Source organism: Dermacentor albipictus, chromosome 6 (assembly GCF_038994185.2).
Source record: "Dermacentor albipictus isolate Rhodes 1998 colony chromosome 6, USDA_Dalb.pri_finalv2, whole genome shotgun sequence".
Classification (NCBI taxonomy): Eukaryota; Metazoa; Arthropoda; class Arachnida; order Ixodida; family Ixodidae; genus Dermacentor; species Dermacentor albipictus.
In genome coordinates, this window is record NC_091826.1 from 118,652,767 (window position 1) to 118,796,945 (window position 144,179).

Below are 144,179 nucleotides of genomic sequence, written 5' to 3' on the forward strand. Positions count from 1 at the left end.
GATCCCCATCTTGCTGCGAAACCACGTTCCACTTATTCAACCTTGTAGGATTAAAAAATAAGAATAACAGGGTATCTTAAGATCTCTCTGAAGAGGTGAGCGGCGAAAGCCTAGTCTTTCATCTCTTATCATTCGCCTTTCAGTCATTATTAGTCATTACTGCTCACCGGTAAGCATTTTGAGTCATTTGTGATCAATTGTGGTCATTAAAAGTCGTCGTTAGACATGTTGGTCATATCCTAGTCATTAGTAGTCCTTACAAGTCATTTCAGTCATTACTAAGCATTTTAGTCTTTTCTAATCAATTGTACTCGTTACAAGTTGTCGTTAGACATAATGGTCATTTCATAGTCATTGCAAGTCATTAGTAGTCATTATTAACCTCTAGCAATCTCTATTATAAGGTTATCATTCACTAACCGTCACTATCAATCATTTTCCATTCTTTAATCTGTTTTCATATGGCGTGATGACGCTTCGCCGGACAATCTGGCGGTCATGTCTGCTCACACAAACTTTACCATGAGCCTAGAAAGGCTTTCCCCTTAAAAGAAACAGGCCAGGTGAAAGCTTTATGTAGTAAGAGTCGGCTGTACGGGTTGCCCAACACCACCCAACCACACGTCCTTCGGCGCGCTAGGCGCGTGAGGTCGCCGCAGAATCAGGACAAGCAGAGACACAGGTCAGTATGTTCATGAAAAATATGGACATTTTATTGGCTTTCCAGATGTATATGGAAATATCTCCGAGATTATAACAGTCTCCCTTTCCGCAAGGCCCCCGCCAACACAGGGGGGCCGACTTCGGGGATCCACAAAACACTCGTTCCCGTCTCAGTCCAAACACAACGTCACACACCTTTCTTTCGCGAGTCTATGCGTTTTTGCACAACAGGCACGGGCTTTCTTTTTTTTCTTCTTTGTAACAGCGAAAAAAGGAGCGCGGAACAAGGAGAAATGTACAGAACAAACATACATATACATCTATATAGCACGCGCTGATTTGTTATCACATTTTGATAAGATGAACGCAAAGAGGAGCAGGAGCGCCGCCGAGGGATAACAATTCCGGCGTTGTTTTGGCAGTCAAAGAGCGAAGTGACAATCCAATGATAGACTGCAGTTGCCTTCAAACACAGGAACGCGTAACAAAGAGGAGGTTGGGAAAGCGGGTCAATGCTCCTTTCCCTCTTGTTTTCTTTTTGACGGTGAGAGGGTGCTGCTAGCTCAACGCCCTACACTGCTTCTCTGCACTGCGCGGAAGCACTCGCTTGTCGAGGCGACCGAGGTTATAGCCCGCACTTCATCCGGGAGCGAGGCGCGAGGCGTGTATACAAATCGACATCGGGAAAGAAAGCGGAAGGATGGTTGTTCCGAAAAAGAAAACATGGTTTATGACGACTGTCTATGGATTTAATTCTAGTGAGAATAGTAGTAGAGGCGTTAAAGAAAAAAAATGATAACGCGTAACTTCACGATCCCAAGCTAGACGCCGAGCAATACAGAAAACTAGCACGTTTGGTCCCACAAGATTTGCTGACGTTTAAGATGCGTCGACTGCTCGAGGTATTTTCCCCGCAGTTGCGTCAACGCGGCTGTTTCTTTAATCATGTCAACTCGACGCGAGTTACGGATAGTCTATAAATTTTCATGGAGTTGAATGGGTGTGGTCTGAACCCTCTCCCCCTCTTTTTTTTTCTTTTTTGGAAGCCAGTGAAACATGAAGTCCGCTCTACTGAACCAAAGATGAGAGAAAGGGAAGGTCTACACATACGTCGCGCTTCTCGCGTCCGCTTGAGTCACGCTAAACGAGACAGACTCCCAGCAAACCTACGCACCCGACGCGACTTTCTACACACGGTTTTGGCACGAGTTCTCACAAGACGGCGCCGCATGCAGTAACCAGTCAAACGGCGGCACACGCCCCGCCCTATGCGTTGTGAGAGAATTTTCGCGGGAACGCTGCTAGGCCTTTTGGCGGGAACAGCGGAAACCACATGGAACGCGTTTTAGGCGTATACACGGCGTCGGCGTCGAACATCATTTCACGTTGTGCGACGACAGCGCTATGTTCTTGGCCCAGATATGATCGGCGCGTTAAAAAATTAAACCAGTATTCTCGGTGGCACGTATTTTGCTTGCTGTTAGCGTCGCGAAATTAACTCCTCCGAGACGCCGAATGTACGTCACAAAATAAGTTCCATGTGGTTGCGGCTTAAGCCCTCGGTCGCCTCGCTGGTAGAGTTGCTTACGGCAGTAGGCCGCACCTTGCCGCGCCTTAAGAAGCAAGGAGCTCAGCTAGTCGTGATTTAGGTAGGACGAAATTTCCCAGTTTTCAAACGTCTTTAACAAAGATTAACTCGCAGCACTGTCTGCTCGGCTTCCGCACGTAACAGTCCACAAACAACAAACCACGCTGCAGTGGTAACACGCGTTTAACAAAGATTGGCCCCCCGCACAAGACTGGGTGGTTGTACCAGAAGCCACCGCTTTCGCCATCACTGAGGCAATATCAAAGCGAGCTTGCCGTGAATCTCCCGAGAAAATGGGGCCACAAACTGACAAAATGCGCCTGCTTCATCAACGACGCGCATCTCTCGGTTTACCGCCAGCCGCTGAGAACGCGCTAGCGAACACAGCTGCAATGTTTATACCCGCGCGTAATAAGGAATTTCAACTCGCTGTTGGTTAGAAAGGGTTCTTCCGACCAGACCTTGTGCACTTCAACATTCCACCGTGGACCAAATTCAGGTCGAGTTGTCTATATTGCAAGTAAATGTTTTTCACACCTGTGACTGCATAATCTGCGCATCCAGTGGCTATACCACTTTCGCGACAAACCGGGAAAAGGAGAAAATTTCAATCCGCAACGAAAGCTTCACAAGTGTGACCGCCAGAGGCCTCTGTGCTACGCGGCTGCTTACGCGAGCAAGGTTGGGAAGTGCGGCAACATTTACAACGGAGGGAATCCCACCGTTTTCGGTCCGCTTACAAAAACAGCGTAAAGAGTAACGCGGATCTCGTACGAGGGATGGTGTACGCTTTTAGGCTCGTTTCGATTTTTTTTTCCGAAACAATTTGTTCGTGGCAGTACGCAAGGTCTTTGTTAGGTAGGCCACAGCGTTTTATTAACGAATAAGCGCACAATTCGGTCAGGATTGTTACTGACTACACGCAAATGACGATGAGGGTCAGCGTCGGGGCAGGCGTGCGAATATATCTCGCATGCGACGGTCTCTCGAACTGCGCAAAGCAATCGGCAAAGCTTGTTTCCTTAGCCAAACGTGCCAGGCGGCACTGAGGACCACCGCGTCGACCTTGAGGTGCGCGCGAATTCTTAGGGAAAGAAAACCGGTAAACAAATAGGAGAAAGGTTTGTACTTTATGAGAGGCCGATTAACACTTACGTGGTAGAGCGAAATGTTCAGGGAGGCCTACGTACCCTTTCGTGCCACTAACAGCAACTAATGTGAAAACGTCTAAAACTGGGTGCACCACAAAATGCGCGCTACTAGTTTCTGTACTGGATACTACAAGTTGCAACCAGCTTCAGCCATGTGCCTTTCATTTAACTACAAGAAGACGAGATCTCTATTGGTCACAGTACAAAGCTATTTTGCTTGCATTATGCAGTGGAGAACCATCAAAAGCCAGTGCATCCATATATACTTCGAGAGATGATCGTTTCCTCTGGCAAACTTTTTTTTTCAGCCGCGTTACGAGCTGAAGAATGAGCAAGTTGGGGCTAGAGCATGTGGCAGGCTGCTGATAGCAGACCAATCTGGTAAACTGTACGAGGTGTTCCTTTCTCAGAGGTGGTGCTGGTGTTGACATTCATGAACTGCTTAGTGCATAACAAACTGCTACCTTCGGAGACATTAAATTCAGGTCATACACGCAATTAGGTAACAGGAAAACCAATTAAGTTTGGGAGACAAGATGTGCTAAACATATGACAAGGTGAGTGACTGAACAGGGAGAAATTTGACAAGTCTGTCCGACCTCTAGACATCGGAAGCAGTTTGACAAGGCTTTCGCATATAAACTGAAGTTTATCCTTTTCGCCTGGCTTAAGCCAGTTTTAATGGCAGCTCGTGAGAGCCACTACTACATCAGCAGCGCCAAATTCAACTTTACACAATTTGAAGGATAAAAATTAATTACCTACTCACTTCTCAGGAGGATTTCGCCGCTTATGCCCTTCCCTGAGCTCCCGCACCACATATGACTTAGCGCTCTGAATTCCATTATCCACCTTCCTCATTGCAATGCGTAACAGGCTCTCCATACTGTTCATCTTGTTTGCACATGGTTGCACTAACAAATGAATCAACAGTAATGTGTGCATCAACAACAAAGCAACAAACAATCAGGCTTGGAAGGAAAAGTTCCTATGGTCAACGGTTTGCGTTCAACGTGCGACCAACTTCCCTGCAAGGACTGTAGGGATATGGCAGCGTGCTTTTAAAGAAAACGAAAGAACAACATACATAACATTGTGCCATTCACTTATGTACACTATTTACAGATGTAACATAATGAGTGATGCTATTTACAGGATAAAAACAATGATGGGTGGGCTGGGCAGTGAAATAGGGCTTCCCATGTTGCCATCTACAAACAATAAATGATGCACTTGCACGATTTCTTTCCCTAAAGCACAAATGCTCGCAAACTTGGTAAGACTTCTGAGCAAAAAAAGGCCTATTCTTCTACAGTTTACTTTTTTGCTATATGCTTTCTTTGCCCGGCGGCACTAAGGTTTCAATGCAGTTACTCATGCACCAGGTTGCAGGGGAAAAATTGACTTCACCAATTGTATACGTATGATGATTACATGCCATGCTTTTGTGGTAAAGAAAAGAATATAAAAGTTATTGCACTGATGAAACGTTGCAAGGAAACAGGTTCGTTCCTTTGTTCCAGATATCTTTAGGTAAACAGTGGGTAGGGCTGCACACCTACCAATAAGAAAGCATGTTCTCACATTGCCACACTGCTGCTCAGTGCCGTTGTTTGGCACAATGAAGGAAGACAACTGAAGTTGGAGGTTTCTGCATGTCAAGTCTAGAGTATGATGTGCTGGTCTATCAAAGGTACATGTCAATATGAGTGCAGGATTATGGCTGAATATAATACAGCTGGCTCGAGGACTGGTTAGCCTTAGACGAAAGATGTATATGTGTGTATTGCTTGTCCTCGACAATGGAAGGCTTTCCATTTTGCTTACCCTCACAAAAATTGCCACAAAGGCAAAGCTTTGCTTGCATTAAATGCTTGAAATTATTGTTGGCTTCATCCAAGAATGCACTCTTCAGCTTTGAAAGGCAGAACCAGGAAGACATTTTTAAACACAGTCTACGAATGTGTAAACAGCTTGTAAAATTTGCACATCCCATAAAAAAGCCTTTAAGGCAAAAGTTTGCATTTCATTATCTATAACATGCTGAAACATATACATGGGTCAGTGAAGGTTCTGTAAATTAGGTTACCTTGTCATACCGAAGCAGCAACATGGGAAGCATGTAACACAAACCCAGCCCAACAACACTGGTAACATTATAAGAAAGATTGCACTGCCAAGATCAAATCTTTAGGAACATGCAGATGTTTTCTCACCAGCCTGCAAAAGGTTTGGGCTGTGACTGAGGATTTCGTAAAGGAAACCAACCAGTCTAAAAAGCAGTTATCTTCCCAACGAGAAGCCCTTGGCATAAGCACAATCCTTCAGCACTGCCTCTTACAAACCATGCAGCCACCATCAATGAAGAACCAGGGTAGTAGCACTGCTCCAATTCGCATTGAACAACAACACATGCTAACATGCCTCGTCTGTAAGTTGAACTCTTAACATGTGCCAGTTCATAGCTATAGCAAACGACAACTGCAGTAGTATCAAACTTGTGTTTCACGAGTCCCTTGCATGTGAACCACATTGACGGGCCAAAAGCACAGGAACAGAGAGCAGACATACTACACTTTCCGGAGCTTGGGTGTCATGTTGGAGTCCCATATATAATGTCACCAGAGTTCAGCACTTTTATGCTGCAGACAGGCCAAGCATTGAGCAGCTTTATACATTCCTCACATGAAGACATCACATCAACACAGCTGACCTCATCACTTTGCAGCTAGTGGCCTCACAGTACCTGGCTGAGTGAAGTTGCTACAAGCAACCGATGTCTTGCTGGTGACACGAACTGCTTCCCTGGAATGCCCTTGGGAGGCCATGAAAGTTGCCTTTGAAGGCATTTTTTTATGGTCCACACTTTCAAAACCAGCTGGCACAGTGGTCTAGCTGAGCAGTCACTTTGTACTTGCTACGAACATGGCAGGTTCCCAGAAGATCCCAACACAATGCCAAAAATGGAAATGTCATGCTTGCCTCGCTGATAAAATGCATACTGCTTGCCTCAGTTTTTTTTAATCTTACTTTGCATACCCACTGCCAAAAAATTATTTCCTTCTTTGTGATAGTTTGCCTATCAGTGCTTGTGTGTGGCAAGAATAAAGGGCATTACAAATTAATGTACACTGAACTCACAAACCAGATATTTACTGGGACATTGTGAGCATCTTTCACATACAATAGTATTGAACAGAAAATACCTTTTGATAATGAAGAAATTATTTTGTTTCTATAGCATTCCATTTAACATGCGATTACTGAGTTCTACATTGGAATTGGAAAGTAAGGGTTTGAGCATAATGGAGGCTGCAAGACATCAAATTTAAATTTTAGTAATAAGTTTTCCAGGACATGTATGTCCAGTGTAATACATAAGGAAACTACCTCTGGGTCACTGCCAATGCCGAGTTCATACTTGGCACAAACTGGAGCCTAACCTAGTCAAGTCTTGCCTGACTGAAGCAAGTGCTTACATGGCACTGAACTTGTACAAGGGTCGTCAGCACCCTTCCCTTGTGTTGGAAATCTTTAGCCTCGAAACTTCTTCAGCACAGTTGGTAGACATGGTTGCACCACCTAATAGGCCCGGATGTGCACAAGAAGCTCCTGGCACAGACTTGGAGAGTAGACGTTTTCCAGCAGTTTGCTGCAAATATCTATTTCCCACCGCCAGTCCCCTTGGCAAATGTTGGCTGTTGTCTACTTATCTCAGACTAACCGGTGGCCGTGGTAAGGCACCCAGTTCTTTCACAGGACTAGTACTCGGTGTCCAAAGAGTAACTGTGCAGTGAGAAAATTTGAAAAAATATGATGATAATGACCCACTGTGGTTGCTTAGTGGCTATGGTGTTGGGCTGCTAAGCACAAGGTCGCGGGATCGAATCCCTGCCACGGTGGGTGCATTTCGATGGGGGTGAAATGCGAAAACACCCATGTACTTAGATTTAGGTGCACGTTAAAGAACCCCAGGTGGTCCACATTTCCGGAGTCCCCCAATACTTATAATCAGAAAGTGGTCTTGGCACGTCAAACCCTATAATTTTTATTATGATAATTGTGAATGACATTGCAGTTTCATGTGCGATATTATAACGTAAGACCTTTGGTTTGTGTGATGTCTGTGGGGTGCACTCAAAGAATGGGTGCATTCGAACAATCCTCACATATTGCCACGGACAGCCACCCACCATAAACGTCCCAGCAAATGTTTAAGAACATGCAGCATCGTGCGCAGACCTGTCTTCAAGGCGGTGGTGGACATACTGAGCATCTCATATAGTCCCTGCACTGCCGCAGCCAAAACTTGAAATAGCATTACCACGATTTCTACTGCACAGTTACTTTTTGAGCCCCCAGCACATGGAAATCCGCTAAAGCAGATGTTCTCCCAGAATTTGGAGCCCACTTTTGTTTTTTGTTGTTGTTGTTCTCTTCATTGCATCTGCAACCAGGGCTTGAAAGGAGGCGGGCGAGGGCTTTCGCCGGTGGCTCCACCGCTCGGGGACCCAGGGGGCTGCGCTGACTTCGGCAAGGCCCTGGCGACGACTCAGACGGCTCCGTCCCGCGGCTGCCGGTGGTCGCGTCCGGCGGCGGGCGAGGCCGCCGCCGCGCCGGTCTCCTCGTCGTCCTCTTCCGACGCCGGCTCGAGCACGGGCTCGAGCTCGTCGGGCGTGACCGCGGGGGCGAACTGGAAGCGGCTGCCCCCGCGGGCCTCACGCTACGTCCACCGGTCCAGGTCGATGCCGGAGTCGGGCGTGGTGCGCGTCGGGGACGTGAAGTGGAGCGCGCGCCGGCAGCGGCACGGCGTGTGGCAGCAGCCGCACCGCTGGGGCCGCAGGTCGAGCAGCTGCTCGAAGTCCAGCAGCTGGCCGAGGAAGTTGAAGTTGGGCGCGATGTTGGCCTTGCGCTTCTTGACCAGGTCGTACGCCTCGTTGAGCGGCAGCTTGTGCTTCTGCATCAGGTAGGCAAGCGTCACCGTCACCGAGCGCGAGACCCCGGCCAGGCAGTGCACCAGGACCCCGACGCGCTTCTGCCTCGCCTCGTCTGCAAAGAGAGGGACACTCGTTACGGCTGGGCGTGTCGTCGCGTCGAAGGGAAGGCGGCGAATGGGACGCCGTCAAAGACGACAGTCGTCATCACTCTTTACAACGGGCGAACTTGTGCACGGCTAGCCACAGCAGGCAACAGCCACAGAGCGCGACAGCGTCGGCTATTCATGCACGACTCGTCGTACCATTCATCGCACGTGCTCCCGTGCGTTCTAGAAAGTACGCCACTATTCGCTTCGGGCACGCAATCTGATTGCACAAAGAGTATTTACGACTTTCGAGAAAGTTCCGATACAGTATGGCCCGTCCTGCGACGAGCGATAATAACCTTGCAACAATGCTGGCAGCGCAAGAAACGGTCGCCGGAAATGCATCCAACACTGTTAGAGTACTGCTATTCGGTACGCACTTGGAAAAAAAAAAAACAAAAAAACACGGATAGATGTTTTACATTTTATACATAAGCTGAGAACATAATCAAAGAAAGCTCGCACTGCTACGAAAGAATGCAGTTGTCAGATCACGATTTCAATTATTATTAACTTGCCTTTTCATTGCGCCGCCGCACCTGCTGCTACAGTGCACCAAGAGCAGGTGTAGGTCGGCACATACAGTCATTGTAAAAGTTTACGTGCATCAAGCTGCACATACCATAGCAAAACGCGCACTAATACGCGGAAGTCAGCGTCGCCGTAAAATTTATATAAAAACTCACGCTCGACTTATGCAAGCTCAAAACGACTAAAGTCGGTAAAAAAATGTTTCCTTTAGATACTTTCCCACGCTTTTCCGCGGAACCATTGCTTCGCCTCCGACTTCAACTACACCTGCACTGCAGAAGTCCGAAGAAGCGACGCTTAAACGGAAAAAAGGAAAAGCTACAAGTTTTCGTGTCAGCATGGCCTGACCGGCGACGGGCTGTGTTGTAAAAGCTGGCGGTCTTCAAGACGGTCGCCTAAGAGTCATCTGAAGCACGTACGGCGAAAGGATTCGAGCGAACTAAATATAGCCCCTTCGACGAGCAGATTCGACAGAAACGGAGAGAGGGAGAGAAAGATTTAATGAGAAGCAAAGGCAAAGAGGGTCGGCCTAATGCACATTCCTCTAGCAAACTAATCTGCACTCGGGAAAAGGGCGACTCTTCGGCCTGCCGCCCAGAAGTTTCCATGGCCGTTTCCTTCTAAATTCTAGGATCTCGCTGCCTAACCAAGTGTTAGGAAAGAAAGTGGGGGAGGGAGGACGAGGGGCGGCGGGTGTTTACTGCAAGGTACACCAGATGGCGTTACGAGAGCACGCCGCGCGAACCATTTCATTAACGCATAACGTTCAACCAGTCGTCCGACTACTTCGGAATACTAATTCATTCACTCCAATTGCAGTGTACCCAAACGGGTGCCTCTTGGCGCCATGATCACGGAAACGACGACTAGTCGTCTTGTCCAGACTCCATGCCTTCTGCACTCTTCGACGAGGGAGAGACAAGAAAAAAGTTAAAATAAAAGGGAGGTTCGGCGCGACTCTCCCTTTCTTAATTTTTTTTTTCGGCGCGTTTCCAGAGCGTTTATCGATCCGAGTAATGGCTGCTCAGGCTCTCCGAACGGATCGGAACGTTCTCCTCATCCATGCTCCTTCGGATGGACAAAATTTGAATAATTCAGCCACCTCGCAGGCTGGACCTCTTTCTTCATCCCCTGGAGAAAGGATTAAAACACCCCCTCTTCCGGTAAGCCTCACCCACTGTAGGCGCCTGAGCGCACGTCTCTGCCGCTGTACGCGAAAGTGCACGAAACTCTCAATCGGCCGATTTGCTTACGCTCGAAATTTAAATAATTCGGGGCTCCTTTTACCCGTCTGTCCCCGTGGGGGCCTCCGTACGGGTTCTTCGCACGGCACGCGTCCTTTGGTGGAGCTTCACCGCACGCTTCGCTTGCCGTGCGCCGAAGCGCGCAATATGGGGCGCGGAATCAAGTTCCTCCCAAGAATAGCTGCAGAGTACTGGCGTAGGCGTAGCTTGGTGACAGGGAATCGTCGACCTGTAACGACGTCCAGGTAATAACGGCGAGACAAGTGCGCAGTAATATCGTGGATAAATGAAATCTGAACGCGCCATATCACTTCCCAACAACAAGGGTTGGTAGATCGAGCTGCGGCAAATATTAGTGGACGGATCGGCGCTTGATGTTTCCGTTTTTGTAGCAAAAACAAAAATAAATAAATAATAACAATGACTGAAAATAAAAACGAATATTATCCTGGAGCGTAATCCAACAGCGAATTTACAAGAGTGTGTGTGCGTGCGTGCGTGCGTGTGTGCGTATGCGCGTGTTTGAGTGTGTGTGTGTATCTCGGTTGTCTGCACTGTTCGCGCTTTGCTTTTGCACAGTGGTACAAATCTTGAGTCTAGAACGCGCTCCTGAGGGCCAAAGCAGCAGCGCACCTGCCAATTCCTCTCGATTTTTCCGGGAGACTGCAAAATTCCGATCAATCGCCCCAATTTCACGAACACGGCCATAGATCTCCCCAAGAGCTGCCCCACCGCAAAAAAAAAAAAAGATGAAATAATAATGAAAGCGTGACGCTACGTTACTACCACGCTTTGTCGTAACCTCACTACGGAGTAGACGTTGCCTTTTGGTTTAGGTGCGCTGGCGACACACCAACAATCAAAGCCTGCTGCTGGGTGAGTAGGTTGAATGTAGTTAATACGTATTAGAATGAGGAACAAAAAAAGCAGCGCAGGCGCTTCTTCTATCCTGTTCTTGTCCGTGTGTTCCAGTTCACGATGTGACACAATTAGGAGCCCCGTCGCCTCCTCCTCCTCCAGGCGTCTTTTCTCCTTGTAGCGCTAACACCAGTGAACCAATGTCGCGCACGCTCTCTCTGCACCCTCGAAAGCCTCAATTCCCATTATTTCTTTTCTCCGATCGTCTCGGACGCACCGACGGCCACTCCACACACCGGGCGTGCGCCACGCTCCCCCAATGCGCGTCATCCTGTCGCGCGTCACGCGTAAATAGAAGCGGATTCGGGCGTCGTTACACAACGTAACGCCGGCTGCGGCCTCCGTCGTCGCCCTCCCCGCCGCTGCCTCCGCCAAGGTGGCAGCCCCGCACGGCGCCGTCGCCGGGAGGCGAAGCGGTCGCCGCCGCTCGCGTAGTGAGCCTCGTACTCGAGAAGAGGTGTCGGCGCTCGAGTTGCTCGTAAGCCGGTGTACGTAATTAGGCAAGAATGGTTATCGGTGGTTTGATAACGGTGGAAAGCGAAACGAAGTGCCACTCATGGCACCGTAACTTGTCGAGCTTGGACAGTTGGCCATTAACTGCGGCGAGAAGGGGGGAATCGCCTCTACAAAATCGACATAGAGATACTGTGGTGTTTCGACTGACCTTAGGTTGCCTTCAACGTAACGACTGTTGAGATGCGATTGGATATCACGCGTTACTTCTGTATATGGAAGGGTGTGAAAAATAAAGGATGAGGACCGAGAATAACGGAAAGAACAGAGCAGCAGGAGGAAAGCTATGTAGAGTTCAAAGTAACTGCAGATAGTTTTCCTCCTTATAATTGGTAGCGACGAACGGACAGTGGGGGAAGTCCTCTACGTGCGCAAAGCGTTATTTCGCGAAGGAGAGAAAGTGCGCGCGCACTGGTGTTATCGATGGCTCGACATGGAATGGCGACAAAGCGAGTTCCCTAACGGTGAGCACTTCCCTACGAACAGTTTCATCCTGCACTCCGTTCTCACACACCGCGTGCGCCGCAGCAGAAGAAAATTTGAGCTTTTTATCAGCCTGCCGGTAACGAAGGCAACGCTGCGTACTTACACACATGTTTTAATCATTTCTCCGAGAACTACTTTGCTCCTCGGCGTTGCCCACGGGGCAACTGCACGCAGCCATCCACTGAGCCAAGGCTCAGCCGATGTTCAACGGTGGATGTACGGACGCCAAAGGATTCCCTACGCAAACAGTAAAACGAATTCGTGCAAACGATGACAGAGTGCCGATTCTGCTCCTGAACGTGCTCGATGGAGCGAAGCACACTCCGACAGCATTCTGTCTTTAATTACCGACGACCACTGCTAGTTGGGGCACGCATTAGGGGGCAACAGAACATGGAACCCGTCGCTCTCGTCCGCCACAGGGGTGGCCACACCCAAAAAAACGCGTAGACCACACGGGATCCACCGTGTCTCCTCGGGTGCGGTCGCGTGGACGATTTAAGGGCGATATGCGTCGCAATGGAAGTCGATTCCACCTCGAAAAAGGGTGGTGGATCGCGCCACCACATTCCAGTGGGGGCGCATGTATGATGGCGCAAATTTGCGTGAAATAAACTTTAACAATGATGATCCCCTTTGAAACGGGTTGGTAGAATGCGCCACGAGATTTCGGGGCATTATTTAAGTACACGTGTAACTTTAGCAGCGCTGGTATAGCGACGTCTACTGCCGGTTTATTCAACCAGAAAGGGGACGAAAGCGCAAAGAAAATGGATTTCTTCTTCATGCTGCGCTCATCTAAGGAGCATAATTTTTAAAACTAGTTTCCATACGTTTCACATTTGCCCAACCTTTTACACCTGGCAAATGAATGTCACACGAGACTGTCATTATACAATGGCAGTCTTGTGCGTTGTGGCTGCAAACTCGACGCCACAAGAAGATGGCGCCACCAGCGGCGACGCACAATCGTACGTCTTCCAATTATCCCGACAGACGAGCGAAAACTCTTCATTAAGGCGACGGGCGGCGTTACTCCGCGAGAACGTGACGACAGCGGTAATGGGGGACGTGGGCGCGCGGGAAAAGAAGGCGTGGCGCAACGCAAGACCGCCGATTGCCGGTCCCTCCAGCGGGAGCAGCAGCAGCGATTGCGCTTTGTCTCGGTCTTCCTCGAGAACGGGCTAACATCGCCAGCAGACGGCAGGCAGGACGAGGAGACGAAACTGTACACCGGTACAGACCCTTACGAAAGCCGTGTGTTATGGCAACAGCCAGACTGTTTGGAAACTGGCTCTTGCGGATTATAAGCTCTAAAAGTCACGGCTACGATTCTTCTAGGAGGACCTGAACGGTTTCATTATCGTTGCTCTTGCACTATTTACATACTCTTATAACTTAACTTACAGATAACTTTTAACTTACATGCTCTTATAACTTAAAGAAAGAGTGCGCTGCGGTTATACTGACTTTGTGTTGAGATGTAAGTGGATACCGCGCACGATTTTTTTGCTATGGGACGCGGCGCGGGATCCAGTATCGAAATATGGGTACGGAGGCAAGCAACTGTGCTGAAAACGTGAGGTCTGTATATTATTGTTTGCTAAAGCTTAATTAAGAGTGCTCTAAACAGAACGCCTGGCGAAAAGGAAGAAATCGAGACATCCAATATATAGCGCTGAAGTTATGATCATTTAAAGCGAAAAGCGCGAGACTCCCTTAAAATGTACCGACCATAGTGACATTTGCGTAGAGCAATGTAATGAGACTATAGGAGAGCTAGCCGGTACATGGCTTTGGGAGCAAACGGCCCTAAAGACGTGCCATCGTGCCAAATATGCACGTCTTCTCTTGTCAAATCGATTGCTCCTACGACAGCTACACTCGCTAGAATTTTTTTAAGGAATCGCTGACGGTCTCTGGCGTAAAATACCGAATGCAAGCGGGCTCACGCAAGTACAGCTGGTCGAGTCTGAACTGCAGTCTGCTGTGGTCAGGCGAGCTTGGTTCTAAATCTATATGCATAAGTTACTTGGCCGCGGAATAGTATATCCGTGTATACTTTTGCTCAGGAGCGTACGCATACGTATACTAATGCCTACTATGGAACAACCGGCTTTGCCGAGCAGTGCACTTTACGCGTCAGTGAAAATTAAATCACCCCGGTCTCGTAAGTGCATCTGCTTAACTTGCAATCTGCAACGTGGTTATGCTGCTCGACGTGCATTGACTAACGACCGCTACGAAATGTGATAAACGCAGGGGGCCTATCGGTGAAACTATCGGCGAAACGGCACGTTAGCACACATATAGGTCCGCGAGTTTACGGGTGGGAGTGTGGCACTCTCGGAGGCAGGAGAGCAACTGAGAGAGAGAGAGAGAGAGAGAGAGAGAGAGAGAGAGAGAGAAAGGCAAAGGAAAGACAGGGAGGTTAACCAGAGATTATCTCCGGTTGGCTACCCTGTTCTGGGGGAAGGGAAAGGGGATGCAATAGGTGAGAAAGAAAGAAAGAAGGATAAAAAAAAGGGGAAAAAAAAACCTAAGCACACACACGCACGTACACACGAACTATTTCTGTGGGCACTGTCACGCAACCCGCAAAGGCATTCCTAGTCTTACGCAGTGTCACCGTACAGTCCTGCGCCACACAGTGTACTGTCACAATTTGTCAGAAAGTCCCGTGTCTTTCAAGTATCGCAGCAGCGCCTTCATAGCGGATCGCGCTGATGTTCGCGTAGGCCAGGTTCCAAGGATCTTGTCTTCTGTCATTGGGCGCTTGTCCAGTTTGTCTAAGGTGAGGTGTCTAAGGTTTGTCTAAGGTGTCAGTTGAGAGAACTGTCCTCTCAACTGAGGGAGAGCATGTGGTCATATACGGATGGACGGATGCCACCGCCGCTTGTTCCGAGTGTCGACGGCTGTCACCTCGACATGTGAAGCGAAATCGATATCACATGCGTATCCATAACACTCTTGACAGCTGCATCACCTTTCACAATGAATAATTCAGCTTCTTATATTTACCGTTTACTTATCGTTAACCTCTAGTCATTTTACATGCGCCTCTGCCAGCAGGCAAGCAGCTCGCCCTCTTTGAGACCACGGCTTCGCCCACTCAACACCGAAACACTACAGCCGAAGCGACTGGCGCTTCTTACTCCGCAGGGAAACGGAGCTCCCACAAATGGCCCCAATCGGACAGGGAAGCGAGCGCATTGTTCCCGTCTGCCATGCGGCGCGTAGCTAAGTACAGCACAATAATTCAAATACAATCGAGGCACAGGCGCGCAAACAGAGATCTCTCTTTCTCTCTTTTGTATGCTACCTGTAGGCGCAAATACAACCATTCAAACCAGGGCTACAATTCGGTTCACAGCTTTCACTTGCCCTTCTCTGGGCAAACAACACTCCGCCTTTACAGGATCGCGAGCGGTAGCTCACTTATGCTATCTTCGGCTGGTCGCTTCCATCCCCCGAAGCAGAGTCGGGCAGATCCGGCGTTCCCCGAGCTCAGAGGTAGAGGAGGAGCGCGCAAGCCAAACGTGCGACTCGCTCTCGGAGGAGGCAATGGCAGATGCTAAACCACGTGACTACTACCAACGTCCGATGTTTCGCTTGTCGAAAGCTCCCGGCGCTGCCGGGAAATCCGGCGGACGCGCCGGCGGGACGAGCGTTCGTCGCAGTGGCCTAGGTTACGGTGGGCCGTCGCCAACAGCAGCAACGCGGCTCTGCGATGACGTTTCAATTTCGACGACTGCTCCGACGACAGGGCTCGGAGCGCCTCAGAGCGCTCAAAGGTGGAGGAGAGCAATCGAGAAGAACCAGCCGAACGCAGGGCGGGCACCATCTTTCAACCAGCCGAAGACAACGCCGCTCGCGAGAGCGCTCCAGAGCGCTCAGAAACGACCAGTCGAAGATGGCAGTAGTAATGCGATTATGAGCCAACCGGGCTATGGCGCGGCTGACGGACACTGCGAGTGCTATACCTACGCGAACAGCGCAAACGATCAATATTAAGTGAGAATGGGGGTGAAAAAAAAAAAGAAACAAAGAAAAGAACACTCGCGCGCAGCACCAAGGGCGCACGGACAGACAAGCGCGCAGAGATAGCAAGCAGCAGCAGCAGCGCACGCTCGAGCAAACAGAGGAAAAAAACCGAGCGGCCATCGCTGCTTCGACAAGAAAGTCCTTACGGGCGAAATTTTACGTTCGCCACGAACTGCCAAGCTGCCAACGAGCACGGCGAAAAAAATATAATAATAAAACACAGTCACGAAGAGGAGAGACGTGCCTCGCTCCCCCAGCCCACTTCCTGGGTCGATAGCGGCGGCGCTCAGCGCCCAGGATGAGCCTGTTCGCGAGGCAACGCGACGCCGACGTCGGCATCTGCCAAAGCGGCCGCCGGGAACCGCGTATTCCGCCGAGCGGCGTCGTCGATAGCGAGACAGGCGCGCTCAGTGAATGGGCGCGTGGACACGCGGCGATAACGGTGCATCGTGCTTTTGCTTCTCCGTCGATGCAGCCGCCGAGACGAGTGACCTTGCAACTTGTTGTTCGCCCTGCAACAACGCGGACGGAGTTCGTGCTAGACAAAGCATGTGTATATATGTGTATTCCGCCTTTTAGGGAGAATACTTTCTTTTAAGAGCCACTGCCGCATGCAAAGACACGCGCGCACTTTTTTTTTTTTTTTTTGCAGATGCGTACTACGCGTTTTAATCTCAAAGTTGAAACAAACAAGCGGTTCAGTGCCCGCTTGCTTGACAAAGAGTGCTGCTGTCTCTTGAATAGCGCCGTGAAGAACCATAGTTTCCACAAACGAACACTTTCGACCAAGGATTTGAGAACGACGTATACTCGTTTAAGAAGCACGCAATGCGCTCTCAATTAACGAATCGAACTGAGACAGAGCATGCGTACAGGTAGGCGTAGCACCTCTGCTACTCTTACCTTACAGTGGGGGAGAGAGAGAGAGAGAGAGAGAGAGAGAGAGAGAGAGAGAGAGAGGCGTGGGTCGACAACAAGCCGCAAAGGCAGACCGGAAACGCGATAACGGAGCAGCGCCGCGCGTTTCGGTGCAGATGGGCGCCATTGGCGACAGCCAGGCGCGCCGCGAATAACAGGAAGAGCTCTAGGGGGGGGGGGGGGGGGGGGGCACACAACGGGGATTTCGCGCCTTTGCTATTTTATTTATTCATTTTTCGGCGGAGTGGCCCGGCATTCCGTTCCTGCTATTTCTGCCGCTCACAGGTGTTTCCTTTCTTTTTTTTTTTATTACATGTAGAAACGGGGAGGTAGGCGACGTCATAGCCGGGCTAGAGGTACTAAATGAACAATAAATAGCAACGCTATACGTACACACGTATCTTTTGTAATGGCCGAAGAAAAAAACAATATAAAGGTTATCGCACGGCGCAAGACAGGACTTTCCGTATCGTTTCTCGGACGTTGTCGATACGGTGCTTGATCTGTTGCCCGTGTTGCCGCCCAGCCTCGCGTAAATCAGGTTCTGTGCGTGACGCGAATACTGGCGCACATTCTGAAACTTGCGCCAGCGATTACGCTGGAAGATTCATTGAGCCGTGCATAAATAACCGACGCACCTGACCCGCAGAATCAGATTTTCGGCGATCGACGAGGGTGCTTTGCCGGTATCGTTATGCTGACCGTTACTTGTTTCGTTGGCCACACGTTCGCCGAGTAAACAGTTAGTTTCCACGACTCGCGTCGCGCTACCGTGGTTGTTCGCCGTCACTACGACGTGACAATAATAGAGGGTTATGGCTCGGCCAGTGGCGTAGCCAGAAATTTCGTTCGGGGGGGGCTCACTTTGCAGCTCGGCCTGCTCCTTATAAAATTAGTCGAGGGATCAAGACATACATATATATATATATATATATATATATATATATGTCATTCAACAACCTTGTTAACATTTTTGTACATATGCAACGAACAGGGGAAAATCTCAACGACGCTTTCCTTTGTAAGAATGTATTGCGCAGGAGCAGCTGTCAGCGGTTGTTCATTGCGAGTAATTGCTCCGAAATTGAAGTCGCAACAGAGAGCACATATAAAAAGCAGGAGTTCTGCAACATATAAGAGGGCGAGTCAAATGAAAGTGAGCCAATTCGAATATATGACAAACCGGGTACTTTATTTAAAAGTAGTCACCATGAGTATTTAGACACTTGTTCTACAAACGAGTCGCGTAATTCCCGTATCATAAAACTCCTTGGATTGCTGCCTCAAAAATCGGTAAATGACTACACGTCATCTTTCGACACGAATCTGGTTCCCTTGAGCAGTTTCTTCAAATTTTACCAAATGTGGAAGACGCAAGGCAACAGGTTTGGGCTGCATGAGGGATGTTGCAGCGTTTCCCACTTGAACTTTGCCAGTTTTGTATTAACCACATCAGCGACGTGGGAACGGGCAATGTCGTGAAGGAAGCTGTTCCCAATGCTCAATTTTCCACGTCGTTTGTTCTTGATTGCGACACGCAGCCGATCCGACCTTTCACAATATCTGAAACGATTTAGAGTCTCTCCAGGTTTAGAAAATTCGATCAATAGAGGCCCCTAACGATCTAAAAAGAAGTCAACGCTTTTCCGGCATAACTGACGGCCTTTGTTTTCCTTGGGAGCGGTGAATTCAAATGTTTCCACTGTAAGATTTGCCGTAATGTTTCAGGCTAGTAGTAGCGGCACCATGAGTCATCCCCGGTCACAATTGCAGACAAAAAGTTGTTACCCTCATCTGGGGTTCTTTGACGTGCACTTAAATCTAAGTACACGGGTGTTTTCGCATTTCGCCTCCATCGAAATGCAGCCGCCTTGACCAGGTTTCGATCCCGCGACCGCGTGCTCAGCAGCCGAACACCATAGCCACTGAGCAACCACGGCCTTTTCAATTGTGTTGGGGGGGATTGCACGGTGGCTTTGGCCCGGCCGTGGATCGTCTTTGTAACTTTCATGTGCTTCTTTGAACAGTTTGCTACAACGCTTCTTAGTGGCCAATGAAACGCAATGTTCAACGCATACGGCAGCCATACGGCGAATAATTTCTTTTTGGGAAACTACTTCATTTGTCAAAAACCTCACGACACCAAGCTGTTCAACTTTTGAAGTGTCCATAATGTCACGCAACCATGTTAAACCCCGTGTATGAGAGCATTAAAGAACATTTAACCTCACCTCTGCATGTCACTTGTAAATGAGATGCGTATGTGCTACGCGCATGCCTCGAAAATAATGAACCGAACCATTATTGCGCCGGGCGGGTTGTCTCACTTTCATTTGACTCGCCTTCGTACATTAGAAATGCGAAGATACGATGGAATATACAAATGTGAAGATACAGCTTGATACAAGGCAAAAAATTGTCACTGGAAACAAAGTTAACTGCGCGTATACACAAAACCTCGCAACAAGATGTTTAAATATACGCATAAGCCTCCAATAAATCTACGTACCTAAAAAAAAAGCCACTATATATAATGCGACAAATAAGGCAAATAAGCAGGTTGCGCAACCACAGATTCACAGATCACAGCATCCCCCCCCCCCTCCCTCCACTCCCAAAATGTATCGCGTGCGACGGAAGGCGGCGCGCTTCCTCCCCGCTTTTCTCCCTTGCGCACACAAGACTCAGCCACCATCATCGGCTCACCACCTCCCCTTCCCCCTCGCACGCTTTCACTCGGACATAGAGCATGCGGCGCGCGGTCACGATGTTATCGCCCTTGGCCTTTATTTATACGGAACATGAGGGCAACAACAGGAATGCGCCTGGAGTCTTCATAGAGCTGCTATCGCAATAATAAAATAGTATCCGGCAACTGAAGCATCCCGTCGTCCATTACTTTCCGCAAAAGAAGAAACAAAATCGAACTTTCACCATGCGAAAATTCGCTGCGCCGCAATAATGTCTTCTTATTTTTTTTTTTTTGTGGGCGGGGGGCGGCGAAAAAGTATAACGCAAAGGAAAGCATGTTGGCTACAATCGAATGCCTACTTTGGGCACCTAGTGTGGCTACCGAACGATTATCGAAGAAAGCGTGTGAAGCTTGGTCCACAGAAAACCATACGCGTACGGCTCGGTATCCTACACCGGCGAGACAAAATTTTCCGGAGTGGTTGCGCTCAAGCGAACGCGTTGCAATCCATCGAGTCCCCGCAGTGCTGGCGGCGAGCGACTATGCATTGTTTCTTTTTCTCGTCTGCTAGCCAGAAGGCGTCCAAAACTCTGCCAGGCGAAAATGCAGTCGGCCAGAGAAAAACAAACGCGCATCCAAGTGCGCCGCGCGGTTATCGATGCAGCACGAGAAAAACGCATGCGCTCTTGCTGGATCGGAAGCCCGCGGGTTGCGAGAACAACAAAAAAAAAGAATGAGAAAGAAAGGAGAAAGAGGCTCAATATATCCTCGCGAATAAAAGTCTAGGTAGAAAAATAAATAAGAACTTAGTTACGATGGTGGCTTTAGTGTCTTGACATGGATGTTTTGGCGCAGGTGAAAAAAAAATGTTTATATTCTTTTCTGGGACCTGATGGCACAAATGAACCACCAGAACGCTTTTTCTCATTGGACGTCGCTGCGTGCTTTGTCAACTTGTCTGATAGTATGTTGATTTGGCTTGTCTCGTTGTATGGCCCGATGTACGACTTTAGAAAAGTCGATGCACCTTTCGCGTCAAATGTTTACAACAGCATTAAACCCAAAAAGTTCCGGAATCGAAAATCTAAAGCACGACTTTGAAAATGTCAATGGACCTTTCGCATCAAAATGTTATGAGAACTTTACACCCACAACGTTTCAGAATTGAAATCCAAGCGCTTCGTAGATTCCGCAGCCTCCGCGAAATGCCGAGACGACCCCCGCTCGCCTTCAAAACGCCTTTGAAATTTTGTGCCCGGTGGGGCTCCTTGCGTTACGATATGTGACTCCCCATGCATGGGCGTTGCCCCGAAATCCAGCCCGATTTAGCAATGTTCGCGCTAAAATGTCTTTTCGAGCGTGAATTAAGAACATTCTAGACAAAATCGAGCATGATTTCTGGCGCCGGGAGTTGTTTTGGTCGGCGGCACATGACTGCACGAAAAAATTTCGGGGGGGGCTGAAGCCCCATAAGCCCCCCCCCCTGGCTACGCCCCTGGGCTCGGCGGATTTACGGGCCAGCGGAGACGCCACTGCGCACGTGCGGTACGCTGGAGCAGAGCGCGCCCTAGAGGATGGGTTCCAGCACGCTCCAGCTGCGGCTGCTTTTATGGAGCGGCCCGCTCGCTCGCCGGTTTCGTCTCCCCAGCGGAGCGCGCGCACAGCGGACCGGCGTTTTCGCGAAGCGAACATGGCGACTACCCGCACGTTCAGTGGCGTTGTCGTCGGCGTCGTCTTCAAACGCGGCCCTGGCTCGTCTGCGGGCGAAAACGCCTCCGCGTCCTGCGACAGGTTTCTGCAACGACGCCGTCTGGCGACAATTTTAGGCGGACGACCGCCATCGAGAACCTGAAGCGAGCGCACTGATCGTTTCGCAGTTAAGTCCAAACGTTGTTCGACAGGTAGCGCAGCAAAGCGCTGCGCTTGGGCGTGGTTGCCACGTCCACCCGCTACAAAGGGTTGGCCACATCATCATCATCATCATCATCATCATCTCCTGCGCTCGCCCGAGCGAGGTCGCTGTGCTCTTCCATTCATGCGGCGCTGGGACCACTCGCCCGTAAACCCGTTGAGCTATAGTAGTGTGAACTGTATGAAAAGCCGTATATTCCCACACAAACACATGTGATAGCATAGTGTTATGGTCAACGTGGCATATGGGCCTTTTCGAACAGGGTGCTGCTCTAGTAAACATCCTCTCCAGACGGCTGTTTGTGTCGTCGCTTTGTTTTCACCTTATATCTCCGACGGGTGTCGGACGAGGTGCGGAGCCCCACAGCGGCGGCCGTTGCGCCTATCTCGTCTCGCTGTCTGCTGCTACTGCACCCCCTACCCCCGCCGCCCCCGCACCTCCCCGAGCCACGGAAAATTCCCCTTCGCGGACAACTCGACGCGGCTGCACAACAGTTCTCTTCGAGTGAATGTCAAAGGTCAAGAGGCCCACGCAGGCAGGCAGCGAAAACGACGAAGCCGCCGATAAACGCAACAGCACTGTACTTGCGGGCAACTTTTTGCGACGATGGAGGGAATCCTACGGGGACGGAGCCTCTGCACGTGTGTTACCGCTCAAAGCCGTCCGACAACGTTTGACACAGTAGTATTAATTGGCTGTTTATTTAAGTAATTTGATAGACAAGTAAAGGAAACCGAAGGCAAGGAAGATTGCTGCTAACCGCAGCAAGTGTCTAGCGCAGTGTGATGACACCCGAACCGCCATCGGCAGCGAAAGAAGGAGAGGAGGCGAACACGCGGATGAACACGTCGCACTACTTTCAGACGCTCGAGCCCTTGGGCTTCAAGGACACTACAGAATATCTGGCCGCGCAAAATAGTAAAAGACGCCTGGCGTATCGGTGGCGTAAAGACCTGCATCACGAGGAGACAGTTTGGCGACAATAAATCTTTTGCAGGTTTTTATGGTTTGTTAACACAAACCCATAGATGTTAAGGACCGACAATACACGTAGAAAGGAGGCAAAATAACGTGGTTGATGGCGCCAGCCACCATCCCCGCTTCGAAGGGAGTGTTCATAAGACCATCGTGCATCATAAGTAACACTTGCGGTAATGCCTTGCGTTAGTGCCAACTATTATATCATGCGGCAGCGGTGCATGGAGACATCCTGCGTTTGAGGCCTCACCCACTCCCTGTCCAAAGGTAAGACTGACGAAGAAGCCGTCACAGCAGCAGAAAGGCGACACCTACAACGAAGCGCCCCCTCGTTTCATCGGGCCCACTTTGACTGGCGAACGAGGGTCGACGCGAATGAGGAGAAGGAAGGGCGGATTCCGCAGCTGTTAAAACATTTCCATTATTATATGCACACGCACGAGGCAGGGTGTACAAAGATCGGGTAAGACAGGAACAGGCAAACAAGAACGTGCGTCGAGACAAATGCATGCGAATACAAACACAAACACACTGACACACAGGCACAACGAGTCTTCTTTTCAAGTCCCGAAACCGTGCACAGCCCAATTATGGTCCGAAAGGGATAAAACGGCGTTGCCCAATGCCCTCAAATCCGTAGCGCGGCCGCTCCCTGCGGTACAGACGAGCAGCAAGGAGCCCAACAAAGCCAGCGCTATGTTTTCATCACGGCTCGCCAAACGATGGAGAGGCTCGCGCGATGCTCGTTTTCTTTTCTTTCGTTCTTCGAGAAGAAAACGGGTTTGATCTCCGCGAAATGGAACCTCGGGAAAACAAGGGCTTTGCAAATCTGGCCGCGTTTTCTCGGCAAAAAGAAAAAAAAAAAGCCGCGCGCCCGCGCAATCCTGGCTGCCGAACGCGCGTTACCGCGCGCGGACCCACTGCGCTGTAGCTACACCGCGGTGCACGGCTGTTACGTAAGGCGGTAGCAGCGGTAGGGGGGAGAGAGGAGGCGCTCCGCAGCGAGGGAGGCCGCGCTCGGCGAGGCCATCGATCGACTGCGGCTTGTCTCCGTGCGCCCCGCGCCCCGCGGCGACAAGCCCGCCCGGGAGGAGTTGGAAGACGCGGCGACGATCGCCACGACGGTGTTCCTCCCCGCGGCAGCAGCTCGGCGGAACGTGTTCTCTGGCTACAGTCGGTTCACGGCGCGGACACTGCGGACACAACGACAGTCCGAAGGCGAACGCAGCGGCGTTCGCCCATTCGTGCGTGTCCGTTGTGTTAAGCCGTTGTGTGGCCAGTTAAGCTGTGGGAAATGTGTCTCAGTGGAGGAGGGCTCCGCAACAGTGTCTTGACCAATCGACGTTCCTTACTGTTAGTCTTCGTGCGCCTCGGGTTGTCGATTAACAGTCACTCGCTCTGCCGTATCCGCTTGCCGCCCGATGAGTTCCGATGGTAGAACGGCCGCGTCGAGAAAGGCGCTGGTCCCTGGTTCGACTCCTGGTGAGGACGAATGCATCTTGAACTGCGCCAAAACTATCTCGGAAGCTCCGCGTGCCAATCTCGGGAGATCGAAAACGTCCACCCATCGCAATAAAACAGGCTCGTAAAAAAAAAAAAAGCCGTATTGAATGTCTATGTCCAGAGCTAGGGCTCGAGCATCCCTCGGGCGCTTCTTTTCACATCGAGCTTGACGATGGCTCCCGCTTTAAACGCCGCTTCACCACACCGGTCAATCTGACGAACACATCGGTCGTCGCCGCGATTGAACAGAAAAAGTGAAAAAAAAAAGAAGGCGAACGATTCACGCAACGCAGCCGTTGGTAACGGCGTGAACGTTAGCTCAGTCGGAGACACAAGCAAGAAAATAACAGCCATGCATGGAAACCGCCATTTTCCCGCAGACAACGTTGAGCTTAAAAAAAATAATAATAACGGTAAGGGGGGAGGAGGGGGAGGAGGCGATGGAGAAAAACGGAAACCAGAGGGTGATAAAAGAAAAAAAAGGCACCGAGGGAGTTCGCGCACACAAAGGCGTCGAGAAAGCATCGGAAGAGACCGAAGCGAAACAATAAGAACGCGGAATGCGGCGGCGGCTGGATAAAAGAACAAACAAAGGCAGACGTTCAGAAGCGTGAGCCCATTCGCATAACTCCGTTCGCGTCGGCCGCCCAAAACGGAAATAAGCCCGCCAGTTCGGACAGCGCGCAGCACCGGTTCGCGTCGCAAGCTCGGTGACAGCCCGGTTGCGCACATTTCTTTCGCCTCAGCGCGTTGTCGCCGACAAGGGGTGCCGCGCTTCCGACAGCCCAGCGGCTTCCGCGCCCGCCGTCAGCGCAGCAGCGGTTAGCGCCGATACACGTCGGCACCGACACCTGCCGAGCGCGGGGGGTGTCGTTTCACACGTCTGCAGAAGACGCGCTAGCAGACGCACCCCATCGCGTCACGCTTCCGTAAGGGCACCGCAATAAGTGTGTGCCAGAACCGTGGTGCAGGTGCGCCAGTCGGCCTGCTCTGCTTCCTCTACTCACCGTGTGGCGATAACGGGATGTCAACTGGCACGAACTTGTGCGGAGTTGTCATCGGCGTCCCATCACGTTCGTGCGATGCACGTTCGTCCGGCCACTCGAAAACTACACCTCCTTTAGAGAAGTTCACGCTTAGACGCTTCTGTATAATAGCTCTTTCGAGCCCGAGGGTAAATACAGACAAAAGAAAGAACCATTATCGTGGTCACCCAGCCCGTGAGACCGCTCAACTTGGCACAGCATACAAACAGAAACAACGGGACAAAATGCAAACACAACATAAATATCACCGACGATTTCTCAGCCAGCAGATATTTATCTCATCCTCTGTTTCGTGACTTGAAACAGCGATTCCTCCGATGAAGACACTCGGAAATATCGAACTTACCCTGCAGTTCAGCTTACCCGCTTCGCACAACGGCTATGCGAAAAGTCATTCTTCGCTGCAGTTCACATTTGCCGTGCGGAGAAGCATACGCGCAATGTGGAGCGCGCGTTGATGCTTAACGCGCAGCTTCGTGTATATGGGCACGGCGTTTTCTTCGAGCAACCGTGGCGTTGGTTTCCCTGCGAGCTTCAAAAAGTCGCAGTTCCGCCCGAAAGGCGAAACATCGATACGAAGTAACGATAGTAGTTTCATCGCCCGTATAAACATTTAAACCTACGCAGACTAAATGAATTAACAGGCATGGTGTCACGCGTGCATAAGCAAACATAAACGCGTCTAACCGATGATCGCAGAAACTCGCTGTGGAAATGCCGCTCGCATCAATGCAAACTAAGGCGCAAAAACACAGCGCATGCAGCACGGACTCTGTAAGCGTCGCAGATGGCTTTCAAGATACAGCGGAAAGAGGGCGAAGACGAACGTATTAATTTCACAGCGTACCGAGACAAATGAACGGATTGGCACGTCAACAGCTATATATACGAAAGTAGCGACTAAAATTTGAAAGTAGCGAATATACGGAAGTAGCGAATAAAATTCGCGTTTGCGGAATTAATACATTCCCGGCAATATTATTTGTTAACGTTTTCTTTTAAATTACCCAGCAATCACTTCTTTTTTCGAGAGCGTGGAGGCACCAAGTATATGCTCGCACGTGCATAATGATAGACTTGCAAAGTCTCCAAGACGCGTTTGAAGCCAGAAGAAAGAAACTTCGGCAAACTCACGCGCTCACTACAATTCCCAGGCTCACTCAACGACCATGCTTGCAGATCGCGTAAGTTATAAGGGCCAAAGCAATTAGTGATTTTTGGAGTAAGCTTTAGTTTTTAGGAAATGTACACACACACACACACACACACACACACACACACACACACACACACACACACACACACACACACACACACACACACACACACACACACACACACACACACACACACACACACACACACACACACACACACACACACACACACAGAGAGAGAGAGAGAGAGACAGAGAGAGACGTTCTTGTGCCAGAATAAAGCGTTGTTTGCCGCAGCTTCTGCTAGCCATGAGCGCGTCGCTCGCAAGGACAAATGCGCAACCATGCAGAGCTGTCAACAAGACCACAAAAGTGCGGCTGAAGGATCGGCTCCCGTCTTACTACGATTCATCGGGCCATGTGTCCTATTTTTTTCTTAACGTCAGAGAGAGAGAGTCCCGCTTTCTTTGTCACGCTCTTGTGTTCTCTCCAACGCCTCGTTCCTCGTCATTCACGCACCGAGGCCGGCGCGAGAGACAATCGTAGAACAGAAATGACGGAGAAAGGGATACGCACACACACACACACCCACACCCGCAAAATAATAATAATAATACAAAAAGGATAGAAATGGCCAGAAGTCCCCTCGGCGCGCCCCCTATGCACGCAGGAAACAACGAAAACAACGGTGAAAATCGCGCTTAGTGTGAAGCCCGAAAGCGGACCAAGGCCACAACTGCCGGGCGCGACTTCGCCAGCGAGCGAGTGCCAACGACGGCCGCCCGTGGGATGTGAGCACGCCCCGCGTACGTGATAGACATTATTACAACGCCTACGCGACACCCGCGTGAAAACAGCGCAGCGAGGGCAGAGAGAGAACAAGAAGAAAAAGGCGGCCACACCGCACTGGGGCAATGTATGTTGTGCGTTTCGCAGTTTGGTATGTTTTTCTTTCTAAACTCGTTAAAAAAATGCGGCTGAATTCACGAACCTTTTCGTTCTTATAGTAAGTGTCCTTTCCCATCGGCCAGCGACGTTAATATATGAACACTAATATGTTCAGCGTCGCCATTGACTAGCTGCTTCTTTGAGGAATTCGGGAGCAGGAACTTTTGCATGAATAGCAATTCTGCTACTGTAAATACGTACGAGCCTTAGTCGACGTCCACATTCCAGTTCTTTATGCTTAACAGTATTTATTTGCAAAATAAAAAAAGAGAAAGCCGTACAAGAGTCCCAGGATGAAAGGACACCAAACTGAAGTGAACGTAAATCCAGTGTTTTTGGTGCGACAGAAGTGCGTTACAGCACTGCGGAAAAAAAGAACTGTAGTAAGGAGAAGAGAAGTGTTAACACTTTGAGCCCGCCTTTCCGAGAACTGCCGCGAGGCAGGGGACATTCTAGCAAATGTTTGAGACCTAAGCGACGCGCTGACGTCACTTCTGCAAGTACGACTTGTGCGCGTTCAGCACCACGGTACGTCCTTTCGGGCTCCGGGCGCGACGTGCTAGCATCGCCCACCCGGTGCCCCTGCTACAGCGTCCGCCGCGGGCAGGCACGAAATTTCGCGTGGCAATCACCCGCTTCATCTCCTAGCGAAATTCGCACCCTCACTGTCGCGAGTGGCACAGTGCAATACGAACCGAAGGAAGCGAAAAAAAAAAAGGAAATAGAAGACAGTCGCGCGCTAAACGGCTGGCTCTTCGTCGCTTGGTTACGTAACGACCGCGGGAGACGAGGCAGAATCCAATTACGAGCAACTTACGAAAGCCCCATGAGCCGGGCTATGCATACATGCAGATGACGGCGATCCGGCTGACTCTCCCAGCCTACGCAGACAATCGGGCACTTCGAGAAGGAAGCGCGCTCCGAAACTGCAGGACCACGGAGACGGCGTTCCGTCAAAAGCGGAAGCGAAGCATGTCACATGGTGTGGCGCGCAGGCGTGGGAAAATTAGTTGCGGGAAATGAAAAAGAGTGTTTAGACCCCTTCCTTCTGGCTCGTTTTCTAACTTAGCGGTGGGGAAAACGCGCTAAGGCGGTGCGAAGGAATTGCCCCTAAAAATGGCCGCCCACCCATTTCTGAGAAAAGTGAGTCCCTTTCTTGTCGTTCTGTTTAAGGCCGTCTGAGCAAAGTAAAAAAAAAAAGAAGCAGCAGCGCCACCTGGCGACACTTCTATCTCCCACTCGCGGGGGCGTGAGAACGGCGGAAATAAAATACGCCGGCAGTCGAGAAAAAGTGGCAGGCACTTTCGGTAAGTCGCATAATTTACTGCGACTCAAATGCCACTGCACGAAATTCAATGGAAAACTCGCGGCTGCGGTTGCGTACACGAAGCTGCATGTAACATTCATGAGCAAGGCTGGCATGTGCGCGCATACACATACGCCGCGGAATACGGGGAGGTATACATGGCGCGCAACCGCGTCGGCATCCGCGGTAGTGCAGAGGCACTGCCTCGTCCCGACCCCGTTCACAGATATCGCGCGCTCAACGGCCGTCCATCGTGTATGCAAGCACACACCCAAACACTCACGCACGCCCGAGCACACGCGCTCGGCAGCACTGTGGCGAGGAGGCACAAATTTCAAGAGGCAGCAGATCCACGATGCAACCCGGAAACGAGAGAGAGAGAGACAGTAACTCGCACATGTACAGCTGACCTGCCCGCACCGACCACGCGAAACAAACAGCAAAACAGCGAATGGGGACTTCGTAACACGGCACAGGAGCGGCCGATGTGTTCCCGGAATCTTCCGCCCCCGAGGGGAAGTCCGCGCTTCTAGCGATGCGTATCCGACGCTCACGTCTGTGGCTACGGCGGCAGACCGTTCGACGGCGCGTCCGGATGACGGCAGAGACATCGGCGAGGCTGGCGCCACGATGCAAGGATTAAGCGGCCGCCGTCCCGGGAGTAAACGTGCCCGTGCAATGGTGGACCTCTCGACGGGACGCTCCAATCGATTGGAAAGCCGACAACGAATGAGAGAATAAAACTGAGCCTCTATCGTGTGACCGATTGGCACCGCATTCCTTAATTAAGCCTAACTTCCTGCTTTAAGGCAAACGAACGGTAATGCTCTTTGACTTGCCTCGATTAATATATGGCTAACCACGCGCACAGCCAGGTATGTAAGTGGTTGCCAAACTGATCTCTAATGCAAAGCCATTCGTTGCACGCACGCAACTAGCTCTTATCGGCTAAAGTTGGACGCCCAGGGGGTTTCAGCTCCACGCGTAATACTTTGTTTAGCGCCCAATGAAACGTCATTGTACCGAAACGCTCGCGCGGCAGCAAACGGAGGCCGAGTCACTCGACGTTTCCAGACGGTCGTCTTCGCAAATACTGTCCCCGACTGCTAAGCATCGACGACGGTTTCGGTGCGAGCCGTGGGCGGTCGTCGATCGCGGAGTCCTTCAATGCGGCGACTGCCCCGTCTTCTCCCCACCGCCGACAACAATGCTGATAACAGTAGTAATAATAATAATACTCTTTATAACTCCTGCGGGGTAAAAAATTACATTCGTTGGGCCTGACAATGCCAGATTAGGACGGATCGAGACAGCGTGAACGGCTGAAAAGAAAGTCGTAAGCGTAGAAACTTGGGTATCTACGTGTTAGAGCACACAAGCGTACCGATCTGTTGACAACAGACTGGAAGCGGCGAACAAGTGTGTCAAAGGACCGCGTTTAAGCGACGGCCACCGGTGCGAGCCTCTCTCGGCGACTGTCGCGCATACGGCCTGGATACACTTTTGAAGAAAGCGCACGGACCAGACATTTCCGTACGCGACGCCCACGCCGCATAACGCTGCTTATACAGGAGCAGAACCAGGAATCGGAGGGGGGTGTCCGTTTCCCAGCCCGTATCTCGCTCCCGGTTTAATGCCGACGCTCTTCCCCCTCCGCGACCCCTTCCTTCCGCATAATCTCAGGCGTGGCGGAAATCCCAACCCGCCCAGGCGCCCCACGCTGTTACGGCACCGGGGAGTCAACGGCCTCCCCTGTGGCGGCGGCGGCAACAGCAGCAGCGGTGCAGACAAGACGCACGCGACCTTGCCTCCTCGACGGCCCGAGAAACGACGCCTGCCCACGTATCGACAGGGCCGACGACGGGGGGAGTCGGCGAGCGAGGGATGAGGTCGCGCCAAGGTCGTCGCTTACGCCGAACGAACGAACGGCGACGGCTTGTACAAGAGCGCCACCCCGCCCCGCGTAGCCTAGGCAGCGGAAGCGGCCGCCCTGCGCTGAGGTACACACACAACGCGCACCACAACACGGCAGCAGCGCCGGTGCAGTCGCGGGCGCCCGCTGAGCGGAGGGGAAACCAGTCCGCGCCCAGGGCGTGGCAGCAGCTACAGCACGGCGGAAGCCGCGTCGCCCGCAGCGCCGTGCTATGCGTACAGGCGCAAGTAATACGCGGGCAGCATTCGATAGGACGCGCTCCAGACCCTTTTTTCGACGAGGCGTCCTCACTCGGTTACGGGCGTGCGCGGCGGCGGTCAGTGTCCCCACGGCGGCCGAGGGGGCGACGCTTTCCCTCTTCGCGGGGGAGAAACCCCATCTGCGCGGCACGGACCGACCGGCACCGACGAACGTGACGGTGTAATAAGGACCTCAATGCCAAAGGATGCGGCAAAACATACATTGAAGAAAAAAGTAAGGAATTGTATAGAGAGGGGGGAAGTAGCGTTCGAGGGCTACCTCGACGCAAACCGAGTGCCTGCCACGTCGAAAGTGTTCGGGCCCGTCTCCTCGCAAGGTTACTCGATTAGCCGACTTCCGGCGTAGAGCTGGAAAATGGCGCTGTTGAAACGCACGATTCTTCCCTCTTTGCCATTGTCGTTGCTGCTGCGCAATTAGAGACGACCCTGCGTTTCTGGAAGGACGCGGTCTATTTCACGGAGGGGGTCTCAACACGCGTGACCGGCGTGGGCTGTTTCGAGTTTTTCCCGTCCCTTCCCATTCAAGCGCTCACCGACGCGTTCATTACGCGCGTCTCTCATTATTCCAGTGCCATGAGCTACCCGGCGCCATAGAGTTTACTACAAAAATTTTTGTAGGAAACTGTATGCCTGGCACAGAACGCGCGCGTTTCAGCTTGATGACGATGATGAAACTTTATTTATCCCTCGTTAAAGAGACGGGGGCAACGGGATAGAGTGTGGGAGGAGGAACTGCTTGAGACTCCCGCACCATTCGGTACAGGGACACACAGCAACCGGGTCCTGGCTGTCGAGCGAGGACCCGGTTTCGCGGATTGCGACCGGAGACAAGTGCGGTGCGCAGCGGATGCGACAATGTCGCGCGATGGCGGTGATTAACGCCGCATCTCCCTTTCGGCCATAGGTCAGCACAATGAGCGTACATACTCACCGCTATGCTCGCAAGCTACGTACTCACTCACCCGCGTGTACGCGCGCGCTGGCTGGGCGCTCACTCGTACTCAGAAACACTCCATCGCTATCTACGGCCACTTGGATTGATATTTACGGCGCTGACTCACACACATACTCGAATCCACCCGCACTCGCCGACAGTCGTTCGAGTTCGCACTAACGTCAACTCAATCTCGCTGACCCTTCGTAAGCATACCTACACGTTCACCAGTGCACTCAGTACTGTTCATTCTCACGTCTGCACAAGCTCGTCGGAACTATATATATATATACAACTTCGTGTACGGTCACCCACAGCTTCTCGACATGCTCGGATTTCCGAACACTCGATGTGCTGCACACGCCACCTTCTGAAAGGATACGTCGAGAGGCGACGAAGTGACGGGAAGGGCGAAGGCCGAGCGCAGGCACGTGGCCGGACACGAGCTCACGCATTCACGACGCGAATTTCGGTCGAATAATTACTCCCTTCCTAGCAAACGCGCGAAGCAGGCCATGCATACACGGCAGGTTGTCGCCGAGGGCATGGCTATCCCCGCTCCCACGGAAACCGCATTTATGTGTCTCACTCGATTCACGCCACTAGCTCGGTCTGGCGCCTTGGGGGGCATCTCAGTAACGTACGCATGCTCTGCTCGCCTTCGAAGGATCCGATGGGAAGCGGCACATTAGACGCCAAACGCACGACAGCTGCCGTAACTTGGCGAACAAATAAACGCGACGCAATCTACGGCGCACCCGGTGGCGGATAATTGTGCAGGACTGATAAACGACGACCGGCGTTTCTACGCCGCTTCTCCTCAGAGCGGACTTAAAGAAAAGAGTCGCGCGCGAAGAGACAGAGGGAAACAAATTCGCGAGGCGGCCCTCGACACACTGCCGTCAGGTGCGCGCCGTGCACCTGCGTCGCGCGGCACGCTTCGGTGCGCGGCGGGAAACGGCGCCCACGGGCGGCGTGTCGCGCGAGCTCGCCTCGGAGATTCGCAAACACCCACGGCGAGACCGGGGGAGAAAACAGAAATGCGCGCGACAACACAAAGGGCTGCCCGCGGACAAAGGCGTGCCGCGGCGAATTAACGTTCGCGACAGGACCAGGCGTGCCGCCTGGCGGAGCGACTCGGCGCATCGCGAGGGGAATGCCGAGGTCCCCGCAAGAACCCCTTAGGAAACGTCCGCCTTCCGAATGCGCTGGGATTCAAAGAGGACGGAAAGATTGACGGGTAGGCAGTCGAGATAAGCAACGCTTGGAGGATGGGGAAAAAAAAACAAATAAAGCGGGGGAGCGATCCATAGCCCAGCGGTCGTTACAAGCTAGGTAACTGTACAATACAGAGATATAGGTTAAGAGGGCAAAGATCACGGAGAGTTAGGCAAAATGCTTGACTACAAGATATGTAGTAATGTCCGATTACACTAAGCAGTGTAAGTGACCAGCGGTCACCCGCCGCGGTTGCTCAGTGGCACTGCTGCGCACGAGGTCGCGAGATCGAATCCCGGCTATGGCGGCCGCGTTTCGATGGTGGCGAAATGTGAAAACACCCGTGTACTTAGATTTAGGTGCACGTTAAAGAACCTCAGGTGGTCGAAATTTCCGGAGTCCTCCACTACGGCGTGCCTCATAATCAGAAAGTGGTTTTGGTACGTGAGACCCCACAATTACATCAAGTGACCAGCGGTCGACACCCCGTTTAGAAGGGGATATCAATATAAATCTCCATCTGCCTAGTCGGTCCATCCTCGATCTTTAAGCTTGAAGCAATGGCAGACATAGTGCGCTGCTTCCAGTTTTTTGAAGACCGGTTCCCCTACCGTGACGGTTTAGTCGTGCCACGCCTCGACTGGTCCGACGTTCAGACCGGACTGGTTGAACGCCGATCGGCTCCTCCGCTACAACGGTTATGCGTGACCTGTCAAGTACCGCAACATTACCGGCAACAATGCTAGGCTGCACATACATTGACGCTCGGCCGCGTAGGAATAGGTATGCGTCACTCGACACAGTAATATCCTGGCGCGGACTAGGGGATAATTTGGTCCCGGCTCGGCTAGCCCTCCCGTCTGCTGGCTACGTTCTTGGCTTCACTTCGGGTATCTCTGTCTTTTCCGCTGCTTTACAGGGACCCCGCGTTCTGGCAAAGGCAATCACGGGCTGTCCTCGCCGGCCTGCGCTACGCCTCTCCAGCTACGGCGTCCCGAGAGAATCGAAGACGCGCGACCCGGGGTGCTGACGCCTCGGGCTCACGACCTCGCCAGCGCACAGACATCGTCCTCACTCCAAGCGCAATAACATAGCCGCGCAAGTGGTGACGTGCGCACGACAACGAAGAAGAAGACGGGAGGAGGAGGAAGACGAGCGGCATATGGTCGGAGAGGAGGACTAGCACGCGGAGGGGGAGGGAGAAAAGATGAGCGAGGGGGGGGGCAAGGACGAGAGAGTGCGTGCCAACGACGAACATTCCTCGCACGCAGTTCACGAGGGAGGACGTGTCGCAGCGGGGTGGCAGCTTTCGGCACACGAGCGCGAGAGAAGAACACGACTGGTCAAAGGAGAGCCACGGACGACGGCCCGATCGGGAACGCGGGCTGGAGGAAAAGTGTCGACATTTTAGACGATCTTCAGCTACGTACAGCCCATTTTAGGCTTACTTTGAATTATTATTGGTTTATTTATTTGAAAGTACCGTTAACCCTCTCTTGAGGCTCATTACAGTCTGGGAGACACTCGTAATGCCAACGCGCTAATAAAAAAAAAATTCATGCAGTCTTTGACGCATACGCCATCAAATACTGGGAGTCCACGAATGCTCCATTCTTCTTTCTTTTTTTTTGTGTGTGTGTGTGTAAGGTTTTCAAAACGACCTTCCACCTCCACCAGACTGCGCCCTATACGTAGACCTTTTGATGGAATATTTGACATTTCCGTTCATAGGAACAGTGTTTACTTTCGACGTTGACGATCGTTGCACTATCAACAAAATTAGGTCTGACACGTCACCCCCGTAGACATGGTAGAATCGTAAATGAAATAATTTATTCAGACAGTGAAAAAAATTACCGAAGCCAGCGACGGTTCTGCCGTTATTCGCGGTGAAAAGCGCCCATCGCCCGTAAAAAACGCGCCTCTAGAATTTACCGCGTCTAGGGTGCAGCGGATAGCCGACGGGGTGCCGAATGGGACCGGGATGAGGAAGCCGAGGGACGCGAGAGAGATAAAATACGATTGGAGAACGCGCGAGGCCGTAAGATGGAACGAAGAAAGATGGCAATACTTTCGGGGGGGGGGGGGGGGGGGGGGGGCTGAATGGCACGTGATCGCGAGAAAAGGCGGCGAGAACACGCATGGCTGCAGCGAAGAGGAGCATCCGAAAGGAAAAGCAGAAAGAAAGCAAAAGAGCGCTGGGAGGAAAGAGGAGGAGTACGACAAAAGGAGGGGTCCGTAAACAGAACGCGTGGTGGCAGATTACGGGAAATGCGCGGGGATAAATAAGGGCACGCGAAACACCCTCTCCGCGACCACCGTCTCCTTTCTATGCGTCCACAGACACAGCGCGGAGGTGCTGTCTTTTTTTTCTTTTTCTTTTTTTGCGCGAGCAGCCTCGGAGGGAAGATGAAGGCAAGGCGTTGGGGGGATTCGTCTGTACGGGGGGAGCGGGGGGAGGGAGGCGAGAGCTCGTGCTTCACGACGCGATGATGGAGGGACCACGAGGCACAGAATGGAAGAAAGAACATTAAAAAAAATAATAATAAGCGAAGTGCGACGCGTGGTTAGGAAGCAGCAATAATGGACAAACCAGAGAAGCCCCGAGTGCGCTGGGAAGGCAGCGAAGCGTCGTTTTCAGACGGAAAGGAGAAAGTGGAGTATATGGAAGGCGGGGGGGTGGGGGGAGGTTATGCAGAGACTGAATGCCGAGAGAGAGACGGCAGCAACCATTGAAGAGACGCGAGAGCAAGCGAGGCAAGAGGGAGGGGGACAGCAGCAGGCTCTGAAAGAAGACGCGACCGTGGGAAAACGACTCCGCGGCGCGACTCACTTTGCGCCAGCCCCTCCCGATGCTTGTGTATACGCGCGTGCATCCTGCCCCCCCTTCACGTTGCCCCCCTCTGTCGAAAGGCCCTCGGGCGACGCTGTTCAGAAGGCGCGGGGCAGCAGAAAGCGCTGGTGCTGTCTTCCGGCTTTCTTCGAAACCACCCGAGAGAAGAGGGAGGGCAAGCGAGGGCAGGATGCGGGTACTGTGAGCGTCGCGGAGTGGACGCGCACCGATTAGCACACACACGCCGCAACGCTATTTGGATGACTCGGACACCGCGAAAGCAGGGAGTTCAACTATTGCTCGTCACGCGGAATACAGGAGACCCGGACAGCCACACGCGACGATGACAATGGCTCATCGCATTCTCTTCAACCTGGTAGCTAGCCGGTGTGAGTTACTCGAGCGTTACCAAATAGCATACTGACTATCTGCGCTGTATCTCGTACAGTTACCTATGCCTGCGACGCCCCGTAGCTTTGGTGCTTCTTTTCCCCGAACTTCGCTTGCCCTCACTATAGATAACGCGTCCACCAGTTCTCAACATTAGCGCTTCTAGAAGCTTGACGATTGCGATGGTTCTGAATCAGTTATTACCCTCGCATTACACTACGATGTACCGAGTTGTCATATTTCTTTTTTTTTTTTCAGCAGCAGGCATATTTATCTATATTTGCCTCCATGCCGCGAATGTCATGTTGCGAATGCCACGTTGCCAATATTTGCCCCTGCAACTGCAGCGGGGCGCTGGTAGCGACGCATTGTTGCGTTTTGCGCAAACGCTTCAAGCTTTTCAGAAAGGCCTGTGCACTGCACGCCTCTTCGGATGCAAGACAAAAGTGCAAGCCAATGCCTAAAGTCGCCGCGAATGGCATTTACGTCAGCAGCCAGACGTCACTGAGCGCCAGAAGACGGCACGAGCAGCACCACTGCTGGCGCTTACGTCTCCGGTATTCTGCTCTACTCTAGTGAACGAGGCCTAGGCGACATGACATAATGTGCTAACTTTGGCCTGTTGGTATAAGCCGGACAAAAAAAAAAAGAAAGAAGGAAGGAAAGAAAGATAGAAAGAAAGGAAAACGAGTAACGGTACAAGGTGCGCTTCGTCTGTCACAGTCTGCACGTCCCATAGTTTGCGCTGTTAAATAGCTTTTTTTTTTTTAAACCAACATGGAATGTTGTTTCCCCACTCATACAGCCGCGATGACCGATAAGTTTGCAGTTTGGTAGCAGCCTGCTTGCGTCACCGACATTTAGAGCATCCGCTCGGCCAAACCTGCACAGCTCCGGGAACGAGTTGCCGAGCTGAACGGTCGACGACGGACGTGGCCTGACGCACGAGAATGAAAAAAAAAAAAAAAACAGGAAAAGACACGAACCGAAACACCATTGGTTTAGAGCGTCGAAGTGCTACGGATTCGTCATGCCCTGGCCCCGAGAAGAGACACGCCCCCGCTATCGCCGCGCGCCCATTGTCGGCTGGTGGCTTTTCTGCGGAGCAAAATGACTTCACTGCCTGCGTCAATGCCGTCGTGAGAAGAAAGAGCCGGTAGTACGGGGGCCGCCGTCAGCTCCCGGAAAAGGACGTCGTGGCGAAGGTCAACCTTCTCCTCGTCCCGGCTGGGTAGGTGGCGAAGCCAAGGATGCGGGGCCTCGCAGGTGCCCAGTCGGAGCGCGAAGAGGGTTAATCCTTTTGAGGCAACAACGAAGACGCACAGAAACGTTTCGGTAAGGCGGGGGGCGGGCAGGACTGTCTATTAGATATTATTATTGGCGCTCCACTCATTTGTGCCGATGCTAAGTCGGTTCTCAGTTAGCCTGAATGCCAACCTTGGCTCTTTCGAAATGAACGTACCTCAGAGTAGGGTCACGTACGTTCTCTGCGGTTTTAAAGATTTGGCATCGTAGGTGCTTTTGTTGACGCAAAACACTGCTCATATGGCCCCGTTGGAACATGCTGAAGCCAAATGTGGTAACAGCGGACAGGGCAGAACAAGCACGAGAAGACGGACGTCCTTTTTTTTCTGCTCTGTTCGCCCTGTCCCATGCGCTGTTACCCTGTTTAGCATCATGGTGGCAATGATTAGCACTTGTACTTAAGCGGACCGGTTATTACAACGAATGTATCACAGAAGAAACATATTATTATTGTTATTATTATTATTATTATTAAAGGCGTGACTTATGTGTCACCGATTGCACCGACTCCGACGTTAGTGACGACGTGCGCCGGCCACGTTGAGCCACAAGGCGATCGCTCACTTCGGGCGGCTTCCCATATGTTGCCAGAACGCCGAACATGCCCCCCCCCCCCCACCTCCCCCAATCTCCTAGTGCTATACCGACTTTAAGGAGACTAAGAAAAAGAAAACGTCTCCAATATAGAACGCACAGAAAAAGTGCCAGAGGCGCTGGACATTGCGCGGAATCCTCAGTACGTGTATTTGTTTGCGCCTCACTGCCACGAAATTGCATCTCCTTACTTCGGGCTAATTCTGACGTCCGCAGCTGCTACCACGCGTGGTCGGTAAGACGTCATTCTCTCCGGAAATCCGCCATCTCAAGTAATTGCCGTCGGTGAAACATCCGGTTCACAAGGCTTTTGTTTGTCCGTACCGGGACGGGGTTCCGTACGAAACCGGCTCACAAAAAGATCCAATCCGCGCAGCCGCCCCCAATCGAACACTAATACCTTAAATTTACGCCCCCCCCCCTCCCCGACCCCACGGGTTAGTTAAAAACAAACAAAAAAAAAGAACAGGAAGGACGCTTTACGTGCCAGCTGTGCCACCGGAAGTGACGGCGTCTCTAAATTTCGCCTCCGCCCAACTGCGCCGCCATTCGTTCTGATCACTGCACAGCGAGACGCCGCAGGTCTGGGTTGCCTCATCGAATGCCCGCACTTATCATTCCCCTTTCTCCTCTCCCTCGACACGTGCTGCAATGAGGCTTAACAACGACGGGAGCGAAGAAAGAGAGATGCTACGAGAAAAAAAAACGGTTCGGGAGAGGGTGCGGCTGAACGCAGGCGCCATATTCTCCCCAGTGTTTTCTTTCTCGGTCCTGTGTAAACACCGCCGGCCGCGCGCCCTCTCGTTCGCGGGCGCGAAGCGTCCGGTTCGCGTTCTGCCCGTTTCCTCCCCGCACGTACTACGTCCCCCCACCTCCGGGGAACGGCACGAACGGGGAGGGAGGGCCCCGGCGGCCGCCACTTCCGGTCGTCCCCGAAACGGCGCCGGAAGTTGCGAGTCCACGGCGGAGCGAGGGGGGTGGTCTGCGTCCCGTGGTCTGCAGGTTGTTGCGCAATTATAGCTGCGCCCCCCCCCACCCCCCACCCCGCTCTTGTAACGAAAACGAAGAAGGGGACGGCTGTTTGCAGGCCGGCGCGATAGGTCGGTACATCCGTAAACTTCAGCGTCTCTGTGGCTCGGCGTCGTCAACAAACCGGGAACGACGTCTGCACAGGCGGGTATATCACGACCAGGCACTCCCAAGAACGGCACGAACGACAGAGAAGCCGGCAACAAACGACGCGCCACGTCCTCTTGTCGTCTGCACGCGCTATCTCCTTTGCGCCATATTGTAGGAAACTCTATGCTTCGCGCAAGGATTTTGGGAAAGAAAACTGCGCTCAACCTCGATAATGGAAGTTTATTCTCTCTCTGGATGGAGCGAAGCCCGATCAAGGCCCAGCTTTCGCGTCGGCGAACGTGAATACCTGCGTTCCCCCTGTGCAACTTCGCGCAGTGCGGCCAGGGCTAGTGTGAGCCAATCAGCGAGCTTGGATCGGCAGCTGCGCGCCTTCCAGAGAAGCCTGCAGGGACCCGTCTCATTGTGCGCGCAGTAGGCGCTAATCCTTCCCTGAAGCTGCAGTAGTCGGCGTCGCGCGATCGGAGGCGGGGCCAATGGAGGATTTCCTTTTCTAGTCACTTCTTCTGATTGGCTGGCACGAGCAACACCTTTCGCTTCTGAAGTTCAGTTCGGAGTGATGGATGCGAACTAGCGGGTTCGAACGACACCTTGCTGTACCAAACGCAGGAGAAGGTGCTGGTTTCAGCCTGCTGGACAACGCATCGACACCGGGGTTGAAAAAATGCAAACGCACGAACAATGTAATTCGAGTCGAGAAACGGCACCGATACGAAAACGGTAGCTGCAGTCAGCGGTAAAGCTTAAGGGCCTCCGAAGCTTGCATAAAGCGTCCGTGAGAAGCGTCCCACAAGTCCGCGCTGACATGTCCTCACACATTGGCAGACGTGCCCCGTGCCCGTTTCGCCTTTCGGCAACGAAGAGGACCGCCGCCACCAGAAAGAGCGTTCACCACTCCCCACACCGCGGCAGCTACAATAGGAACCAATCGCGTTGCGCCGCCGTCTCTGACGACACGGTTCATCAGAACTCATCAGACGACGGGAACACAATGCATTTTCTTCGTTGATCCACAGTGAACCAAGACGAAACCGAGTGGAAACGACGAGAAAGAAAAGAGCGAAAGAGTAGTGGCTGTTCTCCAGAAGATTAAACAGACTTCGCGAATTTCTCTTCGTCGAGAACCAGTCGGCGGACGGCCGTAATTTCAAAAGCCCATTGAGACGAAAGGCTACGCACACGCTCAGACGCGCACCAACGGGCGAGCGCGGCAAAACAGAAATCACCCAGGAAAGAAAGGAAACGAACACAGACTGCACGAAGAATCAACAGGGCAGCCACGGCGCCTATCCGGCCGCCCGCCCTGGTTGCAGTGGGCGCCGAGTGTTGTCAGAGCTCCTTCAAACCGAAATAGCAGCGGGCCGACAAGGCGGCTCCGCCCGAGAGCACTCACGCAGAAAGTCTTGCTCGATGCGCGGAAGAAGAAGAAGAAAACAAAAACATTCGCATTTTCGCAGAAAGCATGAACAAAATATACGTGTCTGTTGAGAGAAAGGAGGAAGGGTGTACAGAGAGACGGGGTTCCACGCGGGGGCGTCAGTGCCCGCCAACCCTTCTCGACCTCTCCCCCTCCCTGCCCTTCACCGCCCTGAGGACGCCCACTAGACGGTCGACTCGAATGCAGCTGATTAACCCCCTCGTCATCTCGGATGCAGCCCCCCTCCCCCTTCCCACTCCTCACCAGGCACGTAGGCCGATACTCTGGCAGAGGGACGACCCCTCTTCCCGATAGTTCCAAATACTTCAAACGGACGGTGATAGACGAAACGAGGGCTACGTGGAGAGAAGGAAGGTGGGAGAGGATACAAGGAAAACACTCCTTGGCGAGTTTCGCAGCGACGCAAAACGATACTGGACAAATGAGAGAGGAACAACGCGGGGACCCACGAGCCCCCCTAACTGTCGTAAAGCCCCTCAATCTCCCAAAGTAGCGCCATTCACTTCTCTCCTCCTCCGCTCGGCGCGGCCTCGACGGTGGCGCCGCCGGCAGTGGGCCTGCCGTAGCAGACGACGGCTAACACGCTACGGGAGGAAATCTGCGGAAAAGTTCGTTCGAGTCCTGCGGAGCAGTTTTTTCAATCTAGATCTTGCTTTGTCAGTCGGTAACTGGCCTTAAGAATGTCGTGTCGGATTTGCGGAAGAAATAGAGAAAAGCACCATTATTCAAGGCGTATTTAAGGCGTAAAGCGCGCGCACGTTGAAAGTTCGTGTTGCTGAAACACGACACAAGCACGCGGTGTGCTCAGACACGCGAGTAATTACCAGAGTTTCAGGTTTTGACAGTGCGAAAGTATGTGCACGTGGTTTCGTAGGTTAATTTACGTACCTGCAGGATGCTTTTGTTCGGCCGGCGCGTGAGAGATTCCGACTGTCTGCGGTCAGCAATGCCTGGCAGCAGGGCCGTTTCTGTTCCGCGCCTTTTACAGATGTACGTAGCTCATGCACAGGTTGTGGTGGCCATGAGCAACGTTTTCACACATAGGCGGTACAGATAATTTTAACAACTTACCAGCATATGAAATCGTTATTTATTTATTACAGTGCAAATGGTTAGAATTTGATAGAAAAGAAAGAAGGAACTTGATGGGACAACTGGAAAGAGGTTCAGAAAATAATTATCCCCCTCCCTCATTGGCACCAGCAACACTTTTGTTGAAGTGCTAATTTTATCTCTGTATACTACGTGCGTCTGTATTATCTGCGTTGTAAGTTTTCACAAGGAAGCAGTGTTGCGTTAACTGGAACAGTCAAGGCACACAAGACAGAAGAAAAGTTGATTCTTGGGTTTTACATCCCAACACCACGATCTCATAAGGCACGCCATAATGGGGGCTCTGGATTAATTTTTTTTGCAGCTGGGGTTCTTTAACGCACCCCCAATGCACTGGACACGGGCCCGTTTTGACACGGGCGTCAAAAGAAGAGGTTGGAGGAGCCGTGTCACTTAACAAAGCCGCGCGTTCTTTGCCACTTGCTCGAAGTCAGCCCGCCCGATCTTGTGAATCCACACTTTTCTTCGTTTTGCGTTGCGCCCGGCGGATGGTAAAACAAAAAGCTTTTTGCCGTCACTGGGTCTGTTGTGGCAACCGTAGGCGCAGCAGCACGGCATCGCAATTAAGCACTCGGCCCTAACACATTGTATAAAACTACCGCGCTCCTTCAAACCGCCTGCCGTACTTCGTCGCGGAGGCCCAAAAATGGGGGTCGCAGGCCCAAGATTGGGGGTCGCAGCGCGCTGGAAAGAAAAGATATACAAAAGCGCGGCGCCTGCTCTGCGCCGGAAAGAAAAAAATATACAAAAGCGCGGGGCCCGCTTTCACGTGACACAGATTGGCCAATGGGGGAGCGGAGGAGGCTGGGGCGACAGGAGGAGCGGAGGAGGAAGCGCCTGGGTGAGCGGGGTGGCGGAAAGATCTAAGAATGGCGCTACTTTTGGAAAATTGAGGGGCTTTAAACTGTCGCTGCGAACAGCGCCATCTGAAGGACGTAATGAACGGCGGAGACGTGAAATCGGCTAGCGGAGCGGTTCGCGCAAGGGGCGCCGTAAACCGTCGGACGATGGCCCCATGGCGACATGGCGGTGAATGCGAGAAATGCGTTAGCATTACGCCGCACATCTTCCAGGTCCCGGATCCATGGTTGAAAACGCGTTCGACACATTTTTTTAAACTGTTGTTACGGCGCTCAATTTCTCGACACACGGCCGGCCTCTTCCAGGAGCAGCGAGGCGCAATTGACGGTGGTGCAAATTATATATACAGGGTGTCCCAACTATCGTGCGCGAAGATTTTTAAACATGCAAATGCCACGTAGCCGGACAAAACCAAGGTAAAGTTGTTTGCCGTCGCTTGGAGATACTCAGATTATTTTTGTATTCCACCTAATTACATAATTAGTCTTCATTAATTAATCAACTTCTGAAATATTATTATTAGATCAAAAAAGTCAATGAGAAAATCGTACAGCAACATGGAAAGCTCCCGATACAGCTTTCTGTTGCTCAGTGCGTGCTATATAAAAGCGCATTTCCGTGCGCGAAAAGCTCGCGAATACATGCAAAGGCACTTTGCGTGTATTCGCGGGCTTCCTTCATGCTCGGAAAAGCACTTTCATGTAGCACGTACTGAGCAATATGAAAGCTGTATCGGGAGCTTTCCATGTTGCTGTACGATTTTCTCATTGACACTTTTCATCTAGTCATAGTATTAGAGAATTTGTACCAAGTGACCGGCTTCCCACACTCGACAAACATACAGATCTTTTCCACTTTCCACTCGTAATACTAACGCATAAAGAAGAAAGCGAAACGAAAAACAGTCACGAGGAGAAAAGCGCGGGCGCCCACGCATCTCTCTCTCTCCGGTATACGAGTGAGTGAAGGAAACACGCGAGCAGTGCGAAATTTCGAGGAAAAAGGATGTAGAGAAACGAGCCGTGGGCGGATGATCGGGTTGTGGAGGAGACACGTAGACTACATAATATGGGACGCCACTGTAACTTCCGCCCTCGCTCGGGCGGAAAGCTGGTCAAGCGAACGCTCGTTCCTTTAATCGACAGCGTGGGAGAGCTTTCACGACTTAACGAGCGAGAAATCAAGAGGGGGGGGGGGGGGGGAACACGAAATAATGCAAATTGGCGGCACGTGCAACAACCTCCCACTGCGACTGCGCTCCACTCTTTCCTCATCACCATTTGTCGCCCACTTCACCCCCACAGCACGGATGAGATGTCCACGGTCGTGTTGACGCAGCTTTTTTTTTTTTTCTATAACAGACATTTCCGAAGCCGTAGCAACTAACGTGGTGGCTAAGACGTGCTTCCGTCTTGGCCATTACATCCGGCGCATGCAGCTCGCAAAACAAGCAGCCTTCGAGATCGGTTTCCGTCCCTCACAGGGAGCCGTTCGCTGGGGTGTGCGTTTGGGCGTACACTTCCCGCACGTAAAACGCCGAGGCTTCGCTAGCACAAAGGCTGCAGAACACATTTTAAGATATTTCAACTAGCTGCGAAAGTTTGTCTCGACATTGTCGTGATGTCATGAAAAAACAGCGAAATTCGCTTACGTCGCGTAGCCGAAAGGCTGTATGTACGAAGACGTTGCTTACACAAAAAAAGAAATGTGCTGCCACTCGTTTCTTGCATCTATTTATTTCTCGTTGCTCTCACGTCTTGCAGCTTCTCTGCAGTGACCAACAGAACGACTCTACCGTAGTAAAGCCTTACAGAGGAGAGGTGCGCGGGTAGGACATAAAAAAATGTGGTACGTGATCGAGGAGCGGTAGCCCAGAGATGATGTTAAAAACAGAAAAAGAAAATCGAAACGCGAAAGAACGGCAAGTAACCTCACCCTCACCGCTTCACTGCCTAGAAAAAGAAAGAAACTGAGATTTCCACCTCACAGTACTTCTTGCAAAACATTGCTCGAGGTAACTCTGGCGCTACTGTCTTCGGCAAATGCGAATACGCCGGTTGAGCTGGCACTGCGTTGATCGTGTTAGTACGTGGATTTGCCCGATTCGTCCTTCATTCTGGGTTCGAACGGCTCGGTGACTTTGCGAGTGGATCACTTTTTCAGCGAGGTATTGCGCGACGAACGTAACTATTGGTAACGTTTACGTATGTGCGAGGAGACTCATTCTCTCGCGCGTTTGGAACGCTATTAGGCGTTTAATTAGAAGATGCTGTCGGAATTAAGAAAAAGATACGGAGCTCGATAAATAACACTCAACGAACGTCCGAAGCACCCCGCACGAAGTTTAGGCAAATTTTACGCGCTAGCCATCGTTGTTCCCACGGATAACCGAACGACGGCTGCGCCAGAGTTTCCCACCCGAGAGAGTTTCGTAGGAAAGCCGCGCGTTCCACCCACGTGCGCCCGTTCGGGCGTGTTAAAATGACGCGCGTCGGTCCCAGGTACATTATGGCATCGCCCCCGCAGTTTTCGCCCCGAATAACGAAAACACTACACGCGAACGACGCAGTACGTCGCAATTTAAGCGTGCGCAAAAGGAGCGGAGTGGGAAGAATTGAGGCAAACCAGTGCGCCGTCGTCGGTTTCTTTTTTCTCTTTTCGCGTTCTTTTTTTTCTTGTTCCCTTCGTGCTCTCGTCCTACGCAGGCGCGCCTTGGAAGGCAACCGGCCCACACGGCGCGAAGCGGCCTGCCTCGCGGGAAAGCGAACTAACTACGCCTGCGCCCTCCCCCCCCCGCCCCCCACTCGCTGCTTCTTTCGACGCGGAGAGCTCGCAAAACACACCCACGCGCGCGCAACGGCGATGCCACCCACGGGCGAACGAGAGATCGGGCGACGCGAGGATGCCCACGGCGCGTGTAGCCGCGGCTGCGGAGAGGCGTTTCAAAAGAACGCGAGTCGATCCACAACACGCGACGGTATACGCACGCGTATCAAGCGGGCACCAGCCGAATGCGGAAGGTTTACGGTTAAAGGAGCGCCCGGCTACTCCCACGAATTTTCGAAGCTGCAGAAGAGGGAGAGAGAACAAACTTTAAAGGGTAGTTAAAACAAAACATTGAGCCGAGCTAGACGGACAAATTATTCGCATCGTTTTCTCTGTGCCCACACATCACTTCATGCTTTGTTCCGTAGAAAATCGCCGCTGAAGGTCGCGGCTTCTGCTTCTCTATTTGGATCGCCCACGGCAAAACGGACGAGTAGACATAATCTCCGCGGCACCTCCCTCTATGTCGCTTTCTGCGAATCAGCCATTGCTGACATCACACGAAATGAACCACAGCCTGCAACAGGGGGCGCCACTCCAATATTCAGATTTTGATAGTCTAGTTGAAAAAAAGAAAAAAAAACAACAAGCTTTGTTATCGTCATGGATGGCAACTTTGTTATCGAAAGCTGTAATCTTACAATGTAGCTGGACTTCACATTTCCTTCCCGCGTTCTTTCAGTAACACGAATGGCTCAGTCGCCTGTGCAGGGGTGAGGTTCAATGGTGGGGTCGTAAAAGTATTAAACAAAGAAACGTAAATGAAATAACAGGACCGTGACATTACGGTTATACAGCCTCCTCACTGTCCATCCTATGCCCTATCCTTAATCGCAGCTTTATTTTATTCCTATTCCCCTATCCTCCGCGTATAGCCACCAATAAGATTTACAAAGCGAAAGAAAGTTTTGCTTCAGTTCCTGCTTTCGAGCGTCACTATAATAAAACAACTATTCCTACCTATTGATGTGAAAACTTTATTTTTTTTCCCACCTCAATGCAAAACTGCCCGACCACTGATCGAACGTACTGCTCGAAAAGCAGGAAACGCACATGCTATTGCTTCACATCAAACAAAGGGCAAGACGACAGCGAAAAAAAAAATTTTAAGAAAGAAAGAACAGGGTAAGGAAACAAGCAGCCAGACTCGCACGTTTCGCAGGTGCATTTCTTTCTCAAACGCTAGTCGTGCGGTCCCACCTTTCCACACGGCAGTATATGCTGCACGACGCGCGCACAATGAGAGAGAGAGAGAGAGAGAGAGAGGAGACGTGACTGCCGCTCAGAGACGCGCCTGCATCGCCCGCGAATACACACACCACCACCTCGCGCGGCGTTCATTCATTACGCGGCGCGTTGTCGTCGCCGCGTCCGCCTCTGGCGAGACGCTTCCAGACGGCGCAGCCACGCGCAGCAGCAGCAGCAGACGACGCGGCGCAATCACAGCTTCCGCGTCAGATGAAGACAGGTGAGGGCGACGCGCCAGACGGGGCCGCGCTCGACGGGCGTTCAAAGAAAACACTACTAAAGTTGCGGTAGGTACAACGCACTCGTTGAAATCGATGTTACGCGAAGCACGAAACTTCGATTGAAGCGTTTCACTTAAATGCTGCGCTGTGACGCGCGAGATGCGCGCAGTTTTATTTTGTTGCCCCGTACACGCAGGGCACTGGGGCCGTATCACGAAGCTTTTCGTTCGCAAGTGCTTCCTGCGAGTGCCATTGGCTGGCCGCCTTCCCCGATGATGTGTCCAGCGCCGGGATTGCCAGGAATTCACTGTCCGAAACAATTCTAGTGTGTGTGCGGGTGCGTTTGTAAAATACGGGCCCAGAGCCTGCCAGCGGCAGAAACGAGGGTGTTGTACCAGATGGCTGCAAGCCAATATCCGTTAGCCTGGGTTGAGCTATTCGGCAAGACATCCACGGTCAACAAAGTCGACGAGAGTTCCAAAAGAAAGCTTCGCTTTAAAAGACACTCCCGCAATATCAGCGCGCTACGCCAAAGACAACCTACACGCGTGTGTCACAATAACCTCGGCCCGACTTCACAAGATATCTGTTACGCAAAGATTGTTCGTAAGGGGAAATTCCAGCCAATCCTTTTGGGCACAGGCCAAAATAAACAAGCAATATTGATCTATAGCAATATTATTACGAAAGATGACCAGTCAACGGGAAAGATCACTTTCCAACGAACTTTGTGAATTCGGCTCCCGGCACTGCAATGAGAGCTACAAGGGCGGACTCTGGAGCTCGACACTGAGCAGACGAGCTCGACACTGAGCAGACGAGCTCAACACTGAGCAGACGGCGGTTATTAAGGGCCACTTAAATTGCCTTTTCTTTTTATTACACGTAATCGAATGTGACCCGCAACTTTTTTTGCAAAACACGCTGGCCTACCGCGAGGCCGGAAGCGCTTTCTGGTGTGGTCGCTGCACGAACACGCGCCGTTCACGTGCACGCCTTATTAAGGCAGCCATCCACGGCGCGCGCGCATCTCGTTCCCGCGACGACGACGACGACGACGCCTTCGTGGGGGGATGCAAATAAGCCGCGCAACTACGTCGCATGCGGCGGCCTTGGCGGCCGGCAAATTAATCACGTGCTCCCCGAGGTGGGTGCATCGGGCTTGAATGATCGTACACGTTTGCCCTCGCAGCCTTGTAAGTACATGCGTGCGGGAAGCGCGTAGCCGCCGGCGCGAGGCGTGCGCGCCCTGTCGTGGACACGAGCCAACGTGCACGCTGGTTTTCCTCTATAGCTGAATCGCCAGCTTAGAACAGCACCGCGCGCTTTCGCAAATAAAAAGCAGTCGAGCATTGCCATTTGCTGGTCGTGTTGATAAGCTGGCTTGGAAAGAAAAAGAAGAGTTACTGACACATACTTTCGTGTGTACGTATTGTCGTAGCTTGCTACTGTCCGAGTCTTCTACGCGCGACGTGACATGCATACTAATGGCACACCAAGGGGCTCAAGTAGCAACCTTAGTAAAGTATACTTTTCCAAGTTGTAGAAGATCTACCACGTGTTTCTCCTGCGCGAAATGTTGACACTTAGCAACTATGAATGTCGATAAACACTCAAACATCCTTTAACTGAGAGAAACAGCCGTACGAAGACTCCCGTGCTGTAAGACTCTGAGCACGAGAGAAGATAACGTCGCGACTTCGCCGCTGCCTTCCACAAATTGGTCATTACATAACATGTACGATACCCGTCATTGACAACCACGCAGTTGATCGCCGCCTTCTTCGGCGCAGCTATCGTCACAATAGTAATTATGAACTTATTTGTAACGACTGCAGGACGAAGGCCGCGCTCCAAGCGACCTCGAATTATAACCGCCTCGCTTCAGCCGACTTCGGCCTTCAGCCTCCAAAATTTCCGAAATCTCAACAGCTCCACCGAATGCGCCGCTGCGCCGAGAGCACCAGGAGGTATCTTTGCCTTGACAAGTTAGGCGACATTAATTACGTTTTCCGAGCGTTTAGCCATACACTTAAGCCTTGGCCAGTTCAGGCCCTCAGTGGTTAGAACTTTTCCGGCGTATGCGGTCGCGCCAGCAAACCCCAATGACAGGGAGAGAGTAACTCACCGATGAAGGCGATGGCCTGCGGGAAGAAGGAGGCCAGGTTCTGCGACCAGTGGTCCTCGATGGGGATCTTCATGTACTTGAGGCCCCGGCCCTCGAACGCGTTGGCCAGGTTGTGCGTCACGTTGAGCACGTAGCGGATGTTGTGCCGCTCCAGCGAGTCCAGGTCCAGCGAGTTCTCCTCGTTGCCTGCGCGACACAGTGCGCGCCGTCATCGCTGGGCTCGGATCCCCCCGCGGGCCGTCCGCGCTGCGCGCGTCGCACTTTGCGCGAGACAAGGGCCCGCGGCTTGTCGAGCAGAGGCTGACCGCTCTAATATGTATAGCCTCGCGCGCTGTTGCAAACGAGAAGGGCTTTACGAGGTGGCCACGGCGAAGCCGATTCGAGGGGTCAGCGTACAGCGCGCGCAAGACAAATTGGACAGCGCGAACTGAACCTGCGTGTCGGCCGGCGCACGACCGTTCGGGACAGCGGGCTGTGGGCTCCCTCCAGTCAACCTGTCCCGTTTTTTGGGGGCAGCAGGCTTCGCTAGGAGAGCAGCCGGTGCGCCCTCTGGCACGAGTACTGGAAACCGATCGACAACGTTGGCATTCCCAGAGTCCGCTGTGACGTGACGCACTGTGCGCGTGTCGCTTACAATGGGACGACGCGTGTCAACCCGCGTGCATGCGCGGTCCCCTCCCGCGATCTCTGCGGCGACCCACGGCCCTCCCCCGATTTATTGTACAAGTGGATGCGTGGCGACGTCTTCCAAGCACCTCGCGTCCTCCAAGATGTGCAGATTTGAAAAAAAAAATAATAAAGCGTTTGCCGCGGGGTATTCGGCTTAGTAATTCGAAGTGCTCTGGCGGTGGCACGAGCAGAACGACCCACGAAGACTACACTACGATCGTCAGTGCGCCGAAGAAGACGACGCAGTGCGGCTAGGCTGTCCGCCATGCCCGCTGTGCCGTGCTGGTCTTGTAAGCAGTAAACGCGTTTTTATCTTTTACCGCTACGCACCCGTACCAACACTGTCGCCTACGCGAGCGGCGGCCGGGTTTTATTAGTTCAAGCATTAGCATATTCACCAGGACGATGATACTTCTCCATCTCGCTCTTACTCGGTCACCGGCCTGCCGCACCAGGTGGCGGCATTGTCCTGCCTCTGCCACGTATACGAGCCGCAAAATAGACGCCTAGCGACGCGCACAATCAGGCGACCAGAGCCGGGTCGGCAGACGCCCGGCAGTCTCGCGTACCCGGACACCTCAACGACCGCCCGCGTGGGCGCGCAGCTGGGGCTGCTACCGTTCGTGTTCGACGGCAACCCCAGCCCCTCGTAAAAGAATTGTTTCTTTACGATCGGACTGGAGTTGCCACACGTGTGCTAACACGGCGCGCAGGATTCGGGGACCGCCGGCCCAGATGGTACGCGGTCGTCCGACACTATACTGCCTCTTCGTAAGCCGTAAAAGCGCTGGCGTCACTGCCGGCAGAACGGTGGATCGCTCGGTCGAGGAGACGCGCTGTACAAACGACACTTTGTCCGAAGAAATACCTGTTCGCTATGTACGAGTAACTCTGCCGGTGTTGTACTTTGCGGACCCCTCCCTTTCGAATCCCCCCCCCCCCACCTATTGAAGCAGCGTCTCTACAACATTGGACCGCGCAATTCAGGGTCATCGAGGCGACAGAGTTTCTTACAAAAGTCACCAGACGAAAATCTGGCGTCGACATCGTTCATCTATACCAGAGAAATGAAGGAGAGCAGTGTGGGTGTGTCCGAGATCCGTGTTTATGGCTTTAGACGTTCTTGTGGCTCCGTTTGTTAAGTTTTATTCCTCTAAATTTTGAACGAATGAGGTTTTTCTTTTCAAAGAGGGCGAAGTCAATAAAAACATGAAAAAAAAACAAAAGGTTGTTGTCCTTACTATACTAGCCAGCATAGTCACGCGATATCTGCTACCTTCTTATAACAGCAGCTGGTGACGTTAGAGTAAATAACATCGCTGAGTAAACAATGTACTCGATTTTACTAACGAGTTTCAGCTACCAATTCCGAACGCAGTTTACGCCACCAGATACAAGTTCTCAAACCTACAACACGTTCACCGGAGACCCCGTCTGCAATAAGCCAGAGCTGGTTCGGACACACGCGTCATAGGCTAGAAACTTCGCATTCGCCGATGCTCACTGCACTTTGAATTGGTAGCTGAAATTCGTCAGTAAAATTAAGTACCTTGTTTAGTCACCTAGAAATGGTCATCCACACGACTGTACTGCGGCCGTAATGACCGACTGTGCATGATAACTTTTTTTTCCTTTCACAAATCTTCCTCCATCTTGCGGGATTCCTCAGAGTCGATTTGCCACACGCTGAAACTCTTTGTAGCGAACCGCGGCCCAGATAACGCGAGGGGGCCAACACGCATAAAGACCAAAGTGATCGTGTGAACGCTCATCGAGCCAAAGATCCGGTGAGGAGGCATCTGCGTGTGTACCTATCTGTGTCCGCGGTAGAGCAGCACTCAAAAAAAGAAGAGAAGAGAGGGAGACCCACCGAGGTAGAGGAAGGGCACGATCTGCACCGGGAAGGGCGGGTCGGCGCCCCCGGGGCTGTCGTCGCGGGCCAGCCCGCTGTCGCAGCGGTCCGGGTCGTCGCGCGGGTCCTTGGGCGAGCCGCACTCGGTCGAGATGCGCAGCGTCTCCAGGCCCAGCAGGGCGCGCGTCGTGGTCACCGACACGGGCCCCGGGTTATTGGCGGCGCTCCCCGGGGGCGACGAGGAGCCGGGCCCGGGCTCCTGCGGCTCCCCGCTGTCGCACCACTCCGGGTAGCGCGAGTGGAACTCCGAGAAGCCGCCTGCGTCACACGCGAGGGGGAGGGGCTTCAGCGCGACGCTGCTACACGTGCGGGGCATGCGCGTACGCTCCGAACAAGGCACTCGGTGTAGACAACAGTTTACATTTTCACAGGGCCATCGTAACCGTCGTCAGCCTACTTGTGTCCACTGCAGGACGGAAGCCTTCCTCCCGAGATCCCCAATTACTCTCTGCCTAACAACGGTTCACACCATCTTACCCCTACAAATTATGCTGCGCTTCCCTTCCAATGACAGCCATTATGCAACGCTAATAGACCGCCGATTATCCGCCCTACGCATCACGTGGCCTGCCCAGCTCCCTTTCTTTCTCTAAGTGCCAACCGGCTACTCACGTTTACTCGCTAATCGACACCGCCGTATTCCCGGCTTTTAACTTTGCGGCTATCACATTTCGTTCCGCCGACCATTACACGTGAGAAGAGTTTACGGTCTTGTTTTCTACAGAACACATAGCGCCTAAGGGCGACTGATGGCCTCGACAGGTTATGGAGCCCGATTTCAAATGAAGATTAATGCCCGGGTGCCCGGAAGTTAAAAAGGGTCTGAACTGCTGGCAGTGGACAAGAGCTGTGGCTAGCTGGTACGACAGCACTAATGCTTCGCGACGGAAAGACGGATCCAGAAAGAAAAAAACACGACTAGGCCCTTTGTTTTTCAATCACAATACATGCACTAAAGAATTCACAATACATGCACTAAAGAAATGAAAAACAACAAAAAAAAACAGGGACCTAGAACATCAAACAAAAATGTCCGTGCTTGCTTAAGTGTCCAGAATTTTAAGTAAGCGTTGTGGACAAAGTGTGTTCATTGCTGGACTCCTGAAGTTCGTCATGACAAACAGGGTGCGTAATTGTGCACCTGGAGTAGATTTACCTGTCAGCGCTACAACACAATAAATCAAATAAGTACTGCCCGTCCCGGGGCAGTTCGGCAAAATCGCCAACCCTCGTAAGCCTACCCTACAATGTCCAGTGCAGGTGTTATGTACTGACGCTCCCCGAACTCTCCAACTTCGCTACACCGCAACTGCGACAAAAACAAAAAAAGAAGAAAAAAGAAAAAAAAACTGTCTTTCATTTGCCAGCAGCCTCCAGCGCCACCACGTGCAGCCAAGCCAACCGAGTGCGACTCGCTGTCCGCGAACCTTTCCAAACACGTGACCGCTCTCCCACCAGCTGTAGCAACAACAACCCTTCACCGCTGCTCGGAAGCACGCGGACGCAAAAGCCTCCACTCCTCGTTTACACCAGCCCACGACAAGCCCGCGTTCCACTGCTGACCCCGCTCACTTACAGCCGCACCCCCTGGTTTCCTCTTTTGGGAAGCTCTCCGCTGGCACATATGGGTCTGGACGAAGCGGTGCGCCCCGCTGATCGACTACGGAGAAACGAAAGCGAAAAATAAACGCGACCGCTTCAGGCGTCCACGCCTCCCTTCATCGTGGCACAGACAGCTCAGACACGGCGACGCAAAGTGGACCGGACGACACAGCGTGCAGCTGAACGAACTCCCCCCACCCGCCAAGCCGCGCTTTTCTCAATCTTTGCGAGCCTGCACGTGTTCTCGTGCACCGCTGCGCGGCGACCTTCGATGGCAACCCCTGCGACACCTCCTCCCCCTTTCCACGGCTCGAAGATCGAGACCCGCTCGACCGAGAAGCCGTCTCCGCCATCCGCGCACGCCACGGAAACGACCCGAGCAACAGCAACAAAGCGAGACACAGCAGCAAAAGAAAGACAAGAAAAGGAAAAAGGAACTAGCCCAAGATAAAAGCAGTTCGAATAGAGAAAACGGCAAGGCACGCAGGCACCACATAGAACTGAAACCTCGCGGGCAGACGACGACGGGAGCGAAAGGACGCAGAGAGAGCTACGGAGAGAGAGAGAGAGAGACAGCAGCGCAGCAGACGTACACTCTAGCAGACGACGACGATCACGCGGCATTTGATGCCCGCCGCGGAGAGATGCCTATCTCGCACCCCACTCCTCGGCTTCCCGCCACGCCGGCCACGACCGACACGAGGAGGAAGGAACGCCGCAGACAAAAGGAAGGGGGGACCGTAAAAAGAGGAGAAAGGCATCGCGAGGTTACAGACACGGCACGCACACACTCCCCGCGCACAACTAACCCCCGTCTCGGCTCCCGCAGTCAGCCACACTCATTTTACGTCCGGTTTGAAAGCCAAAACACAACACGGGGGCCCCATGGAGGCGTCCGCTCTCCCCGCTGTTCGCCTCCGCGCCAGAACGGAGCGAGCAACACGCTCAGCAACCGTGACGACGACGGCGGACGGGGCCGTACGAAAGACGAGGAGGAGGACGAGAGAACGTCAACCGAAACCAAATGCAGACGCCGCCGACGCGGCCATCAACTTCCGCTGCCCTTCGGCGCTGCCAGAGGGCACCAACACTTTTTCTTCTACCCTCTCGCGTCCTCATCGTCTATGGCCACTCTGCCCCCCCCCCCTCACCCCCTCATCTTGCGTTTATTCATTTTTTCTCCTTCTTCCACGACGCGCACTCTCTCCCGTGACGTCATAGGACGCCACATCTACCAAGTCTTTGCAAACGTCCCTTCGGCTGCTCGTTGCATGCCGCCGCAGAAGCGCTTCTCGTCGTCTGCTCTTGTCGCACGACGCATACTCCGCTGGCGCCCTCGCACGGATAGATATCTGCTTGGTGGGGACAGTAAAGTGCAGCTCTTCGCTCTGTGTGTCTTTCCTCACTTTAGAGCAACACAATAAAGAAAAAAAAAAGATAAGGGAAAAACCAGCCGCCCCCATCAGCAGCAATTAACACGCCACAGCTTCGAGGGAACGCCGGTACATGGTGGGTTCCAAAGGCGAGGACAGAGAAAGGGCACATGTAGTCGAGCGTAATCTACGTTCCAGACGTCGCCCACCTGTGGCGCCTTCCAAAAGTGCTCGGAGCCTGCCTGTAGATTTAAGTAAGCGTCGGCCTTGAGAGATAGTCATTTAGAACCTGCACTGTTGGAACTACAAAACCACAACAGCACTACCGCTGTGGGTGCGTGCGCACCGGCAGATCGTGTTTGCCATCTGCCGCCTAAATGACGCCCGCGTGCCTTCTTTGAATGCTTTTCACCGTCTCCATGTGCGCGCCTCACGCCGTTACACGCCGTGCACCAAGTGACGCTGTTTCGCGTGATTAATTGTCCAGTATTGATAAGGCTTTTTTAGCGTGATATGTCGCAGGCACAGACTCAAGGGCGTGGCAAACGCAACCGATATGTCTCATGCGCAATGGCGCTCAGATATTAAGGGATTAGGAAAAAAAGCCGGAATGAGATCAATACGAGGTTATTCTATGTTTAGGGGAAATAACCAAGATTCCAAGCAGCTAAAAAAACCAGGGGACGAAAACGAGACACGACAAGCAAGACACGTGAGTGTCCGGGCGCTCAGATGAGCAGCGCGCCAGGACGCGTCTCCCGCGCTGTCTTGTTTTCGGGCATGGTTTCTAGCTACTAACATGTACTAACCAGCCGCGCAGTCCGTTTTTCTAATATAGATTGCTTTTCGCAAATCTGGATCGTCTATTACTTCTTCCTCTCAAACGCGAAACTGCTCGTCACTAACGAACGGAAACTCAGACACCGATACTGCAGGCGAAGCAATATTCCGAAAGAGCAGGCCCTGTGGACCAAAAACGCCAACCCGCAGACAGACCTTCACGCATCGGTACATCGGCGAGAAAGGACAGGACGACGAGGCATAAGGGTGGCCAATGTTCGAGGTAACCGGAAACGACCAATACATTCCCCAGCACATGCGAGCGGGCCAAAATGACACCGGGGAAAAATAACCGGCGAAGAAAGGGAGAAAGAAATGAAAAAAAAAGAAACGGTCAATGCGGGACGCGCGTGACAGGAACCCTGGAAGATGTCGCGGCCGCCCCCGCTGAGTCAGCGGTCGCTTGTTGACGAGGGACGAGGATTCGGAAACGAGAGCCCCTCGTCGCCGGCCAGATGAGACGACGAGGGTGCACCGCGCTGTTCTGCGTCCGCCGCGTGTGCGCCTCCAGAAATGACTTCGTGTTTGTTTCTTTCGTTGTTTTCCTTCTTTTTTTTTAAAGCGCACAGCTTTCTCTTGATCTTCCGCCCGTTTTCGTGGTTGGCGGTCGGAGCTTGCACTTTCGCAGCCGAGGCGCCGACGCAAAAAGCGCGCGTGTAGCTCTTTCAGACGCACGCGCTGGCGGCCTATATACTGCTGTTCTCTACGGAACTACGCGATGGAACAACAAACGCCAACCAACTAACCAAACGCCAACCAAGCTTGCACCGTCAGACGCAGTATGCCTTCAATGAAATGACTAGTTTTCTCGAAGCCGTTCGGCTGTCCCCTTACATCGACAGTCATCGTCAACGGTGTCTGCGTGTCTTTTTTCGCGAAGCTTTCCCAGCGGCACGGTTGTTTATTTAAATGAAAGCGCGCAGGCCTACCTCGTGCAGAACTTGTGGTAGCGGCTCGACGGAGTAGTCGTCCCTGAGCCAACGCCTGTTGACTCTCCCACTCGTAGCCCGCTTGGCAGCTAGCTCTTAGCAACGTTCCAGTCCTCGTTCCGTGGACAATGCCGCAATTAACCGGCCCCCGCTGTAGAGGCAAGCTGGAGCGCAAAACTTTGGACGCGCGCAGTTCACTCGGCCTTCAGGTGTTGGACCACGCGTCGGTCCAGGTGGCGCACTCGCGCGCACGTTTCCATCACTGAGAACCTGCGCTTTGGTTTCGAGGTGAAAGAAGCTTCCACCCACGCAAACCACAGTTTCGTGCGCAGCTTACTAGGAGAACTCCGGCGCTAGCGTTTATGACAGCTTCGACTGTGACGGATCAGCCAGCTAGAATGGCAGCGATGTGTATTATATAACGATGTACACGGATTTGCGGGGCCCATACTTCGTCGTTTAACCAGGCTTCAAAACGGCTTCTTGATTTTGCAAATTGGTCATTTTCAGCGTGACAAGTGCAATGCCCAATGATTACGCATGCGTACGCCTACTGATTACCTCGCTGTACTTAGAAAAGTGCGTTTCTTTCCACTATCACCATATATATATATATATATATATATATATATATATATATATATATATATATATATATATATATATGCGTACGCTGTCTGAAGTCGAACTTTGTACGTGGTCTAAAATTGCGCCGCAGTTAGCCTTTGAGAACGCAAAAGGGATTGGACCAGTGACCAGCGAGGTCATTTAACAATGCAGTGCGTTGCAGTTTAGCTTGACTTCTGCAAGGAGGGCAGAGGTGCGGAGGACGTGGGCACGTTAAGCGGCACTGCACACAACTGATTCGAAGCTTTGAGGGGAAGACAACAGAGACGAGGGAAGATCCTTGGCAGACGGCCTGCTTGGTGACGAAAAACCCATAGAGGGACGGCGCGAAAAAAAAGAAAGAAAGCGAAAAACAAGCAAACAAACACATACGAAATGGTCGAGCCGGCCATTTGGAACTGAGCAAGACAGGCCGCGCGCGCTACACCGAACGTCAGCACGGACATCATCCCGGAGACGGACACACAACAACGCACGTCGCGCGCGAGGGAATGCTCAGTAAAAGCGCTTCAATACGGCGACGCCCGTCAGAAAGACGAGCCGTTAAGCGATAACTGCTGCCTCAGCCGCTGGGGGACGACATCCGCTCGCGATAAGTGCAACGCGCGATAGATTCGAGCGAACCTATAGTTATAGCGAGCCAGATGCCTTGGGTGTTAAGCACGAGTGTGGGGGAAACGCTAAATGAAAATGGCAGCGAGAGACTCTATGGTAACAGACGGCAGGGGAGATTGCTGGCGCAAACGAAGGAAATGACAATAATAACAAACAATCAATGAACGACTCAAAGAAACCAATGTGTGGACGTGGCTACGGGCCCCGCGTCACTACTTTCGGATAGTCAACCTTGGTTCTATCCTATATCTGGGCTATATATATATATATATATATATATATATATATAGTATATATATATATATATATACTGCCGTCCGTCCGGTGTGTGTGTGTGTGTGTGTGTGTGTGTGTGTGTGTGTGTGTGTGTGTGTGTAAACTTCCATCTCGCAACTGATACCACACACAGCTGCGCTCACGCGCAATTATTTTACGTACGTAAACAGATCAGCTACTATGTAAGAGATCGTTTTTCGCCGGGAGTCTATCAGCCCGGCCTGATCCGAGCTTTCGAGAGAGAGAGAGGGGGGGGGGGGATATCGCTTGGGGGCCCCCCAGCACAGTCAGTCTCAGCAACTCGGTGTCACCGGAAGTGCCGACGCTGTCCCTTCACGGTTTTTGCTCCGCTCCGACCAGCATGCACCGCGCGTATCGGCCGACCTGCCGCTACGGCGGAAGCGAGGCGCCCCAACCACACCGACGCCCACGGCCGCTTTTTCTGCCGCGGCGAGACGTGGACCACGCAGGGTTATACGTGCGAAAGACCCGCTCTCCGCTTTCTGCAAACGATGGAGGGCGCCAACCGCAACGAAACCGCTATGTTATCAACATAACTGGAGGCTACGATTAGCTAGCCCTCGATTATTTTAGTACCCGCCGTGGTTGCTCAGTGGCTATGGTGTTGGGCTGCTGAGCACGAGGTCGCGGGATCGAATCCCGGCCACGGCGGCCGCATTTCGATGGGGGCGAAATGCGGAAACACCCGTGCGCTTAGATTTAGGTACACGTTAAAGAACCCCAGGTGGTCGAAATTTCCGGAGTCCTCCACTACGGCGTGCCTCATAATCAGAAAGTGGTTTTGGCACGTAAAACCCCAAATATTAATTATTAATTCGATTATTTTAGAGCGAATGTGTTGCCCCGACAGCAAACGCCCAGAAACGCGAACATAAACATTGTAATAGCGTGTCCCTGTGACGCGTTACCTTTAGTTTACGAAACGGGAGGTTGCCGTAAACGCAGACGTGAGAAGTCGTGTTGGTGGCGCCATCTCACGGTGCAGATTCTAATCACAAAGGTCAATGTGTTGTTATCCCACTGACTAATAACATGCCGCTAAGCAGTTGATGTAAATCGTTGGCAGTGACACGATCGCTCAACACGCAGCCTTTTTACAGATTTCGTTCGACGGGAACACTCACGTATTGGTTCAACAAAGCATCAGAAAATGTCGCTGCTACCAGCGTTGCTACTGCCGTCCGTGTCTCCCTTATTGAGGTATTCACTAAATTGTTTAATACGTTCGCGGAAAAGCTAAAAATACCTATCATCAGCGTCAAGCGGAGGCTACGACTGCCTAGTCTTCCATCATTTTGCTGGTATAAGCTCTTCCTGCGACTTAGGCTGCCGAGAAACGTGAACATACGTGCCCAGAATGGAACAATTTAACAGACAGCTCAAACCTATCCCCGAGCCTATTACCTTTGACGGTGTGTACCGGAGCACCGCTGACGACGACGGTAACAGAGCTGGTAGCATCACCACGTGACGCTATGTTTAACCCCAACGCGCCAGAAGTGATTGCCTGGCCCCGCTGTTCTCACAGACCGGGAAGAAAAATCCCATAAATGCTCATCGTTATTCCTGACAACGCTGTTGTGCAAGCAGATGGGTGGAACATAGTCATCCCAATTACTCTTCGGTGTGCTCTATACTTGACGTCATCGTCGCAGATGACGCCACCAACATGTATGCATGTATGCGTATCGGTATTGCGGTATTACGTAAACTTGAATAAGTTTATGGACAGGCTTAAACACTCCAATGCCAAATGGGCGCAGCTGTTCGAGAAGCCAAGCGTGCAAGCGTATACTGAAAATTGTAAGGGATGTGCGGAGGGCTTGTAAGGGTGATGCACGGGCAAAGTTACGAGAGCGGGAGGTTATCTGGGGCGTTGTGCGATCAGAATTATTTTACTACTTGTCCGGAGGCCACACACTGCCCATGGGTGTTCGAGGGGGCTCGAGTGACGTTTTAGGGACACTTGACCCTTTCACGATCATTACTGTCATCTTCGATTTCATTGTTTCCTTCGCGTTAGCAGCATTCGCAAGCACGTCCACTTAGCGCGCGCCGACTTGGCAATGCGTCCAGCAGTCAAAAGCAAAGCAATGCTTGGATCCAGCATTTGCTGCGTTCCCTTAACAGTTGGCACGGCTCTGCGATAGCACCCTTCGTCTCGTGCGCGGCCTTCACGGTAACGGCGTAACCAGTGTCGACGCGTCCGCGTGATCTCGTTGGAACTGCCAAAACTACTGTACTAAGCAACAGACCGTGGCCGTAGCAAAATGAAAAAAAAAGAAACACGCACGCACACACACCCAAGAAATATTTGGCAGTTATCTGCGACCGCGCAGAATCACGACCCAACTTGCAGCGAAATTGTTTGTGCGCTAGAAGAACGTGGACAAATAGCAGAGTCTTCCGTGTGTCCACGGCATTTTACGGAAACCCCCGAGTCCCGCCCTGTCCCGAACCAGACGAGAACGACGCGAGTAGAGAGCCCCTCAAGACGTGAGAGCGGACCGGATAGGATGCACCCGCGCCGGCATGACGTATCGTTCGTTTTGCCTTTTGCACATGTGGTCGCCACCGGGACAGCGTCGACAATTTAAACGCAACGTACACTGGCCAACAAAGAGCTCGGCTCGGCTTGAGGGCTAGTGATCACCGCAGTCGCATCCAGGCAGTCGATGGCGAGTGACCGCCAGCGTTGGAACACGGTTCTCTGCTGCTCTGCGGGGCGGAAGCTAATGTCGCGGGCGCTGCAGGCACTTCCTCGAGGCGCGGACCCGACGTCAACCAGCCGCACCGTGCAGCCGCGAGCACAACACCGGGCGAACGCCGCGGTTATACCGCGCCCGTGGCAAACGCACTCGCTCGTATCAGACGCCGTGCGTGTAGACGGGCATGCGCGATCAACTTGCATCTTCCGCGAAAAAAAGGTATTCACGTCGTCGGACCGGGGATGGCCGCCTCACACAAGATACGGCTACAAAGGATGCTGGCCATATATCGCTTCCCCGTGCATTGTAAGAGAGCGAAAACAAACGGACACCGTGCACCGATGGACACTACAAGCACAGAGTTGCACGCGATAATTACCAGAGGATACGGGAGCTGCAAAGGGGGCGGCTCAGCCAGTGTGGGAAATACGTGAATTTCACCGAACTTCGTCTTTCTGGCTTCAAGCGGCTTCGCAACTTTGGTAAACTCGTCATTTTCAACAGAGTACTGCGTAATCAATAAACACTATTAAAATTGTCCGACACCAGCATTCGAACACAGAGCCTCAAGCACAGATGCCCAATATTGAAACCATTATGCCACGCACGATTGCATACAGTAACACGAGAGCGTGAAGGGCACCGTGTCGCAAAAAAAAAAAAGAAGAAGAAGAAGACAGAAAGTTCGGTGTCGGCGTCGAACGTCGCTTCGCGAAAAATCATTCCGAACCACAACCGCGCAGGCCCTCCGCCTGGCGCAGAGGCTTTACTAAAATAATTGATTTCGTCAAAGTAAAATACGTCAGAAGAACCGTAAAGTACAACCTAAACACAACCTACAGGCATCGTAGCGCCGATGTAATTTAGGTATTCCACAAAACATAATTTTGTTACGCCGAAACTCAAACACAAGCTCCTTTCCAGCGTTTCCACCATTCATATAGAGCGGCGCGCTCGGTTTCTTTGCAACAACATGCATCCAGATGGCGCTCGCCCCCGCGCATCCGCAAGGACACTGAGGTTGCCGGAAAGCGTGACAATCAGTCCGGGATTTTCGGATGCTATCGCGTTCCACTGTTCAAGGCGAAGCTTAAGCTTCCTCCAAATTTCTCATTTCTTGCAAGCAAACCAGTGTCTTGAAACGCGTTTCAATTTGGCCACCTCGACAAGCTCAATGTTTGCAATTAGTAGCGATTCTGCGCGTTCGCAGCGCCTTCTGCAGTTCGAAAAGTATGGATTGCTCCGAAATTTACGATAATGAAGGCATATAAAGTATAACAAACAAAGTAATAAGAACGTCTGAATCTACAAGCACAAAGATCAGACAAATCCACGTACTCCATGAACGACGGCTGCGCCAGAGTTCCCTCTACCAATCACGGTAGGAAATTCTACGACCACAAGCACTTAACTGGTTTATTCGAACGAGCAATAAATATACAAGAAGCAGAGAGAGAGAGAGAGAGAGAGTGTGAACAAAGAACAAGTAGGGAAGAAATTGAAAAATGTCACGTGTGTGGACAGCACGTGACATTGTAGAAGCGATACGGACGAAGAACTCGCGCATCTATTTGCAGCTCTTGTTAATAAGAAAATATTTCAGCAATCTCTCTCAGCTTCTGTTGTCAGCGTTAGCCTACAGAACTGATGTGTGCTCTGTGTCAGTTTGTTTGCGCACATTTAACAGTGAATCTGTACCGACTACAGCGCAGTTCTCTGTTCTCCAGCGCTTCCGTATCACTATCAAATTACACAAACTACACTGACGGATGGGTACGAATTTCCGGACATGCGAACGGCGGCGTGCCTATGCCTGTAGCAGAGCGAGGGAGTGCCGCGTGTTTTTGAAAGGCTACACCCTCTCTCCTGCACGCAAGCCAGGCTCGCCCTCATCGATAGCACAAACAATTGCGGCCTTTCCATGCAACTCGCGGGAGCGAGTCGCATGGCTATTAAGGGGCGAAACAATCTTCCAAGGGAGACGGATGGTGTCGTCATCGCGCGACAGTTCCGCCGGGGGATCGTATTTTTGTATTTGTTTCCTTTGTTTAAGAGGAAATGTCTCACGCTCAGCTTCCTGGCTATGGATCCGCCTGTAGAGTAGTGTACGCGCACCGATTCGCGTGACGCAGATGCCCCGACAGCGATTAATTAAAGCTTTTTCCACGATTGCAAAGGAGGTCACGCAAAGGGGGAGGGGGGGGGAGCACGCCCATACGACGACCGCGCCGTGACCTTGTATGCAACCCTTACGTGAATAGCTGCTCGGACAAGTGCCCCTCCTCGTGGAACAACAAAAATAAGTGCCTCGGAAGGATGGCAAAGCATTGAATGGCGCTCTGGATAGTGTCGAGTTCGGTATCCCTTTCGTTGGCTCGCAGGACTGCAACGGGCTTTACCGATTATCTTAAAGCGTCGCCGCTGCGAAGTTTGTGAATACGGCGAAATTTGGCCGCGTCCAGATTAGAAACCCCGGTCAGCGCCTTGGAAGAGCGCCGGTCTTCTGCGCGAGATGTCGGGCGCCGTCAGTGACATGAACGAACGGCGGAGGCCACACGGATACCAGGATCTGTACTTCTTCCGCGGACCCATTTAGTTACGCGGGTTTCTTCGGCTGCGCTACGGGGTCTCTCCTCTGGACCCGATATGTCCCTCTACGAGTTCGTTTTGTCTCTTCAGAGACGCCAGCTTGTTTTCAGCCGGTCTCGCGCAGAGGCAGTTGCGGACGGCCTTTAGCGAAAGGACGGCGTCCGCGAGGCCCGTGGAAGCGAGAGCTCGCCGACGCGCCGCAGTGCGTCGTGGCGCGCATACGGCCGGCGGCGGCGGTCCCTCGTGAACGGGCGCGGCGCAAGCATGCAAGAGTAGCGGCGCGAGTCGATATAAGCCCCGCAGGGCGTGGGGAGTCGAAAAGGCTCGGCTCCGTTACCTCATTACCACTCCCTCTCCCTCCGTCGGCATTCGCCATCTCCATCACTCGACTGCCAAATGCGATTCGCAGGAGCGCGCTCACGCACGGCTTGTCGACATAGCGCAGCGGTGCGTCACAGCCACTACTCGCAAGAGGGAGCGGGGGCGTTTAAATTTAGCGAGAAAGGACCCGAAAAAGAAGAGAGAAAGAGGCCCGAATGGCGCCACCGCGGTCGCATGGGACAGGTGCCAGCTGCCGCGGACGAGTGAATCGCGCCACGGAGGCCCGCGTAGCGTAAACAAGGAAGTCGGCCGGAGAACGCCAGATTCTGCTCCGCTCCGACGCTACCGCCCTCCCTCCTCCTCCTCCGGCCGCACTCGCTCCGTTGTCGCTCTTGCGAAATCGACGACTTTCGCAGCCTTGCGACGCGAGGCCGCCAGCACCGTGAAATTGCACCCTCCCTCTCCGTGTATAGTGCCTCGTAGTGTACGTCTGTCAATTGCTCGCCCGTTTACCCCGACCGTGTCCGAGTTCGCTTCGACCTCCACGACCTCCTGCCGCAGGGGTCGACGCTAAAGCCTCTCGTAATCGCACGCATTACGAGAGCGTCTGCGCAACAGCCGTTGAGCAGCACGCGCCCTCTGACGTTTCTCGTTAAAAGGTTTTCAGGGTCCCCTTACAGCATTTCGCGACGTCGAGAGGACAACGGTGCTCTTTCTGCTAGTAAATGACGACAGAAATAATCTCGACTTCCGCTCGAGGGGGCTCTGCTTGGCAGCTGCCCGTCGAAACTTACTCTGCCACTGCCATTCTTCCGTTACCATGGGAATTATGCGCTAGATGCGCGAACTTGTTTTAATGTCTGCGCTTGTATGGCTTCATTATTTCTTGTTGCGTTAGTTATTACGCTTCATCCTCCCAAACTTCGAAGCAATAATAATTTTCCAAAAGAACGGCAAGGCAATAAGTTTCTGCGCACCTGCGCAATCACTGCGAATTGGTGCAATTATAACGCAATATCTTGTTAAAACAGTGATCAATCGAAAAGGTCGCAAAGCGGTTCGAAGCCAGACGGACGACGTTTATGCAAATCCACGTACATATACTGCACGTACACCCTCAATCTCCGTGCTGTGCTTGAATTGCCACTACTGAGATTCCCGTATGCAGACAGCAGCGCTAGACATCCGTATACCGTGTAATTTTTGCAGGGAAATGCTGGATGGTGTTCGCGAAACAGCTGAGTATCGCTGCCTAACACTCCCAGGGTAACGTCACAGATATACGTGTTAAATGCCTCCTACAGTGTAAACCCTTTTAAACGCTCGGGGATTCTTGATAGGGTGCAAGTCGGTCAATATCTCACACACTTACAACCTTACCGTTGTAAGAAGGCTACTTAATTATGGCGTGAATCACTTTACGGCGTGGAAAGGCAGACGGGGGGACAGCGGCATCGCACGAAGCTTAATTTCCACAGAACGTCACTTGCGTCACGTGGAGTTGTTGGCCTCCCACCTGCTAGAAAAGTTGTGCTTTCTTTCATTTGCTAGTTCACTTTACATTAATTGATACATATGATCCTCGTGGTAAGACAAATGTTTCGATTTAAATTGGTTATCAGGCTACATTCCCTTTCGCTTTCGTTGTCTTCATTGTCTCGGGTGGCGTTCACGGCTGCAACGCAGCAAAAGAACGATTCGTTCAACAACGAACCACGACTTTAAACGGCCCTTTAATGAACGCAGTTCCGCAACACACCCTCACCCCCCGCCTTGACCTCTTTCCTCCTCCGCAAGCTGCTTACGTAAGGCCACTCTGGCGACAGGAAGAATTTACGGACGCCCTTAGTGTCGCGCGGAGTGGTTAAGCTAGCGTGATGCGGCGGTAACAGCGAGAATAATTAGAATAATTACGGCTCGAATAAGCGAGAGAACGCGTGCGTACAGAAAAATGAATGCGCCGACTCCGCGGATAGAACGATGAAGCGTCCCATCGCTCACAGAGTTTCCCACTAAAATCACACGAGGGACCACTGGCGCTGCGATCGCTGGGCTACCCTGGTGGATACGATGGGCTGCAAACGCGGATTCGTTTTAACCGTCGCGATTATGGCTTCAGGCGTTCTACTGGCGATGTTTGCGGATGCTACGTGTCTGCGTCTGCCGGGAGTAATTGCGGAGCCGGAAACGCGCCATGACCGCCATGTTTTATATATACACACACACACACACACACACACACACACATGGCGCGTTTCCGGCTCCGCAATTACTCCCGGCAGACGCTGTTTGCGAAAGCCTTCGAGATGTGTTTCTGCTACGGAGAGCAGAACTATATATATATATATATATATATATATATATATATATCCACCACACACACAAACAGAGAGGAAGGGGGCGGTGTGGATCAGAGAGCAAACGGGGATAGCCAATATTCAAGAGAACACAATGGAGCTGGGTGGACATGTCATGCAATGCGCAAGGAAGATAACGGGTGCACCGTTAGAGTAACAGAATGGGCGCCAAGGGCAGCGAAGCGCAGTAGAGGATGGTAGAAAATTACGTGGGATGATGAAATTAGGAAATTTGCAGATGCAAGATGCAATGAGCTATCGTAAGATAGCGGTAACTGGCGAACGTGAGGGGAGGCCTTCGTCCTGCGGTGGGCATAAAAACAGGCTGATGATAATCATGATATATACTGTTGTTTTCAGAATTACGAGAAATCGTAGTTTCGTCAGCACGGCAACGCAGCAATTTTCATGCGCACACGTGTAATCGTGGAGAATTGTGGCACCTGTCCTCACGGAAGATGATCGATTTGCAAAGTCGCTCGAATGAGTGGATCGAGCAGGAAGTTTGGTCGAATCTGCGTAGTGCACGTCATTTACATGCTGTCTAAACCACATATCATGTGTGCCGAGAGCTCACGCAGGCCACAGATTCGTCTATTGGTTCCTTGTTCGTGTAACGTTCGATTATTGCTCTATAGGGAGCTATTAGTTACCTGCAGTTCCCCAACGAATGCAACACCAAACACTCGCATTCGCTTTGGATCATTCTCGATTCAATTTGCTGCCTCTCAAAACTGCAGTTACCATTCGGAGACAGCTTACATCGTATAGAAAGGCAGCAGTGAAGTCAAAATTACTCTCATCTTCGGACAAGTTGGACCCGAAAGTGAAATGAAGGCATCTGGCAGTGTTTCTTTGTCGCTGCTAGTTTTCCGCTTTATTATCACTCCTTCTTTTAGTGAGGTTCTGTGACACCCCCTTCTCTCTCTCTCTCCAGCACTTGCGTACGCGAACAGTCCTTCGCCGGCAGACCTCGCGGCTTTCAAATAGGGAACTCTCCGTCTCCCTCACTCTCTGTGCTCGGCTTAACGACGTTGCGATTGCCCTGTCCACGCGTGCCAAGAGGCGTAAAACAAGAGAGAGAGAGAGAGAGAGAGAGAGAGAGAGAGGGGTACAAGGCACGGCTTCGTCAACAAGCCCCCGCGCCGTAACCACGGCCCCGCGCACGCCGAACGTTTGACGAGCGCGGCGCGTGGAGCGACAGAAGGTGCCGGCGCCGAGAAGGAAACAAAAAGCGAAGCCCCCTCCCCGACCACCTCGAGAGAAAGTTCGCACCTCGACCGCCCCGACCCGTACACGCACACTGTGGCCCCTCGCACGACTCCGGCGAGACGCCGGCGCTCGGTTATCGCGGCGAAACGGCGCGCATACGGTTGCGACGGCATACGAAACGGCCGCACTTGTCGCTGCGACGGCGTGCTTACCGATAGGGCACAGTCGGATACCGACTGCGCTTTATTCATACCCGCTGTCACTAACATTGCATAAGCACGTGTAGATGGCATATTATATTTTTCTTTTTTGCGTGCGTGACATAACCACTCCTCTTTGTAACGCCGAAGAGACCCTGCGAGTGCATAATCTTGCTACAAATAAATAAATAAATGAATAAATAAATAAATAAATAACCAAACAAACAAACAGGACTAAGACAGGACACACCGTCCGTGTAGTCCGCTTCTCTCCTATTTTAGCCTCGTTCGGGCGTCGTTTGCTGCATTACATTCAAGACAGCTCTCAGCGTTACGCAAACCCTTTCATCACGGAGCGTTTCCCACTGCGCGGAGCTTCGGCGGTAATGAATCGTCGTACCAATAACCGCGCAACCTGGAGGCACGGAGCGCATGCCACCACCCGTGTGCATTCACCGACCGACACCTGGGCAGTTGACAGCGCCACGATGCGCCCGATCCTTTGGCTGCGTCGCACGGTTCCGTAGAAATCGCGCCGGCGTGTCTCAGAACAGAAGACGATCCGATCCGCCGATTCGGAGGTCGTCTCTCGTACGCGGCCGATCGACGCGCAATTCGAGACCCGTCACGTAACAGCGCCGCAAACACGACTATAGCCGCTGGCTACACCTATAATCCAAAACCATCGCGGCGGCGTTATCTACTCGACGAATAGTGAATTGACCACAACCTCCTCGAAACAAGGGTTCCCTCCCCAATCTATACCCTACACATTTCGAAAGGGCCCTCTCTTCGACTAGCGCCCCTCGTTAAAAAAGAGGGGAAAAAAAAAGAACGCGCAAAATGCGACGAAGCTTGGCGACCTGTTTCATGCCACCAACTCCCATTAAGCATTGAAGGAAGAATCTTGGGTCCACCCCACCCGATACGCGGTGCTTCGCAAGTCAACGTACCATGGAAAACAAGCGGCAGCCAATCGAAAAAAGAGAAAGCAAGTACCCTATACGGCTCTGTGCAGAAGGATGACCAGCGAAGTTGTGAATGTGGGCCCCTTTAAAGGCGCACTGCACCTTCGCCGCGAGTCGGCCCGCCACTGCACTATCTCCGGGATCGGCCCACGTACGAAAAATTGTTGGTCTATGTCCACGGAGACTATAGATCCGCAGGAACCTACAGCCATAAACAGCTTCGCTGTAGAAAGAACCCGAACTCTGACCGCTCCGTTACCGGCGTTTCGGTTTACCGCGACGCTTTCTTCAAGGAACGAGACAAGGCGAGTACGTGGCCATAGAAAACACACAAGCGAGCATTTGTGTGCGGCCGCTCGGTAATGTCTCGTGTGAAAAGTTGCGCAGTAAACCAAGCCGGCCGCGTGTACAAGCCCCAGCGGAAGCGCCGTCGAAAGGAAGCTCGCTCCGTTGCCACGCCAACACAGGTAGCCGGCAAGGCTTCGGGCCACGCTTTCACGGAGCGCTTCGGCCGCAGAGGAGAGTTGGTGAAGGCGCGGCGACAAAGTCGCCATAGCCAATCCGTCGCGGTGACAGCGAACAGCTGAAAGAGGTCCGCAGACTCTGCCTGTATGCGGACGAGGTAAAGGCGGCCAAACTGGCTTCTCGAAGAGGCCGTCGACTGCTTCACCCAAAGAAATTGGCCCCGTGTATACGGCATATATGAAGCATACTGTAACAACAGGGAGGATTATAAACTGCGTGCCCAGACATATTGGCGTAGCACAGGATTACGCCCTGCCTTTTTCGTGAATCTTCTCGCGTTCTTTGGCAGGCCCCCGCGGTCTGCGCGTGCCGTGGGTATACGAGTGCGCAAAGCTTAACGCTCCCAAGCTTTCGTCTAAGCTTTCTTTTGTGTGGGCCTTCGGGTACACGCAAAGACGCCCGGGCGCGCTACTTCTAAAGCTGCCCTATAACAGTATTGTCGGCAGTAGCAGAAAAGGCACCGCAAGAAGCGCTTCGCGAATTCGGCCGCAATGGACGCCCCGCGTATATACGCGACACGCCGCGACGTGGAGCGAGTCATGCGCGGTGGGCTCGGCGACGCCTTGTAAAGGATACACAGGCTCTAGATAGACCGCACGTTCGAAAATACCCAGGCACAAACCGCCAACGCAGGGGGCGGACACTCCGTATACATCCCATTGGCCGTTTTTGAGCAGACGCTCTTTCGACGCTAGCGCCAAGGTCCCCTTCAGTTACGGCCCTAATCAAGGGGCGACGCATTAGGCAAAATGGCGGCGCACATGATTGTTTACGTTGCCATGGCAACAGCAACAGCAGCCGCGCGGCGCCTCCTCTCCCAAACGTTTTTCTTTCCTTTTTGTTTTTATTATGCCGACCCGCTCCACTCTCTTTCTCTCTTTCCCCCATGTCGCGCGCGCCGCTCACTTTTTTTTGTTTTTACCCGTAAGCGGCGCGTTTTTTCTTTTTTATAGCGCGCTTGTTACCGCGCGCCACGCGCCAGCTCGCAAGCAATGCGCGCGCTACGCGGCGCATTGGCATTGCTTGCGAGCTGGCGCGTGGTGCGCCGTGGGCTATGCATTGGCACGCACGCAGTCTTGCCCATACTTATATTATACCAGCATGTGGCGGGACATAAAAAAAATTCTACTTCCAACACAACAGATGTTTAGCCTCGCTTTATTGACTTCGTTTCCGAAAAGAGATTTTTCTTACAACGTGGTGTGATACACGCTCCAAAAATGAGCAAAAGTGAGAGGTGCATGACATATACAAGAGTACTAAAGACAAAAGTTCACAGATGGTGAAATAACAAAAGAAAGCGTGCAGTGAAAGCGCTAGAAAACGCGAAGGCCATTCCATGTATACACATATAAAAACAACATTTTTATATAACGTCCTCAAGACCTAAATGTAGACGAGCTCCTGATATGTGCACTAAGATATTGCACAAAATTGGACGACGTGTATGACGTAGTCATGACAACTATAAAAAGGGAAAACTCACTAGTAATGGCAAAAACAAGGACACGCAAAACACCTGAAAGATAGAATAAAATGCTAACATTGTTTGATTGAGAGCCATACCAAAAGAAAGCTCACTTATAGATCTGCACGAAAATATATGAAATGCTTGACATGTTCATTACTACTGAACAAATTGAAAAAAAACATGGCAGAAAAAAATAACATCGTACTAAAAACTGAAACAAACATTATCACATTATTTCGCACTTGGTCACAACTTGAGTAAAGGTGGCAAGGGAACAGGAGATAGTCGGCTTTTGCAGCAGCACATAGAAAACATTCGCAGAAAGGCGTATTCCTCAATCAAAGACCAGGTAAAACAAGCCAACACGACCCTTCTTTCTACCCGAATGCAATGCTTAGCAGTAAAATTACGTCACTTAAGGCACTAAGTCGTACCTCCTGGGCTGTCCCTTGTATAATAAACATGAACTGCAAAAATCTGCATGTAGGACACTTGCAATGCTCATGCTTTCCAGAGGAAAAAAAAGCGTATCATGCCTACACATGAAGGTTGTTCGCGCGGTTTTCCCATCGGGGGTTACTGAGATAGTACACAAACACTAACAGTAATTTTTCAGCTGTTAGTTGGTTTGTAGAACGTGATACACAGAAAAAGCACTGAGGGCGGTATGGAAAGCTGGGCAAGTTACTGAAGTTGCAGAATGAGACTTGGCACAGAAAAACACAAGTCACAGACCAGGTGACAATGAGGAGGAACATCTATTTGTCAGCTTTCTCTACCGGGAAGAGGCAAGTGTAGCACAATCAAGGCGCAACGACGTCCGGAGCCTCATGGAGTACACAAATGGACAGGGCTGTGTTCGTGTACATGCGCCTTCTGATGTCCTTGGGTCTGAGCGCTCACCTGTTGTCTTTGGGCACCCGGAACAACCTTGCAGGGCTTGTTTTTGAGGTATTTGTGCACCACTGCACGATGCACGAGCGGTACGAGTCGTGAAACGGGTGAAACATCGCGGAGCACAAGCACACAGCTACCGAGGAACACAGAACTGACTAAACTAGCCACGTCGGTAAACGCACAGCAGCGCACGTATCTCGATGACAGCAGATAACAAAAATAAAGCGTTACGTAGCGGACTAAGCAGCAGCCGGGCCGGCGGGGATGGCACGGCGGCGCGGCGCGTAGACAGTCGAAGGTGAGGGAGTTGAGAGTGTATTACGAGAGAGGGCGTAGGGAGAGGAGCCTAGCGGGGGGAAGGGCTTGGCCACCTGGATCGGCGCGCGTGCGCGCGATGATCTACGAGGCCATGCAAGGGAAACGGATTTTTGCGTCGCCCTGTACACAGATGGCGCCAATTTCCTGCGCCACCGGAACCGAGGAGTGTCCCCCCCCCCTGGCCAACGCGCGACGATGCGTACCTCATAAATACGCGGCGTGGAACGCAACAGGTGCGCTCCCTAACGAGAGGTCGCGCATCTCGCCGCCCCCTCCGAGCTCCCGAGTTCGCACCGATCGATGTGGGACGACGCGGCGAAAAGCTATGTGTGTGTATATATATATACACAACGCATATACGCGGCATGCATGGCTTGCGCGCGCTGACGTCATCGTGCACACGCGGGCCGCGTCGGTTGTTCGCGGCGAGGGGAGGAGGGGCCGTGCGCAGCTTGCGCGAGCAAGGGCCCGCGAAAGATGGAACGATTTATGTTAGCGAGGTTTAGTTTAGGGCACGCACGCGGCTTGCGTACGCAAGAACTAGGGGGCGACGGTACTGCGCATGCGCAAACCCCTAGTTCTTGCGTACGCAAGCCGCTTGCGTGCCCTAAACTAAAACACTCTAATAAGGGTTAGCACTAACCACGAGGGCCGACGTTAGTTCACGGAGACGGCCGTAACGTTACCGTTACCTTAAAGGTGACACGGCTGAAAGGCGGGGCACCGGACAAGACCAGCGAGGACAAGCGCTTCCCCGTGTAGCGCTGTAACTCGTGCAATATTGTCGACGAGCTCGACCCATCGCGCTTCCAGGCTAGATGGAACGCATATTGTCGTTGATTTGAGCGGAAAAACATAATCATCGTTCCGAAACATTTCTCGTCCCTTACTTTCGCGCACAAACACCGACACCGCCACGTGGGTGGACGGCAAGGTGTCAAAATATTCTTTCTGACATTCGTGCCCGTTCTAAGGTACGACGAGTTTGACAAACTTTCTAGTTAGAGCACTTGGTTGCTGTGGAGTTTATTCTTGAGCTCGTGTGCTCGCGAACAATTACCTAGACCCGATAAACACCGCTGAAATCTATGACGTCACGCTGAGCCGCTGCGGCAACGTCGGGACGGCGTCGACATCGGCTTCATTTTTTTTTTCGTTTTCTCTCTCGCTTTCTTTATTTTTTTTAAATCTTTCTTTCTTACTATTTTCTTTTTTTGCGTCGTTCCAGGTTTACCAAGTCTTCCATTGTTTAGGAGCCCCCGTATTGCTTTTGACAAATCGCAATTTCCTAACAGAGCCTAACTAATCGCAGGTGCCCTTGTAAAAGGAACATATATTTAATAAATCAGGTTAAGTTAACTAGACCAGTCCTATGGAAACTTTGGTGGCAAAAAGAAATATTGATTATATCCGCGGCAAAAATGGCAGCGACACTACTTTTGTTCAACTTGGCGCTCAAACCACGAATCCCATTGACGTCAGCGCGACGTCACGCGTCTCACGGCATTTGGGACCGCCTTCACGAAGGAGAAGACCCTAGAGCTGCGAAAGGTTGGCGTTATTCACCTTAGCGCGCAGTGTAATCCTGGTATACTGATAGAGAAACAACTAGGCTGGCAGCCAGCCGGCGTCAAAAGTTATGACGTCAAGGGCAGCGAGCTAGTGGCCGTCGTCTGGGATACTGCACCGGTGGCTAGAGCGTGGGCTGCGAAAACGTCGGCAATTTTCGGAACGCCCAGTAACGCCGTGATGTTTTCGAGGCTGAGAGGTGCCGGCGGAAGCGAATTCCTGGGCACCGAGGGAGGCAGCAACAAGGAAACAAGAAAAGAAAGAAACAAAAAACAATAACAAATTAGGTGAGAGAGAAAAAAAGAAACGATGCTCCTAACAGACTTGCCCGATACAGTTACGATAGACTACGTGAACTGGCTTCAATACGTCAGATTTCTGTACTCGCGAAATTTTCAAATACGTGTGTGTGTTTCCATTAGCAGGCGCACGTACACTGGCTATATTAAAGGGACACTAAATACAGAAATAGCTTGCGCTATATTAGTAAATAATTAGATTACTAGAATTCCAAAAAGTATGTCGTTACCTATAGAAGAGGCTTGAAAAGGAAGGAAAGACCCTAATGACGCTGGGCTTTATTCGCGAAATTCAGATATGGAATTTACGCCTTCACTTTCTCATCTAGTAATCAACGCACCACCCGCGAAGTTAACGGAAATAAGAATTTCGAGAGAACACTAAGGTGGCTAAGGGTTTGTCTGTGTTTGGCCTATAGAAGCTTCTCTCACTACAGAAAAAAAAAAAGGAGTGCCAAGTTTTGTTTCTCTCTCCCGTGGCACACGTGCTGCGAGCGTCATCCACAGCACGGTCGCTGTTTACAACCCGCACTAAGCTCCAATCTGCACCCCGCCCCCCTCCCTCCGTACAGCAACCACACGCAAAACAGCTACCAACAAACACGAACGGGTGGCGACTAAATGAGCGAAGGCCAGTGCGTACGCGCTAGTGCAGCACCCGCGTCACGGGACTCGCAGTTCAACTTGCCGAGAGCGCGTCACCTACGGACATGCCTACGGAGCTACGGAAGGAGAGAGAGGGCGGGGGGAGGTGAAAGGCCGGAAGGGAACAGGGGGAGAGGCGTACAAATGAAGTGGTACCAGTGCGTAATAATGCGAGAGCGGGGGAGAAGGGCCAGGGGGCGGCCGGCTGAGAAAGGAGGTCATTGACACCGCGGCGCCAGAGCGCCACCAGCTCAACAGATCGAAAAGAAGGAAGAGGGAGAAGGGAACGAACGCGGGGCCCTTCCACTCTCCTCCTCCTCCTTCCGGTGGTAAAAGGCACGACCACGAACGGCCTCCCCGAGTGGATACACAACGCACGCGACTCGCTCGCCTTACCTGGAATCACGCGCGCCGAAAGCACAACGAAACCAAAACGCCACAACAATGACAGAGTATATATATATATATATATATATATATATATATGAGTGCGAGGAGTACCCATCCCCGCTGCAGCCCGGGGGGTCAGCTAGAGTGCGTAAACAGCGGGCTCCGCCACGCTCTCGCTTCGAACCGTGGACGCGACGAAGTCGAAGAAAAAAAAAAAAGAAAACTAAACCGGCAAACGAAGAAGCCAGTTCCGCGGGCCAAGTGCGTCGCGGTGTACAGACGAGGGAATCCCTGCGGACAGCCGCCGAACGCAGGCTTCGAGCGAGAGGCAAGTGGATCGGCCCGCGGTGGACAATGTGCGACGATAAAGCGGCCGGGCCTGCGTGCGGATGAATACACGTACACATCCGGACCAGGCGCTCCCTGCCATATCGGAGAACGTATAGCGCATAGACCCGCGTACGTGCAGGATGTCGTAGGACGGGCTCCACAAAGGGGGCCGGCACGAGGTTCGCCTAGAGTCCCCTCCCTCCCCATGTAAAAGGTAACCGCGTCCTTCCTTCCAAAGACTGGAGCAGCCTTCCTGTTGACATTGTTGCCATTACCTGCCCGTCCCCTTTCCGACAGAGCGTGACTGATCACTTCATACCTATTGACGTGCAAATGATGTGCACTGTATTTAAAACTCACCCAATATGTAATAAAATATCTCCTCCGGGGGTCTTTATGGACAATGGACTGAACAAGACTACCTACGAGAAGACTCTCTTCGATAATGTGAACATTTCTGTTCACTTTATAGTGAACCAATTGTTCAATTTGTTCTCGCACACAAATCGCGGCTTCTTGTTCATATTTTTTTCTTTTGTCCCTCTCTCTGCCGTTTTAACCTTTTTCCCAGCAGCCCCTCGGCGCTCGGATCATTGACCTCACTTCGGCTGCATCCTGTCCTGGAATCAGACTGCGGCTCTTATCCGTCACGTCCGACGCACCCATGCCGATCGGAATAGGAAACGAGTCACGAATTCAGGGCGTGCAGGGAGCCAGTCGCATACGTCATCCATTCAAAGCGTTGCCAGTGAGTCATTACAGCAGTGTACAGTCAGCTATATACGGGCTCGATGATGACGTCATAGACCGAAGCGAACGTCACAAGAACAGGTGCACTTCGCGCTCTCATCTACCAATCCATAATGCAGCGGCTCTGCAGAGCCGTTGAATTATGACGAATGAAAATAACGCAGCGTGTGTTGTGGCGAAAAACAGAACGACCAGCTCCGGAATAGTTCTTAATAATAGTTATTGTTGCGCCCTGTGGCAGTGTGTCTGTGTTTCTCGGGTTATGGCCACCATTTTCTTTTTCACTGCTTCGCTAAAGCAACATTTAGAATCGACTACAAATGGTACGTTATGGTTTTGGTTAAACGTACCGTTATAATTAGTACTAATGAGGAAGTATACGCAAGTATCTTGAGGGTGTACAAGCGTCAGTTAAGTCCCAGTTTCCCGCGATCGCCAAGTTGACGGTAGTGACACACGACAAGTAACAACGGGGCTGGCGCCGCTATTCACGTTGAGGCCCAATTGCCGAGCTTAGTACGATTGGCAAAATGCGCAGTGATCGCACATCTGGAAAGTGGCGTCATTTCGCAATTGCATTATTTGTCCGAAAGTCGGAGTAATTAAAAGAACAATTATGCACGCTTATACAAATCTCCCAATTATTTATGGAAAATGTATTGTTTTTAATATCCGCCTAGCCCCGATACCTCTCAACAAAAACGACACGGGCCCAAACACGAATTTCTTCCGAGTGTCCTGCTCAGCACGAAAAATGCAGGCAGAAATGATCTATACGGTGACCATCCCAGTATGCGAATCCAAGTATGCAGCCTGGCTCCTGTGTCGCGCTTATCTCTGGACACGCTGCGCCTTCTGGTGGCGCCGTCGAGAAGTCTGCGCGCACCCAGCGGCAGATACACGGTGACCCAAGATGGCGGCAAAGACGTCCAGTGAGGAGCGCAACACAACCAGTGGTATACATGCCCTCGCGAACTGCCAACATTTTTTTTTTTAGGCTGCGCTACCTTCGGTCGCGGCCCGCATTTTTGGTGGGACAACTAGAGGGCTAGATAGCCGGAAAGAAAACTGGTCTGACAATGCGAAGAATGTTGTTCGTATTAAAAAAAAGAAGCTCCCGGTACTTCTCCAGGCAGCGTGACGCAGACGACAGCGCACTGGAAGTGAATTCAGAGAATTTGTGCTATCGACGCATCTGTCCGTGAATGCAGGAGGATTCTTATAGTCACGCGCGACCATCGCGTATACAAACGGGGACGCGAGCCGCGACATCTTCAGATATACATGCGTGGACACAATTCTCGAGCTGGGGTGCTGAATGTTTCATCCGCTGGACGACAGTCGCGCTGAAGTCGTACGATATAAATGAAATAAATGTTCTCCTGCTACCCCCCCCCCCCACACTCCCCCTCCCCACGTCTGCTGCTTTCTTCGCACCGCAATAAAGTGTCGTCACTGGTTTCTTTTGGACCAGCAGTGACAGCTGAATACGAGAGGGAACGACCCGTGTCGGCTGGCCAGTATAGCTATCGAGTGAGCAGCACCGTGAGTTCCATAGATCTCAGTAATCGATCACCTTTTTCTAATAAAACGAATTCATGATGAAAAGAGAAAAGAGGAACTGGGAACGGGGGGCTCCCTCCGGATGAGCACAGATATGATTTATTCAACTTGTCGCTTATTTAGGTCTATCATATGTAAGGTATGAGGCCGGGCTAATCCGGCTATACCTTACGGCTAAGATACCGATGCTGTTAATTGAGGAATGTAGAATGACGTCATCAAACTTTGAGGAAACTAGTACTCGCTGGAGCTGCAATAAGTATGCACTTCATCGTAAAACCAAGTTTGACGTTTTTCCTTTTTTTCAGTGGTTCTGTTAAGTAAGTTTTTGCAAGATTTCGGCAATTAAAATGTGTTTCTGCTTGTTACAAGATATACCCGTAACTGTAGGGTGTCTCATATATGATACGTATTAACTCTGGCTCATAAAATTGGAATCATGCCTTTGTTTTGAAAAGTGAGATCCGTTTAGCCACCCCTGGCCTCAACAAAAACTTGTCCACTTTTTAACAAGAAGCTCAAAATTCTTCCAATGTGGGGTTACGTAGTCTGCGCTTTAGATCCTCTACACTACACTACAGACGGCCGAAATGACGTCAAATGTTCGCGGAGGCATGGTGGGGGCCTGGCGCCAAGAACGGCGCGTTGAAACGCCTCGCCGAGGAAACGGTTTTCGGCGTACGACACGCCGTTCACTTTGAGCGTAGTAAACATAAGCACAACGAAAACACGGCACGCGTTTTTTAAAATATTTTTTTCCCCCTTCGTTTCTTCGCTTCGTCGTCGCAAATAGCCATGTTTACTTCAGGTGACCACAAAACTGCGCGGCGTATTTATACCTAGGCGCGTTGAACGAAAAATGGGCTAAAAAAAGAATGAAGCGAAGACAAGACGCTGCCGTCTGCTACAGACGACACCTGCGCTGCCGCTCGCAGACGACAAAGAAAAACAAACGGTCAGGCACAGTAGACAATGTACACAGCCGGAGAGGCAATAAAGTACAGCATCCATTCTCGCGTTGAATTTTGTTTGAAAGAGAAATGATAACGCCGTTGCTATTTGGCCACAATTTACTGCGCGATTCGCTTCGTAACGGCCTGACAAAAAAGAAAAGAAGAGACATAAGAGGGGGAGGGGACCTGCGGGTACAAGACCTTTACGCTGAGGGGTACATATGCGCCGCCATGACGCAAAGGACAGTTATTCATTGGCAACCGAGCGACCTGCGAACAACACGGCAAATATATAAAAAAGAAAGACACAGCCGAGTCCCAAAATGACTCCCGCGCCGTCTAAATAAAAACACGACCCGTAGCCCGGACTCCGGGGGTCGCTAGCCGTGGGAAAAAGAAACTCGCGCAGCAGAACGGTGCGTCCCCGGAGTCTACAGTACGTGTCAGAAAGACAGAAAGAAATGAAGAAAGAAGAAAGACCGGGCGTTGTGAGAGGAAAGAACAGGGACGTGACAGGCATAAGAAAAGAAGAGATGGGGTTGAAAGCGGCTCGTTTCGACGAGCCAGCGAACCGTTTCAAGCCCTGCGCTCAATAAGTTCTCTCTCTCTCTCTCACTCCAAGTTTCACATGTGTAGTTTGAACATGAATAAATCGTTGCTGCATGGAGGCTGACATGTTATACACCACTTTTCGCATTATTAACATACATTTTTATTTGCGGGTTTTATTCTCTGGTGGTTTCGTTCTAAACTGCCCCGGTCCCTTTTCAATTATTTTTTATAGTATATTTATTACTGCCAATGCCGCTAAGCTAGTAGAGGCGGGCACAGGCAATAAGCCTGGGCAGCAGAACATAGTTCCGTGCGTAACTGTCCGATTAATGGCAGCATTAGAGTCTTGGTTTTTTTCCCTGGTACATGATACGTTACAGCGATACGTGACATGTCCGGAAGTTTGCGCATGCAAGTCGTGTACCGCGAATGCAGCAGACGCTGCGCAGACGACGCGGCGCGGATGAACACATCTCGAGGGGCATGCGGCCTTCCTATTGGGTAAGGAGTCCGGCAGGGATCCACAGTGCTGCAAACGAATTGTGACGTGGAGCATGATGAGCATGAGACGAAGGGGCCGTACAGTTTCCTATTAAAATCACCAGGGGAAACTCTGGCGCTAGTGTCGACGGGAGGTGCTAGCGAGGTGGTTGAGTCGGCGTGGAAATGGATGGTGAGCGCATTGATTTCGCTGAACTTCGTTTTTCTGGCTTCAAACGGCTCTGCGACTTCAAAATTTGAAAACGTTGAATGAAATATTGTGTTACAAATGCGACGACAATTCGCAACGATAAAGCTACGGACAGAGTCTTGTAGCCTTCTGCGTTTAGTAAAATAGGAATGCTTCGAAATGCACGCCAGTAAAGGCATATGAGGCGCAACAAAAACAGCCACAAGAACGTCTGAAGCCACAAGCACGAATACTAGACGAGTCCATGCACTTGTTATTGATCAGTGATTTCTGTAGAAAACTGTAATAGCTCGGCTGAACAGCGCGATGAGACGTAACGCTATGGAAAGGAAACGTACAGACGAAGCAGTACAATACAGGTTTTAAAGGCTGTCTTTCGAAGCGGCGAACAGCGGAGGAGATTAGTGGAACCATGGCCGCGGCTGCTGTTCGTCGTGCCTCGGACGGTCTCGGGGGCCACGTTTATGCCGTAAGTGTTTGTTCAGAAAAGACTTGCGGCTTTCACACTTGTGACGAAATCAAGCAGACAAAAGTGTTCGTTTTCTACCAACGGACCTCGGTTGTGAGTGTCGCTCCGTCTTACCTCAATTATGCTGCAGTGCACTACAGTTTGCATACGAGTACGTTCATGTACGCGAATAAACGGCCTCATATTATCATTATCTGCATCGTCGTGCTCCGAAAATGTGCGAGTGAAAGGAGCTTCGAATAAGCCGAGCCTCCCCGCGTACCCGGTCGAAGCGAACGCGGAGGGAGGGAGGCCCTCGCGTCGGGGCAGCTAAAAAAACCGGCGCCACCAGCAACACACACGCTCACTAACACAGCGGGGGCAGCGAGAAGCGAAAGAACGTTCACCCCGAAAGCAGCGGGAGGGGAAAGGAAACTGGCTTGAATGAGCAGCACTGCTCCTCCTCCTCGGAGGTTCAACCGACACTTCTCCGAGCACGGCTCAGAAACAAGGAGAGACAAACACCGCAGAACCACATAACAAGGCTTCGCTTCTCTTCCACGGCTCGCAGGGTTGCGCGAGGTCCAGAGCGAGGCGAGCCGAGGCGCAGAAGTGCATCTGGAAGCAGCAGACGATGCACGTACAGCCCCCGTCACGCTTAACGGGAACGCGCCTTTAAAAGGGGTAGTATACTGATGACACACATTTTGGAAATTGCGTACGCTCTACCTGGCGCATTTAGCACGCGAAATTGATGATGCTTGGCAAGCGCACGACCGTTTGGAAAGGCATATAAGCTATTTCAATGCTAGACTTGACGCCATCGTGATTATCGTGACGTCACAACGCGAGAACGGGACCGGCAGGGCAGACAGCGTAAAAAATATAGGCACTTATTTATATATATATATATATATATATATATATATATATATATATATATATATAAATATATAGGGGGGGGGGGGTCGCAGCACGATGGAAGCTCAGTCCTCAAATTTATCTTCAATTATGAAATACTCCACCGTCGCCCAGCGCCTGCTTCTTCAGCTCTATCCTTTGTGCCACACCGCAATGCGTGTTACGGAACATAAACAGCTGAGGATCCAGGGGTGCTCAACTTGCTTTTAACTACGCCGAGTGTTCTTCGTTAGGGGTATGTTCTTATGGTTATCAGCAAAATCCCCGAGGGTGTTATGACACCTAAATGTAGACACCCCCCCCGGTGCCTCGGCCTGCTAAATAAACTGAACGCCGCAATTTGGAAGCATGTCAGAGCGAGGCTGCGCCAATGAAACAGAAGAGAGAGAGAGAGAGGTCAGAACGGGTTGCCACCTTACGCAGGGGAAAGGGTAAACGATAGCTGTGCGCGGGAGGGGACAGCACGTTTGCAAACAAACGGCGACTTTAAATATGGCAGCCCAGCCCGCTATGCTGGTTTCTGGGCCTGCAACTCTCGTCGGGACACAGTCAACGGATCTAGTGAAGGACGCGAGCCAAGGCTCTAGATTTGTCTCTAAAAATTGCCTAGGTTGCACTTGGTTAGGTCGCACAGGTGGAAATAAAACAGCGGGTGCTCCCACTGCCTCCTCATACTTGCACTCGCACAAGCTATACAAACGGTAGGCGTTACACCTGTTGCAACGAGGGTGACGTTTAGTCTAAAAAAAATCACCTTACGTTATTATTGGCAAAGTAACTTTCCATCGAAGTGTTGAAAAGTTGTTCGACATGCACGCTTGTCTGTAATGAGTGTAGACAAGCGGGCAGGTGGGCAACATTAAGAACCGGCTACCCCAAGACACAGTAAAAAGTCCGAGTCTGCCACGAACTGTCTGAGTATGCCTGTCTGTTTGCGAACTATCGCAAACAGACAGGCATACTAAATGATTGCAGGATAATTTCGTGAGATCAAAGGAATAAGGTCGATCCAAGCTATCGAATGAAACGCGAACACGTTCGACAACCGCTTGAGCGAAGTCCCGCTTGCTTCGGGGTATGTTTTAGTGAGAGAGGGTGGGTGAACGAAACCCCACGGGCGGCTGCTGGCGAACGGAAGCTGGCTCGCGCCCGCTACGGGCAGCGCGTGCTGTTTACGGGCCACAGCAGCGGGGGAGCTCGATTCCGCGGGACAAGGACGCAGAGTCTCGTCCAAGGCCGACCGGCCCCAGCGATTTCATTAATGGAGGCAAAAGAGCGCTTTGACGCCGCGTGGGCGAGCGTAGCGCGTACCTGCTCGATTCAAGCGCTGGCACGCAGGCGAGAGAGGTCGACGGGCGGCCGCTTGCGAAAAGATCGGCGCTGGCTCGGGCGTCGCCGCACAAGCGAACACTGCAGACGACGCCGTCTCCCGAAAGTACACTCGACGGAGCCACCGCGTGCGAATCGGAAACCGTATCGAACAGTATGTGGCGAGAGAAACCAACCACTCGACACGACGACAACATAATTGGCATATCCTCCGAGGTCTGTTTCATTATTTCTCGTTTTTACTTTTCTACGTTCTTCCTATGAAGGCTGTGCTTATTGGTGTAGCAGGACCCGAGGGAGAATCAATGAAATCGTTCCAGTGAAACGCGACAATCGAAAAGCGTGGATAGCGGGACACACTAGAACGGTGCGTGCGCCACGCTGGAGACGGCAGCGATAACAATGGGCTCACTCCCGCATACACACACCTGCGAGACGGCAGGGGTATTAGGTTCGGGAAGAGCGCTCTCACCTTGCAGGCAAGACACCTGACAGCCATCTTGGCGGAGCCGCTGAACGAGCACTCCGGTGACCTGAACGTCGGCGTAGCTGCCGTCGGCGTCGTAGAGCACGATGGGCAGTTGGCGGTAACACGCCTCGAAAGCGTCTCGCTGCCGAGCGTCCCTGAGGACGCTGGACACGCACAGCTTGCCGTTGGACAGTCGCCTCAGCACGAGCAGCGACGCCGGAAGGCTGACGCCCAGCGCGCCGCGCAACCGGCACCGCGCGAACTGGTCGGGCGGCCGGCAGTCGAGCAGGAGCAGCGCCGACTCCGGCGCCGCTGGCTCGCGAACCCTCGCCGCGACCCAGTCGGGCCCCACGGTCGGGCACGAGCCGCTCATCACGCTCGTCGACAGCTCGCGGGAAGGCATGATGCTACCGCCGGCCGAGGACGCATGGGCCGGCACTTATTCGCGGAGTACGACACACCACCGACGAGCGATGAACCAGGCTTCCCGCACGCTCCGTCGGCGCGCGCGCGCACACACACACGCACACACACGGACGCACGGCTCGGCAGCAGACGAACACGGTCTCAGCGCGGCTCCACCGCCATTGCTGCGGGCACTGGCGCTTCTACCGGTCGCTTCGGCGGCGCGCCGGACGCGAGCGGCCGAACAGGGTACGCGCCGCTTCTGGTGACGACACGGGATTGCCGACCAATGGGCGCCAAACGCGCGCACGGCGGGCCGCTCGCGTTCAGCCAGAGTGAGCTACGTCACGACTGCGGAAGCAGACGAAAAAAAGAAACGCGCTCTATAGCGCTGGTGCAGGCTCCGCCCACTTCCCCCGCACAGAAATTCAAGATGGCGCGCGCGCCGCGCGCGTAGGTGGTGCGCGGGCGCTGGAGGAGGGCGCGGCTGCACGGTTTCGGCAGGCTCTGCCCACGCGTTTTCTTTTCCACCACGCGAATGCAGCGGGGCACGGCACTATTGCGAGGTCTTCGCGAAGCCGTCGTGAGGCGGCTTGGTAACCCACTGCCTCGTTTTATTTAATGCTTTTTTTTACACCGTTTTTTTTTCTTCCACCGAATGCGCTTTCCTGCTCGGCGAACGAGGACGTCGTGCGGAGGCGTGCGGCGCATGGCCGTCGCCAGGCGGCGCTGCCAATCAATGGAGTGACGCCGCGCGCGTCCCGTTTTTCGTCAATGAAGGGTCGTACGCGAGGAGAAACCATTCAAGGTACGCTGCCACCGCGCGCTCGCAGAAAGGGGGCGGGGGGAAGGGTCTGCGTCACACATAGAGAGCGTGTTTCGGACACACACTGACGGGGCTGTCTCGACCCCCAAGGGGACGAACGTCCTGCGAACAAAGCGCTTCGCCCGACTACGACGTCGTCGTTCGTCCGGCGCCCCGTCTGTCTCGGCCGATCGTTTCGCCGACGAGGAAGGTGGGGGGGGGGGGGGGGCGACAACGCCGTTACGCTAGCGGGAGCGGCGCAGCGTAGCGTCGTATCGCGTCCTCATTCCCGACGCAGCTACCTCGAGGAAGGAAAAACAGAAAGAAAAAAAGAATAGTGGAGGGACGTGGCGATCGTCGTCGTTGCTCATTCAGTCGAGCGCGGCCACCCGCGCGTCCGTTTTCATTTTCCTCGACCGGGCCAGAATGGAGTTGCTTCGTACGCTCATCGTGAGTGGCCGCGTCTGGGCTCGTCACGTCTCGTAGTACTACTACGAGGAGGAACGGGGGAGGGGGGGGGGCGGAGGGCCGTGCGGCACACGGGTGGACGAACGGCGACGGTTTGGCTCTGCGACTCTGTCCGGCGGCGGCGGCGGTCGGTGCTTGTTGACGTGAGACAGTTTCCTTTAATCATCACCCCCCCCCCCCCCCGGAGGCACGAGATTCCAAGATTCCAAGGAGGACGGCGGCGGGCAAGACCGTGTGAACCGGAAGTGCCGGAAAGCCGGCGATGCCTCGCTTTGGGAACGGCCTCCTCTCTTCACCTTCTGGCTACACGTGACTTCCGGCTTAACGTACGCTTTCGCTCTTTTGCGCGTTCTGCATCGTTAATCCGTGCTTCCTCTGGACAGACGGCCGCCACGGCCACCTTATTTCTTTACTCGCAAGACCGGACGAAGAAGAAACCACCGACGCGTCCGTGGGGGAGGTAGACGGAAACTAATTGTTTCCGCCACTTGAAACGCGCCGTCGCGTCTCGACCGTTGCGACCACGCTGGTGCCGTGCCGTGGAGGGGGGCGGGGGGGGGGGGAAAGGGCCGGTAATGCGCTTGGCTTATTCTTGGGTGTCACCAACCGCCATCTTACCTGCGCGGGCGTTGCCCAACTTTTGATCCGCACTGGTGTTTTTCGTACACGTAGTTGCACGCTTTTACCTCCACGAGCAACGAACGCGCAGAGGAAATGGGTGCAATGAGCTCGTTGTCGCGCACCGCCTACACTCACCTAGAAGCGATCCGTTGCTGAAAGTTCACACTTAGAGATAATGACTACCTGTCCTCTAAGATGGTACTCTTCAGAGAGAGATGAAAGTGTAGGCGTTGCCAGGAGGAAAGATTTGAACTGATGAAAAACGCGCGAGTGTGTCCGTTGGCTTCTGAAGCGACTGAGTAGACTCTTAAGGCTGGATCTTTTATTCCAGCGGCCAAAATATTTGAAAGGTGCGAAGGAAATTACATAATAAATGCAAAGTATTTTGAATACAATGTTATAACTCTTCAATGAAAACAGATGTCGCCTGCCCGTCGGCGTGAGCTACACGACAGTTTCACGTTTTAGGAATACTATAAGTACGGTACGCAAGTTTGCATTTTACGTTTTTGTTTACTTACTTCGAAATTGTATTTCACTGGGCCATATGCTACAAACCATTCTCACAGCCGCGCCTAATATGTTCTGTTTACAGTTTTATATGCAGAAGCGATACCTACCCCATGTGTACAATGCTCGTTATTAATGCAACAATACAGGTTTTCTTCCATAGGGCGCATGTAATTATCACAAGCTATACCATTATCGATAGAGTACTAGAATTAAATATGAAGCCAGATATAATATAAATAACCTGGGTACCCTGGTACATTTAGGAATAAAATGAGCAATGTTATGCTACCGGACATTGAGAATATTGGAATGCTGTTACACCCCGTTTGAACTCTGGCATGGAAGGCTTATAGCTGTGTCATTCTTTGCGATCGCTGTTAAACCGTTACCAATCTGCTAATTTTCATATAATTATTTGTTCCACTCCTTAACTTTGATCTATGTTTAAAGAAGAAAAAGGCTGAATTTACTTATCCCGGCATCTATTATTTCGCACCACCGCGTTTTAGTTTTGTTCAGCACTCATCAAATCTAGTTGCATCGTTTCTTCTTTTTTTCTCATTGCTGTAGCCAAAATGCCGCTCATTACGTGGGGCTGCGGGCTCGTCAAGCCGCCTATCGGGAGCTTTTTTCCCGCCGTCCTCCATCTGTAATGTATACATGGTGGAAATAAAGATTCGATTTGATGCGTTCTTGACGTGACATTTGCGTATCTTACTTTTTTGCTCAGTTGTCTTTGATGGTGTCACTTCATCAAAATAAAAAAGAAAGAAACGTAGCGTTCACCTGCGATATGCTCTGGTGTTTTCTTCTTTAAGGCACTTTTAGGAGTTCTCGCAGCCCGTCCTCGCGGGATCGAATCCCGGCCACGGCGGCCGCATTTCGGTGGGGGCAAAATGCGAAAACACCGGCCGTGTATACTTGGATTTATAGGCGCACCTTAAAGAACCCCAGGTGGTTCAAATTTCCCGAGTCCCCCACTACGGCGTGCCTCATAATCAGATCGGGGTTTTGGCACGTAAATATCCCATCATTTTTCGACCTAAGGCGCGTCATTGGCCCGTGAACTAGCAGCGCCTGCGCATCCCGCCCATGCAGCGAAGACACCTTTTCTGTTTCCTTAGTCACACTGGTTGGTCTCAATGAGACATTTTAATTGAGTGTTGAGGGCTGTTTTCCGCTTATGTCGTGTATCTGTGTTGTGAACTGCGCGCATGTCATTCCATTTTTCGTCCCAAGTTGCACGCTCCAGAAGAACATCCACCTGGAGAGGACAGGCCACTATATAGGCAGCCCTCTCTCTACAGGATTGGTTATAGAGCCTCCTCGGTCCATTGATACAAAGCGTCGTATAATCACAGCCGCTGATATGAGGGTATAGTTCGAGTCCGGATTAGAATATGTGCTCTCGTCACAGCAGACCAGACTGGGCTCCGCTCACTTTCTTCGACGGACCATTGCGGAAAAGTGCGAAGAAACCGGCCTTTCTGCGATGTGCTTTTGCCTACGGTATGGCGGCAACGCATCGCGACAGTTGCAGTCACGTGGTCCTTGTACGGAGGTGCGTGTCCTATCGGCATAGATTCATCAACATAAAACTTAAAACAGTAAATAACTGATGAGAAAGCTTAGCATATGCACGTAATTACACGAAAGCGCACGTGTGACGTATGATTATAGATTGCTGTGTAACCGCTTGACAAGCTTGGGAGTAGTGGCAAGCGTACCTTTCTTTTTGGAGTCCCAATTAAGCAACTGTCACAAATGTTGGAGAAACGGCCAATGGAACACAAGCCTGCATGAGGGAGTTCGCCGTTGTGTTCCTGTCACAACAAGCAGCGTTATTGTTCGGGAGCTATCATTTGGCACTGTCATGCATCATCGGTATTAGAGCAGCACTGACGTGGCACTTCAGACTCATCATTTACTTATTATATTAATTATTCGCTTTGAGGCTCAGCTAGCTTGAGTGCTCAGGCCGCGGGCGCGAGAAGAGAAGCAAGCAGAAGTAAATCAGGCGATGCTATAAGGACGGCCTCTTGTCTGCTTCCCTCCTGAAGGATATATATATATATATACAAACAGGAGCAACGTCATTCTACCTTGTAGAATTATCGCCACATGACGTAAACAGATCTTGCATGCTTTATGCCGTGACCTGATAATCATGTTGATGACGGCGGGTGCAGCATTTCGGATGTAGCTTTAGTACGAAATATAAAATACAGTGTTTGTACGAATGTAACGGGAGCCTTCTTGTTCTAGAAATTTTCGGCCTCATAATGTGCGTGACCTGATACTGGGCTTGATTGTTGCTGTTATTGTTGCCTCAATACATGGCTCGCACCCACAGGGGGCATTGGCCACACTGGGCTGATTGAAAAGTGCATCAAACAAAATACCACAAGCGGGGAAGGCAAATATTCAAAACGCTTCAACGAACTTGTGTATAGCAGTAACCATTGTCCCACGGATTGTGCCGCCTAATTGGCAGGCACCACAGGGCAAAACATTTGGTGTATTAAGCATCGCGAATATAGCACTTCCTTCTTCTTCTTCTTGGGGTGCCCTTCGTCTCGAGCTGTGAGAGCTGCCTTTGTGCACTTTGTACCTTCTTATCTCAATTTATAGAACGTTGCCAGTGCCCCATCACTGTGATTACACCAAGTATTTATCGCAGCAGCAAGATGGTAGACGCTGTTGGCCATCCGCGTCAAGCGAGTGATATTTGACGTCGCGTGGTGGATCACCGCATGTATATGTGTGTATACATTGCGTCAAGTGCTTTACCGTGTTCGATTGTGTCACGAACAATTGCGAGGTGCTGCCTGCTGGATCACTCTGGTGGCACGGAGGGCAACGCAGTCCTCGCCCACAGTGACGTCAGCAGTGGCAACGAGTCATTGCGGATGCACTCGTCTTTTCGATGGCCGCGTCGGCTGTGATGTGTCGTCTGCTGCTTCTTTGCGGCATTACTTGGCATTATAATAGCAACGTATCTCTCTCTCTCTATTTTTTTTTTCTGAGTGGCTGAATGTCCCTCCCTCACTCTATATTCGTGGCCGTGTTCATTACGTGCATATGCGATATGTTTGTGTGTCCCAACCTCCACGCTTTAAAAGCGTCATCCTCTCGCGTGCAAGAGGCATCCTTTGGAACTAGTGCAACTGCAGGAACATGTGCCGGCATTCACTTAAAGGTGTTCTCACATAATATTTTCGACTCCTCATTTCTTTCTTTTCTTCTCCTTTTTTTTTGCTTTAAACGAAGGTCAGAGACCTCTAAAGTGTAGAAACAAACACTGCGGGCCACCTCAGCGCACCGTAAATATCTTTACAGCCAATTTCCGTTTGGTTTCCCAGGAGGCGTGTGTGCTGTGACGTCATGACGCAGAATAGTGTCACGGGGGAGCAGTACATTAGGACGGTTTTGGCACTCACTCCAGCTCGCTGGGCTGCCCCGTATACAAGCTGAGCCGATGTAGGGCAGACGTGGCAGCATAGCAGACGACCGATGCGAGTGGGAGCGGGCGTGCGCTGAGGCGGGCCAGTGTTTCTTTCTACACTTTAGAGATGCCCGACCTTTGTTCATAGTACAAAGAAAAAGAAATAAAGAATGAAGAGTGGAAAACATTATGTCCGTACTTCTTTAAGTACACCTTGCTCAGCGAGTCAATAAAACAACCGCTCAGGGCTCACTTGGTCGTCCAGCCCGTATGTGAGACAATTCGAGTGTTTCGTCAACTTGGACGTTTAGTATTGACAGTGCGTTAGTTCTAAACCAAGAACGCCTCATCAAGTCGCGTATTGCTTTTATTATTTTGTTATTGCAGCTACCGGAACAGGCAGGCGTAGTAAAGGTAGCTTTACTCTTCCTACAGGGCTATCTTTTCGTCAAGCAGAGGAAATTCCGTTCTTCTATTTAGCTATAATATGTACGAAGTAGCCCAAGCTTGCACTGCCTAACCAATTTCTTTCGGCGAGCCAAGTTGCTTTTCGTGTGAGAAGCGAGATTATGAATGAAATTACAAATAGCTCCTAGTCCGATGGGTCGTTTGGCTGAAGTAATAAACTGTCATCTAATGCGTAACGCCTATAACCGATTGTAATAATTGGGCAGTGGAATGGTAGCAAAAGGGAACGCAAACAAAGTCATGTATGCTTAGGTGAAGTGATAAAGTATATGGAGTAGAGTGACACGAGACAGGGTGACCGCCGGTGGCATAAGTCCACTAACAATGATGACCAGGCCGCCGTCTGGTGTTGGGAACCGTGAACTGCGAGACGCGCACCAGTTACGTTATACGGGGTGTCCCACGTAACTTGAGCCAAATTGAACAAATGTCCAGGTGCCACGTAGCTGGACCGAAACAAGGTAATGTTGTTTGCCGTCACTTGGCGATACTCAGACTATCTTTTTTGCATTCCATCTAATTAAATGATCAGTCTTAATTCATTAATAACCTTCTTAATTATTATAATTAGAGGAAAAGTGTCAACGAGAAAATTGTAGAGCAACATGAAAAACTCTCGATAGAGCTTTCTATTGCTCAATACGTGCTACATAAAAGTGTTTTTCCGAGCGTGAAAGAAGCCCGCGAATACACGCAAAGTGCTTAGAGCGGCCAGTCGCGCAGCAATTTTGCGTGGATTCGAGGGCTTCTTTCACGCTCGGAAAAACACTTTTATGTAGCACGTATTGAGCAATAGAAAGCTGTATCGAGAGTATTTGGGAACAAGAAAGTGTACTGTGGAGGAAGCGCAGGCGCAACGTCAGCTTTCGTCTGTGTCGAAAGGACCTTTAATAGATACCCTTGCCACCGGGAGACATGGTCTGTGAGCTTCTACAGCTTGCTTAATCCAGGCGCATTCACCCGTGAACATCTCGGGTTTCACATAGGAGCTGTGAACCACGTCCGTAGTAGCCGCGGAGTCACGCATTACGCGTAACATTTACGCGCATTACACGTAAAGGTCGGGCATGTATGGTTCGAGCAGCTTCATGTTCTAGTCATTGCAAATGACCCACAAAAGCAGTAACTTTGCCTTGTTACATTGTGCAGCAATGGGCTCTGGTTTGTGCCAGTTGTAGCAATTAAAGGGTTTTCTCGCTTTCAATTTCTTTTGCAACCTAACCTAACCTAACCTAACCTAACCTAACTTATAGGAAGTATTAAATTTGAGGTACCGTCAATTATAGGCTCATGCTTTCTTTTTTTCGGTCTGGGCTACGGCCTGCCGAGCATGAAAGTGGGATCGCCTTTTCGCCTTTTCGACCGTCGCTGACTTCGTTAGCCCGATTCGTCACAAATCCGTCGGCTACTTCAGCAGCTCTGGCCATCGTGCTAACTTCTGGCCTATCTTGAACCCAGTACCTCACGTTCTCCAGTAACCGGTTATAATATTGTTCAAGAGCGAAGCACTGAACAACCTTCGCATGGCCAGCATAGGCTTTTTGTTCTTTAAGCCCATTCGTCCATGTTTGACATAGCCTTACCATGCAAACTCTGCATGGGACTAATTCCTAGCCTTTTCCATTTCGCGGAACTTCCACCAGAATGCTTTCGCTGGCAGCCTATACTTCCTTAGCGAATTGGACCTTATCTTATCATAATTATCAACTTCGTCTTTGGTTAAGCGAGCGATTAGGTTCGTTGAACCGTTGAACCGTTGTCCGTTGCCTCGCCCGGTAACAGTGCGAGCAGACGCTGTGGCCGTAATTCGCGGGATAACACTTGCTTCCCGCATGTCCGCTCAAAGGTCACCTAGAACAAACTAATGCTTTCTCCGAGCATAAAAGGCCGCATTAGCTCTGTCATCTTTAATGATACGCGCTCTGCTTCACTGCTTCCTTCGCCCCTCTGCTCCGCTGTTGGAGCACGTTCCAGTTCATTGTCGAGTCGCTTCAATTCATGTGAGTGCTCCCTTTCCTCACGCTATTTCTGTTCTTTACGCTTCCATTGGTCACGTTCTTTCTGTTCTTTACGTTCCCGTTGTTCACGTCCTTCCGCCTGACTTCTTGTATTCTCCGTCTCTCTAATGATCTCCAGTCATTCAGTAAGCTCATCATCCTCAGCCTATAGTGCAACAACAGCCTCAATCAACTCTGCTTTTTCGGAATGCGCCAGTGACATCCAGGCGAGCTCTTTCGCGAGCTCCAACCGCTCCGGTTTACGCAGTGATTTGAAATTAATGGATGTTTTCAGTGATGCTTTCTCTACTGCACACAACTCTCTTGCTGCAACCTAACTAGGAGACAACAATAGCTAGAATTAACTGCTCTGTCCTAACGTTTCAACAAAACCTGCAAAATTCCTCAGACAATGTCCCGCACTCACCACCTTGCTGCCAAGAATCCGGCGTAGTCCATCGCAAGCCCTACATTCAGTTGTCACTTGCTAGACGAGGCTTGTAGATTCTGTCCCACAGCTGCTAACCAGTTGTTACGGGGAAGGGGTTTCGGCGACCTTCAACAGCGTCTGCTTGATGGTCGAACCAGGATGACCATCGGAGAGGTTTCGGCAGGGAAGACGAGGTGATGTCAAAACAAATAACAGAAGTTTAATGCATTGTTACGGGTGAGCGGTGCGCTACAAAGCAAAAAATACATAAACGTTCAGCGTGCGTGCACCTGCACGCAAGGGCAGAGAAGGTGAGACAACGCGTGGCGGCTCGCTGGCTTTTTTGTACCCTCCCCTTCATTCAACTTCATTCTCTGCTGTTCCCTGGTGGAGGGCCTTGTCAGGACACGTCGGGTCAACCCACGCAGATGGGCATGGGAGGGATACCACACCTTGGCGTAGAGGGGTTGAGAGTAGGATATGCACTTTCGACGCGTAATCCCATCGCACACACCTGACGGAAAAGTTTTTTCAAGTTGACGAGCATGACGATCAAGCAAGCCGCGTCCCAGGCGTTTGGCACCTGTTCCATTCATTGCCGCACAAGGTGAACCATAACAGGTAGTCCGCGGTCGAATGGTTAGCACATCCGTGTGTGGTGCTGAGGTAACGGGGTTTGAAACCAACCATCGGATCAACTTGGATCGAACGAGTTGGTGCCAGTGTGTACATACGTCCCTGTATACAACGAGGTGACACACAGCGACACACACACAGCGACACAGCGACATGGGTCACTGTAGGTGCAGCACTGTGTTGCCACCGCTGTCCGAAGAAACTCTTTGACGCCGACTTGGAGCACTGGGTATGCATCACTCGGTCTGTGTTGGTCTTCAATTGCCTCTTTGATGCTGACTTGAACCACTGGGTACGCGCCAGTAGGTGTGTGCCGCTCTTCAATGAACGTATTTCATGCCGAATTGGGTAACTAGGTATCTCCCACTGGGGAACGTGCCAATCTACAATGACGAAAAGGGTTCGTTAAATTTCTCCGATCTTGAGTGGAATCGAGCCCACGTCACAAGAGTTCCACAAGGACAGCAGCTGCGCGGCGAAGGCTGCGCGGCGAATGCATTAGCTATGTGCCGTTTCACTACCCAAGCCTGTGTACGTCGAGCCCGAACGTCCGTATCTGCTCGCAGAAATCCAATGGCTCATACCCTCGTAAGCAAGCAAAAAATGCAATGGCTCATATGCCCATAAAGCGGAGGCTGCAAGACGAAATTTAGCGTGGACGTTTCTAAACCAGAACGACAGTGGCTGATTACATTCACGTTTGAACGCTTCTCATATCGGTGTTGCACTCAGGTGAACGTACTCACTACAAGACGTACGTGTGTAGATTTGACATTTACAAACTAAATATGTGACATTGATATGACCAAGCCTCTTGCAGTATACCACAGCGATCGCAAGGCTACTCTACTCCCTTGCAAAAAAAGATTGACCGGTGAAGTTACCGATGTTCAATAAACATGTGTTTCACTGACAACTTGTCTTCATTGATGTCACCAGTATTTATACAACGCACGTCTCGTTAATCGCAACGGGACTTTCAGATAAACATAAAGTTGATGGCAAAGGGGATGGTTAGGTATACAAAGGGACAAGCTTCGCCTATCATCCACCTTCACAGTGTGGGAGGGTCAACGATAAATAAATCAAGACGCACTGTTTCAAGTCGATGGGTACACTGGAATCATTTGTCAGAAGGGCATCGACTCACTCGCAATATACGCAATGTTCAAAATGTATGTAAAACCATACACCCTTGACTCCCGAAAGGACGATGCCACCGAAATTTGGGATGCCTGTGCCGCACAAACGAAAGACGGAATAGTCATATCGGCTGTGTATATCTCCAGGTACACCCAAGTGTGATATCGAGAAGTTCATGATTACGCAGTTTTCACGGGTCAGCCGCGCTGGCACTACCCCTGTGATCATCGTTCCATGGAAACTTCAGTGTGGATATTTGAAAACCATACAAGGGATGGTTCTACAACGGGGGTGTTCGCCTAGCAGCACTTGCTGTAGGTTTGTAGCGGTAGGTTGAAACAGGTCGGTGCTATAGCGAAACGGGGAAGCAAGCATTCCTCGTCAACCACTGTTTCACCAGCACCATGCCCACTGCCCAGTGCCTTCAGTACAATCACTTCCCCATCGAAAGGGTAGCCATCCTGATGACCTAAGGACAGGAGAACACAGGGGCGTCATGGCATTGCTTGAGCCGGGAAACGTGGACAATTTCCTGGCCGCGACGACGCTGCAGTCGGAAGGCGCTTCCATTGGCTCGATGAGGTGGTTTCCCGAGGATGTTTGTTTCAGTACCCGATAAGGACCTTGGTACTTGAAGAGCAGCTTGGAGGAAAGGCCCGGAAAAGAAGAGGGCACCCACAACCAGACCAGCAGCAAGGAGCAAAGCACGTAGCCTTAGTGGATAAATCGTGGCGATGCTTTTTGCGCAGCTGGTCCTGCGATGTGAACGAACGAGCGAGCTGGCGACAGTCTACGGCGTATGCAGCCGCTCTAGAAACAGTCGCCCACTCCGAAGCATGTGGCTGGTAAGGTAGAATCGTGTCCATAGTGCATGAAGGTTCGTGTCCGTAAAGGAGAAAGAAAGGGGAGAATCCAGTGGTGCTTTGCGTAGCGGTATTGTGAGCGTACGTTACGAAAGGGGGGTAGAATGCGATCCCAATTCGAGTGGTCAGATGAAACATACATGGCCAACATGTCGCCAAGGGTGCAGTTGAAATACTGTCATCCGATTAGTTTGATGGTGATATGCCGTGGTAGTGCGATGAATAATGCGACACTCCTTCAGCAATGCTGAAATGACATCGGAGAGGAAAACGCGACCGCGGTCGCTCAGCAATTCTCGAGGTGCTCCATGGCGTAAAATCAGGTTTTGAAGGATAAAACTGGCAACGTCTTTTGCTGCGACAGATGCTAGGGCTGAAGCTTCAGCGTACCGCGTGAGGTGGTCGATAGCAACAATAACCCAGCGGTTGTTGCTTGGAGTGTCGGGAAGCGGACCGTATCCAATGCCGACGCGGTCGAACACTCTCGTGGGACATGGTAAAGGTTGCAAGGGGCCGGGGGCTTGTTGAGGTGGCATCTTACGTCGTTGGCATATGAGGCATGACCGGACATACTGGCGAACGAAACGGTACATACCGCGCCAGCAGTACCGAAATTGGAGGCGAGTATGTCTAATACACCAGCGTGGCCGCATTGTGGGTCGTCGTGGAACGTGGCGCAGATGTCGGAGCGGAGGTGTCGGGGTATAACAAGCTACCACTTGCGGCCGCTCGAATTTTAGTTGCGGCTGTACAGCAGGTTATCCCGAATGATGAAGTGCATGGCTTGACGATGGAGCGACGGAGAGATCGGCGCTGGTGACTGGCTAGACAGGAAGTCAATAAGCGAAGAGATCCATGGGTCCTTGCGCTGCTCTGATGGCATGTCGGTAATGTTGAGGGCGAAGGCTCCATATGTGGAAATAGACGAGTGGACCGGACCGGAGGGCAGGGGTGACCGAGATAGAGCGTCTGCGTCTGAATGCTTTCGGTCTGAGCGATAAACAACGCGGATGTCGTAGTCTTGTAGGCGTAATGCCCAACGGGCGAGCCGACCAGTTGGATCTTTTAAGGAAGATAACCAGCATAGGGCATGATGGTCGGTCACGATGTCAAATGGACGCCCATACCCGTAACGACGAAATTTTCCGATAGCCCGAATGATGGCCAGACATTCCTTCTCAGTAGTTCGCCTCGGCTTCGGTAAGCGTGCGGCTGGCATACGCGATAACGTACTCTTCGAAGCCATCCTTGCGTTGTGCAAGAACAGCAGCGAGCCCGACACCACTAGCCTCCGTATGGATCTCAGTTGGAGTAGAGATCGAAGTGTCGCAGTACTGAATGCGAGGTGAGAACGCGTCTCAGTTCTTGGAATGCGTTGTCGCACGCCGGGGACCAGGCCAACAGGTCAGAACTGCCGGTGAGACACTGCGTCAAGGGGGCGATGATAGAGGCAAAGTTACAGATGAAGCGTCGGAAATATGAGCATAGGCCGATGAAGCTGCGAAGCCTTTTCGTGGTGGTTGGTTCAGAGAACTCGGATAGGGCGCTAAGTTTCGTGGGGTCCGGAAGAATGCCGTCTTTTGAAACTACATGGCGGAGAATAGTAAGCGTGCGAGCGCCGAAGTGACATTTCTTTAAATTTAGTTGCAGTCCTGCAGTGGACCGGCACGCAAGGACTTGCTCGAGGAGGCTGAGATACGACGCAAAGTCGGTGGAAAAAACCACAATGTCATCAGAGGCATGCTTGCCACTTTAGCCCTCAAAGAATGGTGTCCATCATTCGCTCGAAAGTGGCAGGCGCGTTGCAGAGGCCGAACGGCGCGACGTTAAATTCATATAGGCCATCAGGTGTTACAAAGGCTGTCTTTTGGCGATCGGCCTTTGCCATTGGCACTTGCCAGTACCTGGAGCGCAGATCCAGCAAGGAAAAGAATTCCGCTCCCTGCAGACTGTCCAAGGCATCGTCGATGCGCGGCAGAGGATAGACATCTTTGCGCGTTATTCGGTTAAGGCGCGGATAGTCGACGCAGAACCGAATGGAGCCATCTTTCTTTAACGAGAACAACCCGAGATGCCCAGAGACTGTTATAATGCCACGCTCCACCATGTCGTCAACCGATGATCCGGCGTGCATGCTGACACACAATACGGAGGCTGGCGCAATGGTGTTTGTTGACCGGTGTCGATACCGTGAACGATTGCAGACGCTCGGCCCAAGGATTGTTGGCCAATGTCAAATGAGGAACGAAAACACTGGAGGAGCTTGATAATTTCTGTATGCTGCGCAGGTGTGAGTTCTGCGTCGACGGCACGAGCGAAGACGTTTACAGGGGCATCGGTCGCGGCGGGAGGAGTGACGGCACAAATCGGAAATGATGCCGTATCACCAAACATGGTAGTCGGGAGGACGCAATCGAAAGCTTCAGACGTACTCAGGTACTAGCCGCGGAGTACGGATGATGGCCAGGCGGACGGATTGCACACGTAAAGGGCAGCAGAACCGTCGCAAAAAGTGACGACAGCAAACGGAAGCAGAAAGTATCGGCGGCGCGAACAAGTGGCCGACGGCGTAAACAGAACAGATGAGTTCGCAGCAGAGTTACATGACACAAGACCAGAGCTGCGGAGAAAGGTGCGATGTCAATGTCAGAGGAGGCAACAACTTTAGGAGAATAATGGTCATGATCAAAGCACGGCGCTGATAACGTAAGTTCGGCACGAGCGCAGGCGATAATAGCTTGATTGACTGATAGGAAATTCCATCCAAGAATAACGTCGCGCGGGGAACGAGATAGGACGACAAATTCGATAGCATACATAACGCTTTGAAGGACGACCCGGGCTGTGCACGATGCTGAAGGCTGAGTGCGATGCGAGGTTGCCGTACGGAGAGAAAGAGAGGTAAGGGGAGTGGTCACTTTGTTAAAATTGCGGCAGAGGCTCAGACTGATAATAGAAACGGCTGCTTCGGTGTCAATAAGTGCGTGTACGGTGACGCCGTCTACGGACAGTTCCATTTCGTTCGCTGGGTAAGAATGAGACCTTGAAGTGTTCTACGTAAACGCAGTTCTCGCCTCTGGAACTGCGACTGTTTGTTTTACTCGCGCGTTGTAGGGCTCAGTCGGCGAACCATTCGGGAAATGGATCGGCGACGAGGAGAAGGCGACCGGCGTGAATCGAAGAGGTGGCAACTGTAAGACGAGTCCGGAGGAAGGTTAGATGGGTCCTGTCGTGGAAGTCGAGCAGGCCTGTAGCTTGAGGTGCCTCCACTGCCAGGTAACGGTCAGGCCCGGCCCGGAAAATGACAGGCCCGGAAACTGCCAGGCCCGGAAAATGACAGGAATAGCATATTGGCCGGTTATCAGGCGTTCGCCACGGGTTGACGACAGGGGCTCCAGCGGCCGAGTAAGGGACGAGAATCGCACGTGAAGGTGGCGGCGGCACATAGAAGGTGCGGGTGGCGCGGTATAGGCATCAGGGGCCGTAGGAGCGGAAGGCCGGGCGACAACGTCAGTGTACGTTAGCAGCAGGCTGCGAGGAAGGGCACGTGTCAGTGCCGCGGCAACTTGCGTCTGAATTACGTGACGAAGCGAAGGAGCCAAGGTTGTCCCCGGCTCGGGTGTGCTAGTCGCCAGAGAGATTTGGCGTGCGACTTCCTGGCGGATAAACTGATGTATCTCCGGCATTAAAGCAGAGATGTCGGCAGCGTCGCGACCGAAGTACAAGGGAAACAGATCCGCGCTGTTCTGCTGAGCAGCGCGTGTTGAGGCACGCTCCTTGCGCAGCTCGTCGTACTGCTGACAAAGCTGTATGACCTCGGCAATCGTCCCGAGGCTCTTCGCGACGAGCATATGAAAGGCATGGTCGCCGATGCCTTTCATGACGTGTTTGATCTTGTCAGCTTCGTCTATAGAGGAGTTAACGCGCTTGCAGTGCAAGAGCACGTGTTCAATGTAACTGGTTAAGGTCTCGTCCTGGCGTTGAGCTCGACCACGCAAGCGCTGCTCAGCGCGAAGCCGGTGAAGGGCGGGACGGCCGAATACCTCTGCCAAAGTTGTCGTGAAAGCCGACCAGGTGGTAAGATCGGATTCTGATTGTGGAACCATAGGTTTGTCATGTCAGTCAAGTAAAAGATTACATTTGTGAGCTTGGCGCGTGGTCGTCTCACTTATTATAGGCGCTTACACGGTCATATTTGGAGGGCCAATCTTCGACGTCGTGCTCGTCAGTGCCGCTAAATATAGCCGGATCGCGCTTCCGGATGACGCCAGAGCAGACGATGGCCGAGGGCACGGGAGCAGCAGCCTGGGACGGTCCCGGTTCATCCATTGCAACAGCTGGTGGTAGCGTCGGACTGCAATGTTCCAGAATGTCGATGAGAAACCCAGCACCTTCAACAAATACAACAGGGGTGTTCGGCTAACAGCACTAGTTGTAGGTTTGTAGCGGTAGGTTGAAACAGGTCGGTGCTGTAGCGAAACAGGGAAACAAGCGCTTCTCGCCGTCTTCTTTTTCACCAGCACCATGCCCTGCCCAGTGCTTTCAGTGCAGTTCACTCAGTTTTGTGCTAGAAGAGTTTGGCTTGAAGTGTCGCACCAATCCAAGTCACTGAACTACTCAACAACGGTCGTGTACTGCAGTTTTAATTTTAGCCAAGATTCTGTCTAAGGTTGCAATCGAGCCAATCAGTGGATATCACAGTAATCACAAAGCTATCGCCACTACCATTACCCAATGATGAAAATCAATACATGCGCCCTGGTCTAACCCTGTGGGATATGCTGTCGCTTCACTGGTCATCCATCTCCAAAGAGTGCAATGGGTCCGCATTTTTTGTTTCCGAAACGCGAACGAGGAGTCCCGCTCCGGCATACGCCTCACACATAGCTCACTTCTGTGCTGGCGATGCATTGTGTCGCTATATTGATTCAACACTAAGGCGTTACCGTCGTGAGATGGGTTATGCCGCAATTATTTAATTGTCCAATTGAGGCTGCCCAACCACACGCCTGACGTAGAAAGAAAAGACGAGGACTGATCCTTTTAGTGTTTCTTACTAAAACTGCGAGATTCAAATGGAAGAATCTTTGATTTTATCTCAGGAATTCGTCATCTTAAATTTCTTTTCTGCGCTATATACAGTAGCGCGGCAGATGAGATTCTATTAAAAAATAACGTACAGCGCGAAGGGCAAGGACAACGATAGACGACATACACAGCGCTGACTTCCAACAATATTTTATTGCGTGGCCACGTCGTGTGTATATATACAAGAAGAGGCATGCACAGAAAATGTACGACAGTCACATGGGGTGTTCTAACAACAAGTCGTTGAACTAAGAGCATGATCACCTGAAAAAATAAAATAAACAATTAAGCATTACGATTTCTATCTGTTTAGATACGTGACTTCACCAGGGGTCAGCGCGACTGAGGGCGCACTAACGCAGATATTACCAAGTTTTCTGATGAAATCAGCTTCCACAATTTCCCGGGTGAGCTGTGAGCTGTGTCTCGCTAAAACTTCAGTGTCTTCAAAGAATGGCACGCAGCCGCAGTCCCGGCAATGGATGCCCAAGTGGCCTTGTACAGTGCTGCGGACGTTGTTACAATGCTCTCTTAGACGACCGTTTAAGCACCTGCCTGTCTGTCCAACATATTTACTGCCGCAAGACATGGGAACTTGGTAGATTACATTCGTTGTGCACGTCACAACACGTTTTCTGTGCCCAACAGAGCAACAACTCTGATGTGATCTAGGCGCGTTTACACGCTGACAGAGCCTTGCCAATTTTTCCGGGGCTGAGAAAACGACTGTGATTCCTGCACGCTGCCGAATTTTCTTTAGCCTATGGGATACATCATGCACATATGGCAGCACTGCAAACCTGCGTCTTTCAGCCCGCTGGTTCCCTGATTGAGCGGGTTCATCATGTTTTGTGCGCCTCAGAAGCTGTTCCGCTATGGCTGAAATTAAGGCCAAAGGGTAACCAGCCCAAGAAAGGCGATCAACTTCAGCATCAAGACTATGTTGCAATTGGTGTGGGCACGATTTATTGAGGCTGTTAACGAGACATAACTTTATAATACCTCGTTTAACGAGTTTTTAGTGTGCTGAGTTAAAGGGCAAGAGTGGCTTCTTACTTCTTTGTTCGAAGCACCAGCACACATGTTTGTTAGCAAGGCTCAGTTTGAGATCTAGAAAGCGCAAGGAATCATCCATGGGGACCTCATGCATAAGTTCTAGAGGCTCCAGCTCTTTCTTAAAGATCTCCAAGACTTCAGAAACAGCAGGCTCAAAAGCGGGATTAGTGCAATCAATAAATATCAGGTATTCGTCCACAAACCTGCACACCTTGACAACAGGGGACGCGGCTAGGTGACCATGAATATTGCGATCATGGTGAGCTAGATAAATATCACTTAATACGGGCGCCAGACATGATCCTATACCAACACCATTCCTTTGTATGTAATTTTGTTCATTCCACAATTCATTCCATGAGATGTAAGTTGATTTCAAGTAGAAGGTGAGCAATTCAAGAATATATATCAAAACGTTTATTTGAAAGAAAAAAAAATGCAGAAAGCGAGTGGGTGGAGCCCCTAGTCCAGGGCCCCACTGGCTTGAGCGGTCCGCTGTGCTTGGTCGAGGAGCGCTAGTTGCATCTCCCGATCCTCGCTGGCGAGCCAAGTCTCCCACTGCTCCCTTCCGGAAAGTTTGCCGGCTATTTTTGGTGTATTAATTTTGGGTGGCCTCTTCTGGCAGTCCCGCTTAATGTGGGCGAGAGTTGGCAGGCCTCCGCACCAAGTACAGCAAACGCTGTACAGCGTTGGGTGAATGGCATTTTTCAAATAAAGGTTTGGAAATGTGTGCCTCTGTATTCGGTGCCAGTCATAAGAGTCCTGCCTGGATAGGTCAGGGTGTGGTGGACTGTACTTTCTTCGCTCGCGCCGCTGGTGCTCAAGGATGTCTCGTGGTAAAAAGGGGTTTTCGTCAGAGTGGTCGACCGCTCGGTTGACAAAAGCACGAGCTGCGCCGTCCGCTCTCTCATTGCCCTCGAGTCCTGCGTGACCCGGGCAACAGATAATCATGTGTTTCTGCGTTAGGTTGGATCCTAATAGGTGAGTGGTGCTCTGTGATAGCCTCCCGGTGAGGAATAGTCCACACGCGACTTGGGAATCTGTAAGAGTTATCGACGATTGTACCAGAGCGTCCTTAGTTTTAATAGCTAGCGCGATGGCTGAAGCTTCTGCGGTATTCGCAGATGCAACTCTAGCCGTGGCGCAAGTCACAAGCCCTTGATTTGCGGCCGCTCCTGCCACTGCGAGGGCGTATTTGTATGCACCACATCGAGCGACATCTTTGTAGACTGTATCCGGGTTTCCACCGAATTGCTGCATTAACTTTCGAGCTCGAGCACTTCTACGTCCCCGGTGGTATTTCGGACTCATGTTCTTAGGGATTGGGGCTACTATGATCCTTTCACGAAGGACTCTGGGCAGAGATTCGAGTTCTTCTCCCGCATACTGTGGACAAGTAGGGTAGCCCACGCGGCAAAGTAATTTTCTGCCAGAGGAGGTTAAGCTAAGCCGCTCCCGTTGACATATGAGCGTCGCTGCCCGTAGCTCCTCGTGGTTATTGTGAATCCCGAGGGCCAGCAGGCGTTCAGTAGAGGTTCCCTGTGGTAGGCCGAGAGCCGCTTTGTACGACGTTCTAATCAACGCATCTAGGGCCTTTAGTTCTGTTATCGTGGGGTCCTGGAAAGGGAGGCTATATGTGAGACGACTTATCACAAAAGCCTGAACGAACCGGATCGTCTCTGTTTCCTTGAAACCTTTTCGGTGATAAGTTACTCTACGGATCATACGGGAGATCTGTTTCACCGTAGTCCTAAGGGTTTTAATGGTGTGGTCTACTCGCTTGTTGCTTTGCAGCCACAGTCCGAGGACTCGCATTTTCTGGACCTCCTTTATCTGGCTGTCTCCTAGAAAGAGGTTCACGGGCACGTGAGTTTGACGGCCTCGACCTCGTATCCTGATAAATTCTGATTTATCGGGAGCGCAGCTCATTCCACTGCTGCGAGCGAAGGTTTCAACAACGGTCGCTGCTTCTTGCAGGATTTCTTCTTTTTGTCCTAACGAGCCGCTGGTTGCCCATAGGGTAATATCGTCTGCATATATCGCGTACCCTAGCCCAGGTACGACGTCGAGTGCTTTGGCTAAGCGTCTCATGCCGATATTGAAAAGAAGGGGGGAGAGTATCGCCCCTTGCGGTGTACCTCTATTGGGCATGGGAAAAGTGTCTGAGCGCGTAGTGCCAATGCCTATTGTCGCGGTGCGAGAGGTCAGGAAAGAGCGGGCGTAGTCATAGATTCTTTGTCCACAACCGATGTCACTTAGCTCAGATAAGATAAGTTCATGTGAAATAGTGTCGAATGCGCTTTTTAAATCAAGAGCCAGGACGAGATGTTCCGCACCAACCGTGGTGTTGCATAGAACTTCTTCGCGAAGTAGCAGGAAAACATCTTGTGTCGACAAATGTTGGCGAAAGCCGAATATGTTAGTGGGAAATAGGTTGCGGTCTTCAATGTAAGACGTGAGACGTGTGTGGATCACCTTCTCGAATAATTTGCCAAGACAGGAGGTTAGTGATATCGGCCTGAGATTTTGTAGATCATGAGGTTTTCCTGCTTTCGGAATAAGCCCGATTTTGGCCTCCTTCCACTGTTGTAGAACTATGCCCCTCTCCCATATCTGTTGATTGAAATACCGAGTAAGCTGTTCTAGGTGCTCGTCGCTCAGGTTCCGGATCATAGCATTTGTGAGCTGATCTGGTCCTGGAGCAGCATTTCTCTTCGCAGCTTGCGCTGCCACGAAGAGTTCTGCCTTAGTTATCGGAGCGTCTAGCACCGCGTTTTCTTGCCCTTGGTATGGCAAGGTGCATGGGGGAGTGATTACTGCTCCTACGTACTTCTCTTTAAGCTTAGTGAGGAGGGCCTGATCTGTTCCTGAAAACTCTCCGGCAAGTTTTTGAAGAGTGCGGTTATTGGCCGTTTTTGTTTTTCCTGGTTCCATTATGCTGCGAAGTATCGCCCATGTCTTGGAGGTCTTAGCCCCCTTCTGGCTTCCCACATATGTAGCAGATGGTTGTCAACTACCGGCGTTTGCGCTGTGAGCGCTAGCCGTTTAGATGTTGCTTTGTGAGCGTCTCGAATGTGTTTTGCCCACTCTTCAGCGTTTTCAGGGGATATCTCCGGCATGGGGATTTTGCGATAATTTACCCAGTTCGTGATTACCACCTGGCCACAGCGTCGCCGAATTTTCGGGGAGCCTACCGACACACTGATAATGAAGTGGTCACTGCCTAGATTCTCTCCTAGATTGGTCCAGAATACCTCGTTGACATTATTTGCGAATCTGAGATCTGGTAAGGTGTCTGCACTGACGCTGTTACCTAATCTTGTCGGATTTTGAGGGAGAATGATGAGTTGGAGATCATATGCTTCGGTCGCTCGCTCAAGCTCCCGGCCTTTGGGGGTGTCTGTTCGGTAACCCCAACTGGTGTGAGGAGCATTGAAGTCCCCAAGAAGCAGTAGTCTATCCTCGGTGCCGGAGTGACACATGACGTACCGAATGATGGCCTCAAAATCGGCCCTCCTTTCTTTAGGTGGGCTATACACGTTCGTGATTATGGTTTTTGCCTTGCTACGCTTCTGCGGTAGTATTGTTACAATTTGATGGTTGATGCTGCTAGTCGCCAGATAATCTATACTGATTGCTATGTCCTTGAGCACCATCGTCGCGACCTTAGGGTAGTCTGGGTGGGATATCGTGTAGTAGCCAATCAATCTGACCGGCTTGTTACCGATCTCTTGCAAACAAATAACATCAGGTTTGACTGGCACGGTGTTAATGTATTGCTGTAATGTACGATTTATTGAGGCTGTTAACGAGACATAACTTTATAATACCTCGTTTAACGAGTTTTTAGTGTGCTGAGTTAAAGGGCAAGAGTGGCTTCTTACTTCTTTGTTCGAAGCACCAGCACACATGTTTGTTAGCAAGGCTCAGTTTGAGATCTAGAAAGCGCAAGGAATCATCCATGGGGACCTCATGCATAAGTTCTAGAGGCTCCAGCTCTTTCTTAAAGATCTCCAAGACTTCAGAAACAGCAGGCTCAAAAGCGGGATTAGTGCAATCAATAAATATCAGGTAGTCGTCCACAAACCTGCACACCTTGACAACAGGGGACGCGGCTAGGTGACCATGAATATTGCGATCATGGTGAGCTAGATAAATATCACCTAATACGGGCGCCAGACATGATGCTATACAAACACCATTCCTTTGTATGTAATTTTGTTCATTCCATGAGATGTAAGTTGATTTCAAGTAGAAGGTGAGCAATTCAAGAAAGCCGCTAACAGAAACAGCTGCAGCATTATGAAAGCCAACTGATCCAAAGTCATCAATGCATTCTTCAACAACCAGAAGCAACTTGTTATGCGGAAGTGAATAGTACAGATCTTTCACGTCAATCGAGAACATCTTGAGTCCCTTTTCATTCTCTTTTAAAAAACTAATTACTTCACCAGAATGTCTAACGAGAAAAGGATCGTCAATGATTAGAAGGTTTAGTTTATCTTGCAAAAACAAGCCAACTGCTTTCTGCCAAGTGGCTGCTTCAGTTACGATAACCCGCAGAGGGCAGTCATTCTTATGCGTCTTAGCTGAGAAGAAAATGTCTAGGCTTAGCTTTTTAGTTTTTTCTATCACTTTTGCTAGCTTGTCAAGGCTAAGGGATTTGCATAGTCTTTTTGCTTTCAATTTCACGTTTGCAAGGGAAACACTGCCATCACGTTTAAAAACTGAATCAATGGCAACGGTGGCCTTCGCATTGAAGACGCCCAACGGCAAGACAGCAAAACCACCTTCTTTGTGCGAGGGTAAAAGTGATAACGAGTTCGCTTTCAGAAACGATGTAAGATATCCGATCGGGAGAACCTTTTTTTAATATATGGGGTTTTACGTGCCAAAACCACTTTCTGATTATGAGGCACGCCGTAGTGGGGGACTCCGGAAATTTTGACCACCTGGGGTTCTTTAACGTGCACCTAAATCTAAGTACACGGGTGTTTTCGCATTTCGCCCCCATCGAAATGCGGCCGCCGTGGCCGGGATTCGATCCCGCGACCTCGTGCTCAGCAGCCTAACACCATAGCCACTGAGCAACCGCGGCGGGTCGGGAGAACCTTTGTGGAAGGTTTGCAACGCGTTAAAACATCAACACCTTCCGCAACACACCTTTCAGATTCGGTGTACGGGGCACGTCCAGCAACTTGCCTAACAGGGGTGAGAAGTTCGTGTGGCGATTTTCGAGGTTCCACGGCAAACTTTGGCCCAAGGGCTAACACATGCTGCACCTTTTCTGGAAGCGTCACATCTCCAATACGGTGCACATTGTTCCTCGGCAGGGGTTTCTTCTTTGGAGTAATGGCACGTAATTGCGTGCCAAGAATCATGACCTGATTATACGGCAGCTGCCGTAGTGGGGGCTCCGAAATAATTTTGACCACGGGGGGTTTCTTTAAGGCGCACCTCAGTTTGAGCACATGACCGCTTTCCCATTTCGCTGCCATGGAAACGCGACCGCCGCGGCCTGGATCGAGCCCGAGACCTTGAGCTAAGCAGCTCAAATTAAGCCATACATCCGCTCGGCTACCGTGGCCGCTCAGATATTCGTTAGCCGATCTAAATTGTGATTAATGAACGAATGGAGTAACTGGGCTCCATTTCTTAAGTCGTAAATGTTGTTCCAGTAAAATGCGTTGAGCAAGGTACAAAACGTCGTAAATTTCAGGCAAGCTGCGGTAAGCACGAAGAAATTGAAAAAAAAATAAAATAAAGAAGAGTTCAGAGTACTACAATATATGGCGGGCAACCACAACTTTTGCTATATCACTTGATAAGACAGAGGCCGAGTTTTCTTGCGCTTTCAATTATCGAAGCGTCAAACTGACCCTGTCTCGGAGACGCGTGTCGTGTGCATTCCTGGACATGAAGTCTCTCTGGCTGTTGGTTAGCCACACTGTCATCAATCGAGCTGCACTGCAGTTGCAGTTGTCGGCACTTAACGGCAGTTCATTTCCGGCGTCAAAGGGTTAATAGTTTGCTGATAAGTGATCTCAGGAAAAAGCTCTCGGCACGCGCAACCGTCGCGCTCCTTCGACACGGCCGTTCAGCAGCGATAGTCGCGGCGCATATCTCGTCTTTCCGAAACTCGTTTTCCGACCACTTTTTCTCACGTTACGAACGCAGTGCGACTTGGCGTGTTGCGCAACCGGATCTTGTTCCGCAATGGACGACCTCGGCTTCAACACTGCAAGGACGTCAAAATAGAGGAGAAACGAACGCGTTCTGCTCTACCGAGCGGGCCGGCGGGCTTGTGCCGGGCGTGAATTATGTGCGTTATAGACGCGTGCGCACCGTAAGCGTGTGTGCTTTGCGAGTGCGAAGAGCCCGGCCCACATCCTGCCGGAAACGCTGTTGGACTCTGTTTTTTGTGTCAACCGTATCCAAGTAAAGGATCGAATTTGTCTTATTTGCAGGCGAATAGCAAGAGGATCGCTGAAACGCAAGGTGCCGCTGTTGGTGGCACCCCGAATGATGATCATCGTATAGTGTCAGGACAATGACTGGCACCGTAGTAAAAACAAACAAGCAAACAAACAAACAAACAAACAAACAAACAAACAAACAAACAAACAAACAAACAAACAAACAAACAAACAAACAAACAAGCAAGCAAACAAACAAACAAACAAACAAACAAGCAAACAAACAAACAAACAAACAAACAAACAAACAAACAAACAAACAAACAAACAAACAAACAAACAAACCGGAGTGTCGAACCGAACTGGAACTGTGCCGAAAACTGGAGCTGAACCGTTACTTTAAGCCGCACCAGAACTGAACCGAACTGTTCTTTTCGCCATCTTAGAACTGAACACAAACCGGAACTTATTGGAGAAACCATTCCGAACCGGTTCGACAAACAGTTAAAGAAAGCCCTACGGATCCTCTGCAAGGGCACGTAAGATGGGAAACGCTCGAAGAAGGCTCAAAGCCTCCAGTATAGTCGATTGACAAACGATTTCCACGATTCAGTGAAAATACAAATAACGTCGAATAACACTTCTCATCATCATGATAATCATCATCATCATCATCATAGCAGCAGCAACAGTGCTCATATTCACAAATAGTTCGCATGCTACAGTAGACCCCTTTCATAAATAGCCCACCTGACGGTGGGCTTTTCATCAGTATCGATTGGCATATGGTTCTGAGATAGAAGCCGCTAATGCTTGGGTCGTGCGGATGTGAGTCCGTACGTGTGCCCGTGTAGTGCATCCGTGCTGGTGTCAGCCGGCGGCAATCTCGCTGTCTCCGGAATGCCTGCGAATGCATGCCACCGCGCCCTGCTTTGCAAAGGCATTGCAACTGATTTAGGCGTCGTAATGAACGACGTCAATTACCCGTCGACGGAATGGACGAACGATTCGGCGCGGCTGCCGCGGCGCTGTTGAAGTCGGCTGGCGTGCTCCTCGGGGACGAAGAACAAAGTTCGTCGGATCTAGAAGCTGCTGACGGAAAGTTACGTCATAGCGTCAGCATTAAATGCCTGTTACGGCCAAGAACTATGAGTAGATACGATCAATTCCGTCCTTTTTCTGCAATATGCGTGTAGGCTACCGTCATTGTAGGTGCTTTGTTTACATTATGCTATCGCTGACAAAGAGGCGGCAACGTTGCACTTTTCTGTGCACTTAATCGCCTGCAAGGACATAACTCCTGGAAACAACACTGCTGTAAATATAAGACTAAATACGAATAGATGAATCAATCCTCCAGGCCCAATAACTGAACTCCAAGTCTAGTTCGCATGGAGTGTTTCTTTGTGCGTGCGCGTGTGCGTGCGCGCGTGCACGCACGCACGCACGCACGCACGCCGAGAAAGGCGAGTAGCGACGATACACTCAGTCGCCTTTCAAGATCTTGAGGGGGCTTAAATATACGGGCGCAACCGCTAGAAGCGGAGCCGCTGTGAGCCAGAGTATCACGTCCGCAAACTGGAATAGGAAAACGAACATTCCTGGCGAAAAGATAAATACGGTGTTGGATCTCTCACAATGCGAGCAGAGACGACAATCGTCGCGTGTTCGCCCTTAATTGTGCTGTAGCTCTGTTCTAGCTCCTTACACAGTTTAGCGAGAAAGATGATTTTTTGAGAATTTAGTCTGAAGGCAGGCTTGATGCGCTAACCTACGTGTAATACATGGATAATAAGGAAGGAAAGACACACAAAATACAGTGCCTAATATATTCCAGAGCTAGCACGACATCGTTGAAGATGTTCCATCAAGAAAGAGAGAGAGAGACAAAAGGGAAGAAAATACAGGGAAGTTAGCCAGCGTAAGCACCGGACGGCTACTTTTTGCTGGGGAAAGGGTTAAAGGGAATAAAAGGAGAAAGATGAGAAAGAAACGAGAAAAATCACATAGTAACGCGATGCTACGCGCTACAACGTTCAAAGGCGGTCGCAAAATTCACAAGCCTTTAAAAACTTCAGCAAAGCCCTTAGCTAGACCTTGAGCGCCGAAACCCGTGCGCACCAGTCTCCTAGAACTTTTTCTTCTATGAAGGGGCGATTGTCCAGTTTTGCGAGGTTGGTCACGAGCATTTTTCTTGGCACATTGTAACGGGGACAGTCACAGAGGAGGTGCTCGATCGTCTCCTCGCAGCCGCAGGTGTCACAAGTAGGGCTGTCGGCCATTCCAATGCGGAATGAATAGGAGTTCGTGAATGCCACGCCGAGCCACAGGCGGCAGAGAAGTGTTGCTTCTGCTCGTGGTAACCCTGGTGGTAGATGGAGTTGCAGAAATGGATCCAATCTGTGGAGACGTGCGTTCGTGAATTCACTGGTGTTCCACAGAGTCTGTGTAAGCTCGCGGGTGTGGGAGCGAAGACTTGTGGCTGCATCTGTTCTTGACAGCGGTATTGGTATAATATGGGCACCATCGTGGGCCGATTGGGCAGCGTCATCCGCACTGTGATTTACCGAAATCCCGCAATGACCAGGTATCCACTGGTAGATGATGTCGTGCCCATTGTCGATTGCGTGATGTTGAAGTGGTGGGATGTTTGCGACAAATTGCACATTATGTCCGCGGTTGAAAAGGAACAGCAGACAATGGAGAGCTGCCTTCGAGCTACAAAAGATGGACCATGAATGTGGTGATTTGTGACCAATAAACTCCAGAGCAGCACGGACAGCTGCGAGTTCTGCAGCCGTCGATGATGTAACGTGAGACGTCTTGAATTTTATGGTGACAGATTTTGCTGTAATTACCACCGCTCCGGCTGAACATTTAGAGGAGACAGAACCGGTCCGTATAAACGTGGGTGCGTTTTTTGTGCTTGTCATGTATTAATGAAAACACGGTCTGTTTGAGGGCGAAAGATGACATCTGTGTTTTCCTTTTGACGCCGCGAATGACGAGAAGGGCTTGGAGTGGATGCAGGCACCACAGTGGTAGAGATAGTCGTGCTGCAGGCTTGAAGTTTGACGGTAAAGTTCCTTACATAAGTGCTTATGACATGGAGGTTGCATTATTCGTTGCAGTGCAAAATTAATAGACACATACGCAGAAATCAAGTAGACTGGACAAGCACTGGACAGGGTATGGACCTAGTTCTCATGAAGTCTACGTGTGTCTGGGCATGTGTTGAGTTTGCACAGCAACCATGAAAACAAGCTGCAGCAAACAGCCAGCCCGCCGCACCGCTTTGATTGCTTATGGCCTTGTTTTGTAGGCAGTCCATGTTCTTCGTATGGGCGAGATGCTTCCGGAAACAGAGAACCCAGGCTACATATATTGTTCCCGTGACAATTAGTGGAGATGGTAGGGTTTCTCGCGGCCACTGAGAAATCCTGCTGTCACTTACAGGCTGTCCTGCAAGTATTTTTTTGTACTGCAGGGAAATGGCTTCTAGGAAGCTCCGGATCATTCGTCACGCACTGCTTTGCCGCAAGTTTGGAGACGGCCTCGCGCAAAACCTATGAAAGCAAGCAGCCTGCAAGGCGTGGACTGGAGAATGGTGGGTGAGGGTGACCGAGACATGCCCTTGCCATGTGGATTCGACACAAATATAATTTAGACAGCGCAGCGCAGAAGAGGAGTGATGCCCGCCTTTTTGCACGTGGCTTGGCCGAGGTTGGAACGGACAGTGCATTGGTAGCGATCCTATCTGCTGCAGACCGTGCACCACTCTGCATTACCAAGCGTGGGACAGTGCTTCATAGGTCGCCAATGGCAAACGACCATCCTATAGCTCCGCATAAGTTTAGACTTCTTCTATGACACTTGAGGGGTTTTTAACTCAACTGGGCCTCCACGCCTGACTGAAGAGAACGTATGCCATTCGCTGACAGCTTACAGTGGGTTATCCCGCATGAGATTGACGAAAATGAACAGTGCATATTTTGAAAGTATACTGATTTCCTTATTTATCGTTATACATATTGTCACGTGGTAGTGACGTTAAATGACACAGTAGCAGTACTGTAAAAGACAAAACTGGCTTTTATTGGGCGAACCTGTTCCCACAAAAAAGGCTGTATACACTTAAAGCACAACGATAGCGGCGAACACAGTCGGCGATCGTCGAAAATCTGATCAGCGGGTAAAGCGCGTCGGCTTTTATACAGAGTCGTCGAATGTTCCAGACTAATCGTTCGGACCCGCGTATCTTGCCCAAAGTTCTGCACCATTCGCGTCAGGTGATGAAATCAGATAACATAACGTTCGGCGACAACAGACTGTGGATAGAAGCATCGATAACTTTCCAGAAACTTCGGGTACATGCAAGCGCGTCCCGCGCTGTGCGATAAGATTTGTTAGGCGGCGAAACCTGGTCGCCCGATAAATATAAATACACGAGTCAATATATTAATGAACCACGCGTGCTTAATTATGAGCTTACTTGCCGTAAAAGCACTCTCGTCTTCCGAAGATCTAATATTTTGTAGAAGTGTCGGCACAGTGTGTTTGGAGTACACTTGCCAAAAGTTTGTGCAGCTATATCTCTGAGGCCAGACAAGTGAGTGCATAGACTGCAGTTTAATTCGTGTACTTGAATCACATAAACTTTTCTGTCTGTGTTTATATTCCCGTCAGGATAAATAGTACATGTTGTCTTGAAATGGTGCTAAATTTTTATGTTTCAGACATTTGTGAGTTGTAACAATAGCGCTTTTATACAGATAGAACAAACAAATGTAGGTATGCAAGACATCCAAATAATTTTTTAAAATTTTATTTATTTATTGAGCACTGATAGCCTAAATTACAGGCCTTAAGCAGCAGTGGGTTACAATTTCGGTACAAATGTACCTGAAAAACGAAAAAGAGCTCGCATACAAACAAACGGAACTGGAGAAAAGCGACTGGTGTGTCAAGTAGGGCACTGAATAATATAATTTAAAATGACAAAATATTAGATAGATGAACACACGTCATATCGCAATAGCAGATATATGAACACACATCAAGACGCATTAGACATGAGCGTTGCTCAACAATTGGCAATGGGAAAAAAAGTATTTGGTTAGATGCGTTAGACATGTCACTGCGATGCACAGTACAAAGAAAACATAACTGCAAAACCATCAAAATAAAGAAAAGCAGGATATATGTGCGACGCTTTCATGGAACGTTTCTAGACCATTGGTGATAAGACACCACCATTTCACATTTTGAAGTGCGGCAGTGAAAGTGGCAACAGAAGAGCTCTCGATTACTTCTCTTCCTATTTCTATTCCTATTTCCTATTCCTAATTCATATTTCCTTTTTATCTTGTGTAATTTTCCATCAGCACCCGCACTATTCTCATCCAGGAAATTCCATGAAGTGCATCATACAAGGTTATTTGCGCTCACCTTGAAAAATGAGAACTACGAGTTGCACAGACACAAGCGCATACTTGCAACATAATTTAATGGGTAGAATAAGAGTGGTTTGCTACATGGATCTATGTGGCGTAGCTTGAAAAAAGAAAGATAAGATCCTGCAATATACGTGTGCAATCATTAAAAAGCAGAAATCAGACACATGGCAAAAAAGAAAGAGAAGATAAAAGGAAGATCAATATCACGCGCACCTATAGCCTAACTGCGCATGATGCAGCCTCATCAGGATAAGCAAGCTCTTCCTGTGATAGCCCCGACAAGGCCACAGTGACGCCGTTTTCCCCCAGGCAATTAATCTCAGCCGCCTCTATGATCTCACATATTTGTTTTTTATGTCTGGCGACAACCGTGCATTTACTGAACATCGGCTAACATCAACAATACCGGCATCGCAAACCTCTTTCCATATCTAAGATAAATCACGTACACAATCTACTCTAAGCATTCCACGCACTGGCTTCCTGTTGTCCTTTGCGCACAGCTGGGCCTTCATACCTTGCATAGCGATGCTAGCTTGTGGGGTGCCGGAAAAACCACTTTCAACCCGACAAGGGAAGCTGTCGGGTCGAGAAGAGTTGGTTTTCTTGGGAGAGCTTGTGTTGGTGGCGCCGCACTTTTTCTAGAATGCATAGGATAGTGCATGCATTTTTGGAGCTGCAAGTTTTTTGAAATGCCAATTCTTTGGCATCCCGGTGTAAAACTTCATACTGGTGTCATCATCTTGAAATCTTTCAATGCAAAATTTCTATTTCTGTTAATACGCATGTGGCAACGTTCCTTCCAGCTATTCAACTGTACCCATGTACTCGATTATTCGTTGCTCGCTCATATGTGTGAGATGGACAGTTTCTTTATTTGCTCGTGTAAGGTCCATCCTTGTTTTGGCTTGCATGCCGGTGCAATTTTTCAGCTCTTGGCAATCCTTTGCAAGTTCTGCGCTCTTCTGCTGGACTTCACTCTTTATTTTAATTAGCAAAGCATGGCAGTTCTCATGTTCTTCGGATTGTTTTCTCAGTCGAAGAAGCTCTGTTGTTGCTTTTTTCAGTTGTTGTTGCACTCGAATAAGTTTTCGTCGACAGGAGCAACACTTTTTGCGTTGCAACATGTTAACGTTTTCAGGTGCTGCACTGTCGATTGCTGAGCTGGGGTATTGGTGGTCTGCATTTTCTGCCTGATCCCCTGAAGGTGCAAGATCCCTATAAGCAAGCTCACTGTTGTCTGGAAGGCTTCTTTCCTGCAAATGTTTTGTAGGAAGAGACCGGGAAACAACCTGCCAGAAAGGGAACTGAAGACACAGCACTGCCCTTTAGATACCGTTGCCAACTTGCTATATTCGGTACACAGTCATGAGGTACAAAGTCTTGTGAAGTGCTTGGAGCACACAATTGTGGTTCGTCCTAAGATAAAATTTTTTCCTGGGTCCCTCTTAATGACGTGGGCGTATTTACAATTGCTAGTAGGGACAGCGGGGCGTGGTACTTGTGGAGACGCCGGGCGTTTGCGCGCATGTGCGAGTAAGAGTGGGTGCGAGAAGAAAACGTGGTGACTATTTTCCTTCAATATATGACTGCCTGGGCACTACGGAACAGTTTCTTAGCGCGTGTTGTACGCGTTTGTCCCTAGGCGTGCAGGCAGTAGTCGTGGGGCGCGGTAGTGCTGAACTTAGCTTCGCTATTTGGCGGCTGGACGTAATTATATTTATTCAGTCGTGCTTTTTTCTAATTGAAACAATGTGTCATAATTTCCCATTATTGGCGGCACCTCCATTATACACCAAAGCGGCAACGGGGACACCAAAGCTAGAACTCGAACAGGTCCGTGGGTTGGGGCTCGCCGAGACCGGTGCGTGCCAGGGGTGTATAAGATCGGCTGGCCAGTTTTTTATGCGAGCACCCACTGGCACGGTTGGTCTTCCGCGGCCGAAAGCTACGGGCCGCCCTGCTTCCAGCTTTGATCCCCCCGCTACCCCTTGGGTGCCCGGGAGATCCTGGGCCGCCTTCTTTAGTATAACCTCAGCTGCTCTCCTGAGGCCTCCGTTTGCCGGTTACATGTGTCCTTGTGGAGCAGTGCTAGTAAAAAATGCAATCTATCGTCGCGACAAAAAGAGCGACCCGCGACTTATACAACACCAGTCCGATCCTTGCCCCTTCAGACACAGCGATCACCAAATGGGGCGTCCGTGTCCACTGCCTACGGCGGAGCGTAAACAAACTCGACCGCACTCCGCAATGCCGGCATGTCTATAGGGGACAAACGCGTAGAATACGCGCTAAGAAACCTGCTCCGTATTGCCTAGGCAGAGTCACATGTTCAAGGAGCATGGCCCCCAGATTTTCTCTCTCGCACATGGTCGTACTCGCGCCTGCGTAGAAACCTTGAGCATTGTGAAAAACATCACGCCCCGATATACCTACTAGCACTTGTGAAAATGCGACCTGGAGCAGCAATATTTTTTAAAATCAGCGGTAAATAGACTGCAAAATGCACATGCAACATCATTGCCGCGTTTTCATGCGTCATATCTATCAATGCGTGCGTGGGGAGTTAACTAATTATGCAAAGTGTAAAATCGGGTTATTGTTCATTTAACGAACCTTCCTTATGCTCACATTTGCATATAGAGTGACATACGGGCGAGTGGCTCCTGCTGCTTGAAGCCTGCTTTGACTTTTCCGGGTATAGTGCTGACAAAAAGCGGCAGATTTCAGTAGCTAGGCAGGCTGAAGGGGCATTGTAAGCAAGGTGTTATTGTTCATAGCTTTCTCCGCACCTTGCGCGCATTCAATTGCCGATCAGCCTCTTTACCTTTGTTAGCTTCGCGACAAAGCATGCTGCTGCACATTCAGACAATGGAGCGCTGCCCTCATCAGCGCACGCACTTGTTAGGTAGCTTTCGCCTCGCAACAAAAAGTAAATAAAGGAAGCGGGGGAGGAAGAATCAAAGTACAGCGTGTTAAAATCCACAAGACGCCTATAAGGGCACGGATTGCGCGCACCTGTGTTTATTTACACCGATACTTTTCAAATACATTTCCGTTTTCATCGTGGTAGCTTCGTTGATGGCACAACGGAACACAGCACGTTTGGACCGCACTTCGTTGACACGTGTTTGGTACAACTGACAACGCGAGATCTTGCTGCCGCGCTGGCGAAACGTCGCGCACCGGCTGCAGTCGCAGGCTGCGTCGTCTGCTGCAGCGACCTAAACATGGCGGCTTGTCGCAGCTCGCGGGCTCGGCGCTATAGAGGCGCCCTCTTAAGAAAAGCGTCTTTTGTCCGCAGCAGAAGATTTCTGCCAACCCTGAGGCTCGACAATCTACTAGCGGAGGCAGCCGTTCAATAGCGAAGGGCACGTATTAACGAGAAGCCTTGTGAACATGGATACATACAAGGGAGGGGGTGGGGGTGGGGGTGACTGATTATGAAATACACATTTTTCATTACGATTCCAAAGTTAGTGTCGTAAGTTTTCTCTACCTGGTATGGATACTAGGAGCGATACTAGGCGTTCAGTGTAGGTTGACGTAACATTGCAAATTGAGACAACTATAGGAAAAACGAAACCTCAATAGCTATACTCTTCGGTTGCTGTGCCGCATGGACACGGGATAATCTATCGCCATCAACTATGGAGTTATCTGCAAAAGCGTACAAAATACCATAATGTGAAAGGTGCGTTAATTAAAGCACTGAAAAGAAAAAAAAAGAACATGTGAGCGCGTCTAATATTCAGCCATTTGAAATACCGGAACATGCATGGATGCGTCGTAAGAACTCGGTTGCAGGCTGTCTAGAGAAGAACATCCGTGATAAGAAGGACGCCTGTCAAGCAGGCCTCTGTCGTCGCCAAATCTTATTGTATTGGTTGCTCACTTTGCCCTCAATCTCAACGAGTGAGGTGCACTCAGGTGTCAGGCAGCTTACAGGCAGAACTAAATCGAACGCATATAGCACTATAGCCTACGGAGAGAAATCACAGCACGCTCGCACCCTTCCGGTCACAATGTAGTCAATTTCCTACGGGACATTGAGACACCGTCACCATAAAGGCAAAAATAAACTCTCACTCAGATAAACTCGTGGGTGAGGCCGAGAAGCGTTGTTTTCAAAAAAAAAAAACAGTTATCCTTATTTCCGAACCATTAAGAACCCGTACGAACAGGTTCAAACCGCTTTCTTTTTGTTCTAGAGCTGAACCTGAGCCGAACCAGAAAATATGCATAAGCCTGCACCTGAGCTCAAACCGAACATGAAAACATCTCAGTTCGACTCCATAAAATAAACAAACAAGCAAACAAACAAACGAAAATGCAAGCAAGCAAACAAACAAACAACGTAATAAATATTAGACAAGATCTTGCAGCAACAAATGTTTCTGTAGTATACATACTGCCTGGCATCTAGCATATGACAACAACAATTTAGTTTCAGCCGTAGCGACCACAATCGCCAGAATCCCTGGCGCAAGTCTGATCCTGTATACGTTCTTCTTTTTTCTTCGGCTGATCGTTTCTGCGGAATCACGCAGGGTGGAGGAAAGTACATGAAGGGAGAAACTTGGGACATCCACCCAAATTGTGACACGAAGCTACAAAGGAAACCCATAGGTGTTTCTCAGAAGGAAACTCATGTATTTGAAGAAAAGTTTGTCTCGGTGCGAGATTCGAACCCAGGACCACCGCCTTTAAGAGGCGGTCGCTCTACCATCTGTGCTAACCAGGTGACTAGCAGCTCGCAGGGCGCAGACGAATATCGACAACTCGATGCACTGGAATACTGAATATGATAAATCCTTTCTAGAGAAACCATCGACATCAAAAAAATGACATCAACCCTTTGTGGCGCTGTGCTACAATTCGGGTGGATGTCAATTTTGCGCTTTCAATTTATTCAAGCGAAGCTTGTATTTACTCGCAAATGGCGTTGTCGTGGTTACGCAAAAAAAAAACCAAGTTGCTCCCAGAGAAAAGCAGCAGCGGGGAAGGGTGGTTTGATAAGTTGATAGCTGCGCCGGAGCCGGAGCGTGAGTCATTAGCAAGGAGTCCGGCTGCATAGGCGCGCGCTCACGGCACGCGCGCAACCAATGAGAGCAGTTTCGCTTCCACCGCGGAGAGAAAGGGCAGCAAAGGGTTTCGCGCGCACTGCCCCGGCTTAGTTTCCGTTTAATTCATTCTCGGAAACGGATGGGACGGACAGGCGTTGTGCGTTCCCCCGAGGGGTGGGCAGCCCTCGACGCCCGTGAAAGGCTTGCCATCGGCTCGCCGATCAAGCCCTTAGAGCCACCTAAGCCCAGGCAATCCGGCAGCAACGAGAAGATGCCGAGCTGTGGGAGCGTGAGACCGAAGCAATCCGGCAGCGCTACCTGTGGGTTACGTTACCGTAACGAAGGCCACCTGCACGAAGGACAAGCTTCACTTGCCCCCATTTTCCGGTACAAAAAGGGTTGGCCATGTTTTTTTTTAAATTTTGGACTGATGCTTTTGTTTCATATACGTGGAGTAAGGATATATACATATTTATGCAGGAATAGGTGAACACGTGAAATCGCTGTAGATTGACAATTAAGTTAAGCACACGAAGGAATAAAAAGTGTCGTGTGGCATAATGGCGTAGTAGTAGTAATAATAATAATAATAATAATAATAATAATAATAATAATAGAAATAAATACATACATAAATAAATAAATGAACAGCACAAACACAAACGTCCTTTTGATGGCAATGGCTGCCTTCACGCTCTGTTTATCAACACGGAAACAGGCGTTGTCGTCGGCATATGCAAGGACACGAACCTCATTTGATGGCAGGAGGAAGCCATGTAATATATGCTCTCGTAGGATACGTCTTCATCGCTCATTATGTTTCTCAGTACAAGCATAACAGCTGTGGTTCAAGGCACCCGCATCATTTCCATGGGTAATGTAAGTGAAGTCTTTTTTATAAACATGAAATAGAATTGGACAAGTGGCATTTTCTTTCGTCTTATAACGCAATACAATGATGTTTTTGTAACAAGTGGTCGAATATTACTGACAGAATTTAAATGAGGAATGCCTTCGTCATAGTACTTGAATGTCCCGGGGGAGTCTCTAACCACGTCCTGCATTTACCTCAATTTATCGATTACTAACGCTAAGTTCGAGGTAAAAATAATAGGAACAAGGGCACGATGCAATCATAAGCGCTATACGGTGTTCGGTTGCCACAGGTTCGACGACCGGACAGCGTAAGTTTTATGATTGCATCTTGCCCCGTGTTATTTCAAATCGTTTTTTTTTTCTCTTTGAGCAGCTTGGCCACCGTTAGCTGGGACACGCAGTACACGTCTACATTATAGCGTTACCTATGCCTGTAAGGGATCTGGTCCGATCAATATCCTCCTTGCATTTTTTTTCGCGAATACTTTAAACTTAGCTCGCTTTCCTTGACAGCTGGTTCGTGTCATCAGCGACATTTGGGCATATTTGGTCTGAAGCTTGCAACACGTTCCTTGTGGGCCCTCGCACGCACCACCTATAGGTATTGGATTGATAATGCCTGCGGTTGCAAGAGATACGCAGTTTTTGCCACGTTCATTTGGAGATTGCGGTGTGAGCCTATAAAGCGTGATAACCTTTCTATTCCGCTTGAATGGGGTGGCCTGAGTCTTGTCTGCCTTTTTGTCAGACGACTTGTCTCTCACTTGTTTTTCATTCACGAAGCGCGAAGCCTATTTTCACGCGAAGTGTTGCAACTTCGTGCAGTAAGGTACTTATCAGGCATTGTTGCATCATCGACTGTCAGAGAGCTACCTGCAGAATTTTAATTGAATTCTGGGGTTTTGCCTGCCAAAGCCATGACTTGATTATGAGACACGCCGGTGTAGGGGACTCCGGAATAATTTTCACGACCGGGGTATCTTTAACGTGCCCCCGATGCATCAGACGCGGGCGTTCTCGCATTTCGCACCCATCGAAATGTGGCTGGCCGGGATTCGATCCCATGACCTCGTGCTTAGCAGCGCAACACCATGGCCGCTAATCCATTGCGATGGGTGCAACGAGCAGAACCTCGATGATTTACGGAAGAAGTATTTGAAATGGCTTATCTTAGAAGGTGGGATTTAGCCTGGAATTCGTTTTCAGCGCGTCCTGCAAAGCAATCTTTGATGCATGCGTGAAAGTGCTCATTCTAGTTCTCCTATCGTTAACGTTATGTTCAATGTCGGTATGTGTTTAATAAGCGAGTCTGGCGCATGCGCATTTCCTTTCGAGACAAAAGCGTTTTTTTATTTAAACCGTACGTTCAGCAACACTTGCAGTTAAAATGTGGTTACAAGCAGGGCATTCTTTTGTTCCGTGGTCGACAAATTGCAGCCAATGTTTGGCACGAAGTACTTGATCACTGTTTCGTAGATTGTCGGGACGCTGTGTCTTATTGGTATTTACAGAAAACAAAAAAAGAAAGAACTATTTATCACACCATATTCGTTATCTTTCACTTAAAAATCACGGCAAGAGGCATTACCGATACGATTATACTCCTCACTTCGAATAGCATTTGGCGGGGTAGGATGCCTGATAGATGTCGTTAAAAGCCCGATATCTGCAATATATTTCTTTTTTTTTTTTGAGGGGGGGAGGATCTGCAGCCTATGCAAGGAGTGTGTATGCTGCTCGGGATGCAACCGCCAGATTCAACGACGGTGCTCAATGCATGCATGTGTTCACCTGTGCATTATGTATTTTGCATTCAAGTTTGTATTTGTACTGTTTGTATTTCTGGTCCTCCATGTATTAAATCAAAATAATGTTGCATGACAGCATAGTGGATTGCGCAGTCGACTCTCAAATGCACAATAGTTTAATGCCATGGGTTGGAATGCAAGCGGGGGCACTTGTAGGCTGGGCATTATTTTCCTTCGCCCCTTGACGAAGGTGATGCTGCGGATGACGAGACGGTCTGACGGCGAAAAAACGACGTCGGTTACGTCGTGACATCTACTGTCAAAAGGGGCAGCTGGCCCACGCCGTCGCCCGACTCACCCACGCTAAGGGCGTCGTTGAAGGGAGCAACGTGTTCTCATCGCGAACGAGGAGAACTGGGTTTATTTGCAATATCTACATGAGGAGTGGAGAACGGTACCTCTCAATAGTCTAGCAAGACTGAAGTGAAGCACACACTGAGTAGACGAAAACATCTGCTTAATCTCGCTCTGTCCTCCCTAGATCCCTAGGTCAGGGAACTGTCGTCCAACCTTCGTCCAATCGGAGCGTCCAAAGTCACCGAAGGACCCGCGTTGAGGGCGAGGTTTCACGCACTCACTCCCGCACCTTTGTTCACTGAACATACAGAAAGGAGGGGATCCTCGTAGACAGGTGTTGTCACGCTTGACTCAAGCTTGCGCGTATTGGTTCCTGTGATGATCTCGAAGTTAGCTAGAGCGTTTGTCAAACTACTGTGGCGGTTACCGGGGTCCGTGAGGAAACGCCTTAGAACCCCTTTTTCCAGGAGTTTTCTTGCTCCCATTGGTCCGTGAAGGTGACAGTGAACCAGCTAACCATGCTCGATACCTCAGACGTGTCTCGCCTTGCTGGCGCCGTACGCCTGTTCGAAGGGGACGCAGTGTTGCCTCCACGAAGCGATTCATTGCAGCGGGGAGGAGTGGCTAGAAGGTTACTACCCTCGCTGGCCTATGGTAACACCACTTCACTTTCTCGCAAGAAAACAACAATGACATTTACCACCTGACATGGAGAGCGTTTTGAGCCTGGACACGAAAAACGCGTTTCACGATGTCGCCGGCTGTCGATGCATGCCAAAGATCAAGCCATTCACTGCCTCTCTCTCAAGTACAGCGGGCAAGCCCAGAGCACGTGTTATTTTGACTCCGGCGTGGCGCAGTCCTCAATCTGGGCTGTCCGCACGGCAATAAATGTGTTGACAGTGTTAAGTAAAGGCAACGCGAACTCTTGATCTATGTTAAAAAACTCGCGTGGCTTCTTTTGATGTAGCGTGCACTGTAACATGAATCGAAGCTTTGGGTGGAGAAACTGAACGCCGCGGTAACGGTGGTCTGACTGGGACCAGTAAACTAGCCTCAGCGCCATGACACCTACACATGCATCTGGCGACAAAGCTTGTCTTTTTTAATTATGGCGTTTTACGTGCCAAAACCACTGTCTGATTATGAGGCACGTCGTAGGGCGGGGACTACGGAAATTTCGACCACCTGGTGTTCTTTAACGTGCCCCTAAATCTAAGCACACGGGTGTTTTCGCATTTCGGCCCCATCGATATGCGGGCGCCGTAGCCGGGATTCGATCCCGCGACCTCGTGCTTAGCAGCCGAACACCATAGCCGCTAAGCAAACACGGCGGGTGGCGACAAAGTTGACAACGTGGATCTGCGGCCAATTTTCGGAGCACGCAAGAAATTCTGTGTTCTGCAGTTTTTTTCTGCTCTTCCAGCCCGCTGCTTAATATGACGCAAGTGGCGACGTTAGAACGGGTGCACACACCTAACAAGAGCACCCGCATATATACGGCAACTTGAGACAGCGAGCAACGGGGAGCTCTAACCACAATTTCATTGCGTTGTTTCCCCTGGATAAATAGCAGAGGTACTACTACGATGGTTACGCTGCCGCTGTAATCTTCAAGCGAGCAGATAAGTGAAGCACACTCGCTCATACCCGTAAAATACGGAGCCTGAACACTTTCTTCGAAGATAGGTCTAGAAAACGTCGGCTGCGGGGTTGCTTCCGCCATCCGGGCGTCGCTAGCAGCAAGTACTGCGTGGTAGAAATCGGACACGTGCGTACGCCTGCCGTTAAAATTTGTTTTGGAAGGAGCACCACACTATCATTCACGTCGTAATGCGCGCAGAAAAGTGCGCAGCAGAACAGAGGGTGCCAATTTCCCTGAAACGCGCCCATAAAGTGGCATAAACGTCAGCGACGCGCTCGTGAGAGCCGTCGCGTTTGTGATTGATATTCAAGCACGAACGGTTTCGCTATAACAAGACGCGCTGGGCCGACACAGGCGGGGTCCGAGAGAGATGTTACGCAATCTCCATTCACGGGCGGCAATCAGCGCTCCCCGATCGCCGTTTCCAATTCGCTTTCTCCCGACGACGTCCTTGCCGCGTCCTCCTTGGGTTATCTCGCCCACTCTCTTATCCTACGCCGCACTCGGCTTCACTGATAAGACCAGACACGCAACCCCTTACACAACGCGCAACCTTGCGGAGCGAGGAGTCGTAGAGAGAGAGAGAGAGAGAGAGAGAGAGAGAGAGAGAGAGGAGGGTACGGAAAGGACGAAGCAAACGAGAACACTTTTTATCCGCTCTGCGGTAGCCGTACAAATCGAAAAAAAAAAAATAAAGGAAGGAAGGAAAATGCGCTCCCGCGTCAAGAACCGTGCGTCGGCGCGGCGATGGAGGCGCGAGATTACAGGGCTGCGTATCCAGGCGAACATCGAAACGCTCAATTAACGGCACACGGCGAGCGAACGCGGGAACGCATATCTGGGGCGGCGCAGGCTCGGCCAGCGGATCTCGCGTCGGTTGCCCACTCACACGCGCCGAGCCCATTACGCAGAAGCCGGCTGGAATAGATATGGTGAATGGCGAGATGGCATACGCCGACAACGCTCCGAGTCTCGCGAGTTGACGTGGGTGTATAGTAGCAGAGCCGCGGTATAGGACAGTCGTCGTCGCTCCTATTAAGGAGTTGAACAATATAACCAGTAGCCGAGGCCGATAGCACCGTTATGATACGGCTATCCGCTAAGGAGCTCCAGAGAAAAAAAAAAGAATCGTATATAGTTTCAGACTGACCGAGGGTATTAGGGCCAGACAATGAAATCTTCCTTACCTCAGTAAGGAAGCCTTCATTGCAGTGAGGCTACCTTATGTCACTCTGAAAGGTTCCTTACTGAGGCGCCCTCGGTGAAGGCTTCCTTGGTGCTTCCTTGGTACTTCCTTAGCATAAGAAGCCAAACAATGAAATCTTCCTTACCTCACTAAGGAAGCCTTCATTGGGGTGAGGCTACCTTATGTCACTCTGAAAGCTTCCTTACTGAGGAGCCCTCGGTGAAGGCTTCCTTGGTGCTTCCTCAGCATAAGGTAGCTCCAAAGCTACCTTCATGCGTCCTTACGCCGCTCCTGGCCCTGAACGAGCGCTTCACCTCACTGCTTAACCACGTGGCATTCGCTTGCGCATGCGCACTGTCGCCCACTTGCGGAGAAGCGCGAGCACGGTACGTCTTGCCAGGCATGTTTGATTCAGTCACGCGTGCGGCATGCAAGCATTGCTAGGCGTTGCTAGGCGTTGCAAGACGCCGGCGTGCCAGCGTTGCTGAGCACATCAAGTTTTACACTGTAATGCGCAACTTTTTTTTAACTTTGGTAAACGAAACTAGAAGAAAGCGTCCACGCTTCTCTATATTAGCTATTCAATTTAAAGATTGTGCGACGATACAACATTTTTTAATAGAATAATGGTGTTCGCGGAACGATTTGAAGAGATAATCTCGAACCCAGGCACGCGGCAACCGCTCCTTAGGTGAGGACGGGTGAAGGGAGCTTTCAGAGTACGCTTGCTTCCTCCATCGGTCCTTCGCTGTAAGGAGGCCTCACGTAAGGTTAGGAAGCGCTCGAAGGAAAGGAACGTTTCATTGTTTGGGCCTTAGTCTTTGAGCCCGGATTCGCAAAGGCAGGCACCCATCGTTCGGGAGAGCTTCGCGACTAATAGTGATAGCGAACTGAAATGGGAAACGTCGACGAAAAGAGAATAAGTATATTTTGCGAACGAAACCCTTTATAAGTACGCCCCGCTGTACCGTACGTGTACGTTAGAAAGGGTGTTGTTATATTACTGTTTTAGTGAATGACGTCAAACCGCGCTTAACGATGCAGACGAACGCGAAAATCCGCTTATCAAAAATAACTTCGGGCAAAGCGCGACTTCTGGGAGGTTCTTCTGAGAGCTTTAATGCCCTATGACCTTTTGGCACTCCGTTTGCCCAGTTGGGTTGTTTTACAGGGACAAGCAGTTCTAATCTTGCGAGTCTATTTGTGGCATTTATTCTCCCTGCGGGGGCAATAAATGTCACCGTCTTAATATTGACGCAACGACCGTGCAACAGATGAAACTTTCAAAATCTACTCCGACTAGCAATTTCTTTTATCTTTTTTCATACTCTGCCCGCCCCTTACTACATTTATTGCTTGATCGTTCGTTTTTTTCTTCGCTATGACTTTCATACAGCCGGTCTTTTAACAGCCAACCTTTTGGCACGATCGCCAGCTGATAGCTTTAGAATAGCGTTTGTCGCCTTATACTTACGTTAAACGTAATCACATTTGCGGGGTGTTATGGCGCGCGTCCTTTCAAGACTGGAAGTTTGCCGTACGGGAACGCAAACGTAAGGAAGACGGTTTATAACAAGGCGCCGTCTGGAACCTCGTGCCATGCGTATCCGAGTCAAGACAATCAATTACCAACCGTCCTGTTGTTGCTAGCTATGCCGATGTGTTTCATTAGGCCTACGGGCACCGGAATCGCTGAACAATCGCAGAAACGGGACGATCTATGCGCTCACAACTAACATTTCAGGTGAGTTTAGAGAAAGCGAAAGCTCATTTCAATAGTTACTGGCGATCAACGCGAGTCAGAACGCAGCCATCACGAGAATTCAGCGCTGAAGCGGGAGCCATGGGTGCCGCCATGTTCGACAACGCTATTTCTTAGCGTACGTAAACATTTGAACCTTAAACTCGTCAAATAACGGCCGTTATCATAGCTTACGTAAACCTCAGAAACCCAATAACGTTCAGAGCATGCGCAGTGATGACAACGCCATTTCTTTAGGTACGTAATGCGTTTACGTTTGGTTGCAAACGCTAAACTAAAAGGGCCTAATGACGCGTTGACAAGAAATCGCTAATAGGAAATCAGCTGTTATTCCAACGCTGCGATTCGGCTAGCGCAGCATACGCCACACGGATATAACGAAATCTGTAACGATACCGTAAAACCGTAAACATCAACAGCGACCTTGGCGAGTGGCCAGGGTCGCTGTTAAAAATAAATGCTATTTATACCTTACCAATCAACGTAGACACATCACCTATCAACATAGCTATCAACGCAGACAAATTTAAGGTAACGAAACACAGCCAAAGTGCAAAAGTACTATATGTATATGTACACCAAGATGAAAAAAATCGCCTATTTACACCTTACCAATGCTATCTATGAATTCAGACAAAGGTAACGAAACAACCTAAATGGAAAAATGCTTTATGTGCACCAACACGAAAAAAAAAACGATTTATACCTTATCAATGATATCTATGTTAAATATTAGAGGAAGAGAAGGACGACAGGGACCAGCATGTTCAGGGCAAGTGGCACGCTCGTGTTCACGCGTGCTTGTTGACTAATTCGAACGGCCAGCATGGACGCGTTGCTACAGTTCTCCGGGCAATAAACTCGCCCTTTACTGCCCCTTTACTGCAAAGACTCCTTTGTTTCACATTTTCTGGTGCCGATAAAACTGGGAGTCTGCGAGCCAAATTAAGCGACCCAATCACGGAAGGGCTTCACCGGCAATGAAGACGGAGCGGACCAACGGTAAGCGCGCGACCCAACGAGCTTTGCACACACGTCCACGAAACGAGGCAAGCCAACTCATAGAATCGAGTCTGTGTAAAGCTCCGGCGCTTCGAGTGCTGCATGACAGAGTGAAGAATTGCAACGACAGACTGCGGATGCTCAACGAACAAATGGGGTCATACCTCACGGACGACCAAGCATACGAAGACTACATCTTCAGTCGCGGATTATGAAGAAAACGTGATAGCAACGTTGACCCTTATCTTCTGCCACCTCATCGAACAGCCTCAGCTTCAAACGACCGCGGACGGAGACCTGCCGACACCCAACGACCCCTCAGCTTCAGGTACGACCTCACAACATCGGGCCCTCGCTGATAACTTAAGGCCGGTTGTCGGTGCTTCTAGACTGCCAAGGCTCGACTTGGTTCACTTCAAGGAAGCAGTGCAACAGTGGCAGCATTTCTAAATCATGTTCAACAAAGCTGTCCACAAACATACCAGTATTACAAACATCGACCGCTCCTACTACTTGAACACCTCTTTGGCTTGACCAGCGCCCAAAGCAGTCGAGGGAATTCAAGTGACGGACGCATCATATGCAAATGCCATCGAAATTCTAGCCAAACGCTTCGGCAGCAAGAAGATCATCGAACAGAAGTACTTGGAGAGTCTTCGAACGCTCAGACCGCTACGCTATGAGGGCCGCTACGAGGAATCTCATGGATATCGTGCACATTAACGTGAGAGGTCTCAAGACTCTTAGATCATCGGAGTTTTGATACGCTACGATGCTCCTCGAGATTCCAATGAAATCGATCCCCAATGACATCGATGTGGAACACTGCAAGCGACTGAGCTTACTACAAAGGAAGTCGTCGGAGCTACAAGTCGTCCGGAACGGAGCTACGGCAGCTATTGGATTATTTACGACTTACGACAAGAGGTCGAAGCCCGTGTGCACTCCGTTCGCGACAGGCAAGACGGAAGGCGTGACAGCAGGCCCAGTGTAACGCCTGCCGCCTCCGTTTTCCACAACGAATCTAGCAAGACGAAAAGTACTTGTTTTTTATTCGGCCTTTCCCGCGCTAGGGAAGCGTGCACTTCTCCATAAATTCTGCACGAGAAGAAGAGCCGTCTCAAGTCCGCTATATCAGGCCACTGCTCAAAGGGTTACTGACGCAACACCCGTTGCGCTAACTCTAAAGGCAAAACACTTAACAGCTGTTTGTGACCCCAATTACGCTAGCACGAAGAAACCGAGTGAACGCCAAACCCCTAGCTTGCATGCTGCCGCACAGACATCTGCACACAATTTGTTTCAAAATGCCGTATTACTGCAGTATGGGCTCCAACTGACTGCAGTTCTTGCTACAAAAAGAGGGCCCCTGGAGAACGCAATGGCAGTACCTAGGACGTTTATCAGAGAAACGCAGATGACATCACCATGTGGGTGTCCAAAGGAACCCCGGGTGTGGTGCAGGACATCTTGCAAGAAGCAGTGAACGCCATAGAAGAATTTCTAATTCCCACAGGACTCAGATGCTCGCCTACCAAGTCGGAGTTGCTCGTACGCAGACCCACGCAGAAGGGCCGCAGGCCATACTCGTCAGACTTCGGCTATAATCAGGAAATTACCGTACGAACCAATTCGGGACGCGCCATACCGTGCGTCGACAAAATCAGAGTCCTGGGTATGATCGTAGAGACTAAAGACGTCAATGCCTGTACGGTTCAGAACCTCATTACCAAAACCAACAACGCTATTGGGCTCATCAGAAGAATTGCCAATAGACACAGGGGCCTCAAGGAACATAATCTCATCAAACTCATACATGCGTTCGTCCCCTGTCACTTCGCATACATTGCGGCAATGCTCAATTGGACACGATCCGAAAGAGACAGACTTAATGCCCAAATCAGAAAGGTCGCCAAGCAAGTCCTTGGCATTCCAACCAGCACCAGCAACGAGAAGCTTGGGCACCTGGGCATGCACAGCACCCTGGAAGAAATTGCCGAAGCCCAGCAGCGCGCCCAGCTTGCTACAGGCTTTCGATGACGCCTCCGGGGCGCACGATCCTAGAGAAGCTAGGCTTTGCTCAAGGAGGCATAGAAAAAGTTTTTGCGGACCTCCCACGGGACGTCCGTGCCAAGATCACGGTCCGACCTAAGCCCAGAAACGTACACCCCGAAAACAGCAGGGGCAGACGACAAGCGAGAGGACAATTCCTTCTTAAGCAAGCCTTGGCGAACCGTGAGCGCTCAGCTTTTGTGGACGCGGCGGCATACACGGGAAACAAAGCTTTCGCAGTGGCGGTTGTGGACGGCCACGGATCCACAAGATATGCAGCCACGGTAATTGCAAGAAAGCCTGAACAGGCCGAACAGGTTGCGATCGCTGTTGCGCTCACCGACAATCTTTCCCATATCTACAGCGACTCCATAGCCGCTGTCAGAGCTTTCCAAAAGGGCACGGTCTGCGCACAGGCTCTCAGAATTGTCACAAAGAAAGAGATTAAGAACCACGTCCTATACTTGTTCCCGGCACAATTAGGACCAAAGATCGGCGACGTCCCCAACCTTAACGAGGCGGCACACGAGGTTGCGCGCGCGCTTACAGACCGTGCGGCTTCACCCGACCACTCGGAGAATAAGGACGCCCCCACTATATACAATGAAATCACTAAACACTACTACCTGCAACATAGACAGTATAGCCCCCCACACCGCACGCTCACTCGAGCTCAAGTGGTTACACTCAGAATGCTACAAACAGACACATACCCCATGCAAAATAGACTACACGATTACATGCCTGAGCTCTACGACAAGTCTTATTGCACCAATTGCAATACATCCCTTAACGTATTTCATTTACTCTGGCCGTGCTCGCAAACTCGCATAAACTCCGAACCGGACAAGCGCAAGCTTGAAAAAGCAATCCGAAGCGAAAAACTCGCTCCCCAACTCTGGGCCGTCCAGCAGGTCCACGACGCCGCCAGGAAACTCAACCTCCCGGTTCCGTCGTGGGAGACGTCCACTCCATGAGAGCCCAAAGCTCTCGTGGCCTGTAGGACCTGAAAAAAGTTGATTTCCTTCCTTCCTACTGGACGATACACGCCCGCATCTCGGTCGCGCCGGCATTGCTGAAGCATAAAGGATTACTAATACTTTCATCTTCCATCTTTTGAACACTGTTAAAAAATTGCCAAGCTATTTACGCTGCTACCTCTATCCTACACTGCAGGAGACGTACTAGTTAAAGTTGTGTGCGCATGTCGTATTTGTGTTATGGCGATATATTTTATTTCCTCCGCACAAAGTCGATGAAAGTCCGTTGTCGCCAACAGAGACAACATGGATTTGTAGCCAACATTTTATGTGAAACAGCAAAAATGACTTTAGTTAACAGGCATCGTATGGGCCGACGATTTTTCCGGCGACACATACGATGTGGTTTACGATTACCTGCTCAGTGTAACTTACATGGATAAGGAGACGCTGCCCTTTCGCCGCATTGCAGCCACGAAATTAATCGTCAAGTGCACCGATCTTCTTAAAAGCAAACATAAGCGTGTACACTCTCCTTTGAACAAAACGTCCACACACACAAGCACACACCGCGCGCAGTACGAAACGTGCCCCGGCCCGCGCAGTGCAAGAGGCAATCGAGGTGGTGCGAACGAGAGATGGGGGAGGCCTTACACCCGCTAGTTGAATTTCACCCCACATGCGGCGCTCTCACGCCGGCGCGACAGCGTCACTCGGTGGTGCCGTTGTTGTCTATTTCTCGGGCTCATTTTATTATCAATCTCTCCGTGCTTGACGGCAGGACTTCATATATTTACGCTGTTTGCGCGATGTACGTAGAAACATTTGGAAATATAGTCTTACGCGTTTAAAAACTAATATCTTCTTGTAACTTCGCATTTGCATAGCAAAATATAGGCTATCTAACGATGTATCACGAATATTTTTAGGCCGACCACCAAAGGAACTTTTTGACTTTCATCACGAAGCCTTTTGGGAAAAGTTCCAAATTTATTGTTTCTTCTCCCACGATTTGCTGAACCTTCAAAGCTTCAAATATTTTTCCGCTTTACTATATCAACCGGGCTACCACTGTATATTTATTTGGTGCCTTCCGAATTTTCCTGCTCTCAGAGGCAAAAATTCAAACTTAATTTTACTTGCTTTTGCCGGTGCCAAAAGCACTCGAAGTGGTCAAATACTTCATGCATTGACTATATTGGCAGTCACATCACTACATTGTCTTGCCATACAGACCAGTTGAACGACTCGATCCTACAGTGTGCCTTTGAACAAAAAAATGTTTTGGCTCACCTGGGAAAGAACAATAAGTTTTCGCCAAAAATGGAAGGAAAATTTTGGGGAAAAAATAAACTGGAAGAATGAGTTTTGAACTTCAATAAACGTGTAAAATTTTTTTGTCTATATCTGTGACGGTCGAAAAAACGCTGGTTGATTGCCTGGCTAATGACCCGAAGTTCATTCCACGCCAATTAGGTTGAAGTGAAAGCGCTTGCTGGCGTTACGATTGGCGCTTAGCCCTGTTGTATGCGGCATCCCTTCTCGGAAAAATAATGCATCACCGGCGAGCGTGCAGCTATGAAAGGTCGTTCACGCTGCATCCTCGTTTTCTCAGGACCAGGGAGCTGGCAAATAAATGAGTGTCCCCTGAGGCTAACGGAGAAGCAGTTATGTTACGTGTCTTCGTCTGCTCGACCGCACAGAGATGACGGGCGAGACGAGCGCACACCCGGACTAGGCTGGACCGGACGCAGACTGTGACGCGCAAACGAAGGAGCTCACTTCGAGGAGACAACAGCCGCCCTCCCTCCGTGGAAGAAGTCACTACCGCGAACAACACTCTACTAGAACTTGACCCTGACAAGTGGACCGTCACGAACTACCGACTAGTTGATAAAAGGGGCCGACGTCGAGGACTTCCGTAAGAACGGCGTCTACATCAAGTTGCCAGTTTGCCACGTCGTTGCCTCGTATGCGGGGGCGATCGCGCAACATTTTTGGCGAAGTCCAGCGGAACGGTGCGACGTCACGGGCGGGATTTTGCGAGCAGTTCGACGGTTGGGATTGGTCGAGAAGAAGAGCAGTTAGTTCCTTCGACGAGTCAAAGGGGGAAAATGAACTGGAGAAAAAGGGGGACATGGACTGTCGTGAATGTGCTCGTACTCGTGCTCGTACATGTAAATCATCATGTAAATTTGTAAATAAACTTTCTTTTTTCATCTCTTAAACGCCTACGAATCTCAGGCAGCGTCGAATGTAGAGAGCGTAGACGTCGCAGAAGTAGAGCCAGTGGCGATTCCAGAGGGCGTTCTTTGCGGAGACGTTCCGGAATCGTCAAAAGTAGAGCAGAATGCCATGACGGCCGAGCAGAACAGGCACCCAAAGCTCGGGGGTTTCAGGTGCACTGTAGGTGGCCGCGTGGCAAGGAAATGTGTTTTCAGACACTGCCGTGAGGTAAACAGAGCTATGCGTTCGGGGAAGAGAACAGTCGCGAAAGCTGCCACATCGCACCGCATGAGACAGAGGAACAGGTCATGACGCACAACGGGAAAGGGTTCATTGTGGCGGTCCAGTAAATCGAGGCGTCGCCAAAGGCTGACTGCGACACAACAGGGCGCGTCTCCGCGAGCAGGGCTGCGGCTGAAATGTTCAACCTGGCTGAGGCACGCACGTGCGAACCGTGAAAGTCGAACAGACACTGAGGTTGAATGCGCCACGAGAACCAGGACAAAGGCGGCTATTCTTCCCGTGTTTACGGCCTCCCCTTTAGGGACGAGAAAACAAGCGGCGGGGACACAGAGTGGCAGGTGTGTGCAGAGGGCAGTGCAAGTCTGGCGCCCTTTGTTGTCCTCGACGAAGCTCAAAGGCTCTCGGACTGCGACCCCATCGAGCGCTCATTAAGATGAAGTAATCGATAACGAGGGTTGCAATGTGGGCTTGTTGGTAATGCATCTTCAAGGGGAGTACGGTAGCGCGATTAAAAGACGGGACAAAAGAAGACACATAGGGACACACACAGTGCTAACTGTTAGCAGCGCTAACACACAGCGCTAACTGGTAAAAGTTAGCGCTGTGTGTGTCCCTATGTGTCTTCTTTTGTCCCGTCTTTTAATCGCGCTACCGTACTCCCCTTGAAGTTGTAATCGATAAATTGGGCAAACCCATCAGTTACGCGTTTGTATGAAGAATGCGATGCAATTTTGCTTTTGTTAGTTATTAAGAACTTATTGCTTTTATCTTCGCAGGTTTCATGCTAGGCTCAGGGTTTCTTTGTGTCCTTGTACGAGCCACATACACGAATGAAAGCGAAGCAGGTTTTGCGACAGTGGTGGGTTGTGGTTGGGCTGATTTTCTAGGTAAGCATTGAGCTTGGAGGTTTGCAGATACTAACCTAAGTTTGGCAATTTAATACTCATAATGTAGGGCGTGTATCGATTACCATTTTCTTCGCTGAGGCGCGTTTGGAGAAGCATTTTTTTTCTCTTCTGCCCGTAGATAGAGGGTAGCTTTTTGTTTTATTAGGTTTTAAATGTCACTCTCTCAATTAGTTTAATTAGGAGTTTAAGCGGTCAGCATAGCCCAGTACATTTCGCATTAGAGGCGGTGGTATTGACTGGTAGCATTGACCAGGCGACCAAATCAATACGCGACATTTGTTCATTTGGCCATTTTAGATTGAAGTCACGAAGTCCGTGGTTCAAAATGCGCCTTTGTTTTCTTTTTCTGTGGCGACTTGTGAATCACACGCCACGTAGGCGGATTCTTAGATCGGAAAGACAGAGATAGGAAAGGCAGGACGCGGGACACGTTACCGGGAGAGGATCCCAATTATTTCTAAAAACTACGGCCTATCCCTACCGCGTCACACTATTTAAAGCAGTCTTATAGCCGTTTCGTTATAAGAAGCGTAAACTTAACGGTAATGCCGACGGTCTGAGTCATTGCCCCTAGTGTAGCGAAAGCCTCATGGTCACTCTGGTTTCCGTGTCATTTTTCTGTTAGTATTCTTTCATAAGCTTTTTAATATTTGCGTGGATGTAGCTGATTGTTAGCTGATTTTGGTAATCACTTCTTGGAGCTTTCGGGAAATGGCTGTTTCTAGTGTTTTAGGGGGAGGACGTGCGAGAGGGATAGGGAAGCAGTAGCGAGCCTTTCTTTTGTAAAGCCTAGTGTGTCTCAGTGGAGGGTGGCGTTGTGCTCGCTTGCATTGCGGCTGTGGGTCTGGCACTGCTATGGAGTGACTGCTTATCAAACGGACGACGAAAAGGTTGCGAGACCGGTTCGCAAGTCCTGCTTGACCAGACCGACCCAGGGCGAGAAGGCGCAAGAGCACCGCGAGGCCTGCCGAATGGCTCCAGGGAATCCGTGTGCTAAGAACAAAGGGTTCGCCACAATTGGGGGAAATTGCTCTGCTGAAGCGCCGATACCTCGCCCAGTTGCTGCTGGACCCTACGTGTCGGGATCTTTCTCCCCCGGTGGAGGTGCTCTTACAATTCGCCTTTAGCACTGTTGTACCCGGCCTCCATTCTCGGCAAATAATGCTTCACCAGCGAGCGTGCACCTACGAAAGGTCCTTCACGCTGCATCGTCGTTTTCTCAGGACCAGGGAGCTGGCGAATAAATGAGCGTCCCTCGAGGCTAACGGACCGGCAGCTACGTTCCGCGTCTTCGGCTGCTCGGCCGCCCAGAGATGACGGGCGAGACGAGCGCCCGCCCGCCCGGACTAGACCGGACCCGACACAGATTGGGAGGCGCAAACAAAGGAGCCCACTTCGAGGCGACAACAGCCGCCGCCCTCTCTCCGTGGAAATAGTAACTACCGCGAACAACGCTTCACCTGAACCTGAGCCTGACACCTGGACCATCATGAAGAGCCCACTAATTGATAAAAGGGGTCAACGTCGAGGACTTCCGTGGTAATGGCGTCTACATCAAGTTGTCAGTTTGCCGCGTCATTGCCTCGTATGCGGGGGCGATCGCGCAAACTGGAGGTGGAGTCCAGCGGAACGTTGCGATGTCATGGGCGGGATTTCGCGAATGTTTCGACGATTGTGATTGGCCGAGAAGAAGAACAGTGAGTTCCCTCGAAGAGTGAAAAGGGGGAAATGAACAAGAAAAGAAGCGGAGCTGGATCTTTGTGACTGTGCTCGTAATCGGGCTCGTACATGTAAACCATTATTATGCAAATTTTTAAATAAACCTTTTTCTCATCTCCTAGATGTCGGCGTTGACCTTTCGATCACCCGGCACCTGACACATCACCAGCCACAGAACCATAGTGGCCACTCGGGCCCCGACATTGCAACAGTGGTAAGAGCGCCGCGCCAAAAGAGCACCTCAACTTGGTTACGGTTACTTTGATGAGCCAGTTTGACAGCTCCAAGCTTAAAATCGAGGCTTTGGAGGTTCCCTTTGTTTGCTTTCACTTGGTTTAACTACCACTGTCACAGAGATTTGTGCGGAAGCTGGCTACAGAAAAGAAATTTATTGTTCACTTTGTATCGCTTCCTGGCCTAAAGACACAAGTCCGCATAAGCTTGCTTATTGGAGCCGATCGAATGTGGACGGTCTTGCTAAGACCTCGGCTATACATACTCTTGAGCTTAGTAACGCGGTTGTAGTGTCTGTCCGTTCATCTCCTTTATCGTTCGTTCAGGACCCTGTGCACATGGCAGTTACCCGAAATCGTTGTTCCATAATGTTACAGGTAAGCACGACCATCAATTGGTTATCATATCACATAATTAAGACACAGACGCACACAGCCATCCGTCTCTTTCTATAAGACAAGGTGAGAATTCGTTACATCTTGAGAGGAAATTTCAAGAAAGACAGAAAAATATATCATCCAAGAAATGGCAAAGGTACAAATTGTATAAAAGTTAAGCAAAAGTTGTTGACCGTGGCCGTTCGCACTTCTAAATCGCTATTCCTAGTTTAGACGAAAACATTGCGGTTCTAGTCCTTCATGTTCTTGTTTACATTTTGATGCTTTTAAGCAGAAGAAACTTAATTATGACAATGGAAGTCACGCTTATAAATCGAATACACCTTCTTGTATTGTTGTTAAGTATAACTCAGTTCAGTTGCGTTAGCGACGGTTGTTACGTATTACAGTTAGTAAAGTTGCTCGCGCTACCATCAGTAACAGTAATTACTCTAAAGGTAGTGAAAATTTTGACGACAAACAGTTGTAGATTAAAGTTAGTAACTACAACAATTTTTTTCCAAAAGTGCTAAATCAGAAGTAAACTTCTCTAATGTGCAACTCTGCGTGCAAGGGAAGAGGAGTTTTATGGGAAATCACGATGCGAACACAGATCGTGAAAAAGAAAATCCAGTGTCCTGCCACATGGACCTATTCCAGCTGGAAACCAAGACCAACCAAGCAGTCAACGCGCAGAGTGACGCAGAGTCTCGCAATGCTGGAATCAACACACCCATAGCCAAGTGGTGTAAGCAGTGCTTTCCTTGGCAGTTTATGCGAATAATCTGCGAATTTGTGTAAAATTTATTTATTATTTATTTATTTACAAAATACTGCAGACCGGATCGGTCCAAGCAGGAGAGGGTACATACATTTGTTAGTAAGCACTATGCCTTAGGATCAGCAACAATGGGGAAGTTATGATTTACATCCAGAAACTATAATAACAAAACTAAACAGGGTTACAAAGCAAATACAATTTGTGAGAGTGCGTGCCCCAAACACAGGTACATAGACAAAAAAGCACACTACGCACAGTTAATAAGTAATCATCATTTCTAGCCATACACATAGATACTTATATACAGGCTCTCAAGAAGTTGAAGAAAGGAGAGGCGAGTCACGAGGCAGGGAATTCCAGTCGGATATTGTTTTAGGGAAAAATGAATGTTTGAAGAAATTCGTGCGGGCAAATATTGGCTTGATGTTATGGCTATGTTTATGTCGTGAGGGTCTGGTTGTGTCCCTTTCGAAGTAATCCTGTGGCTGAATGCCTAGTTTTTGAAAATACAAAGAGTGAAAAAAGCGCAGCCGGGCAGCCTTTCTTCTTTCAGCCAAAGGCTCAAGGGCTGCCTGATGTAACATGGCGGACGGAGAGTCCCTTCGCCTATAGCGGTTATATATAAACCTTACTGCTAATCTCTGGATTTTTTCTAGTTTATCTATGTTGATTGTGGTGTGTGGGTCCCATACTATGCTGGCGTATTCAAGAGTAGGTCTAACAATTGATTTGTAAGCTTGAAGTCTAAGTACGCTTGAAGAATTGCCTAATTTGTATTTTAAGAAACCTAGCTTTTTCCTTGCAGAGGAGCAGATGCTGGAGATATGGGATGACCATTTAAGATCAGATGTTAAAGTTACGCCCAGGTATCTGTATTCTTCCACTTGACTAATTATGTTGTCCCCAATGCCATACGTAAATTTCATTTCGTTGATCTTATTCGTAGCACATAAATAAACGGTTTTATCATAATTAATTGTCATATCCCACTTGTTACACCAGTCTGCAAGGAGCTGTAAGTTCGAATTTAGGACAAGTTGATCGGATACAGAATTAATGCTTTTGAAGATAATGCAGTCATCGGCGAATAACCTGACCGACGTGCTTAGTTCCAGAATACCTAACAGGTCGTTAATATATATATTAAATAAAACAGGCCCCAAGACTGAGCCCTGAGGAACACCAGAGTGAACATCTAAGAAGCGGGAGCAGTTGCCATCAATTTCCACATATTGTTTTCTATTTTGTAAATATGACATAACCCAAGCGATGATACAGGAAGGGATACCCATTTCTTTCATTTTGATTATTAATTTGGAGTGAGGAACCCTATCAAACGCCTTGGAGAAATCCATAAAAATTATGTCTACCTGACCACCACTGTCGAGAGTTTTTGTTAGATTATGTACGGTGTCAATTAGTTGTGTAGTAGTGGAAAAACGTTGCCGGAAGCCATGTTGCTTATTGCTAATTATTTTATTCGTGTCTAAAAAGCTGTTAAGGTATTTGAGTATAATATGCTCTATGAGTTTACAAGGAATAGAGGTGAGAGATATAGGGCGGTAATTATTGATTTCCGATGGGTTTCCTTTCTTTAATACGGGTACAACACGCGCAACACGCCAGTCATGGGGTACGGCGCCTGACTCTACAGATTTTTGAAAGATTACGACAAGAAATCTGGCCAGAATTTCTGCATACCTTTTTAAGAATGCTGCGGGAATGTTATCAGGGCCGGCTGATTTTTTTGGGTCCAATCGCAATAGAAGTTCGGTAACACCTTCCAAAGAGATGGTAATGGTACTTGCGCCATCACTAACTGACGTGTTATCAATACTTGCATCAGGTCTGGAAAATACGCTTTGGAAATGGAGGTTGAACCTGTCTGCAATTTCCTTTTTGTCCGTGACAACTTCACCATCGACCGTTACTTGGTCTAACTTTTTATACACATGCGCAGTAGCTAAATCCAAGCAAGATGACCCCCCCCCCCCCCCGCCCCCCCTTAACAGCTACCGCTACAAGAGAGACATAATAGAGAGTTTTAGAATTGGGGGCGCAAGGCTCTGGGCCCCCAAGCCGCGTTGCGTCGGTTGCTCTTGGGTTTATGTGAGCAGCAGAGTTTGAGGATTGGGTCGAACGCAGACAGCGTTGGGTTGAGCGCTCGGGGCGCCGCAGTGTGGAAAATAGAAAGGTGCTTGAAAGAAAAAAAAATGAACCTCTTTTGTTACAAGTGAAAACAAACAGAATGCATTTTTGAGCAAAAAGAACGAACAATAAAATGTAAGAAACTGTGTTAGTACCAGTTAGCATTACGAATTAAGTGTGCGATTCTTAGCCAAGCAAAGCCAATCGAAGCCAAGTGCTCTTAGTTGGTGTTTTCTTGTGACGCGCTGCGAAAATCTGCGAGTTCACCCGTGTGAAATGGCGAAAATCAGTTGAAGTAAATAAAGTTTGCTCTGCGACCATCTGCTGTACGCCATCGCTGTCACCCGCGAGGGCGGCCCAAGACGGCTTGGGGGCCCACGCTAGTTTTCGATTCTTGGGTCTTGGGTTAACGCGAACGCAAGAACGCAAGACTGGCTTGGGTTCTGCGCATGCGCACTTGTCGCGCGCAATTTTCTTGGGTCCCCAAGCCGCTTGGGGCCCCAATTCTAAAACTCTCTAATAAGGCAGGCAGGCAGGCAGGCAGGCAGCTGTTCACACAGTGCATCTCAGTATAAGACTAGCACAACACTGCACAACGTAAATTCGGGATGCCGTAGGCCGTTTCATCTGCGACCAAATCTGCCATGGTTTATGGTATACTACAGCCCGTTGCAACTGTTCGGTCAAACATGTTATATTAAAGGGAGTTCATACAGATAGCTTAAAGGACGGATAAATCTCGTCATATCTAGCATTGACTCCAACTACTAACCTCGGGCCTCACCACTTTCCAGTAAATGCTGCTGGAAAGATGCAGCTTATGATTCCTCACGTTTGCCCGAATGCTTTTTCGCTCACTGGTGTTGGCAGGTTTCGATTTCCTTGTCGTACAATAACAGCGCTAAGAAGCCAGGTGTTTCGATTCAGCATATGCGCGACAATTCAAATGCAGAGCTGCCACGCAGTGTTCTTCTTTAGAGTTTTTAATGCGCTGCAGTCACCGCGAGCCTCCGGCAGGGAAAGCAAGCGCAGCACGCACCGACCTCACAACGCGTTCCGTTTCCCGGTTTACAATCCAGCGAATCAGCGAGCGCATGTGAAACCTGGCATAGTAAATCAGACATATCAATGGCGGAAGGGAGTGCCCGCAAAAGCTAGCTCTTTACACCAACAAAATTGCACACATAAAGAAAAAAATAGAACTTCTGTTTCCTTTTTTCTTTTATTTTCCCACGTTCATTTTTTTTTTTCACCTGCGTTGGGACCTACGCAGGAGGCACGGCACATAAGCCGTGCCAGCTGAATGCATCGCTTGCGTACGAATCGCGTTTTGTTCCCTGAGATAAAAATTGTTTCGAAGTCCGCTACGTTACATCGGTCCCGCCCGAGTGAGTATGTACAGCACGACCGCGACGTATATCAGAGGTTTGTCGTTGCTTGTACGCCAGGTCACGCCTCCACACCCACACACACGCGTAAGAATGTCGCCCAGCCCGAGCCGAATCCCACGCCTTTGCTGCGCGCCGATAGAGCGGCCGGCCGGCCGTTCCGAGCGACGCTCCTTTCGTAAACACTCGGGCGCGATGTGCTGTCGGCGCAAGCTGGCTGCGTCGGCCGTCTTGCGCGGTGTTTCCTTCCAGCCCGCGTGGTGCCGGCGTCAGCCGGCCTTGGACGGGTCTGACTCGAACGGTGCGACCAGAAATGCGAGAGAAAAAAAAAAGGATCCGGTGGGATGTCGAGTCATCTCGGATAGCGTGTTTACCGACTGATACGAACGGCTAGGTGTGGCTTGCGATTACAGTGTACCGTTACGCGAGTGCGACTGCTTTTCAAAGCTAGGAAGTGCTGGCCGGGGTTCAGATTTTCTACCTGAACATCGCCGGGATAGTTTGGGCTTGTAGATGCGGCATTACCGAGATGCGCAAGTACGATAGTATAGCGCAAGTACGATAGCCCTCTGTCTCGACTATGAGTTCTCCTTTCCAATGTACTTGCGCTGCGAACATCTTCTTACTAAGCGCAAGCTAGTCTTGTTTCGTTAGTTGCGCGTTGTTTACGGCTTGAATACCACGTACCAACTATACCGCCAGCAAGGTGTGGCCGTTCAGGTGCTAGCCCCACCATTTGATATTTTGGATGCGAGCAGCAGAATTCTTTTCGCTATTCGTCATCCTCACAAGACGGAGATAAATCAAGGAAATTTAGTTAGCCAGTGTACTTTGCGTAACAGAGGTTTATGGTCTGGGCTGAAATGGACCTGAATATTCTCAGTGTGGAAGTGTTCACAATCGAAGGGATGAGAAGGCAGAAATAAGAACGAAAGGCAAGTAGCGTCGTCTTCGTTTCTGCGCTGTCTGTCGCTGCTGATCTTTCCTTTCAACTATTTTTGCGATACAAGATCAGGCCATTGAACAAGCGCGAACTCGCGAAAAAAAAAGAAAAACGAACGAAAGGCAAGGAGGTTGACCAAGGTCGTGCAGGCTGTTTACCCTGCATGTGGAAAAAGGAGCAAGAAAGATAAAACGGAGAAGAGAGTCATTCTCCGCGCACCCGCAAATGAAATTTCACTCATGTATATAGTCACAATGACTCATCTTGTCCGGTTGTGTTCAAGAAGTGCATTATCGCTTCAGTTGCATTGTGCATAATATACCAGGTGTTCCACAATTAAGCTTTGTGGTTTTCTTAACAATATGCACTGGGAGGCACGCGGAGACCACCTGTGCAAGAAAGTTATGCAGCCAGGGGGACACAAAGTGAGATGATAATTATCGCTGTGAGCTGCCCAGTTAACTAAAATTGAATAGTTAACTTTTTGCTTACTGTAGTGTGTTGTTTGTATTGAAAAGTTAGAGACAGTCGTATTTCTACACCGTATCAGTTGGAATAATTTGTCTAGCGTGTCTGTGCTCCGAGATATCTGACTCCAAATTTTCATTGTCGTTCGCACAATTACGCATGCAAAAGAATGAGGATCGGCCCAACGCTCCTCCCTGACATGAGGCGGCTGTTGCGTGCAGCGTTTAGTCTGACAACAGGGCGGAGGCATAGGCAAAGATAAGTGTGCCCCTTCCGCTCTCGGCTGACGAAATCAAGATATGGCAGCGTGATGTGCCATGCCGTTGTTGCGCTTGATTTCAATGAAACTTAAAGTACTCGGAAATCAACACCAAGGACCGTTCCCGCCCGTCTAGTCACCATTACGCACGCGCACTGCCCTCCGGCTTCTCCGCTCGCGTCATTTTCTCGGCATGGCAGCTGCCGTCATCGTTACAGGCTGCGCGGTCGCGCGTTGCGACAGTGGTTCCGGGTTCTTCGATTTTTTTATTTCGCCAGTCCAAAGGGGAAGCGGGACATTTATCATCGTTGCCCACACCTCCGCCCCGTTGTCAGACTAAACGGCCGCACGCAACAGCCGCGTCACATCCGTGCCGAGCTTTGCGCCGATGCTAACTCTCTGCACGCGTAATCACGCGAACGGCAATTAAAATTTGGAGCCGGATATCTCGGAGCACAGACACGCTGGAAGAATTCTTCCAACTGACACTGTGTAGAAACACGACTGCCTCTAACTCTCCAATACAAACATACCCACTTACTGCAGTCAACAAGAAGGTAATTATTTAATTTTACCTAATTGGGCTGCTGACAGCGATAATTATCCTCTCACTTTGTGTCCCCTTGGCCACTTAACTTATTTGCACAGGTGGTCGTCGCGTGCCTCCCAGTGCCTAATTTTAAGAAAACCATAAACTTAATTTTGAACACCCTCTGCTGGCCAAGGTTTCAAGTTCTTCGCTCCCTAGTACGGTCTGTCGCCGACCAGCCAGATGACTGTACGCAGACAACACCGCTGAATTTCGAAGGTTTGACTGTGGCCCATAATACGCTCCATAGTTTCATATAGTACGCAAAAGTAGCATGTGGTGCCATTGGCCATTCCGGTGTGGAATTAGCAGTACGAATTCGGGAATGCGACGCCCAACAGGTGGCACCAAAATCGGAGTGTTTGGTTTAAAGTTCGAAGCAGGGTTAATCTCGTGCGGCAGACAAGGTTTTTCCCAAGGCGGCCAACTCTGTGACCCCTATGGAAGATGCCGAGTCATCAGTCCTCCAAGTAGTCTATGTCCAGCTAAGAAGTCAGAGCAGCGGACGACAACTGGCGCAAAGGCTTTGGTAATTTGCCTTGTGCGACTGATAATACCATTTCTGCAATTAATTAGGAGTTTGCCAATAACTCCGATAGAATCGCATCTGCCTTTAACTGATATTTTCAATCCGTTTTTACTCACAATAATCTCGAACTTCCTCCTTTCCAATATGGTATAGCATCAGCAATTCGTGAGCTCCCTGTAATACTTGAAGGCGTTTTAATTTAGCGTTAGAGCTCCATAGTAACAAGTCCTGCCGTCCTGACGGCATTTGCAATGCCTTCTTTGTTCGTTACTCCCTTTGGACTAGCCGTCACTGTTACAGTTAACTTTAAGACATCATTAGCCACCCCGTTTGCTACTTCTTCGTGGCGCCGGGCTACCTTTGCACAAATCTGGCAATAAAAAGATGTTAACTAAGTTCCTACCGATTTACCCTAACTTCTCACTCTTGCAAACTACTCGAGCATATAATTTACAAACATACTGTTACCAAGCACAGCCAGAGACGAAGCTGAGGACAGTACACGAGACGATGCGACTCGCTGATGTCGCACTGACTATATTCCGACTTGTGTGCCAGTTAATGCTTTGGAAATAGCACCCTGTAAATGTATTTAAATTTCTCTTCTCCCCGTAACATTTTGGTGGAGCTTGCTGGCTTTCCAAGAGACACGACGGATTTACGCAGCGGGCGCTCCTTGGCTGCATCGGTGATGGCGGCTCAAGGCGGGACTGCTTCGGGCACGTCGCCACCCGCACCCACCGTCATCGCAGCACAACCGCGCGACCCAGGAACGTTTTCTGGCACGGACAATACCGACGCTGAAGATTGGCTTCAACTATACGAACGAGTGAGCGCGAGCAGTCACTAGGACCAGACAGTCATGTTCGCTAACCTGATCTTTTACCTCGTGGAAACGGCACGCGTGTTGTTTGAGACCCCCAGAGAGGAACTCACCAGGTGAGACTCGCGCAAACAAAAGTTCACTGATTCGCTTGATAAGCCTGTTGGTAGCCGGCGTGCCTCGCAGAAAGACCTCGCGTGCCGTGTTCAGACTTGCACTGATTACTATCAGACATATAAAGGACGTGCTTGTGCTGTGTCGCAAGGTCAACGAGAAGACGCTGCATGCTGAAAAGGTGGCCCATATCCTCAAAGAAATCACAAACGACGCGCTTACTATCCTTGTCTTCAAGAACTCTCCGACAGTCCAGGGCATCATTGCGAGGTTCGCGCCACAGACTATTCACATGCAACAATATCCCTCATCCAGACCGTTGTACGGCAAGAATTGGCTAACGTTGGACTCCAGTGACATTGCGCAGTCAACAGACCCGACTACCGCTCACCCTGCGTACCCAATGTACCACGAAGTTCGTAGGCTCGTCCTCGCTATCTAAACACGGAAGAATGGCGCGCTTCTGATGACAGGCCTATCTGCTTTTGCTGTGGACGCGTTGGACATATCTTGTGCCTTTGTCACAGCTCTTAGAACTCGCAGCCTTGGCCGAGCTTTCGAAATACCAGGCGCCCGCTTCCAGGTCGTCCCCGCCCACAGACACACATCGAAGAAGACACTGTTCCACCATCTTTGCCCGCACGACCAAACCATTCCCCTTCGCCACACCTACGTCTTTCCCGCTCGCTTATGCCTTGTCACTCTTCGTCCACTTACTCCCGCCGCTCCTCGGAAAAATAACGGGCGCAGCTCCGAGATGTGAGGGTGTCATGATGACCCGACTCGAAATTCCTAAGCTTACATTGCCTGGCCATGATAACCTCAACAACGAGGACGTGGACGGTATACCTGCAATAGCACTGATTGACACAGGAGCACACATGTCGGTTATGAACTCGAACGTCCATATGCGCATAAAGAATGTCCTAACTCCTGCCCTGCTCGCTCTCGTCCGCGTCGCCGACGGTAGAACTCCAGCTGTCACTGGGATGTGTGCCGCCCATGTCACTTTAGCTGGATTCCATACTTTTGTTTTGTTTTACGTCTTGGAGCAGTGTCCACACGAAATCATCTTAGGTCTTGATTTTCTGTCGGCACATTCGGCCGTTATTGAATGTTCTGCAGGTGTTGTCCAACTCGCACTACCGCATGCCGTTGACTCTCCTGATCCTACGCCGAGTTGACTAGGTTCCAGTGTTTTCGTTCGCCTACATCACCGAGCCGTCACCCACATTGCCGTTGTAGCGATTCACCTGTTGCCGACGGCAAATACATCGTGTCGCCCAAGGCCACCGTACTCCTGTCGCAATGCGTCAAATTTACACACACGGCTGTCCATGTAAAAGACAATGCCATCTGCCTTCCTGTGGTGAATTTAGGCTTCTGCCCTCAAGCGCTACTCCAGGGCATATCCCTTGAAACCTTGGCCCCGGCTCGCGACCACCGTATTGATACTGCGTCGCCTACTTCATTTAGTTCGGCCCCTA

The 144,179-nt window shown here is 50.6% G+C and overlaps 1 protein-coding gene and 1 long non-coding RNA gene across 2 annotated transcripts; one reads left to right on the plus strand and one right to left on the minus strand.

Annotated features, from left to right (window-relative positions):
- Window positions 1–691: 691 nt before the first annotated feature.
- Mkp3 (Mitogen-activated protein kinase phosphatase 3) lies at window positions 692–83,121 on the minus strand. The gene is made up of 4 exons (XM_065449598.2): window positions 82,463–83,121; window positions 51,660–51,959; window positions 49,121–49,306; window positions 692–8,451 (listed from the first exon to the last, which is right to left on the minus strand). Exons 1-4 carry the CDS (start codon window positions 82,860–82,862, stop codon window positions 8,126–8,128), a joined length of 1,212 nt encoding a protein of 403 aa, XP_065305670.1. The 5' UTR covers window positions 82,863–83,121; the 3' UTR covers window positions 692–8,125.
- Window positions 8,447–10,183, plus strand: LOC139061351 (uncharacterized). Its single transcript, XR_011515381.1, has 2 exons — window positions 8,447–8,675; window positions 9,836–10,183. It is a non-coding gene; the product is annotated as an uncharacterized lncRNA (long non-coding RNA).
- Window positions 83,122–144,179: the final 61,058 nt, after the last annotated feature.

What these genes read in the sequence shown, in the direction of transcription:
- Mkp3 (XM_065449598.2), bottom strand. Translation starts at nt 82,862, where the DNA reads ATGCCTTCCCGCGAGCTGTCGACGAGCGTGATGAGCGGCTCGTGCCCG. An exon ending in TCAGGTGTCTTGCCTGCAAG is followed by an intron (nt 51,960 to 82,462) that starts GTGAGAGCGCTC and finishes CGTGTGACGCAG; the next exon opens with GCGGCTTCTCGGAGTTCCAC. An exon ending in CGTGCCCTTCCTCTACCTCG is followed by an intron (nt 49,307 to 51,659) that starts GTGGGTCTCCCT and finishes TGTGTCGCGCAG; the next exon opens with GCAACGAGGAGAACTCGCTG.